Source organism: Ahaetulla prasina, chromosome 3 (assembly GCF_028640845.1).
Source record: "Ahaetulla prasina isolate Xishuangbanna chromosome 3, ASM2864084v1, whole genome shotgun sequence".
Classification (NCBI taxonomy): domain Eukaryota; kingdom Metazoa; phylum Chordata; class Lepidosauria; order Squamata; family Colubridae; genus Ahaetulla; species Ahaetulla prasina.
Genome location: NC_080541.1, coordinates 72,803,872 through 72,931,016, shown reverse-complemented (window position 1 = coordinate 72,931,016; position 127,145 = coordinate 72,803,872). Strand labels below are relative to the sequence as shown.

The following is a 127,145-nucleotide window of genomic DNA, read 5'->3' as shown; positions in this document are numbered from 1 at the left end:
TCTATTTATAAAGACTTCTGATCCCCACATAGGCTCCTTAAGTATTCTTAGGAAATAAAAACGATGAGTGGCTAAAATCTAGTGTTTTGTTTTAGAAAAATGCCCTCTTGGACAAAATTCTTATCAGAAAATAACCTGATGGATATACTCACTTGTAGTTCCCAAAATCATTCCCTATCATCTTCAAGTTTACCTTTGCCTTGTTTTGTACTTGGCAGGCGAACTCAAAATCATAAACATATTTTGGAAACATTTAGGAATTAGCCAAGCTGATTACGAACGATTTCACATTAATTTTAGAAAAGGATCCGAAAAGGATATTTTGTAGAGATAATTTATCAGTCAGGTCTTCAAAGTTTTCTTGCAGCTGTTGTAGGAGATTTTCTGCCTATAGGTGAAAAAAATACACCTATGATGTTAGACAAGTTATCACTTTAAACTACTTCCTGGGCTCATCCAATCTTAGTAGCATTATTGTTTACAGTGCGCAAAAAGAGATGGCAGTTTATTTCACTGAGCTTTATTTCATCTACTGAGTTTGATAAAGGAGGGAGTTCCCCTAAAATCAGTGGTGGGTTTCAATTTTTTTACTACCAGTTCTGTGGGTGTGGCTTGGCTTGATGGGTGTGGCTTGGTTGGCACTGCAGGGGAAGGATACTGTAAAATCTCCATTCCCACCCCACTCCAGGGGAAGGATACTGCAAAATCCCCATTTCCTTTTGATCAGCTGGGACTTGGGAGGCAGAGAATAGATGGGGGCAGGGCCAGTCAAAATTTTTACTACCGGTTCTCCAAACTACTCAAAATTTCCGCTACCGGTTCTCTAGAACTGGTCCGAACCTGCTGAAACCCATCTCTGCCTAAAATAACTAATATATTTGTGAAAATACTAAATCTATAAAAGGAATTAAAAAAAGCAAGCATTACATAAAACGGAATATGAAATGCAGAGATTATACCTAACTTTATATGGAAGTGTTCTTATAAGTCACTAATATAACATAACATAACATAACATAACATAACATAACATAACATAACATAACATAACATAACATAACATAACATTAGCATAGCATAGCATAGCATAGCATAGCATAGCATAGCATAGCATAGCATAACATAACATAACATAACAATAGAGTTGGAAGGGACCTTGGAGGCCTTCTAGTCCAACCCCCTGCCCAGGCAGGAAACCCTACACCATCTCAGTCAGATGATTATCCAACATTTTCTTAAAAATTTCCAGTGTCGGAGCATTCACAACTTCTGCAGGCAAGTCGTTCCACTTATTAATTGTTCTAACTGTCAGGAAATTTCTCCTTAGTTCTAAGTTGCTTCTTTCTTTGATCAGTTTCCACCCATTGCTTCTTGTTCTACCCTCAGGTGCTTTGGAGAACAGCCCGACTCCCTCTTCTTTGTGGCAACCCCTGAGATATTGGAACACAGCTATCATGTCTCCCCTAGTCCTTCTTTTTATTAAACTAGACATACCCAGTTCCTGCAACCGTTCTTCATATGTTTTAGCCTCCAGTCCCCTAATCATCTTTGTTGCTCTTCTCTGCACTCTTTCTAGAGTCTCAACTTCTTTTTTACATCGTGGCGACCAAAACTGGATGCAATATTCCAAGTGTGGCCTTACCAAGGCATTATAAAGTGGTACTAACACTTCACGTGATCTTGATATATTGTAAGTAAATTTTATATAGTGTTTTATTATTTTATTAATTTCATACAGTATTACACAGTACGCTATTTTTTTATTTAGACATTCTTGAAAGAAATCCCTTGGGTCAAGAATAAGTTGGCCTTATTCCAAACTCCAAGGCATGAGAGAGAAGAGATGCCTTCTGAAAAATTTTTACAACTTTTCCCAAATGTGGTTCTGTCTACCTATACTGAATCTCAATGCCATAATATTGGATTATGAGGATCAAAAGGCACCAGAGATGGATGGTGGAGGATATTTTTTCTGCAATGACCATCACTACCTGCCAGTATAAATCTGGTAGATTTATACATTATGATCGGTAGGATGCAATAGGTAAAAATAGGTAGGTCAAAGGATGCACAGGGTGCAGGGAGGTGGCTATAAATGCCATCTTCCTTATCGATAAAGGAGAATATTTGTAGCTCATGGTCGACATGAGGGATCCTTAGTGTTCTCTGAACTTGGTTGTTGCAGTGGTTTCATTATCCAAACTAGGCAACATCATCTAGTAAAGATGTTACAACTGACTAGCACTGATGATGTTACCATTGTAGGTAAGAACCGATGGTAATTACCTAGTTTGGGTAATGACATTTCTGCCAAAAAACAACTAAGCTCAGAGAGCACCAAGGGCCATCATCCTTAGCCCAGCTCCCGTCCTCTTCCTTGTTGGGTCACAGCGATTGGGTGCATCTCTGCCAAGCAACTTCTCCTCAGCTATGTTTGGTCCCAACTGCTAACACGGAGTTTATGCAGCTAGTCCTCAACTTACAACAGTTCATTTAGTGACCAGTCAAAGTTACAGCGGCGCTGAAAAAAGCAACATATGACCGTTTTTCACAATTATGACCTTTGCAGCCTCCTCACGATCCTGTGATCAAAATTCAGGTGCTTGGCAACTGTGACCCCGTTGCTGTGTCCCAAGGTGATGGGATCACTTTTGGTGACCTTCTGACCAGCAGTCAATGGGGAAGCCGGGCTATTGATATAACAGCTGCCACGATTCACTTTAACAACCGCAGCAGGAAAGGTCGTAAAAAACGGGGCAAAACTCACTTAACAGAAATGTTGGACTTCCTGTGGTCGTAAGTTTGTATTTAGGTCTGGGGGCTGCCTGCAAGAGCCCCCACCCAATCCCACTTGTGCGCGATACCAGCGCGATCAGCAAAGCCGGGGACGAGCGTCGGGGATACTCACAAACTGAGAGAGCTCCTTGGCGCTCGGCGGGTCGTTGTCCGCCATGCCCTCTTTCTCCACCTGCGTCGCCGCTGCCGCTTAACTTGCCCGGTCTTTTCTACTCCAACTGCCGCCCCGGACGGGAGGGAAGCGGCTCCGGAGACAAAGCCGCTACCCTGCCGCCCTCCGAGCTGACCAGGCGGGCTTTCTCTTCGCCAGCGCGGTCACACGGCTACGATCTCCGGCGCTGCGGAGGAACCAATGCGAAAAGAGACGGGGACTTTTCCACTCCTCCTTGCCACGTGCCCGACGCGTCATTATTTTGGTTGCCTGCGATTCGGGAGATTACAAAGGGTATTAAGTTTCCCTCGTGGGACTTTTATTCCCAGCTGACCTCTAAGCAGAGAAAATATCAAATTTTTCCCTCCCAGTTTTTAACATATTATTGGTTGCTAAACGGAGCCTTGGGCTATGCTTGACTGTCAGTCTAAATTAGCAGAGGAGTTACCCAAAGTTGGATGATAAGCTGCCAGCTAGAGAGGTGTTGAGTTGTCTGGTTGTTGATACAGTACTATTATTATTCATAGGAGTATTAAATTTTAATTAATTAAATTTAATTAATTTAATTAAATTATTTAATTGTTTTTATTATTTTAAAATGTTTTTTAATATTTTGCTTGTAATATATATTTAAATTGTAAGCCACCCAAAGATAGGTGGCTATAGATAATGAATGAAATGAATGAATGAGTGAATGAATGAATGAATGAATGAAAAAAAATATTCCAGTGGTACAGTTGGAGTTTTCTTCCCCCACTGTGCTAGTAATCCTAAAAAACAGATTAAAGGGGTGGGGGAATAGTATCTGCAGCAGAGGTGGGTTTCAGCAGGTTCTGATCAGTTCTAGAGAACTGGTAGCGGAAATTTTGAGGAGTTCGGAGAACCGGTAGTAAAAATTCTGACTGGCCCCAAGTCCCAGCTATTTGGGAGAAAATGGGGATTTTGCAGTAACCTTCCCCTGGAGTGGGGAGGGAATGGAGATTTTACAGTATCCTTCCCCTGGAGAGGGGTGGGAATGGAGATTTTACAGTATCCTTCCCCTGCCATGCCCACCAAGCCACATCCACAGAACTGATAGTAAAAATTTTTGAAACCCACCACTGATCTGCAGGGACCCAACTTTAAACTGCCTGGGAGTTTGATGCTTTTGAAGGTTGGTGTTGGAGAAGACTCCTGAGAGAACAGCCAAGAAAATGAACATGTGGTTCATTGAACAAATCCATCAAGTTCTCACTAGAATGACCAGGCTCAAAATTATTTTACTTTGTACACATCGTGCTGAGACCTTTCTCTCTGGCAAAGGCTCTAATGCTGAGAAAGGTAGAAGGAAAGATAAGAAAGAAGACAACCAACAGCAAAATAGATTGTTACAGTGTGATGGGTTGGATGAAAGACCAGGTTAGGGACCAATTTTTATGGGGGAGAAAATCTATCTATAATATGTGATTGATTGCTAAGAGTTTATAGCAAGTTAGTGGCCCATAATCAGTCACTGATGCATCTGTGTTGCAAATGCTTCTTTCAAGAGAAGAGCACTGCGGTCAAATGATATTCCATCTTCCATTCATGAGCTCAAGGTAGTCTATATAATGCTCCCATTCTTGTTTTCCCCCATAGCAACTGTGTAGATGCAGAAAGGTTGCATTTTGTCCAACCTAAATGTAAAGGGCATAGCACGTGAATGGAACAAACCTGTCTTGCTGGAAACAAATATGTAAATTATTGCTTAGTAGTAATTATTGCTTAGTTTACTGTGTACACTTAGAAAGCCTTAGGCCAAAAATAAGTAGTCTATTGTAGTATAAAATGTATCTATTTCGTTTGTTTGCCATCCTCTCAACACAAGGAGATTGCCAAAATCCTTGTAAGAAATTTTATAGTGAAATTACCTTGAAGATTGGTGAGAAAAGAGAGACCATAAGAAAAGACCATAAGAGTAACACCCTACCACCTTAAACTCACAAAACCTGTAACAGGTCTTTAAAGTTTGTTGCAAGAAAAGAAGGCAACAACCTGCCTGACCTTGTTTGGCTTCTTACAATCAAAATCAATGGGGAAGCCAGATTCACTTTACAACCTTGTTACTAACTAAATAACTGCAATGATTCACTTAACAACTATGGCAAGAAAAGTTGTAAAATGGGCCAAAACTCACTTAACTACTGCCTTGCTTAGCAATGGAAATTTTGGGCTCAATTGTAGTCGTAAGTCGAGGACTACTTGTATAAGAACTATGGGCTAGATTTCAAAGTTTTTTTAAAAACCTAAAAGCAAACCACTTCCATATTGTTGCCAAGAAAACTAGATGCATTTGTCTGTGAAATCACCAGGAATCAAGTTTAATTATTTACTCAAATGAAAGTGGTGATATTTCAATGGATCTGCCATTGGATTTGTTTTTTACATAAGAGTTAAGGAACAGAAGTGACACACCCTCTTAAATATTCCTATTCACCCTTAAGTATATAGATGGCTTGCATGCATTGAAGAAACATATGAGACTAGCAAGACAGGTTTTACTAGAACAAGGACATTTTTGTTTGTAATAGTAACTCTGTTCTGGGTCACCTAACTAGGAAGTTGGGAAAGGCAATATCATGGTGCACTCAGAAGCATCCTGAGAAGCTGCCCAGGGAATTTTTTGTCATCTGTATATTCCCCAACCAGACCAGCCCATTTCAAATTGATCTCTCTTTTGCTGCTTCTTCCTCAGTCCTTTCATGGCAAATTTGGCTAGTTCTGTCAGTATTCAGAGACTTAGCCTGCTGACAGACAGGATCATGAGCTCATATACATATATTTTTTTCAATTTTCTGTTGAGTTGGAAAGGATAAAAAAGCGAATCCAATTAGATTAACTAAGGAATTTTTTTAAAAACAACAACAACAACCAGTGGATTTACACACCAGGGAAAGCAATTTTTCTCCAAATTACATGCAAATTGAAGAAATCGTATTTTGTCTAAGGATCCTGGGAGATGCTATTGAAAACCAACAGACGGAGGAGTGTGCAGTTGACTGCAGAGCTAGCTAATGGAAAGGTGGGCGCCTCTGAAGATTAGCTGCTGCTTGGAAGATATGGAGTGCTTGCTGAATTTGAGCATCTTCATAGGAGTCTGGATTTGATGAGAGAGAGAGAGGGAGAGGAAGAGAGAGAGAGAATAGGCCATTTTTTGCTGCTAGTAAAGTAAAAAACAACAACACTGTTGTTTGTGGGGGGGTCAGCCAATGCAAAATGATTGGGATTACAGGAAAACGTTTGGTCTGGCTCTCTTTGAAACTGACAGTAGCACTGATATTTTTTCCTCAACATTTAAGTTAGTTGGATGGTCACTAGCCTTTGTGAAAGGTTGAACTCTAAATGTAGGATTGGCCAAGGTCCCTTTGGGGTGGGAGGTCAGAAACTTTAAGAGGAAAATGAATGAAAAATCTGTACGCTTTAACACAACCATTGTGACCTTTAAAATCCCCAGTATTCAAAAAAAGAAAAAAGATACTTTAAAAAAAAATTCTTTGATTTTGAAGGATCTATTGACTTTGCCAACGGGAGACTAATTGGTGCTTTTTGTATTTGTTCTGTGGGGTAACTTGCAAAATGCTGTTCTTGGATCTTGGAGGAATACGAAGCAGAAATAAGACTGTTATATCTTCTGGATTTTCTTCTAGATACTCTTTTGCATCTAGTTCTCTAATGGTAGAAATTTGGCATGTTTAATTCCATGAAAATTGGAGGGGAATTTCTTGAGCTTTGTGGAGCCAACACACACCAGAACCTAAGCTGATGTTTTAATTACCAGTTTAGAAAGGAAATAAGAGTTCCATTGATTGTGTTATTTATTTACTTCATTTATATAACAATGCACTGTATGAGCCAGTTTGGTGTAGAGCAGTACTTGTCAACTTTGAGAAGCTTAAGATATGTGGACTTCAACACTTTCAACATGCCAAGATTGAAAAACACTGGTATAGAGGTTAAGACATTAGATTAAAAACTGGGAGACAGTGAGTTCCAGTTCCACATTAGGCCCAAAACCAGTTGGGGGTCCTTGAGCCAGTCAGTCATTCTCACCCCTAGGAAGGAGGCAACAGCAAACCACAGCTGAAATTTTTTCCGAACAAAGTTGCAAGGACTGGTACTAATTCTACCGCCCTCCCAAACTCCCCTTATGAACTCAGGACATTGAGTTTAATGGAAAGATACATATTCTAAATTCAGCTTGTGTGGGGTTGTCATTTCTGCTGCTGAAAGATTGTTAATTTATTTCATTTTATTTTGTCTGATAAAACATTTGATCAAGGAAAAGCTGTTTTGACCTTGTAACACTTTTGAATAATAACTTCTCTCTCTATATTATCACTTTATGGAACACCATGAGCTGGGCCTCTTGTTTTTACATTTCCTTCCTGTCTCAGTGGGTGTAGTTTCTGCAAGACATTGTTGATTGGGGCTGCTTCCTTACTCCTGGTGCCAGTTCTATATGGTTCCTTAGAAGCATGTCCTTTGAACTACGTATATTGGATTTATTGCTGGACAGAGTTAAATAAAGTTTTACAGAGCACTTAAAAAAAACAAAACCCTGCAAGCTGCTAATGCCCTTTAGTTTTATGGAAGTTTTTTTTTAACCAGAACGGTTTGAAGTTATACCATTTCCCATGAAGGATGCCTTGAATATTTCATAGGAAGCTGAGACATAATTACCAACTAAGTATCAGTAGGCAAGAATTTATGTAACAGTAGTTAAAATTTATAGTTTTGTACACCGCCCAGTCTGTTGGAATTGGGTTGCTGTAACAAATTTGAATAATAATAATAGGAAACAACTCTTAAGGCATTTAATGCAAGCACAAACCTGTCTCTCCCCCCACACATATTTTCTTTCTTCAACACACTTCTTCAGTTAAAAATAGTATATTACCACCGCAGTTGGTGATTATGACATTTTAAAGAAGCATTGGGAAGCAGCTCCGATCTATTTATATTCTACACAAAACATGCTCAATTTGTTTCAGGAAGACTTCATGATCATATCATATATCATATCATATCATATCATATCATATCATATCATATCATATCATATTATATTATATTATATTATATTATATTAAAGGTAAAGGTTACCCTTGCACATATGTGCTAGTCGTTTCCGACTCTAGGGGGCGGTGCTCATCTCAGTTTCAAAGCCAAAGAGCCAGCGCTGTCTGAAGACATCTCCATCATCATGTGGCCGGCATGACTAACCACCAAAGGCGCACAGAACACTGTTACCTTCCCACCAAAGATGGTTGCTATTTTTCTGCTTGCATTTTTTACGTGCTTTCGAACTGCTAGGTTGGCAGAAGCTGGGACAAGTAATGGGAGCTCACCCCGTTACGTGGCACTAGGGATTCAAACCACTGAACTGCCAACCTTTCGACTGACAAGCTCAGCATCTTAGCCACTGAGCCACCGCGTCCCGATGTGATATAATAAAAGATAATATGACATTATTATTATATGTACTATTTTTCCAACAACTTTCTTTTCTCGCATCTGATGGGGAAGGGGAAAAAAACCCCATTATTTTAGGTAGGTGGGTAGGGGGTCCCCATCTAAATCCTTGCTTAGCAGAAAGAGAACGATCTCGGGGTTCTCTTTTGGAAATCTGAGATCTCCCCCACGCGTTTCCCAGGATTTTAGCGAGTCTCCTTCTCTCAGGAACAGGTCGGACGCTAGGACCCAAACGACGACAGGCCGGGAAGGGCGGATTTCTTCATAGACGGAGGCGCTTCAGCTTCTAGTGATGTCACAGAGGCAGGGCTCATTTTCTCGCTGCTTGGGGGCTGCCGCTGCCAGCTCCTTGTTTCCAGTCGCCCAGGGAGGCAGCGGTAGCAGCGGAGGCGCCTGTGGCTTTGGGAGCCCCGGGCAAAGGAAAAGGGCGCAGCGCAGCTGTGGCTTCAGCGCAGTCTCGGGCGGGAGCGGCGCCCCGGGCTGGGGCTCCCCCGAGCAAGAGGGGGAGATGCGCGATTCTTGGGGCGAGGGGCCTTGGGGAGAGCCCAGGTAAGGAGAGGGCGAGCCCCCCTGCCCTGCAGGAGCCCCCATTTCTTCCTCTTTCGTGGAGGGGGGGGGCGGCGTAAGGGTTTGGCCGCCCCACTGCCTTTTGGAAGCCGGGCAGTTTGGCGGAGTTGCTAAGTGAGCGTGGAAGGGAAGCAGAAGTCGCGGTTGGTGTCAGAGCCGCGGTTGGCCATTGAGAGAGGAGTGGAGGGGGAGAAAAAACACACTTAGGGGAAAGTGGCTTTTTCACTTCCTCTCGCTTTCTTTCTCTCCCCCCCCCCCGTAAAGCGGGGGCTGTGGCTAAAATGATCTTCTGGCTTAAAGTCTCAGCCTGGACTCCCTAATTTGGGGTGCCAGTTATTGTCAATTTGGTCTGTTCAGCTGAAGAGGCAGAAAGTCTGAAGGGGAGTCTTACCTTCTGCAGTTCCTGGTTCCTCTCCTCTAGGAAGGGAGAGTGCAGAACTTGTTTCTTTCATCTCTTCATTGCATTTTCATGATTTCATAGATCAGTGTCTCCCTGTTCTTCTTCTTTAACTGTACAGGTGGTCAGTCTTTGACTTGCAGCCCATTCGTTTAGTGACCAAAGTGACAGTGACACTGAAAAAAGTGACTCATAACTATTTTTCACGCTTACAACTGTTGCACTTATCCCCCATGGTGATGTGATGAAAATTCAGACGTTGGACAACTGGCATGTATTTATGACAGTGGAAGTGTCCTGGGGTCATTTTGCAGTCTTCTGACAAAGTGAATGGGGAAGCCAGATTCACTTTACAACCGTGTGACTGATTTAACAACTGCTGTGATATCACTGAACAGCTGTGGCAAGAAAGTTTGCAAAATGGGGCAACGCTCACTTAACAACTGTCTCGTTTAGCGATGGCAATTTTGGGCTTAGTTGTAAGTTGAGCACTACCTGTATTAATTTCCTTGACAAGCAGGTAGTTGATCGTTTCCTCTGACAAGAAGTTAGTACGGCGTGTTTTGAGAATTACTTAGAATAATTAAGTGAGCTTTTTAAAGTTAAATGCCCTGCAGGGGAATTGGGTCTACGGGTCCCAGAATTCCCTGTGATCTGACTGGGCATTCTGGGAATTGCAGCTGTTGTATTTGTAGGGTGTGTTTGTGTGGGGGGGAAACTGTGAGTTTGTTGATTAAAAATCATTTTGATTGTTGGAAATGACTCCTAATGAAAGGAAAACCATGACAATGTAATTGGTTAAATAAGAAAGTTATTAAGAGTTCAATAGGCAAGTGAAATATTTTGAAAGTTCAATTGGCAAGTGAGATATTTTATCTCTTGTGTACAAGGAGGAATGCTTCTTGCTTATTTTCTGATAAGGGATAATTTTAAAATACTCTATAACTATGCTAATTTGAGTAAAAATCTTGTTTGTATTGCTGTTGACCAAATACGTCAATAGCAGTTTATCAGTCTCTGTTGAATTTTTACTCATTAAAACTCATGATTATAGGAATTCTCAATCATGGAAAATCTATTTTTTAAGAGGTGAGCCATGTTAGTTCATGATGACCAAAAATCTAAAGGAATCGGGTAGCACCTTTTTCAATTAACACATTTAATTAAAAGCTACTAGATTGCTTCTGATTTGTCTATCATTAAAATATGTGGGTTTTTTAGTATGGAGAGTAGTTGTCTTACAAGCGTCAGTCCTAAAAGTGTTACATGTTTATGCCATTACCGGTAATTATAAGTGTGCTATCCAACCTGTGGAATTATTTACTATATTATAAAACTATGCAGCCCTTTAATGGAATTAATTTGAAAAAGCTTGCTAGGCTGGAACCAGTAACTCAGCAAATGAGCACATTTTATATCATGGGTGCATTAACCAATAAGTTTTAGTAAGTATATTTTGTTAGAAAACTTATTTTTAGGATTGTTAAGCTTTCCTGTTCTTGACAACTCAGATATTTTGTTTAAATGTCAGCAAGATGGAACAAGCACTAGTTTAGGCAAATAGATTGCCTTTTCCTCTAGATCATTATGATTTATTTTCTAATTATGCAACTGAATATTTCCAATCAAGTTTTGAATTTGTCTCATCTCACTTTGTTTTTCTAGTGTTGCTTAAAGAATGGCATACGGCCTATTGGAAGATTAATCAGATATGAATACAAGTCAGTAAATCCTGAGGAAGTAAAAAAGGGGCTTCCCTTTTGTTATCAACTGCCCTCATGTTAAGAGACATCATCCTGCCCATGATGGAAGCAGATGGCTGGGAATGGCTGGTAACTGCAGTTCAACAGCTGATATCCTGGGGGGCTTCGGCAGCCATGATGTTTGGAGGTGTAGTGCCATACATCCCTCAATACCGAGATATTAAAAGGACACAGAATGCAGAGGGCTTTTCAACCTACGTGTGCTTAGTATTATTAATTGCAAACATTTTAAGGATACTCTTTTGGTAAGTTGTTTCTTTCTTAAAAACTAAATTTCTCTCTGTACTTTTGGATGATCTATGGATATCTGAAAAAAGAAAAGTGTGTGTGTGTGTGAGAGAGAGAGAGAGAGAGATTTACTGTGCTGCCAAATTCCATGAAACCCCTTTGAAGTATAAGTAATATATCAGCTGTATTTGGCCTCTCTCTGGGTCCTTTGTCAATATATTGTGAGTATATTCAAAAGGATACCTGAAACCCAAATGGCATTTTTGTGGTTGCCCTAAACCTGTGATACCTAATGAAAGTCCTAAATTTGTGATATCTAATATTTTGAAATATATTGTATATGCTGTATTGGAAAGCTTGCATATTTTTGTCAGCCGGAAGTTGCCGGGATTTGAAAACGTCTAAACCTAAACAAAGGCTCTTTTGAAATTAGCTGCAGAGGCTTTAGCAATATTCATCTAGCAGACATAGTATAAGATTAACGAACAATTAAATGTATTATGAAGAATAAGGCTATGTGGCATTTTAGAACTGAAGGGAAAAAGATCCTTCAAGAGCAGGCAAACACCAATTGGACCTGTCTGTAACGCTTAAATCAAAAGTGTCTTTACTTCAGATCAGATGGCAGTCTTGTGACTCTTGGGAAATGACAACGTTGTTTTAAGGGATTGCAGTCAAGTGCTGTGTATTTATCCCCATATACTCCAAAGCCCTTTTTACCATTGACTTTGAAGTCTGCTCAGCCCCTACCAAAGAATAGCCCCAATTAAATAACTTTTTTTTAAAAAAAAGTAAGTTTCCCTTGTCCATTTGTGTCCGACTCTTAAGGGTCAGTACTCATTTCTGTTTCCTAGTCTAGGGACCCAGCATTGTCTGAAGACGCTTCTGTGGTCATGTGGACAGCATGACTTATAGCCAGGGCGCATGGAATGCTATTACCTTCCCACCCACCAAGTGGTATCTATTTATGGGAGTTTTATGGTTTTGAACTGCTAGGTTGGCAGGAACTGGGGCAGGAATTGGAATTCACCCCGTCACATAGTGCTTGGGTCTCGGATGGCCAATCTTCCGGTGGATAAGCCCAGCATTTTAACTGCTAGGCCATCATGTCCCCCCAATTATCTGAAATGAAATGATACAGTATTATGTGACTACTGTATTCACAGTATTCCGCTAGTTCATTTCTTCAATCTGTAGATTGTTGGAGCTAATTGAGAAAGCTGTGGAGCTTTAAAGCCTCACTGCTTACAGCACAAGGTTTTGTAGACTATTGTGATCAGTAAAGGTTTATATAATGTTAGAATGACAACGATGACTTTCAGGTTTTTGCTGAACAAGCATATATATCTTTCTGGAAACTGGCTGTTCATTATGGGTTATGTACAGGATACATGTTTCAATTATACAGCAGCATTGTAAGATTCTCTTGTACATGTCATATTACTGTGAGAAAGTGCCAGGTATAAAATAAAAATAATAAAATGTAAAATTAATCTTATTTTAAAATGCACATATTTCCTGAATGAATTTCAATTTATCATGCATATACTAGAATGCAGCAAAAGGCCCTGTTTGATGACAACTGCCTAGTTTGGGATCATTCACAAATTATTAGATTATGGCAGAGCTAATTTATGTGTAGGAATTTATTTATTTATTTATTTATTTATTTGTCCACAAGTACAAGAAAACAAGAATATGGACACATGAAAAAATTGGCACAAAACAAGGATATAAATTGGCAAAACATAGCCATAAACACATAGAATGATTAGATATAATTGGGAACAGTAGGACAGGGACGGTAGGCACGCTGGTGCGCTTATGCACGCCCCCTTAGGGACCTCTTAAGAAACATGAAAGGTCCACGGTAGACAGTTTACGGTGTATGTACTGTGTCATATAACGTTTGAAATGTAACAACATTGGTCTTAGTATCAAATATCTCTATGATTTAGTGGGTGGATGAATAGCACAGTCATCTGTCAGCCTTTTCTTCAACTTCAGAAGACTTTCATCCTGATCTTGAAGCAAAGTATCTTTCATCAACATATAACTGATCAATGTTTATGACTAAACATAAAGGAAACCATTAGCCCTATGTATTTAGTTTGATCATAAATCTTTGTGGGAAGGGCTTTCCTCAGATTTTAATTTGGTTACAGATGAGCTTTTAGGAAGTATTCCGCATTACTTAAAAATGTAATGCGGAATAAAGCACTTGGAGACAAATAGAAGTATTGTTTTTTCTTGTGATATCTACCATATAAATTTATTTATCTATCATCCACCATCAGGATCTGACCTTCAAAAAAGATAGGCTGCAAAAAAGATAGAATTAGATTTTTATTATTTGCTTTATAGTTGGTTTTGGAAATCTGATCGAAATTGGCCTTTCATTAAACAATTCTTTGTAAAGGAATAATGAATGTTCATTGAATCCTTATTGAGCCATGCTGATCAAGACTATCATTGAAATTAGAGTTAAGAATGAAGCATATTGTCCCCTTAGAAGTTGATGAAGTCTCCTTTGTTCCTGTCAATGTGTCTAGTGTACAGGATGATGAGAATAACGGTTGGGTAGCATTTGGAGGGTCATATGTTCCCTCTGCACCTTCACCACCAGTTGAATAAATGATAGAAACTAGTTATCTTTACTTTTCCTATGGTGCTTCCCTGCACAAACCAGTGTAATTATTTCAGAGCCTAAGTTTAAGTTGATGTCATAAATGGTATTACTGTGCTGTAAATAGAATATTACTGAGACACAATGTATGTGTTTTCATTTATTTAAGGGACTATGTTTCCAGATTGTTATTACATTGTTGTAATTATGAAATATAAAAACCACAGCATCAAAGGATCTTGAAAATAAAGCACCTTTCTGCAAGTCAAATATATTAGATCCTTTTTTAATCTAAAGCGCTAAATAGGTAGGGGGAGAAATTGTTTGCGTGTCTTTCTTTGTATCTCTCATCCTTCCCAATTTTTCCTCACAATAAACTTTTGGAAGTGGTTAGGTTGAAAGATGGTGACTAGCCCAAAATCTTAATTCAAAGAATTTAATCTTGTTTCTTAATCTAGACGCTTGCTCCTGGGGAGGAAAGCTATGGCAAATCTAGACAGCATACTAAAAAGCAGAGACATCACCCTGCCAACAAAAGTGCATATAGTCAAGGCTATGGTTTTCCCAGTTGCAATGTATGGCTGTGAAAGTTGGACCATAAGAAAGGCTGAGTGCCAAAAAATTGAGGCCTTTGAACTATGGTAGTGGAGAAGACCTGTCAGTCCTTGAGGAGTTCAACCCTGTCTGCTCTTTAGAAAGCCAGATCATGAAGATGAAACTCAAATACTTTGGCCACCTAATGAGAAGGAAGGACTCACTGGAGAAGTACCTAATGCTGGGAAAGATTGAGGGCAAAAGAAGAAGGGGGACAGCAGAGAACGAGGTGCCTGGATGGAGTCACTGAAGCAGTAGGTGTGAACTTAAATGGACTCCAGAGGATGGTAGAGGACAGGAAGGCCTGGAGGAATGCTGTCCATGGGGTCATGATGAGTCAGACATGACTTCGCAACTAACAGCAACAACATCCTTTTATAAGAATATTATAGACAGGTGTTTAATGAAATTTGAATATGTCACTAGTTCCAATTATGCCTATTTAAACGTAAGGAGTTAATACAGAGCAGACAAAATACAGTACATGGCTTCCAATGTTGTTATAGAATAGAATAGAATTTTTATTGGCCAAGTGTGATTGGACACACAAGGAATTTGTCTTGGTGCATATGCTCTCAGTGTACATAAAAGAAAAGATACGTTCATCAAGGTACAACATTTACAACACAAATGATGGTCAATATATCAATATAAATCATAAGGATTGCCAGCAACAAGTTATAGTCATACAGTCATAAGTGGAAAGAGATTGGTGATGGGAACTATGAGAAGATTAATAGTAGTGCAGATTCAGTAAATAGTTTGACAGTGTTGAGGGAATTATTTGTTTAGCAGAGTGATGGCCTTCGGGAAAAAACTGTTCTTGTGTCTAGTTGTTCTGGTGTGCAGTGCTCTATAGCGTCGTTTTGAGGGTAGGAGTTGAAACAGTTTATGTCCTGGATGTGAGGGATCTGTAAATATTTTCACGGCCCTCTTCTTGATTCGTGCAGTATACAGGTCCTCAATGGAAGGCAGGTTGGTAGCAATTATTTTTTCTGCAGTTCTAATTATCCTCTGAAGTCTGTGTTTTTCTTGTTGGGTTGCAGAACCAAACCAGACAGTTATAGAGGTGCAAATGACAGACTCAATAATTCCTCTGTAAAACTGAATCAGCAGCTCCTTGGGCAGTTTGAGCTTACTGAGCAGAAAGAACATTCTTTGTTGTCCTTTTTTGATGATGTTTTTGATGTTAGCTGTCCATTTTAGATCTTGCGATATGATAGAACCTAGAAATTTGAAGGTTTCTACTGTTGATACTGTGTTGGCTAGTATTGTGAAAGGTGGAAGTATGGAAGGGTTGGGGTTATGAAAATTGGGGTACAAATTGTATAATTACATAAATTTGGGCAGTTCAGGAATATCACTTTTCATGCAGTTTATGTGATGTTCCTTAGCATAAAATCTGTATTCTATAATTTCTATTTTTAAATCAGACCAAAGTGAACAGATAATGTAAGCTTGGACATAACCATCTGTTTTTAAACCAGGATTTGATAAGAACATTATAAAATATTAGGCCCTCTTTTTGCTAAGGATTATTTTTTTCTGGGAAATGCACCTAAGTATTCATAACATGAGTTGCTGAACTGTTTTATGGAGTACAGTACCTGTACAGCTGCTGAGTTATATATTCCTTGGGATAATCCAAAGGAATTACCAGGTTTCTTCTGTTAGTGTTTTGTTTGCAATGAAATAAGTTGAATGATTTCCTGTTTCTATGTAATTAGCAGAGGTGGGGACAGAGTTATTGTTTTCTGGCCAGTAGCAAACACAGCTCCAACCTTGCCCCAGCTCTGGGAAAGAATAATTGGCAAAAATAAGGAACAAGGAAGGCAGAACAGGCTAGTTAGGTTATATAGCCTACCTAAATGCTTTTCAGCTTGAGTGTTAGACAAGGGAAGAAGCACTGAGCCCAGAAACCCCTCCTTTAAAACTAGACCTAAATCATATAACAGTACAAGGCTGTTATAAGATGGGCTTTTCAGATTGATTTATTATTGACAGATATTTAAAAAGACCAACTAGGGACTTTAATGGTGCATTTCTTTTACGCTAGATGCAGGACTTCTTTCTGACGATGGTTGTATTTTTGCTAGTGGTGATCAGTGCTACTTTCTCTCCTCATGCCTTTTTAGATTTTACGGGGGAAAGACTGCATTTTAAAAGATTTTTTAAAAGATTGACTCATGTAAGCTTTTCACTTCCAAGCTGCCCTATTATAGCAAAGTTCAAGAAAAGCCTGATGATGTTTTGAAACTCACATTTGCATTTTCTCTGGATATCTTTTGCCTCTCTCACACACACAGAACAAGGCAACTGTACATTAGCTTCTAATAGATAATTGGATCAAAACAATTTACTGTGGTATTTAATGGAGATCCTATCGTTTGAATTAATACATGCTGAGCGAAAGTTCAGGAAATGAAAAATTGTATTGATGTTCATTGTTACTGAATCCTATTGAATTGTTAATGGGCTGCTTTTAGAGAAAAAAGATGCTCAGATTTCTCAGTTTACTTTGGTTTACAGGTAGTCCTTGACTTACAACCACAATGGAGCCCAAAATTTCTTTGCTAAGTGAGACATTTGTTAAATGAATTTTGCCCCATTTTGTGACCTTCTTTGCCACATATTTTAAGTGAATCATTGCAGTTGTTAAATTACTAACATGGTGGTTGTGAATCTGGCTTCCCCATTGACTTTGTGTGTCAGAAGGTCGCAAATCACATGACTGTCATGAGTCAGTTGCCAAGTATCTGACTTTTGATCACGTGACCAAGGGAATGCTGTAATGGTCATAAGTGTGAAAAAGGGTCATAAGTCACATTTTTCAGGGCTGTTGTAACCTCAGCTGGTCACTAAACAAACTGTTGTAAGCCGGGGACTGTCAATATTATGCTACATCTTTCTCTTTTCCCAAACAATGGCCAATGTAATTTTGGCTTGTAGTTAAAAAACACTGTGAATGAAAATATTTAAAAATAATTAAATAGTAAAAATTAACAGTTTGCCCTTGAAAGTGGGATATCCTGTTTAAAAGGCATTAAGCATGCATCTGTTCATATTTGTTTGCCTAGAATCATAAGTCATAACTATATATAGGTTATAGTGCATTAATGCTCACCAGCTGCAATAAGGATAGAATTATGATTATCATAAATCCAACATGCTGCAGTAAAAATCAGTGCATGATGACTATGTTTATCGGCAAGAATTGTTATTGCTTATAGAGATTTCTGGAAGAACTTGAATAGGAAACATTTCATTTCTATACTGGTCTTTTATACTCTGGGTTTATGATCAGAAATCTGTTGCTACAGTCTATCGGTGTTCAAGATTAGTTATTCTGTCAACCTCAGTAAATTGACACAAGCAAATTTTTAGAGGGTAATTTTTAACCTGATTTTGAGGTTAATTCTAATTATTGAATAGACTTCATCTTAAATGTATCCTTTGCTTGGCTCACAATATTATTTGCTAGAACTATATTGTTAAAAACGTATCCCATTATTTGACTTTGGTTTAATGTGTGGTGTAAACCTTGTTTATTAGGGGCTATTCTCAGGTGATGTAGCATGATTAGTGATCCCAAAGAGTTGTCTATAAGAGTTGCTTACATAATGAAAAATGGATTCTTTTATATTCTCTTATACTCCATGGTCTTCAAAATTCTTTTCCTTCCATGCTCTTCTTGCCAGACACACGTGATCTTTAGTTTCCATAGCCCTCTTCATTCTGCACCTTTCTTTTACCTTTCTGTCTTTGTCCCAAAAACCTTGTTCAGGATTTGACTTTTCAGTCTACTGTCATTTTTGTTTAATCAGATATCATATTTCTTAGCGTTCATCCCTTTCTCCCTCAATGGAATCAGTATTTTCAATATCAGATTGATTTCAAGTAGCTCAGAGATGTTACTTCGTTGACAAATCCAATTCTTCTTAAAGAAAAGAACACTAATTGTCATTCACATACACAGAGAGATACGTGTATACACACACACACTTCCCCCCCTCCCCATCCCACACAAATCATTCAAAGATGATTAGGGATCAGGAGGCATGATGAATGTCTAAGGAAACTAGGTATGTTTAGCCTAATAAACTCAGAGAAGTCTTCCAACACTTGAAGGACTGTCACAGAGAAAAGGGTCAATTTATTCTCCATAGCACCTCAGGGTAGGAAAAGAAGCAATGGATGGAAGCTTGTCAGAGGGAGATCCAACCTGGAAAAAAGGAATTTCCTGACAATGAAATCATTAAGCAATGGAATGATTTGCCTCCTGGAGTTACAGGTGTTCCATTACTGAAGGTTTTCAAGAGAAAATTGGAGAACCATTTGTCTGGGATGGTATAAAGACTCCTGTTTTGAACAGGAGCTTGGATTAGAAGACCTTCCAGTCGTATGAGTCTATGATATAAAATTACAGGAAGTTGATGGGAGTTTAGAGAAGAAAGCTGTACAGTATCATTTTTAAAATCAGTTTTGATGCTTTGACCCGGGTAGATTTTTTCCTGTGGGTTTTGAATTAAATTAGATTGGTACCCAACCATAGGACATGAAAATAATTATTTGTTCTATGTGCGTAGGGTCATTCATATACTTATGGCACAGCAAGAGAAATTGCCATTTCATGCATGATGCAAAAAAGTTTTCTAAAATTTGTGCTCTGCAGATATTTTGAAGAACAATGCTATTGCAATTTTGGTAATTGCTTAAAGTGCCAAATACAATTGGAAGGTATTACGGTAAATTGAGAAAGACCAGTGTAAGATGGGATGCAAACAAGATTTTACAATTTATTTTACAGCACTCAACTTTATGTTTTCAAGCCTCATGAGGCAAAAATCTTTCTGGAACGGGTCATGCAATATTCAGAAGATGGAACATGATTTATTCTTGATTATTTCTCTGATACCCTTAATTAGGTAAAAAACATCCTGTGGGTGCTATTCTTTTAGGTTGGCTGGATAGTACTCATTTTATAGATTGAGGAATACTGTAGATCCATGCATTCATCTTTAAATGTAGACAAAATTAACATTATTTTTTTGATGGATGCATAATAGCTTAAACTTAGCTCTGGTATTTAGGGGAGGAGAATTGTATGGTGTATTGCTTGCCCCTCCCTTAATTCATTCTCAGTTTGGCTTGCTATTTGACCAAGCCCTGAAGAAAATTATATTAAAAAGGATTACAGTAAGAATGAGCTACTGTACGTCCGAACAAGCAATGGAGTCCTGGATGTTTTCTGAACTTGGTTGTTTGGTTTCATATACTTCATTACTTGATTAGGCAACATCAACAATCCATGTTAGCCACTTATGATGTTAACTAGTTAGGTAATAAAACACCTGCAAGCAAGCAAGCAAGCTCAGAGAGTACCAAGAACGCCACAGTTTAACTCCGAGCTACAGATATTCTCTTTTAGAAAAGCTAATTTTTTTCAGTCTCTCCATCTGTATGGTTGATTGAATTTTAGCAAGTTAATGGGATATAGAAGCATATTTGCATCAAATATGCCTGGCAAGTCCTTTTAACACTTAGATAAGGAAGCAAATATTCATTTTCTTTGGGAATGTGTTTTGATCATTCCCAGAGGAAAAGCTATTATCCAAACTAGCATTAAATTGTATGATGCTTATCCTTGCATCTTCTATAATTCAACTGTTTACTCGATATCTTTCTTCATTAATAATTTCATACCAATATGCAGTAGGAAAATCTTTCTTTCTGTCTTTTCAATATCTTAAATACTCCTTGATTGATAGGTTATGTGCTGTCAACTCGGTATCAGCCTTTAGCAACCACATTCATCTTTTCTGATGAACAGCCCCTAATCTTATCCTTCAGGTCTTCCAATGATGCACCTGTCACCAGAGTAAATGAGTCCATCCAAAATGCTGCCGGTCATCCTCTTTTTCTCTTTTGTCTTACCTTTCCCAGCATAAGAGCCCTCTTCAGAGTACTAGGCCTTTACACAATATGTCCGAAGTATGATAATTTGAGCCTGGTCATTTGTGCCTTGGGTGAGAAAACTGGGTTGATTTGTTTGATTATCCATTTTTATTGGCTGTCCGTAGTATTCTCTTTTCCAAAGCCGAACTTCAAAAGCATCGTCTTTCTGTCCTGCTTCTCTCAAGACCAACATTTGCTTCCATAGTTTGACACTGAGAACACTGTTTATATACAGTACTCAATCTGCTCTTAAAGTCTCCTCTTTCTCACCTTACAAAAGACATACTCAAGACTTAAAAATTGAAACTGCATTAAAAATTAATGATACAAATCATACCGTAGTATAGCTCATATAAAAATAGTTTCTGGTTCTTTTTGGCTCAAATACTTTGACCATCTAATGAGAAGAGATGATTCACTGGAAGAGACCATGATGTTGGGAAAGATTGAAGGCAAAGATTGAAGGGGATGGCAGAGGATGAGATGGTTAGATAGTGTTATTGACACAATGAACATGTATTTGGGCAAACTCTGGGACACAATGGAGGATGGGAGTTGGTGTGCTATGGTCCATGGAGTTGCAAAGAGCTGGATGCAATTTAGTGACTGAACAACAACAAACCATTTCATGATTACAGCTAGCTTTTATCGGTTGGATTTTATATACCTTTGAAGGTAATACTTAGCCCAAGTACAGAAGAGTTGGGACAGCTTTTGACAGCTAGATATTATTGCCTAATATCCAAGTCTCACCAACAAAAGGAATTGTCAGGAAGCTCTCACATATGTTGAATAAAGGTGGTTCAGATAGTTTGTTGTTGAAAGGAAAGATTCCATCATGGGTTCTTGGAGATTCCCTTAAAACTCTAGGCAAGACAGTCCCAGTGTACATAGTTGAACTTCTGTAAGCACTCCCCTTGAATTCTTTCCATGTTTCCGATTGACTGATTAATATATATGAAATTACAGATGTCCAAAAGCGAGAGACACTGTGAGGGGGACGAGGTATGATTTGGCGGGCCTTCAAACTTTCTTAAAAGGAAGACTAGGCTACATAAATGTGTATACACAAACGTAATCTTAAACAGTAAATCTTGAGCTATGGAACAATCTGTGATTCCTATGGAGAAGTTCGTTATGCTTTGTTGCTGTTGTGAAACCAAGACATTTCTGTGTAGGCTTTTGTTAGAATAGTAATGAAAAATAGCCTGCAATATCATAGATTATGATATTCCTCCTTTATTCCTTTCTCATCAGTCCAGGAAACAAATCTTTTTGGGGGATATCTTCTTGATGACTTAGTAAAATCCCCCCTTCCCAGTGCTGTCAATCACCCAGCATTTTAGAAGAGAACAAGTTTCTTCCCAAGTTTGCCCAGTCATGCAAATGCAAGCAAATTCTTTCTCCCTATTTTGTCTAGAAACCTTGTTTTCTCTGCCTGTTCTCTCTATTCTATTCTCTATGCCTGTGGGAAGCAGTGCAAAAGGTACTTGCCTTTAGGGCAGGGGTCCTCAAACTTGGCAGCTTTAAGACATAGCTGGCTGGAGAATTCTGGGAGTTGAAGTCCTCAAGTCTTAAAGCTGCCAAGTTTGAAGACCTCTGCTTTAGGACATTTGCATGTAGGTATGTGAAAATGCTGCATTTGCTAAACTTTCTCTTTTTGCTATGGGAATAAGCCAGGATGCTAAATTCACCACTGCCCTTCTTGGAACTCACTTTGTGTCTCCAAACTTGAGTGACCCAGAGACAGTTAAGTTCTTTTATGTTTGTCAACAAACTTGCAAGCATAGTTCTTAAATACCAACTGAGTATTTTATTGCTCTGTGTGCTGCTAGCCTCCAGTGTTCTTTAAACTGTATTTCTTAATTACTGATTATAGTTTCATTTTTGGATTGTCTGAATACATGCCTTGTTAATCAACTGCAGAAGTTAGACCATTGGAATTGATACTGAAGGAAGCCCAATTGGTCACACCTGCCATAGTGCAAATGAATATTACTAGCAAGTTTTTAAAAAAAAAAACAGGATAGTAAACATGAACATTAAATATTAATTTAATATATCTGAAAATGTTTTGTGAAGCTGTTACAGGTTTAGCATTTTATTAATGATCATTAAAGGCTTAAGAGGAGTATGGATCTCCCTCTAGTGGTTTTACAGGGAGAAACTGATTTTGAATGTATAGATTTAGGTTCTTTGGCAAAAAATATTGTATTTAAAATTAAGAATGTCCAGTACCATTATTTTACAATCTTCTCTTCACTATGTAAGATTAGGAAGCTCAGAAAAAATTAATTTGTTAATTTTGTTCTCCATTATTTGTTATATTTTTCTATAATTATCCAGAACAGTTTATTTGGCATCTGATGTGATTTTGTCAAAAGATTATCTAGCTAATAGATTTATATTCTGGTTCCCTACTTAGAATTAAAATGGTGACCAGAATTTGAATATCAGTAAATTAATTTATATCCTTTCTGGAATTTGTTTTATGAAAGTCTTTTTTTCTTTTAGTATTCAACCACTTGATATCTCTTTTTCTTCTTTTAGGTTTGGGAGACATTTTGAGTCGCCCTTATTATTGCAAAGCATTATAATGATAGCCACAATGTTATTGATGCTGAAACTGTGCACTGAAGTACGTGTGGCTAATGAGTTGAATATAAAACGACGTTCCTTTTCAGGTTGGTTGAAATCATTACATATTGATTCTGTGTAACATTATTTCTCCTCTCTTTTCTTTGGCTCCATTATATTTTGGCAAAACTCTGTTTTGATGTTTCAACATTTAAAGAGTATTCCAATTGAGGAAATGTGATTTATTTTGAAAATATTTGTTTTTATTTGTGTGAATATGAATATGCCAAATCCTAATCAAAGCATTTCTCACCCAGTGACCCTATTTATTGGCGTAGTGACCTATAGAAGTTGGTTCTGTTGTTCTCTTTTGCAAAATTATAGAAGAAAGATCTTCCCACCATTTATTCCCTATTGCTACTATATACTCATATGTTTCTTGGTGTCGCATTCATTGCTCTAAACTCATGTGGCATCCACCTGAAATAACCTTTTGTACTCATTGTTCTGCTCACAAGCATAACATTCCATCGTTTTATGGATCAGTCCTTCCATTTATCATGAATGTCTGGTTGTGAAAACAAACACTGTGATATATTAAATGATGAATCGCAGGACAAGCTAGTCAGCACTCTTATCTCTTAGAGGTTCAGATGGCTTCCATCAAGTTATGTGTGATCTTCAAATACAAAATGTGGGAATAGGGTATGACAGTCACATGCATATATATTTCTATTGCAGTACAAAAACATTCTACAGTTTTGTCATACTTCAGCTTTTGGATGTGTTCATTCTTCATTTTGTGATAATAAGAAAGTTGGTCGATAAAAGAAATGAGAGAAAAAGCTGATGTCATGATGCCATGAAATATATATATAATTTACAGACCTGTGCATGCTTATTTTTCTGTCCTCTTCAGATACGGCAGTATTTCTCAAACTTGTAAACCATTAAGATGTGACTACTTCAACTCCCAGAATTCCCACTACGGAATTCTGGAAGTCCACATGTCTTAAAGTTAGATAGTGAGATATGGCAATGCAAAGAAAGCAGACTTGCTAAGATTTCCTTCCTTCCATCTGTCCATCCATCCGTATGTGCCTTCATTCTATTGATTTTCTTAAGTTCATATTCTGATTGAATGCTTAGCTTCAGTGTCTATACCAGGGGTGTCAAACTCAACGCCTGTGAGCCGGATCTGGCCTGCAGGGCTGCTTAGATCTGGACTGCAGGGCTGCCCTGGAAACAGTGAAGGACTGGCCTGCAGTGGCTCTGCCAGCGAAAATGGAGCTTGGCAGGGCGACGTGTAGCTCTCCAAGCTCTGTTTTTACTGGCAGTCCACTAGCAAAACAAACTACTACTAGCCCCGCCTGGGCCACCACAGGTGCCCCCGACACAAGTGATGTCGACCTGGCCACGTCCCCCACCCCCGAGGTAAAATATAACCCTGATGTGGCCTCGATGAAATCGAGTTTGATACTCCTGGTTTATACAACCAGGTTCCTTCACACATGCAGCTGATTCTGGGTGGGAATTAATGATTTTCACATTGCTGAACACTGACAGAATGGGCAGTTGCACAGAAAAATGTATTACATGAAACAAATCTTTAATGGGCATATTTCAGAGGATCTGTCTGTTCTGTGCTGGTTAGAATGTTTGTTAATTTGTTGTAAATTATTGAATTTCCATAAGCTTTTAATCAGGGACTAAGATGTAGTCTCTTTTTTGCTTTTCAGTCAATATTGAGCCTTCAGCCTTGGACTTTTTCTTGAATCACCTGCTTTATGACAGTAAACCCAATGTCTAGCTAACAGCCTCTTAATTTATATAGCCTACATTTCTGGCCTGTTTTTATATGAAACCTGTCCTGCATAAGAAGAGTAATTCGCTTAAATATATCCTCCTTATGATTACTTTTGTGAGCAGTATACACTAGAGGTTTTTCTAAAATGCCTTTTTCTAATTTTAATGCAATATTTTTTTTGTCATGTTCTTGTGTGATTTAAATCATTGAGTTCTATGAATTAATGATGTGAAATATCTAAGAATCTGTTTTGATAGTTTGCATTGTTGGCTTTTTGTTTTGAATTCATGCTTTTTATTTTTATAAATGAATTTGGAAATGTAAATGTTTGGGTTGGTGTGTATGTGTGTAAGAAATACATGTATGTGGTGATTGAAAGCAATTACTGACTTTGTTTCAACATCCATAAAACAATTTCCTAGATTTGCAAAATTTAGAGAGAATTGTTTTGAACAGAATTTAGCTGCTTTTATCAAACAATAGATCTTGTTGGCTACAGAGAACGAAAATAATTGCTGGTTTGGTAGCTTTGTACCACTTTGGATAAGTGAATATAGCTTAAGCTTTTATTTATTATTCATATTGTAATTCAATTATTGACATTTAAGATAAGCTTGTTGTACATATTTACCTCTTGAATTATTGGCTGGATTGTAAAGCATCATTTATCAACAGTCTCAGATGAGCTTTCATGCTATTTTGATTTAACTAAGCTAAATCTTTGCTTATATTTTTTTTTCACAATCCTCTTAGCGAACAAAAATGTAATGTGGTGTAAAATAGATAACTAACATAACATAACATATTTGCTTAAACTACGGTTCTTGTACATTGATGGTTTCTAAATGTTTCTTTTGTTTTTCTAAATTTTGGGGAGCACAGTATGAATGACTAATATCAGAATCCAGCTAATTAAATTGCGTTTTTTTATATAAAAAAGCATTCTAGCATGACTGCCATCAAGCTACCTTAAGCTAATTTAGAGCACTTTCAGAACTTGCTATTATGAGGAGTCAAACTACTTTGTTTTGTCTTTGCTTTCTCTTCAATATTTTAATATAGCTGCAGATAGTAAGGATGAAGAAATCAAAACAGCTCCCAAGAGAACCTTTCTAGGTATGTACTTTAGAAACCCTTGTTGCATGAGGGTGCCATTGAAACACCATCTGTTCTCCACTGCTTTTTTGTTTTTGCTTGGGATTTAGTTTAGCGTGTTGGGATTGGTTTTTTTTGCCATTTTAGAAATGAATGCATGCTTATCATTTCTAAGAAGAAACTTTCTGTGCTACATCTTCTTAACAGCGACAGTGTTCATTTGGGTTTTATTACTAAGGGAGAAGGCACATTCAATTTTGCTTTTTATATGTTTCCCATATATTACCCCCCCCCCGTTTGTTCCATTACTAGATTTGACATTATACAATTTATCCTGTTAAATTTACTTTGTTCATCATATTTCACACAATAATTGGTGTTTCACTCAACAGTTTGTGACAATTGGATAGGATTGTGTGTGTCTGTATGTGTGTGAGTGTGAACAATATGCAGACATATTTAAAAGCATTTGCATGCATGAGTGTGTACGTGTATGTATTATATGAATCAATGCACTGCAGGGTAAAAGTCTCATTTGAAGGTTATGGGCTAATCTATCACAATGGTGCATTGTGTGTGATGGATAGATATTTTTGACTTTCCAGTCTAGGGATAAGAACTGGCCCAAAGCCATCCATCTGGCTTCTGTACCTAAGAAAGGACCAGAGCCCTGGTTTCCCTACCCCTGTCAAAGTTTCCACTGGTTTAGGTTTTTTAAAAAAATTCTTTACTTAAATAATGATAGATAATCTGTGCTTTCCCTAGGTTGGAGTGTTATTTTCCCAGTCAGTTGAGCATTTTAGAAACTATTGTGTGGAAACTGTGGATAGTAAATAATAATTATCATCTTGAGATAATCATATTAAAACGCACATATGGCTGTTTTCAAATATCAGACTTTCAAATATCAGAACATGATTACTTGCATTGATTACCTCTCAGTTTCTGAGAGCTGATTAAAAGTCTAATATCAAGGGTTGTAAGGCCTAGTGGCTGCAGGACCACCTCTTCCCACTACAATTTTCCAGACTGCTCTATTCATGCTAGAAAAATCAGCTGGTTATCCTCCATTTTGGAAGGTTAATGGTAACTCTGAAGCGAACCTGACTGGAGCTATTTTGGAGGCTTCAGTGTTGCCACAACATGAAGAAGGGATAGGGAGGGGAGACATAGTTAGATGGGGTTTTGTAGCCAAAGCAAAATAGTTTCCTGTGGGAACCAAGGACATTTCAACAGGTGGCTAGAGAAAGGAGGAGTGAAGTAACCAGGCAACTGGCAGCACCTGGATTGGACAATGTGACTGATTGTTTGGGGAAAGGGGGGACTTTCACTTTTTAATTAAATGAAAACTGCTGTAACTTTCAGAGTCAGTTTTCACCAGTTGTGCCAATATAATATTTCCAATAAAATTGTTATTTGAGGAATCTGCCTGCCTCGGAGTTCTGCTTTCTATGGGGTTATTACTTGGAACGCTGAAATTTAGGAGACCATAGCCAAAAGCAGAGATGGAAAAATGACACTACTGGAGATTGGTCTTTACTCAAAATGCCACATGGAAGAAACTGAATACAGAGCTCTTCCAGAGGGATTTTGGGACAATACTTGTTGAATTATTGCTGAGCAAGATGCCACAAGAAATGACTATTTGAAATGTAGCTCTTCTGGAAGGAGTTTTGGACAATGTTAGCGGTGAAATCCACTTACCTTTGCTACCGGTTCAGGAACGGGAGAACGTTCCTCTTCTGCATTCCTCTTCTGCGCTACTCACGCGTGCGCCTCTTCTGTGCATGCACAGAACCTTTACGCATGCGCAGATGGTGAAAAACCGGGACATAATGACGTCCCGGCAGGTGGGCGGAGCCTCCTAACGCCGGCGCTACCAGTTCGGCGAGCCAGATAGAACGGGGGGGGGGATTTCACCGCTGGACAATGTGTATAATGTGTCATTCTTTCCAGATGTGCTAGATAGTAACTAGTGGACACATGGTCTCAGAGATTTGGACAGTCCTGCACATCAGAGTGCTCAGACCTATAGTTATTTGGTTTATATAAATCAAAGGACAGTAAAAATGGTAGATTATTTGAAATAGTCATTTGGCATTAACTTCAGAGTACAAACTGAACCTCCTCCCTTTCAGCAGTCCAGAAAACTACTTAGTGTCCTTAATTGTCCCCATCACCACTACCAAGAAAAGCAGGACAAAGCTTTTATCCACATGCTTTATCCAGAAATCTAATTGTTCTAATGCCAAGCAGCAGTTACAATATCCATTTTCAAATAGAAACAAAATATTGGTCAGGCTTATCTATGCAAATGTAATAGATAAAAATGGATTCCTGTGCAGATTTCTGCTCTCATTAAGCCTTTGGTTTATTTGGAGCTAATTAAAAAAAACACCCAATTGGCTGGGTTAATCATTGAATATCTCTACGAAAGAAGATTTAATTAAATAACGTTCAATATGTTATCTTAAAAGAATCTTTCTCTAAGTCAAGAGACAGTGCACAAACTTTATATTGTAGAGTTGCTAGCACCTGAAAAAGTTGTTGTGTATTAATGGTATTGTGGTTTAGTTGCATTTTTGTTTGATGGCTAAACATGATTCATCTAATAAAGCTGTACTTCGTTCTCAATTAGCTTTTTAAATGGCTTCCAACTTTAAACTTAACCCAAATGCTGACTAGTGTGCATTGTAATCCTCACTCGGCAGTGCCAGTGGTTGAGATTATAGAACCAAGGTTGGGAACTGTTAATTTAGGTAGCTGCTGTGTCAGGTCTTTAGCTTTTTAAAGCTAATTTCCTTTTTATCTGAATGGAGAACAAGTACTTGTGCTTGCTTTATTGTCATCACGCTTTGAAGTTACTATCTTTTTATGATTTGGCTAATTTGATTTTTTCCCCCTACTTAGTTTTTCTGTTTACTATTTAGCATCCTGCTTTAGGATTGTTAACACTACATGGTGATAATATTGATAAATAACATTTTTTTCAGTAGTAAATAATTTTGGGGAGTTTCAAATCTGGTAGATACCTCTTGCTTCAGTTGGAATCTGTACATACTAGAAGTGTGTAATGAGAAACTTCACAATACGTGGGAGTGCAAACGAAACTCCTCTCTCATCTTATTGTTAAAACTGCATATTTTGCAGGCATAATTGCCTTGAAATCTGCTTTGGCTGTTTCTTTCTGCATATGCATGCACAGCAAGTTCTTTCTCGTTCATGCAGAAAAAGTCAGGAACAGCTTCCAGAGCATTAACTTCTTTAATTTAGACTGAAAGAGAAGAGCTTCATTTGCACTCATGCACATTTCAAAGTACCTCTTGAATTAGGAATATATAAAATTAGTTGCACAAGCATTTCATATGCAGAACAATTGTTTTGGATGGTCTGCATCTAGACTGAGACTCACAAACTTGTGTTTTGTGGGGTTGGGAGAGAAATTGAACAGGCCAGTGGTGGAATTCAGTTTTTTTTTACTACCAGTTCTGTGGGTGTGGCTTGATGGGCGTGGCAGGAGAAGGATACTGCAAAATCTCCATTCCCACCCCACGGGAAGGATACTGCAAAATCTCCACTCCCATCCCACTCCAGGGGAAAGGTACTGCAAAATCCCCATTCCCCCCCCACTCCTGAGGGAAGGATATTTTTTTTTATTTCTTTTTGTCACAACAGTATACACAAACAATTGTCATAGATAAAACAACATATCTTGAAGAAATATATATATATATATATATATATATATATATATATATATATATATGTAAAAAAATATGCAATAACTATATTAATTTGATATAATGAAAGGAAACAATAGGACAGGAACGGTAGGCACTTTTGTGCTCTTATGCATGCCCCTTATAGTCCTCTTAGGAATGGGGTGAGGTCAATAGTAGACAGTTTTTGGTTGAAGATTTTGCAAAATCTTCATTCCCACCTTACTCCAGGGAAAGATACTGTAAAATCTCCATTCCCACCTTACTCCAGGGAAAGGTACTGCAAAATCCCCATTCCCCCCCCACTCCTGAGGGAAGGATATTTTTTTTTATTTCTTTTTGTCACAACAGTATACACAAACAATTGTCATAGATAAAACAACATATCTTGAAGAAATATATATATATGTAAAAAAATATGCAATAACTATATTAATTTGATATAATGAAAGGAAACAATAGGACAGGAACGGTAGGCACTTTTGTGCTCTTATGCATGCCCCTTATAGTCCTCTTAGGAATGGGGTGAGGTCAATAGTAGACAGTTTTTGGTTGAAGATTTTGCAAAATCTTCATTCCCACCCCACTCTGGGGCCAGCCAGAAGTGGCATTTGCCAGTTCTCCGAACTACTCAAAATTTCTGCTACCGGTTCTCCAGAACCTGTCAGAACCTGCTGAATTTCACCCCTGGAACAGGCCAGGGACATTAACTAATTCAAAAGGTGCGCAACTTGGCTTAGTGGAGATAAGGAAAAATGTGCTGGGAAGATGGGAGGCAGATGACTGGTTCAGTATGCTATAATTGAACCCAAGGACATTGGTAGCTAAAGAAGAACTAAAAGGAGAAAGGGAAAAAGAGGTGTTAAGAAAATCAGCAGGTGAGATGTAGCCCAAACCATGAAGAGAAGAGCGGGATGAGATGTACTGGCTGTGTCATCTTTGCCTGAAGATTTTGGCTGAAACAGAAGAAAAAAATATGTCAGAGTACAGTTCTGCTGAACTGCAGCCCACCTGTAGTTTTGGAAGAAACTCCGAAATACAATTGATGGGGGGCAGGGATGAGGTTGAGAGAAAATACATATTCTCTTTTCATACCCAACTTTAATATAAATGATAAACTTTCCTGTTAATTGTGTTCTGTTTTCGGAGCTGGTTGATACGGTTCGTCGTTTTGGCTATTGCCAACTTATTTATTGTGCTATATTTTTGACCATAAGTATTTGTTATGTTGCTCTGGGATATTTAACATCTATTATTATAGCTATAGTGGTATGATATTTCTTTTTCTTTTACATTTTTTTCCTAATCATTATTAGGAAAATTGTTAGGAAATTGTTTTTCTAATAATTCCTATAGTGGGATTATTATAAAAGACTGCAGCATATTCATCTGGGGAGAAAATTACTGTTGCGCTTATCAATTCAGACCAGGTACATAGGTATAACTTGAATTGGTAACGATGGTCTTTTTAAAAATAATTTACTATTTTGGATCGAAAACTGTTCTTATTTAAAACCAGCCAGGTGGTTTTTTCCCCTATTTTTCCCTATATTTGAAATTTTACTGCCCCACACTTCCTATAACAATGTCCTTTCATTCTTCCTTCCCATCTGTTGAAATTACCAGCCAGTTTCCAATTATGAATGTTAATCTAATTATCATTTTGCATAGATTAATGTAAGATTTTGCCTGCCTAAAGGAAATCTCTTTTAAAAATGCAAGGTTAAATATAAGTATCTTAATTGCTTGGTATATGAATACTTCAGTACTGTTGCCCTATTTTGCAGGGTCCTACTTTCGCTAATTATGATAGAATCTAGTCTGTCTCTGTAACTATTGTATTTTCCATTCCTTATTGCTCTGAAGGAGGGCAGTTTAAACAGTATGTGAGAGTCAGAACTGTGATTTTTCTAACAGAGTACCATTAAGTTGAGCTAGGACCCTTTCAATTATAGGATAATTTTTTTGTCTTTGGTATCCAATGCTATGGTTTTGATGAGTATGCAGTTCTTTGAAGTTTCATTCTTTGAAGTTTCATTTTAATTTTATGAAGCTTGCATCTTGAACAATGGTGGGTTTCAATTTTTTTTACTACCAGTTCTGTGGGTGTGGCTTGGTGGGTGTGGCATGGGTAGGTGGGCGTGGCAGGGGAAGGATAGTGTAAAATCTCCATTCCCACTCAACTCCAGGGGAAAGATACTGTAAAATCTCCATTCCCACCTTACTCCAGGGGAAGGTTACTGCAAAATCCCCATTTCCTCCCAATCAGCTGGGACTTGAGGCAGAGAATAGATGGGGGTGGGGCCAGTCAGAATTTTTACTACCGGTTCTCCAATCTACTCAAAAATTCCACTACCGGTTCTCCAGAACTGGTCAGAACCTGCTGAAACCCACCTCTGATCTTGAAACTGGAAAACGAGACAATTTAAAAAGAAAATGGAATTAAGACATATTCTGCTTTAGTGTTCCCCAAGTTAGAACTGCATTTCCCCAAACCACCAATGGAATTGTTTATTGATTATTGCAAATTTTGCTTTTAGAGTGTGCTGTAATTGGGTACCCTGCCTTAACTTGTTGCTCCTTATCATTTCTTTCTCCTGAAATTTCAGCTGTATAAGTAAAATGTTACATTGGATCAATGATAATATTCAGCAAGGATTATCTTTGCTCATTTAGAGTAAAGAGGATGAAACATCGTAGGATTAATTTATATTACTCTTGAAACTAACAGTGATAAAGTAAGGCACCACAGGTATAAGTGTTTTTATCACAACTATTATAGTCTTTATTAGTTGTGATAAAGTCATGACCATTGGCTATAGCAGGGAAGTTCAAGTATGAAGCCTCTAACTAGTTTTCCCTCTAAATTGATGTTGTGTACATAACTTAACCCAGGGGTCTGCAACCTTAAATACTCAAAGAGCCATTTGGACCCGTTTCCCACAGAAAAGAAAACACCGGTAGCCACAAAACCTGGGTGGGCATGGCCAACTCGATGTCACTCACTTCCACCAGACATGACCCTCCTACCCACACCTACCCACACGCTTACCCTCTCTGTCATTAGGGCAGAGAACCAGTTGTTAAAAAACGCCTGGAATCACAAAATCCTCCAGAGCTGCAGGTTGCTGACTCCTGACTTAACCTAAGAATCTAGGTAAGTAACAAGAAGCAAACATTTGTCCAGCTTAATAAACAGAAGTGAAAAAGAACAGATCTGATTATGCGGTCATGACCCCAAATACTTGTGGCACAGGTTTGTGTTTTTGTCTCAAAACAAGCTCTCCATGAAGCAAGTACAGGCTTGTGCTGGAAAATAAAATCGTGCAAAACTGTGCTTCAGATTATAGAGCAGGATGAAGATTTATTAGATTTAAACAAAAGAAACCCAACAACAGGAACTGAAAGAAAACATAATGACCTATAAGAATAAGAATCAAACAAAGCAGAAAGCCCAACAAACAAAAGTGAGAAAAACAAGAGGTATAGAAGATAATCTTCTACACTGTTGGAATTCGGTAATAAGCTCTCAGGGAAGGGTCTCAAATTTCTGAGTTTGCAAGGAAGAAACAAGAGACTGGGCTAGACAGAAGATGAGAGGTTGGACAGTTGAGAAGCAGCACAGATCAATTCCTATCTACAAGAAGGCAAAGAAGACAGTTGGGTGGCTGATGACTCCTTACTGTGAGGAACAAATATGTGCAATCTGGATTCACTGGCTCATGAAGTACAGTTGGGAGCAGAGCCAGGAATGAGAGAAAGTTGCTATGACTCATTAAAGCCTATTGACATGTATCCCATCCTGTTCTTTTGCATCAGAACAAATGATATCTATCAAGAGGCGTATTCTTAAGATAGTCAAGAATGCCAGTAAGGATTCTGATGTTGATGCTATTATATATCTTGGCACAAATGATCTGTCCCAAAAGGATGTGCTTTCTGTGCAGAATGATTTCCAGAGCTTGGGGTATGAACAGCAGATGCGGCTGTCTGTCGGGGGTGAATCATTGGCCCCGATGGAGAAGGTACGCAACTTGGGCGTGCTCCTGGATGGTCGGTTGTCCTTTGAAGACCATTTGGCGACCGTCTCCAGGAGAGCATTTTATCAGGTTCGCCTGATCCGCCAGTTGCGTCCCTTCCTGGACCGGGATGCCTTATGCACAGTCACTCATGCTCTCGTTACCTCTCGCCTGGACTACTGCAATGCTCTCTACATGGGGCTCCCCTTGAAGAGCACCCGGAGACTTCAGCTAGTTCAGAACGCGGCTGCGCGGGTTATTGAGGGAGCGTCTCGGAGCTCCCACATAACACCTATCCTGCGCAGACTGCACTGGCTACCTGTTGTTTTCCGGGTGCGCTTCAAGGTATTGGTTACCACCTTTAAAGCGCTCCATGGCTTAGGACCGGGCTATCTACGGGACCGCCTACTGCCGGCTTCTATCTCCCATCGTCCGGTACGCTCCCACAGAGAGGGACTCCTCAGGGTGCCGTCAGCCAAACAGTGTCGACTGGCGGCCCCCAGGGGGAGGGCCTTCTCTGTGGGAGCTCCGACCCTGTGGAATGAACTTCCCCTCGGACTTCGACAATTACCTGACCTTAGGACCTTTCGCCGTGAACTTAAAACTTATTTATTTCGTATGGCTGGACTAGCCTGATTTTTATTTTTATTGGATGGGTTTTTAAAATTTTGTTATTTTACGGGGGAGTACGTTTTTTAACATTTTGGGCATTTAAATTAGTTTTTTAAGGGATGTTTTTAATTATTGTGTGTATTTATATTTTATCTGCCTGTTCACCGCCCTGAGTCCTTCGGGAGAAGGGCGGTATACAAATTAAAATATTATTATTATTATTATTATTATTAATAGCATAGGTTGTAGGCTTAACTTTTCAGAGGTTTTACCAGTACATAAGAAACAAAAAGGTAAAGGCCAGCGTGTAGTGGAGTTTAATGTGTGGCTAAAGGAGTGGTGTAAAAGGGAAGGCTTTGGTTTTATTAGTCATGATGTCTGCAACTGGTCCAATGAAAAATTGTACAAAAGAGATGGATTGCATCCATCAAAGAAAGGGACTGAGTTACTTAGCAATACATTCACAGATTTTCTGGATAAACATTTAAACTGAACAGTGGGGACAGAGAATTAACTGATACATAAAATTTCTGTCCCCAGCAATTGAAAACTAAAAGGGTTATCAGTGCATGTAACATAGATGTCTGTATGGGTAAGACTATCAGCCCTGCTATCAAGCAAAACCAAGCATTTAACAGTGAGTGCCATACCATGTGCACTAAACCAACAGGTGGCAAGAAAGTAGGGGCAGTCAACACAGGTTATGTAGACAGTAAACACAAGGTCAATCCAAATGGACTCAAATGTCTATACACCAATGCACAGAGTATGAGGAATAAACAGGGTGAATTAGAAATTCAAGTAAATGAGGGCAGATATGATATTGTTGCCATTACGGAAACTTGGTGGGATGAAACTGACAAATGGAACATACAGCTAGAGGGATATAAATTATTTAAAAGAAATAGACCAAATAAAAGAGGAGGTGGAGTTGCACTATATATAAGAAATAACTACATCTCTACAGAAATAGAGCACAACAATGATGAAAATCATCTTGAATGTATTTGGGTCAATATAAAAGGGGTGAAAAATGATATTGCCATAGGTCTATACTATAGGCCACCCAACCAAACAGAGGAAGTAGATGAACTTTTTGCTAGTCAGCTAACTAAGGTATGTAGGAAGCACATCACAGTAGTAATGGGGGAGTTTAACTACCCTGACATCAACTGGGAAACAAACTCTGCACCAAGTGGAAGATCCAACAGGTTCCTAACAAACCTAGCAGACAACTTTGTTTCCCAAAAAATAGAGAAGGCGACAAGGGGATCAGCCATACTGGACTTAATTCTCACTAACAGAGATGAAATGATAGAAGGTGTTGAAGCTACAGGAACCTTGGGGGCAAGTGACCACGCAATATTGGAATTCAACATTAAGCAAATACAAGTAGTAGAACAAAGTCAGACTAGAGTCTTGGACTTTAAGAGAGCTAATTTCAATAAACTTAGAGAGAGCTTGAAAAGGATTCAATGGATGAGAATCCTCAGGGGGAAAACACCTCAAGAAGCTTGCGAAATTGTGAAAAGGGAGATTATAAAAGCAGTCTAACACAATACCAATGAAGAAGAAAATAATAGATCTCAAAAGAAACCAGCATGGATGCATAAAGAACTATCTGACAAATTGAAAGACAAAAGGACAAATATAAAAAGTGGAAAGAGGGCAAATAACTAAGGCAGAATATCAGCAACAGCCCGAGCCTGTAAAGATGAAGTGAGGAAAGCTAAGGCTCACAATGAACAAAGGCTAGCGACAAAAGTAAAAAATAACAAAAAAAGCTTCTTCCAACATGTTAAAAACAAGAAAAAAGTCAAGGAAACAATTGGCCCATTGCTGGGAGAAAGTGGCAAGAAGATGACAAGCAACAGGGAGAAAGCAGATCTACTTAACTCATATTTTGCATCTGTCTTTACACAAAAGGAAAAAACAATCCAACCTATCAAAAACAGCACTATAAAAAACAGATTAGAAACACAAGTTAAAATAGGGAAGAAAATGGTAAGTGAACACCTGTCTACCCTAGACGAGTTCAAATCACCAGGACTGGATGGATTACATCCCAAGGTTCTGAAGGAACTGGCAGACGTGATTTCAGAACCACTGAACTATATCTTTCAAAGATCCTGGAGCACAGGGGAGCTGCCAGAGGACTGGAAAAGAGCTGATGTAGTTCCCATCTTCAAAAAAGGAAAAAAAACAGATCCAGGAAACTACAGACCTATCAGCCTGGGCTGCATAAACAGAGGGATAGAATCAAGATCACGTAGATTGTTAGTACCACTTTATAACGCCTTGGTAAGGCCACACTTGGAATATTGCATCCAGTTTTGGTTGCCACAATGTAAAAAAGATGTTGAGACTCTAGAAAGAGTGCAGAGAAGAGCAACAAAGATGATTAGGGGACTGGAGGCTAAAACATATGAAGAACGGTTGCAGGAACTGGGTATGTCTAGTTTAATAAAAAGAAGGACTAGGAGAGACATGATAGCTGTGTTCCAATATCTCAGGGGTTGCCACAAAGAAGAGGGAGTCGGGCTGTTCTCCAAAGCACCTGAGGGTAGAACAAGAAGCGATGGGTGGAAACTGATCAAAGAAAGAAGCAACTTAGAACTAAGGAGAAATTTCCTGACAGTTAGAACAATTAATAAGTGGAACAACTTGCCTGCAGAAGTTGTGAATGCTCCAACACTGGAAATTTTTAAGAAAATGTTGGATAACCATCTGACTGAGATGGTGTAGGGTTTCCTGCCTGGGCAGGGGGTTGGACTAGAAGGCCTCCAAGGTCCCTTCCAACTCTGTTGACTCAGCCTTCCATCCTTTATAAGGTAGGTAAAATGAGGACCCAGATTGTTGGGGGCAATAAAAGTTGACTTTGTATATAATATACAAATGGATGAAGACTATTGCTTAACACAATGTAAGCCGCCCTGAGTCTTCGGAGAAGGGCGGGATATAAATTCAAATAATAATAATAATAATAATAATAATAATAATAATAATAATAATAATAATAATAATAATAATAATCTGTTGTTATGTTATGTTAAGATCGGTTATAATCACGTCTTAGGCTGTGAAGATCTGTGAAGAAAACTGGAATATTTGGGAGCTTGGAAGGTATTTTCATACAATTCTTCAATTAATGAAAGATGATGAAGAAGGAAAGAAGAATTTTGCAAATGATTTGTTAGAGTAGTATTTTTCAAACTTGGCAACTTTAAGATGGGAAGACTTCAATTTCCAAAGTTCTGGGAATTGGAATCCACACATTCACATTTTAAAGTTACCAAGTTTGAAAAACACTGTGTTAGAGCAATGGTCCCTTAGGAGAGATTGGGTCTCTACTGTGTTTGGCCAAATCATGTGAAACTTGGTCAGAAGGACCTTACATTGAATCTTGGGATTGGGGAAGGAAATCTATAAATAAGAATTTATGTACTATAGAAGCAAAGGAAATAATTGTACTAGAACTTATTAAATGGTTCAGTGAATAATCGGGAAAAAGCATTAATTCATGAAGTTCTCTCGTCATTGGTCATGTAAGCTGGGTCTGATATCAATCCAAAATATTTGCAGGGCACCTGGTAGTTTTAACTGCTGGATCTCCATAGTCACAAGATAATGTAGATACCATAAGTGTATGGGTAACTACAGGAGGGTAATTGTAGATACAAATATGCATGGATTATGATAGATGCCGATGATAAAGATTCATATCTTTGGAAATGGGCAATTTAGATAAAAAGTTAATCTGGACAAAAGAGTTTTTATGCCAAATTGAAAACTTGGAGGTGACATGGTATCTGAAAATGCTATAAAAGCTGCAGTTGCTATATTTGAACACTTGAGGGTGCCCTTAGATTTTCAAAATATTAACATCGGACTGTTTGAGTTAAATAGAAGAATGTGTATTCTCAAGTCTTAAGGGAAAGTATGAAGGTGCAGCAAAAATACTAAGAAGCATGTTCTGACATCTGAGATGTGATTGAATCATTATCTGGCAAACATTTAGACAGTCGTGTTAAATATATTTACAAGCAGGCAGGGAAATGAGAAGAGAAATGGATTCTCCCCCTATATTTGAAATTTTTGAAAGAAAAAGATATTCAATATGTACTGAAAAAGTTTTATGAAAATATCTTAAATGAACATCTATGTGCTTTATAAAATGTGTTTGAAGTAAGTGGTTCTGGATATTGGAATTATTTTAAAACTGTAATTTGACAACACTTGTCAACAAAAATCTGAAGCTTGCGTGAATAATTTATATTTCTTACAGTGCATCTAGCCCTACATTGAACTCAAAGTTGTTCATGAAAAAATGATGTGCAGATTTTGTATTTTCCATCAGTGAGAGAGAGAGGGAGAGAGACTGACTGACTACAACCCAGGGTTTGCTTTGGAGTGTTCTGTTTACCCAGGAAAAACCAGGTGCCCTGAGAGGAAGTGTTATAATTTCACCCAGTTTGTCTTCTGGTAAATGTGCTCTTTAGAAGGCAAGATCCTGAAGATGAAACTCAAATACTTTGGCCACACAATAAGAAGGAAGGACTCACTGGAGAAGAGCCTAATGTTGGGAAAGATTATGGGCAAAAGAAGAAAGGGATGACAGAGAATGAGGTGGCTGGCTGGAGTCACTGAAGCAGTAGACCTGAGCTTAAATGGACTCCAGAGGATGGTAGAGGACAGGAAGGCCTGGAGGAACATTGTCCATAGGGTCGCGATGGGTTGAACATGACTTCGCAACTAAAAACAACAACAACAAAATGTGTTTCCTGTCCTTGGGGGCCATTTGTTTTTTTTAGAATGTCCATAACACAAAACTTGAAAATTAAAAAAATATATACGGAGAGCATTGATCTAATGTGTGGTGATAACATCTGTCAGGCTGTTCTGTTTCCCCCTCCCACCACTCCTAACAAAAAGTCAGTCAAAGGCCTTCTCCAAGTTTGTTTACACTTGGCTGGATTCCTTCTGGCACAGAGATGTTCTGGACACGTCTCCCCACATGCCTGCCAAAATCCCTGGAGATAACCAGAAAATTATAGATAAAGCACGAGTCACTCACGAAAAGATTATTCTATCCATGAAACAGTTTGCCCGCGCAAATTCATTGCTTTGTCCAAGACAAAAAGCCAGGAAGCTCCGCCTCTTGCTTTATATCCCCTGTGGGTGTCGCTCCGTGACTCATCATTCTCTGACCCTGTCCCAACGCCTCCTCTGCTGCGCGCGCTGATCACGTCTGCGCAGTCTCGCATCAAGCCAAGATTGTTCTTGGTGCGTTGCCAAATCAGAAGAAGGCCCGGGGTAATCAGGCCTTGCCAGCCCCTCCTCCTCCTCCTGGGTCGGTGCCAGGGAGGGAGAGGGCCCAGGGGAAGCAGGCCTTGCCAGCTCCTCCTCCTCATTCTCTGAATCCTCCTCCTCCAGGAGTCCGAGTCCAGGAACCTGGGTCACAACACAGGCGCAAGAATCCAGGAACAACTGGAGTAGAATTCAAAGCACTAAAAGTTTATTCCATGCTACCTATACATAAGAATCTGATCTATTAATGGTCTAGCCAAATTGGCTCTAGATAAGGGTCAACAGAATTCACAGGGGTACGGGGAGCACTGGACTTAGGTTTCTTGTTGGAATGTAATAACACCAAACTGATGATGTGTTTGATCCCGCCCTCAGGCTCTGCCTGATCATGCCCTACTCATTGATTTGAAATAAATACATTGTATAGTGGGGAGGACAGGCTGTATCTTTTTTTCTACCTGACTTCCGTCAAAGATGGTCAGACTTCATTGTCCTAAAGCTTCAGTCAACTCCCGTGGTGCCTAGAAATTCCAGGTCCTCCAGTTTCAAGGAGACCAGATTGGAAAGAATTTGGTGTGCAATGGCTGCCTTTGCATGGATTGTAGATGTTCCCATTCCTCCCACCATTCTGGGACAAAATATGACTTGGTTTTCTAATTTGATTTAAGAACACTGTAGAGAAACTTTTTTAAATGGGAAAAGCTCTTCATAGAATAAAAATTTGTGATGCAGGAATATTGCGTGATAGGATGAATGAAAGTCCATGGCTTTGACTATAAATATCCATCCATTCATTAAAAAAAAAAGGCCTGAGGGTTGAGGGATCCTTGCAAAAAAGTTAGCTGCTTTGGTGAGAAAGGCAGAATAGATCTCGGCTTGATTTTCTTTGAACTCCCCTTTTCTCCAGAACGGGAATGTTGAACGATTTATTCAAAGCAGAGGTGGGTTTCAGCAGGTTCTGACCAGTTCTGGAGAACCGGTAGCGGAAATTTTGAGTAGTTCAGAGAACCAGTAGTAAAAATTCTGACTGTCCCCGCCCCCATCTATTCTCTGCCTCCCAAGTCCCAGCTGATTGGGAGGAAATGGGGATTTTGCAGTAACCTTCCCCTGGAGTGGGGAGGGAATGGAGATTTTACAATATCCTTCCCCTGCCACGCCCACCAAGCCATGCCATACCCACAGAACCAGTAGTAAAAAATTCTGAAACCCACCACTGATTCAAAGTATGCAACTTTATACAATTTGGATAATAGCAGTTCATTCAACTAGGTACCATATTTTATTCTAAAACTGTTTTTTGCCATTGCTTTATGTGGGACTTGGAGAAGAGTCAAGTTTAATCAAGTGGAATTGCTGCTGCTTATCTCTAGGTGGTTCAGCACAATTAGGTCATAATTGACCAGAAAGCAAACAGCACTCGCTTAGGAAATTAAGCATTCATTTAGTATCATGCAAGTGGATTTTTGCTTGCCCAATGGGATTTATCTTTCCTGCCTCGCATCCCCAGACCTGTTCTGAAGGAACTCCCAACCTTCCAAAGCAGATTTTGAATGCACGTAGAGCAAGGTGGAAATTATTAGACAGATTATTTATACGTCTGGCTATCATCCAAGCATTACACCTGGTATTTAGTGTGAAAAGAATATTAAATAACCGAAAATTCAAATTCATAAGGGAAAGAGCTGGATGGTGGCAATTGATTAAACTCCTAAATATTGTAAATCAGCGATCTCCAACCCTCCAGCCACAGACTAGTACTAGTCCATGGCCTGTTAGGAACTCAGCTGCAGAGGCCGAGGTGTGAGTGGGGGTGAGCACCCCCACTGATACCTTGCACCCACCCCTTGCACATGCAAGGGATCTATGTCGTGCGCTCCCCCCCACCCCCCGGCCTGGTCCATGGAAAAAATCTTTTCCACAAAATTGGTCACTGGTGCCAAAAAGGTTAAAAACCACTGAGGTCAATGAATGCAAAATTAGTTAGATAATGTTATATATTGGTAAATATGTGTGAAATATCCTGAAATGGATCTTTAATGGATCCATCACTTTAAGGTACCACACTATAGATATAATAGGAGTGGGGTTTAAACATTTTTCTGGATTTTTTTATGTTTCTCATTGTTGCTAGCAAAGTGTACAGGTAGTCCTAGAGTTACGACCATAATTGAGCTCAAAATGTATGCTGCTAAGTGAAACATTTGTTAAGTGAGTTTGGCCACATTGTACAACTTTTCTTGCCACAGTTGTTAAGTGAATCAGTGCATTTGTTAAGTTGGTTGTTAAGTGAATCTGGATTCCCCACTGACTTTGCTTGTTGAAAGTTTGCAAAAGGTGACGACGTGACCCCAAGACACTGCAGGCGTCATAAATATGAACCTGTTGCCAAGCATCTGAATTTTGATCATGTGACCATGGGGATGCTACAACGGTTGTAAGTGTGAAAAATGGTCGTGTCATCACTTTTTTCAGTGCTGTTGTAACTTTGAATGGTCACTAAAGGAACTGTTGTAAGTTGAGGACTACCGGGGGCCGTGGTGGCTCAAGGCTGTAAGAAGCCTGTTATTAAAACCAGCTGCCTGCAATTACTGCAGGTTCAAGCCCCACCAGGTCCAAGGTTGACTCAGCCTTCCATCCTTTATAAGGTAGGTAAAATGAGGACCCAGATTGTTGGGGGGGCAATAAGTTGACTTTGTAAATATACAAATAGAATGAGACTATTGCCTTACACACTGTAAGCCGCCCTGAGTCTTCGGAGAAGGGCGGGATATAAATGTAAAAAAAAAAACAAAAAAACTATAATTTCAGTGACTGACCCAAAGTTATCCAACTGATTTTCATTCTTAAAGGAGACCTAGAACCCATACAGGTAACCTTGATTTATAATCACAGTTGAGCCCAAAATTTCTTTATTAAGAAAAGCAATTGTTAAATGAGTTCTGCGTTTGTTTTATGACCTTTTTACCATAGTTGTTATATGAATCACTGTATTTGTTAAGTCAATCATGCAGTCATTAAACAAATCTGGTTTCCCCCATTGATTTTTCTTATAAGAAGTCTGATGGGAAGTCTACAAATCAGTGGTGGGTTGCTCCTGGTTCGGTCCGGTTCTTGTGAACTGGTAGTAATGACGGTGGGAGACTCCGCCCACACATCATCATGGACAATCTGCGCATGTGCAGAAACTTCTATGCATGCGCAGAAGTGTGCACAGTCCTGTTGCGAACTGGTAGCGGAGGTAAGTAGAACCCACCCCTGCTACAAATGCTGATCACGTGACCCTGGAACAGGGCAACTGTCATAAATACATGCCAGTTGCCAAGCATCTGAATTTTGATCACGTGACCGTGGGGATGCTGCAACGGTTGTGTGAAAATCATAAGTCACTTTCTTCAGTGCTGTGGTAACTTTGAGCAGTCACTACACAAATGGTTGTAAATCAAGGACTACTGGTAGTCTCCTGCTTTCTAGGCCATCACCTACACCTGTGATGGTGAACCTATGGCATATGTGCCAGTAGTGGCATGCAAAGCCTTCTCTGTGGGCACGCCTGTTGTCGCCAACTGCTCTTCTGGTTTCCAGAAAACCAAGCTGTTTTCTAGGCCATTTTGGGGCCATTTTCTGGGTTGTTTTCAGGCCATTTTTAGGGCTGTTTTTGGCCTGAAGAACGGCCAAAAAACAGGTCATTTTCCAGGCTGTTTTTTAGTTGTTTTTCAGCTGTTTTTGGGCCTTTTGCTGGGCCAAAAATGGCTTGGAAAACGGCCCCCAAAATGCCCCCAAAACAGGCATGCTTCTGATGGCGGGCTGGTCTTTGGGTTTCCGGTGCTGGCCCGCACCAATGCATGCAACATGCATGCATGTTCCGGTTTGGGCACTCGATGCCGAAAAGGTTTGCCATCACTGACCTACACCAAACTACCTCTCCAGCTGTGAAAATGAATTTTTTTAAAAAAATAGAAGACTAAAAGTTCCTTCCAAGTTGTAGATGTTTTTCTATTCATTCATAGACATTCATAAGACTTTTTCTTTAATTCCTTCTGTTGTATTATATTTAGGCATGCATTATACTTTTCTGTGGTTTGGGCCATATGTTCTCTTCCCAGCAGAGCCACAAAAGCTTTTGCACGAACAATGAATGAAAAGCCTCAGTGGCTCCCTTTAGCTTTCCTTCGCTCTTCAGGTATTTGAAATATCCTGTAAAAAAAGTCTGGAAATAAATTGCATAGGGTGTAGTTCTCAGCACACTGATTATTATTATTGTTATTATAGCCACCCATTTCCATAGATTTGGATGGCTTCCAAATACAAAACAGTAAATACATACAACTTCACAGGCAACCTGGACCAAAACAAACTGTAGCATAACAAATGAAGCCAGAGGAGAGGCTAACAACAAAGAAGGTTTTTAGTTTTGCTTTGCATGTAGTTATCCTTGAAGAAATTACTCCTTGCCTACGCTTGTGAAGACAGTTGCAATTACGTTACTTCATGCAGTGCATGGAACAGAAACTATTCTTTATTCCAGCATCCAATTCCAGTTTTGTCTACAAGAGAGAAAGTCATAAAGCTTTCTTCTCCCAGATTTCTCCTCCCCACCCACCCCCAGAAACAGATGCTGCATGTTTTAAGACGCACAAGAAATTGGTACATAATTCACAAGAAAAAGCAGCCAGGCTCTTTTCTCATTAATCAAAAGGTCTCTCTCCCTCCCTCCCTCCCTTTCTCTTTCTTTCTCCCTCATTCCCTTCCTCTCTCTCTCTCTCCCCCTCCCTCTCTCTCTCTCTCTTTCTTCTTCTCTCTCTTCCACCCTCCTTCTCTTTCTTTCTCTCTCCCCCTTCCTCCCTCTCCCTCTCTTTTTAAAAAAATGCTGTGTTTGCATTTGCAGCTGTTTTACTTTGCTTCTCAAAATGTTGAGGGGTGGGGTGAACCCCAGTTATTTCCGAAAAGCTTAACTCAATGCATTCTGGTGGAATCTGAATGGTTATTGAACTCAAAAACTGAACCTTGTTTTTATAAAAATAAATAGTAATAACAATATAGCGATAGCACTTAGTCTTGTATATCGCTTTGTAGTGGCTTTACAGCCCACTCTAAGCATTTTACAGAGTCAGCATATTGCCCCCAACAATCTGGGACCTCGTTTTACCAACCATGGAAGGATAGAAGGCTGAGTCAACCTTGAGCAAGTCAGGATCAAACTCCTAGCAATGGGCAGAGTTAGCCAGCAAAACCACATTCTGCCTTCTAACCACTGCACCACCACGGCTCTTAATGCAGTGATATTATTCTACTTTCTTACCTACTTCTTTTTCCTCAGTAATTATTAATTCGGGTGGGGTGGGGAGATGGATAATGTTTTAAGATGTTTCCAGCTTTTAAGTTGAGTCTTTGTAAATTAGGTATCTGGCAGGAGAAATAGAATGGTCATGATTTCAAGTTTAACCCCACCTCCCAAAGAACAGGGCACTTGTTCAGGACCTAGGAAGTGAATTTTATCAGCATTATATTTATCAGTACATCTAACAACAGATGTATTTGTGCAGCTTTTATGCCAAAGTACTTATCTCCAAGGACTGCTTCATTGCAGAGAATTTAGGCCTGTAGCAGCTTGTATTTTCAAAAATATTACAAGTCCCATGAAATATTTAAGCCCTGATCTATTTAGAAGCAAGAACGCAATGTTGAAATGACTACTGAAAATCATGAAAACCCGCAGTAATGCTTACTTGTACACTTACGTGGGCCTAGTTATGTTCAATGACAATATTGTAAACATTTCTATAATCTTGTTTGCGTCTGAGCATTAGAGTCATTGGTTATTGGGTCTTACCATCAGGTTCAAGAACATTAGAAACAAAGGTGACAGTTAAAAAGAGCATTATCTGTTTTGTACGATATTGCAATTGTAAGTTTTTGTGTGTGTGTAAGATAGACAGTTTTAGTATTTAAAATAAATACATGTCAGACAAAGAATTGCTGAAGTAGCAGTAGTTTTCTCATTAAGCTTACCCTTTTTTTTTACTGTTTTCTGTTGTTTGCTATCAAATCAATAAAGCCAACGTGTGCAAAATCTTCTGGATTATTTTTGTTCACTTATTAGAAGAAAATAGTTGCAAATGAATAAAACTAAATTAATTTTAGTAATATGATCCTGTATTTTTCAGAATTAGTGAATTTGATTTTTAAAAATTTAGCTTTGGTTAAACCAGGGGTAATCAACCTTTTTATACCTACCGCCGACTTTTGTATCTCTGTTAGTAGTAGAATTTTCTAACCGCCCACCAGTTCCACAGTAATGGTGATTTATAAAGTAGGGAAGTAACTTTACTTTATAAAATTTATAAAGCAGAGTTACAGCAAGTTAAAGCATATAATAATAATTACCAAATACTTTATGTTGGACTTTCGCATTTTTGGCAGAATAAATCTTTAATAATGCTATGAAATTTTTTTAAAAAGTCAATTAAATTTAAAAAAAAAAGGAAAATGCTTCAGTATCAGACAAAACCCCTACCGCCCACCATGAAAGCTGGAACCCTCACTAGTGGGCGGTAGGGACCAGGTTGACTACCACTGGGTTAAACGCTTAACATCACATAGGAGTGGGGTGTGTTGCACTTTTGGCATTAGTTTGAGTTATCAGTTAGGCTTGTTCCCATCTACTGCCCTTTTAAATACAGTTTTCCTAGATACCCAGTTATTTTTCCATTGGCAATGGATGGTCCCTGACCCCTAGCACTGTCATCAGATTAAAAATTATTTGATGACATCGACTTTTCTCCTTTTAATTCTCCAGCTTTTATAGAAACAGGACAAGCAGTCCTGCTGTGAAGAGCACTGAACTTGTTGACATCAATATCCTCACACAAGGCAGAACATAATTCACAGAATAAGCTACAGGAGCTAGGTTTTTTTTTAATTATCTGATAAAATGGGAAGGATTCTGCATGAAGAGGTCTTTTTTTTTCTAAGTTAAACTGTGAACATTTATTTTTCTGTTTTCATATTGAACCACACTGTAATGTTAAGATAATTACCTTTTATCACTTCGGCTAGGGCTGGGAGAGCCAGATTTAAACTCACACTCAATCATGAAGTTTTCTAACTGAGATTGGGTCAATAATTATCCTCAAATGGTTATTATGAGGATTAAATAAAGCTGAGAATTATGTAGACCACTATGGCTCTTAGATGAGGAAAGCTGATCCCTGCCTAAACATCATACTCCATTTATCTTAAGTTTGTAAAATCTTCCTTTGCTTTTTTTAAAGGAAATCTGGCATCTTATGAAACAGTGGTGTCTTCAAATATCTTTATTTTTAGTTATTAGTTTCAGCTAACTCCAGAGGGCCACTTTCTGAGGGCATCTGTATGAAACCGAGAGGAATTTGTAGAAATGACAATATTGATTGGTTTGGTGTCATCAAGCTCCATGTTGACTCCTGGCAATCATAGCTAGTTTATGTCCAGGGTTTTCTGTCCTTTACATCTGGTCATCCTCTTTTTTTTTCTACCTTTCCTAGCATTATAATTTCTTCAGAGAAGTAGTTCTTCGCACAGTAAGAGGGCAGAAATCTGCTTTCAGCAGGTTAGTTTGAAAGTTAAAAGTTTCTTTAAAATTAAGTGAAGGTGGGCAGGGAATCTCTTGGAAGTCAAGAATTGTTGTGGCCATCATGTTTGGGAATATCACACTGCTATGATATCCCCAAACATGGTGATAATGAATTTTGAAAATTACAGAAGGGTGTGCAGAGGAACATATAGTGGACTGAGTTGGCACTTTGCTATTTCTGTAGAAAATATGCATGTAAGTGTTTTGTTTTGTAAATTATTTGAAGATGAGTAAAAAAACGTGTTTCCTGCATATTAAATAAGGCTTAGAAGCTTAATATTTGAAAAATTGATGAACTTCATTCCATTCAGCTCCTTGCGTTAAGATTGGCTGGGGAGCCCCTGCTATTTCCTGCAAGTTGGTTTAGCTCATGGGTCTCCAAACTTGGCAATTTTAAGACTTGTGAACTTCCACTGGCTAAGGAATTCTGGGAGTTGAAGTCCACAAGTATTAAAATTGCCACGTTTAGAGATTCCTGGTTTAACTCACAGGGTGGTTGTTGGAACTTCTCAATAGTACCACACTTATTATGGAATTGACTCTCAAGAACCCCACCACCAATCTTCCCCGTTCCCAGCTGCTCCCCATCTTTTTTTAGACAGTAGTGGAAAACATTCCAGTTAACCCCAGCATTAATAGGATAACAAATACTCCAAAATTAGACCTTCAGATTTATATTTTTAATGAATTTTTTTAACAATTGTTTTTAAAGATTGTTGATTTTATTGTTATTTCTAGCTACAATTTTATCCCTTAGCTACAATTTTATTCCTTTATTCCTTTGCTAACAGAAACATGTTCCTCTGTGAGGAAGAGCTACCGTATATAGAAATAAAATGTTAATCATGTAAATCTGTCAAAAAAAATTGAATAGGTCTTTGCTGTTGCGCTACTACATTTAATTATCTTTTGATCCCTTCTCCAATTTGATAATGAATTCCCTCCACACACAGGATTGAACATCACCATTTGGGCAGATAACTAAAGGCTGATGAAATTACCTTTTCTGCTGTAGAAATGGGAACACATACAAAATCAGTTTTCTTTACTCAACCAATTGATCATTCCACGGGTGTACCTAGCTTAACCTTAAATTCTTCTTTTTTTATAAGAGCTGAAAAAGATGAAAACCAGAGCAGCTGCATTAGACTTGGATCATTAGTGGTGGTAGATAAATAGTGCAGATCGTTCACGGTTAAGCTTTTAGGTAACTTTATATCTTTTTCTAATTTCTACCTTAAAATCTTATATCAATATTTGATGTAAGAAGCTAACTTACGAAAAGACTTAAAGTTGTTTAACATAAGACATAAGCTACCTTATTTATATGTGAATAATGTATTAATTCTGAGCTGTGAGAATTTAAACATTCCTCAAAAATTTTGTGGGGGAGGGGGATAATCTAGAAAAATGATATCCCGTACTTGGGTTAGATGTCCTTGACTTTTCTACTAATCTTTTAAAGCTCTAAATCTTCAATGGGGTAGATGGGACGAAACTTCAGTTTTATCCTAATCTAACCTTATCTAGCTTAATTTAATCAACTTTTTATGGCTTAGATGTAGATGGGAAAGTTGGATCCTGATAAAGTAATTGACCTTTACTTTTGCATTGCCATATAAAAATCTCAGAAGTAGTCATCCTTAATCCTATCTTGAAATATCAACTTTGTTATGGTGTGTGTGTGTGTGTGTGTGTGAGAGAGAGAGAGAGAGAGAGAAGAGAGAATGTGTGTGGGTGAGAGAGAGACTTATTTTCTGGTACATTTAAGATTGGCAGATGGATTTTCTAGATAGAATGTAGATGATGGATGGATGGATAGATAGATAGAATTTCTGCAGTTACCTGAATAAACTGATTGTTATTCTCAGTTGAATGAACTAGATTACTAATTGGAGATTGTTCCCTTAGTCTGAGCTTCATATCATGGAGATAATACATATTTAAATTAAGTTTCCCTTTATTTTCTAAGGGAGTCCTATTTGAATAAGCAAATCCTTTAAATGAAAGCATCCCTCAGAGCATAAAGCTTTGATAACATACTACATTGTTTAGGTGTGATAAATTGAAAAACAATTCTATAAATTGAAAAAATGATTCTCTGTATATAAAGCATCCTCCTGCCATTTATCTCTGGAGACTGGATTCATCCTCTCTTCTCTCTGAATAAAGAGACAAAGAACAACGTTAATCATTGATTAAATGTACTGTTTGGGGGATAGGATTTCAATGTCTCTTGTTCCCTTTAAAAATATGTAATGCTTGGTCTTTCTTTTCATTAGAATAGTTTCCTTTTTGGGAAGCCCAAGTACAGGGCTATCTTCTGCGAGTGGAGCACTGCTCTCATATATTATTGACAGAATTGAGCTGATCCTCCCCCAGATCTATCAGACTCAGTTTTATCTTGGAAACACACTGGGATTTGACTTATTGCTCTGGCTAACAATTGTGAAGCAGTCTATTATGGGGTGAGGCTTTCATTATAGCTGAAATATAATTAATCTCGGCTAGGCAGTGCTTATAGAGAACGGATAATAAATAACTTCTATTTTTAATGTTCTCAGAAAATTGTTTTATGTCCCAGTTATTTTGATAGGAGATGGGATTGGCAATAAAATAAAGCTTTCCTATCTGTTGGCAAATAAGATGGCTTGCAATGGTGAAGAATGCTTTTTACTGCTGCAGCAGATGCAAGCAAGAGAATGTCAGGATTGCTGTAAAAAAAAAAAGTCTTACACAATTTTGCTGCTTTCCAATAAAGCTGATTCTGCCTCCGATTCTTTCCTTTTTCTCTGTTCTGGTTAAGACAAAGGCAGGAGGCAGGGGAGCTTCCCTGACTTTGTCTTTCCCTTTCAGCCGCTTAACTTCATTTGCACCATCAGAATTGCTGTCTACCTTGGGGCTCAAAGAAGTCAGGTTTATCTAGATAGGGTTGTCTTCATCCTAAATGTCTAAAAGTTAACTCTGACTGCATAGATACGTCCATGTTTTTCCTTGGCCACAATATGGAAGCGATTTATCTTTGCTTTCTCTGTGATTTTTTTTTTAAAACAAACCTGGGCTTTGCTTGGGGTCTCTCATTCAACTTCCAAACAGGTCCACCTCTACTTAGTTTTTGTAGGAATGGGGAAGACTGATAGGTGCAGCCATTTGCTCTAATTCCAGGAGATTAGAAGAAAGTAGCAATCTCTAACTATATGTCTTTCTTTCTTTCTTTCTTTCTTTCTTTCTTTCTTTCTTTCTTTCTTTCTTTCTTTCTGTCTGTCTGTCTGTCTGTCTGTCTGTCTATCTATCTATCTATCTATCTATCTATCTATCTATCTATCTATCTATCTATCTATCTATCTATCTATCACCATTCCAAGGTCCTAGAAAGCAATGTTTTCAACATGGTTTTGCTTTTCCTTTACCCTAGAAAATCAACCCTTGTTGCAGTAAATTATACCAAACCCTTAATGCCTATGGCTATAGTTTCTATCATTCTCGCCTGATAATTTAATGGCTGAAGAAAAGTGTGAGATCCTGGGACCAATGATTTCCCATTGAATTGACAGATATTGATTTGTACCTTGCCCTAAGTCCCAGTCCCAGAAATGCGATGAATATTCTCAGAATAGGGAGAATATACTTTTCTTTCTCACCTAGACAGACTAATCAATAGAGAAGGTAGCAGCTTCTTCATTTGAATCAACCCGGAGATTCTCAGAATCCTGTGAAAATCTTTTGAAGGAAGTTTTGTGCTTTGTTGTACGACCATAGGTATTGGATCCTTGTGTGTATTTAATGTGTCTCCTGATTCTATTTTCTTGTTGTTCTCTGAATGGATGGCTTTGGATTCTTATAGAACTCGGCTTTTGTGATACAATCACTGTTGGGAGGACAAATGTTGTCTATTCTCCTCCCTCCACAACTTCAGACTTTGCCACAAATGATATTCCTGATCGTGGTTGATATAATCACTTGTGCTACCATATTTCACTAAGGTAGTTTTTAATTTGAGTTGAATTATGCATTGATTTTTCCATGTCATCTTCTCTCCCTTTTGTTATAAAACTATGATTTATCAGTGATCTAATTGTATAAGTTACAGTCTCCATTTATTTGCCAGCTTGTGTTTTTTAATGACGGTTTCCTTAAACTTTTTAAATAATCTTGTATTCCTCTCTTTTTTTGGGAAGCGCAAGTGACAAAGCAGTCCATTTTGTTTTTTATTTATTTATAAACATTGTTTTTCAGATTTTGACTTGAACTCTTTCTGGCACTGGAACAAGTTTGCAGATTATGTGCAGTGCGTTCTGGCTTTCACTGGGGTAACAGGATGCATCACTTACCTTTCCCTTGACTCCAGTATCTTTGTTGAAACCCTGGGTTTCCTTGCTGTTTTCATTGAAGCCATGGTGGGTATCCCGCAGCTCTACCGTAATTATCAGAATAGGTCAACTGAAGGAATGAGGTAAGATTGTATGCATGTACCATAATTTTTGCCTTTCTTGACATGTGGTTGTTTTCTTTGCCTAAGTGACAGCCCCAGAATTTCTTCAACAAAAAATACCACCATCAGCACAAAAACACCATATATGCTTGTGGATAAGCCCCTCTGCTGTTAAGCCAACTTTCAGATTTGTAGCCTTGACACCATGGAAACTCTGCCATGTGCAGATAAGCTAGCGCCCTCAAAATTTTCATGTTTTATTTTTTCATAACTGAATTATCCACAGGTGGTTCACTTTTCATGGTCTTTTGTTAAAAATTCATCTTAACTCTGGATTGGCTTATTTGCAAATATATAGGGCTACATTAAAAAACATTATCACATATACTTGTGGATAAACCCCATCCATGGATAAAGCAATTCCAATTTTGGGGGTGTATTTTGGAACCTAAAATTCTTGCCTTATCCGCAAGTATATATGGTATGACCATAATTCTGTCTTAACTCTAATAAAGTGGGAATATTGGTGGTAGAAAATTGGAAGAAGCTCCTTTTGCAAAGCAAAAATTGTGAGAGGCAAGGAAGATTCAGAAAAAATAAAAAATAAAAATATTAGAGCAGAGTATATGTGACTCTGTGTGTATGTGTGTGTGTGTTTGTGTAAGAGTTGGTGTAATTATATGTAGCATATACAGCATTAAAAGAATTTCCCAAACTAGGAAATATACTGTCTTCTGTGTTGTAAGCAGAGCTTTATATACAGTAGCTGGAATCTTCTACAAACTTAAATGTAATGATGCATCATGGTCGTCTGAACTCCCCACCCCCTTCATCTTTAAATAAGCATTGTTTGATCATTGGCTTCTGCTCTAGGCTGGAAAATTCATATATAGACTGATTGACACATTATCAAAATTATAATCTGCACTGCACATTTTGGGGAAAAAATAAGAAAGTTTTCTTGTGAATGCGCTAATTCTCTGTTGTTCATTTAATTATGCCAAATGGTTTCAGGTTTTGCAGAGAGGCCTATATTTATCCAAGTTCCAAAGCACCCCTGAATAACTTTCAAAATATACATAGCCTTAATATGCTGATAGGTACTATCATTAGGTTGCTTGAATAAATTTTACCCCTGTTGCTGTTCGGTTGCTAAGTCATGTCCGGCTCTTTGCGACCCCATGGACCATATAGTATTCCAGGTTCCCCTCTACTTTTTTTTGCCCTAGATTTAGCATATACGGAAACTCCCCGACTTATGCCCATAATGGAGCTTACCATAGATAGTGATCTGTCTTTCCACAGATCACTGATCTGCTCTTGGTGTCATAAAATGCTGATAAACTCCATTTTCAAAGTCAAATTGCAGTTTAGTACAATGTCCTATTGGATCTGTGTCCAGGTTCTTAAGGCATATGCTGGCTATATGTTGCTTTCTTAAAACTGTTGTCTTCTAAAATAGGGGGTTCCAACCTTGGCAACTTTAAGACTTGTGGACTTCAACTCCCAGGGTTCCTCAGTCAGCAAAGAGACCCAAATTGACCTTTGTCTCTATTTCAACTTGCAAACTTTTTATGAGGCTGTAAGGTGTGTTACCAGTGTCTGCCCAGAAGTGCCATGTAATTGTATGCTGTGAATAGAACTGTATTTACTGAAGAATTTCATTGAAAATGCTCTCTTTTTTTCAAGGTTTCATTTGGAGGGTCTCTTTTTTGCCATTTAATTTTTTTCCAATCAGAGAAAAACTTTTGAAATGATAGTTTGGGGCTCAGCTCTCTTTCCTCTCTCATGAATGGATGCCTGAGGCATTCTTTGAATTTGGCAGAGCTCTTAGCTCTGAGCGCGCTGCGCAATTTCTTTCTGAATTCTTTTTTTCAATCTGCTTAGCTCTGGGAGCAGTAAAGTGTTTTACTGTCAGTCCTCTGTCATACTGTTTTGATGCCAAACTACTTGCCCTCTGCAATACTATCTTAATTGCACCTTTCATGAATTCCCTTCTTTGTTACCTTACGCTTTCTCTTCCTTAATGATATATTGGGAACTGAATTAATGCATTTTTTTCTCCAGATCTGCTGTTATTTAAAAGAAAGATAGAGCTCTGCCTGTACCAACGGTGTTTTCTTTAGAGCACTGCAAAACAGGGGTACAAAATTTATATTCTAAATGGCATGTCTTCTAGAATTAATAATGAAGAATGATAATATGAACACCTTGTGTCAGTTATAGAGCATTGTAGCTTCAGGCTATTTTTTTATTTTTTTTTTGTAGTGGGGAGTTCTATTTAAAATCCATTTATTTAAAATACATGTCATCAACCACAGTGGGGTGGAAAGAGATTTCTTTAGAAACTCCATTAAATAGGTTTCACTGTTTACTTCAAAAATTTCTGGAGTCTGTTTTATCTTCCTTTTTCCCCATTTAGTTGAACCCTCATCTGTTTCAAAGGAATATGGAATTGACCTTGATGAGTAGATGGATGAGCCTTTAAGGGAGGAAAAAGGTTATTTTGAGGAAGAGATCCAAAATAATCCTGCCTTGATTCTGCTTAATTTAAGAGAGGCAGAGGGATATACTTGCAGCCTTTCACAATTTTCTTATTTACCCCTACAACAATAAAGCAGGAATTCTGGTGGTATCTCTTTCCTGACTTAGTTACCTTAAAGGGCTGACATCTATGGTCTACAATTGTTCTTGTTACTTTTCATCAGTTCAGGACAAAACTGCAATGTATGTTGATGGTTGGGTTAGACTAGGGATGTCAAACTCACGTTGTCACAGCAGGGTCACATAATGTATCAGGACTCTCCCCCCACTTTGCTAAACTGGGCATGGGCGTAGCCAGTGTGTGATGCATCTGGCTCATGGACCGGAAATTTGACAGCCCTGGGTTAGATTGTTGGGGTTCTTCTCCTACCTCACTACCTTACAGGATTATTCTGTTAATAGCATTCTTAAGGAGTTTAGAAAAGAATATTCCTGAATGCTAGGAATTTGATAAAAAGATAACCTAAGGATTTTATTTTTTTTTGGAAAAAAAAATCCAATTAGTAATTGATCACAGCAAGAAATTAAACCACAGGAGCTTAGTATTTTGCTGAGAATTTTCCATCATATGTTAATTCCCTTTTTCACAGCTGCCAGAGAATGTATGGAATTTATGATAGGAACATGCATTTGTGAAATGTATTACAAACGGTAATGGCATAGCTGTTGTTTTCTATGGTATAAATCAAAGTAGCTGGGTAGATCAACTCAAATAGAACATCTTTAAAATAATTCGCACTTTTTTTCCCCTGAAGATATGTTAAGCAAAACCTGTTTTGCTATACACTGATAATAAACTCTGACCATTCAACTCTCTGGCTACCAAATGCTACCAATCTCTCAAAATTACACATTAGTCACATCGAAGAAATAATTACTGAAGTTCTTTCCGGTCAAGATTCTAGTATGTCAGCTATCATTTTCTTACTATAAAAGAGCATTTAATTTAAATGAAAGTTAAATTTAGACTTAATGAGGCCTATAGCATCTGATTTGTAGAATCTGGAAATAAGTATGTCATTTAGACTTCTTTGATGTTAACATTAGAGCTGTTCAACCCTTTGGAATCAAAGGCAAAAAGTTTCCTTAGACTACCTTGGGAGAACACAGTAACTAAACATTGCTCCCTTTTCCAGGATCGTGTAGCTGCTGTAGTTCTCATATTGTGACAATTAGCATTTAAATTCCATTTCTCTCAAGGCTGATATCTCTAACTTTATTTCCCCCTTCTGTAACCAATATATTCTCCTCAGCTTCCACAGTTATGACTATGTGCTTTGAAGCAGGGCTTTGCTTTTTCTGCCATCAATGCTTTTATCACCCTTATGCTTATTCGATAAATCCCACACTTTTGATATTGGCCTCTGTCATCCACATGGCCTTATTTAATAGCCTTTCTACGGCTCCCTTGTCTACCGCCTTGACTTGAATGCTTTTGGTCAGTATTGCTGCAACTATTTCTTTCTTATGACTTTTTAATTAGGATAACACCAGGTTGCCTCAAATGAGAACCTGGTGAGCCAAATCATTGTCAGCCCAGGAGCATTGTTTGACTATACAGCACATAGGAAAGCATTTGGAATAAGAATTCTTTTTTGAGCATTAAAATGCAGCACCTCAAACAATTATTTGTTGAGACTATGAATAATTGGCTGTCGGTGTGGAATCCAGCAACTCTTTCTGCATAAGGAATTCTGATACGGGATTTATTTCAGTAAATAAATCTAAGCTTTTGCTATAGGCATACAGAATAAACTTGATCCTTCCAAGATGAGACAGCATGTTAAAATTTCACACACTATCAGTAAACTGATTTACTTTTAAAAATATTTTAAAAAAATAATGATTGAACAAGCAAATTAGAAAGAAAATTAGCCATTTATAAGTGCAATGAGCGTCTGTTTTAGACACTGCTTAAGGCGAGCCTTTATTTTTCATATCATTGGGGTTATTTTGAGTACAGATAATTTTTCTGCTGCTTAGTAAATACTGTTCAAATGCCCTTAAAAAGCATTTGGTTTATATTAGGAGATTCTTCATCTTGAAAATACACACATGTAATTACAAATAATAACTGAACTATATAATTTGTAGAGTACAATGGTTAATGCAAGATGAAGGATTTTTTAAACACTTCAGCTATATTATTTAAAAGAACTAGAAAAGAGTGCAAATCCCTCCCACCAGTAAATATTATTTAGTGCTATTGAATGGACTTCAGATGTTCAACAGATGCCATACGGAAGCAGATGAGCCATGCACAAGAAAGATTTTGGTGCTATAGGAAGAAAAAATCAGTTTTGAACCTCCCTCCCTCCTTCTTTGGCGGTCCTTCCTGCCATCATAAATGTACCCTTAAAAAGAGCTGCTTTGCTGACCATTGGCCATCGTGAATATATGGCTTGCACTTCCACCGAAGAAGATGCTGCTTACAGTTCACCATGTTGGTAACCATTATGGGATTTAGTATTAGAAAGAACCCAGTGGAAGCAGTTTGTTGTCAATCTCCCAGAAAAAATTGGGAAAGAACATTTATTGAGTTTTAGATTTCAATAAAGATTTCAATAAAGATTTCAATAAAGAACATTCATTGAGTTTTAGATGCCCCTTATGTTTAATATGCCAAGTTAGGACAGTTAGATTAAGGAAGGATATTACTGCATTTTAAAATATCTGATTCAGATTCTTGTAAATAGTTAAGTTATACTTGGAGATGATGGGATCCCAGAAGGAACCTTAAGAGATCATCTTAATTGAACCCTCTGCCCAATGATACCAATTGTGATAGATGACATCTTGGCTCTGTACAAACATCCTTGGAGGAAGGAGGGTCCACCCTCTCCTGAGACAGGCTGTTTTCCTTCATTCATATCACTCTTACCAGTATGAATTTTCTTCTACTGTCCAGTAGAAATTTCCGTGCCATTGAACTTCTCCTGTATTCTGCAAAAAAAACCCCCAACTCTGAACAATTTTAAAAAACATATTCTGATATATTTAAATATAATTCTTAAATTTGGATGTAAGCATGCTGTGTATTGTTTGATATATATTTATGGGAGATAGTTTGAAAGACAGACTCTGAACAACTGCTGTGGATTTAAATTAATATTTAATTGCCTAGACTGGTCTTAAAATCATTAAAGTAAAACAACAGTGTGAACTACTGACATGATGTCCCCGTTTAAATAAATGAAGAACTTAATATAGTACATTTTCTTAAGGGATTTGCAAAACAACAGTATTAAATTAATCTTTGTTGATAATTATGAGTTTTGTTGTGGTCTTCCATTTCCTAAAATGCTTCCCCAGACAAGATTAATCTCTAATTAAATGGTAGATTATTGCCTCTTTGGCATTCTAAATTGTCTCTGAATTTTGAAATGAGAAACTCATGGATTTTTCTTAATGTGCAGCATGTCCTCAAATTAAGTGTGCAGTGTTTGATTTCCACCTAGTCATTCAGAAGTGGCATTGTTTTTGCATTCTGTAAAAAATTAACTGTTTGAACTAATATCTCTGTGCTGAATAATGAATAGCTTGCAATATTTTCATGGTAGCAGCGCCTTAGGAAAAATAGCATTTCGGTGTTTATCATCCCTTGCCCATACGGAGGTGGAGATCCACCTATCTATAGAAGAGTTCCCCAACCTTTTTGGGTTTGCGGACCAGTGGGGGTGGGCAAGGGGATGGTTCCTTGCAAATGGCAGGCAAATGTGCGTGTGCGCGGCTTCATTGGCGCAAGTGGCGGTCAGGTGCGCCCACTGCTCACACAAATGGAGCATGCGCATTCGCCCACCACTTCCACAGCCCATTTTCGAAGGCTTAAGGCTCGGAAGTGGCCCACGGCCCAGGGTTGGGGACCCCCGATCTATAGCTTCCATTTCTAATAGCAGAACCACATGCATTCGAGGCAGCGTGGGTAGGAAAGCTGCATTGTCTGAAATACAAATAACACAACTGAGGGTCAGAATTCTTGTAGCCCCCTTTATGATGCTTGAAGCAAGATTTCTCCTGAGGAGCCCCTAGCATGTGGGTTTCATCCTATATGAAGAGCTGTTAATTTTATGACTGCCTCAGGAACCTCCTGAAAAGGAAAGCCCATACGCCCATTGTTAAATTTGATTTAAGTATTTAACTGCTGTGGCAGATGTCTGTGAGATTCTTGGTAGTTTTCAGTTACACAAATCTGTCCTTAATTTTATTAAAAAGCTAATTCTATCAGCCATGAATACATTCCAAGATGATGCTGTATTTGCTTAGCGGATGTGACCCAGGATCGTCTTTCTCTATGGGTAGGTTGCTAAAGAGTCAGGCATGACATCTCTGCTCCTGTCCCAAAGTTAGCTGAAACAAACCTCTTGTATTAGGTCATCCTTTTACTCGGGGATACAGTTTCTGCTTCATACCAGAGTTCCCAAAATAACATTGGAGCTCTTCTTTCTTTCTTTCTTTCTCAGTCCCAGTTAACTGATTTTTCTGATAGATGGGACTGGACATCTTGCTGGCTCTTGAGATTATCAGTGCTGCTGAAATGCCAGACGGATTGCTGCCAAGTGACATAAGAAATTCCTATTCCGAGGGATTGCACATCGGCATGCTGGAATGAGCTTTGAATTTAGAACTCCTAAGTGTTGCCCAGTGATCCCAGGATTGGCCTCGAAAGAGACTCTTATTACCTGCTCATTCAGGAATTCCATATTTTTAGGTGCAAGTTGGACAGACTCAGATTTTAAAAGAGTAAAAAGGTAATTCTTTTTTTTTAAAGTAACTCTTTTCATAAAACTGCTAATTGAAAGTTTGGGAATGGGTTGCATCAATAACTTCCTGAATTTTTGGTTGCAGTTACAGTCACTCCAGATTCTTTAATTTTCATGCATTTTCCATCCTGTCCTTAATTTTAGAGCAGATACAAAGCTGCTCTTTAAGATCACCTAAACTGTCATATATGGCAAAGACATAGGTAAAGGTAAAGGTTCCCCTCGCACATACGTGCTAGTCGTTGCTGATTCTAGGGGGTGGTGCTCATCTCCGTTTCAAAGCCGAAGAGTCAGCGCTGTCCGAAAATGTCTCCGTGGTCATGTGGCCGGCATGACTCAACGCCAAAGGCGCACGGAAAGCTGTTACCTTCCCACCAAGGTGGTCCCTATTTTTTCTACTTGCATTTTTATGTAGGCAAAGACATATTCCCATGTAAAGCCATATAAAAATAGTCCTACGCATAGCTAAATAAGAAAAACAGCATAATTTTGTAATAAAACAGGTTCAGTTTGATATCAGTTAAATTCATTTTAGTGAAAAATAATTTAATTAATAGTTAAACTATTTAAATCATGATTTACACATTGAGCAATACAATTCTATTCTTGTTTGTTGAGTGAGAGTATCTGAATGTATATTTTTTACTACTCAGATTCTTCTAAAGTTATTAGGGGAATACAATAATTCAATTCATATTGAGGATTTGAAGCAGTGCATCTTTCATTGGAGCGATATGATTTAAAAGTGCAACAAATTACTTTGGCTGCAAAAATTGACACAGCAAAGAACTTAGTTGAATTCCACATGAACGGTAAAAGCAAGTTACCGCTGTGCCATTTTCATGCTGTGCCAGAGATTGGCTTGCTGTTGATTTCTCCTGGGATGTTTTCTGACTCCCCAGTCTAACCTGCAGCTATGGTATCTTGTGGTCATTTCCTGTCCAAATGCTAACTAGACCATACCCTCCTTAGGTTTCAGTCCCACAAGGCTGACCAAGTGCTGCCACTTGATTAGGCAGGGAATTTATATAAATCTGGTCATCATTCATTGGTTATATTAGTAAGACTTTTACTAATTGTAGAGAATATTTGTAGCTCGGATTAGATTTAGGCAGAGATTTGTCCTCCAAGGACAAATCTTTAGGCAGAGATTTGTCCTCCAAGCTTGCTGCTTAGCTCCTGGATGTTTCGTTACCAGACTAGGTAACATCTTCAGTGGGGTTTTTTGGGTGAAGTGTCTTATTCGTTTGTATACTTTTCCTAATATTTCTTAAATATTCAGTGTTGAATATTGAACACTGATCTTGGTGATTTCTGAGTTGATCTCAAGAGTAAGCAACTAATAATTGATTGGGGTATGCCACCTAGAACTGTTGAGAGTTGGATATCCATGCATCATCTATGTCAGTCATCCATCCGTCCATCCATTCATCCATCCATTCATCCATCCAGTCTATAGACTAGATTGGGAAGATGCAAAGTCCTGGAGCAAGGTAGTGTCTAACCACACCAGCATTTTTCCAAGAAAACAATATGGGTAAGTTAGTGTATCACCAGAAGTTGATATTGACTTGAGAAAAACTTCTTCTTTGTTCTTTCTGCTTAAGATTTCAAATATATTTGCGTGTCTATGCGTGATACAAACAATGCCACATTTTTGTTTTTGTCATTGGTTATTTTTTTTCCTGTGCTATATCTTTATTTGGCTTTTTTCTCTGCAAAAATAGGTAAAATAAATCACCAGCATATATCTGTGTTTTCTGAATAGGGGGCCGTTTGCTTTGACATGAGTTACTATTGCTATCTTATTATAGTCAGGATTTTGAAGAATGGGTGCCCGTATTGTAATCGGTTCCTGTTTGATCAGCAGATAAAGATCGACTGAATAGAAAATATTGAAAATATTGCTAAGAAAATGAAAACTGGTTTCATTTTTTCTTAGTGTCTATGGTCTGCATGTCCTTGGCCATTTTTCTATTGAAGGACACTTTTCTTTTTCCTTAGGTTTCGGCAGTATTAAAAATAAAAGTTATCTCTGCATGTTGTTCAAGACAACTGAAAAAGACTTGGGAATAGTGATTAAAGATTGAATATTTCTTTTGAAAACCACATTAAGAACTTTGGCCCTAACAGATCCAGCTATTTCTTCATTGCTAAGTTCAGGGTCGGCTATCAGAATTGGCGAGCACTCCAAATATTCCATTATCATATTCCATTGGAGAACTTGTGGAGGGAATAAAGTGGTTATTACAAAAATACTTGGCAAAGCAGGTTCATTAGCCTTTATTTCTGGAGAATTAAATCTTTTGCTAAGAAGAACATTAAGGGAACATTCCAACAGTTCACCCCCATTTTGGGGACTTCTTTAAATTTCTTCTCAGATCCCATAATTTACAGGATTGTTTGTGAACAAGCGATACACAAGGCATTTTAAATTCTTTCAACTGTTGTTCAATTTTCATTTCTGCTTAATTTAGTAGCGTATGTATTTTCTTGACACATCACTTCTTTTAGGAAAAAAATATGTTCCTTTGTTGACACACAAACCCATTCTGGATATTGCTGTACTCATCAACTCTTAGGATATAAATTTTCCTATCTGGTTTATTTTTTTGATTACTTGGTTTTCTTTATATACTTCATGAGCTGTTCTTCTGCAATGTCTGCTGTTTCTGTTATCCTGTATCCTGGTTGAAGTGACAGAAATGTGGATTTAGTGTGCATTCTCATCTATACCAAGAGGAGAATTGCATAAATCAACAGTATCCAACCTTTCCGGTTTTGTGGACTGGGGGGGTGGGAAGAGAGAGGAAGATGGTTCTATGCAAGTGGCGGGTAAGTGTACGCGTAGCTCCATTTGCACAAGTGGTAGATACGTGCACCAGCTGCTTGCATAAATGGAGCTATGCGCACATGCTTGCCTGCCCGCTTTGCACACAAGTGGCCACTTTGATGGCTCGGTTTTGTACAGCCTGTGGCCCGGTAGTCGGCTGCAGCCCGGGGGTTGGGGCCCCTGGCATAAATAACCTGATCTTTGGTGGGGGTTTTTTAACTGTAATCATCGATTTATGTTACGTTATCTGTCCCTATTTCTATATAGAGTTTCTGTTTAGAAGCATCTAACTGATCTTGACTAAACTAAAAAAACTAAACTGGGTTAAATCACAGTTTTGTGGAGGATGGGAAGCCACCAGGCAAATACCAGGCCTGTGTATTAGACTGGAAAGTTGGAAAAACTTTTGGCAATTGCATATAACCTCATCAGGAATCAAGGTTGATTCCGGATGATGGAATATTTATTTACCTGAAAAGCCACCCTTCTTTGAAACATGTTTTATTTGCTTTTTCATCATACACATCAATGAACTAATTCTTTGAAAAGGTTTGTCTAAAAATATGGCTCTCAAAACCTGGTTGTGTTATTAGACCCTGGGCTCCCAGGGAACCAGAATTTTTATATGTGGTTTTATCTGTTTGTTGTGTGCTTCCCAATGCCTATGGTGAGATGGGCAACTATATAAATTTGATAAGAGAGATAAGTGGCTCTTGGTTCTGTTTGTTATACAAGTAAATTTTCATTCCCCTGAAATGTGTTCTCTGAAGGACATCCATTCTATTCAGCAGGGCTACCAATTACCCAGACCTAGAAATGAAGCCAAATGTTGGGAAAATTAGGGCAGATTTATGAAATGTGAAAGCTGCATTATTAAGTAATCAGAATTGCATTTTTAAAAAAATCACCATTATTATATGGAGCAAGGTTTTTTGACTGCAGTGTTTACAGTGTAAGAATTACATCTGTAACAGGGACTTTCCTCTCTGCTGCATAAATTGTGTGGATTGAATGTAAAATTGATTTTGAATGCGGCAGAATGAGATAAGTTTGATAGACAGATTGGTGCTTGTGCCAAAGCAGCTTCCTGGTGAAATTGTTCAATGCACACAGAATTCAGAAGAACAGTTTTCTGCTATGCCTCAATGTATCATTGTCAACAGTGCAAAGATCTCGGTCCCCCCCCCCCCCAATATTGCAAGGAATGGAGCAGCACCGCTTCCTAATTCTCTCTTTGCACACCGAGACTAGAGTTGGGATGCTAAACTGGGAGAGGGGACATCACATCTGTCCCCCTGACATTTGGTCAGATTTCTATTGTCTAAATCACTTTTAATTCCTCCAAGGAAGGAGATTTCGCCTCACAGTGAGGCAGCTTATTCCTGCTAAATAAACGAGGTGTAATAAATGCTTTTCCCCATTTATGTAATTATTAGATCTGCAACCTTCAATGAGAGTCTAAAGTGCCCCCTTCAGTTAGACCAGGGGTCCCCGACCCTGGGCTCCCAGGGAACCAGAATTTTTATATGTGGTTTTATCTGTTTGTTGTGTGCTTCCCAATGCCTATGGTGAGATGGGCAACTATATAAATTTGATAAGAGAGATAAGTGGCTCTTAGTTCTGTTTGTTATACAAGTAAATTTTCATTCCCCTGAAATGTGTTCTCTGAAGGACATCCATTCTATTCAGCAGGGATCCCAATTACCCAGACCTAGAAATGAAGCCAAATGTTGGGGAAATTAGGGCAGATTTATGAAATGTGAAAGCTGCATTATTGAGTAATCAGAATTGCATTTTTTTAAAAATTCACCATTACTATATGGAGCAAGGTTTTTTGACTGCAGTGTTTACAGTGTAAGAATTACATCTGTAACAGGGACTTTCCTCTCTGCTGCATAAATTGTGTGGATTGAATGTAAAATTGATTTTGAATGCGGCAGAATGAGATAAGTTTGATAGACAGATTGGTGCTTGTGCCAAAGCAGCTTCCTGGTGAAATTGTTCAATGCACACAGAATTCAGAAGAACAGTTTTCTGCTATGCTTCAGTGTATCATTGTCAACAGTGCAAAGATCTCAGTTCCCACCCCCCCAATATTGCAAGGAATGGAGCAGCACCGCTTCCTAATTCGCTCTTTGCACACCGAGACTAGAGTTGGGATGCTAAACTGGGAGAGGGGACATCACATCTGTCCCCCTGACATTTGGTCAGATTTCTATTGTCTAAATCACTTTTAATTCCTCCAAGGAAGGAGATTTCGCCTCAAGGTGAGGCAGCTTATTCCTGCTAAATAAACAAGGTGTAATAAATGCTTTTCCCCATTTATGTAATTATTAGATCTGCAACCTTCAATGAGAGTCTAAAGTGCCCCCTTCAGTTAGATCAGGGGTCCCCGACCCCTGGGCCACAGACAGTTACTGGTCCACATCCTGACAGGAACCGGGCCCTGCAAGTGAGTGAAGCCCCATCTGCGCATGCATAGGGTTCAGGCAGCATGCAAAACCACGCCCCTCCCAAGTCCACAGAAAAACTGCCCTCTATGGAAACGGTCCCTGGCGCCCAAAGAATTAGGAGTTGCTGAGTTAGATCAGGGGTCCCCAAGCCCCAGTCAGCAGACCAGCACTAGTTCATGGCATGCCAGTTCATCCATGCAAACAAGCGAACCCCCACCCATGGGATGCAGGCAGCACGCAAAACCACGCCCCCTCCAGTCCACAGAAAAATCTCTCTTCACAGAACCAGTCCATGGTGCCCAAAAGGTTGAGGGCCACTGAGTTAGATGATTCCACAACTCTACTCTGAATATTTTAAAGTGTTATAGGTAGTCCTCAGGTGGGAATGGCACTTGGGACCAGTATTGCCATCCCTAAGCAATGCAGTCATAAAGCATGATGTCACGTGTCAGCATAGTTTAGCAATGACAAATCCCAACAGTCTGGTTGCTGTTTTAATCCTAACTTGTTCTTAAGCAGTTAAGCAGCAGGAATCCTAGCAAAGAGTTTAGGGATAACGTGAGAGGACCTGGGAGGGCCAGTGCAGGCCTGCATAAATTGGGAGAGGTGGAGAGAGAGGCAAGGGAAGGGGATGCAGCGCATGTACAGGTGTTGTTTTTTTTAGCATGACAAGATGCACAGACGGAAGGCCAGGTGTGGATGTGGTGTGGTAGGGCGTTTGTTCAGGAAGGCCCGGGGTGTGTGTGTAATCTTCCCTGCTGGCTTCCCCAGTGACTTTTCTTGTGGGAAGCCAGCAGAGGACTGGTGATCACTTGACCTTGGGATGTTGCAACTTTCTTGTGAACCAGTTTCCAAGTGCCTAATTGCGACCACATTTCTGCAAGGATGTTGTGATAACCAGAGCTTCAATGACCACTAGTTTACTGCGGTTGCCACTTCAAACGGTCGCTAAATGAGTGGACGGTAAGCCAGGATTATCTGTATTTTTCCAGGAGGATGAAATTAACAGTATTATCTCCAGTTTTCAGGTATCTGTTTTTTGGAGGCAGCCATCCCAATAGCACCCTCCCATTTCCCTTTTCTGAAATTTTACTAATTTTAGGTAGTGGAGGCATTGACCTACATTTAGAGCACATGTTTGAAGTAATCTTTAAGATCCTGCAAAATGTAATTTTGTGGTCAACAAGGTTGATAGTGTCTTGCCAGAAAACGGGTCTTTCTGTGATTTGATTACGTTCTTGTTAAACTATACCACAGAAACAACTTTTTTTTCCTAATAAAAGAAAAAGTATGAACAGGCATGTGGTATACTTACTGGACTTTTAAAGAGAAATTACTGTATACCTCTGGGATCTATTCTCTGCCTTGTGCGTTTTTCCGTTTCTCAGAAAGGACCCCTAGGAAAAGTCAAGAAATAGCTAAGCAAAAAGTCGAGGAATTAACAACAAAAATCCTTGTTCCGGAGAGGAACCTGGCATAAGCAGCTTCAGACCATAGACAGATGAGTCTAATAATGGAGACATTCCTGCTGGGAATCTTATAGCGGACTAAAATGTTCAGGAGGGAGACTAATAAAAGAATACTTTCTACAGTTAGATATTACCCACACTGTTTTTAATGACCCACCTGAGGGAGAAAGAGATTATGTGTGTGAGAGAAGGAGATAATGATGAAAGAATCATGTATGTTTGGAAATGGTTAATTTCACAGTTTATATTGTAAAAGTAGTTACCATTATCCTAGTCTTGGAAATCTGAATTAGAAACATTTATTTTTGCTCTAACTTTACACCTTAACTTCTTGATTTTTTAAAAGTTTTCTCTGTAAAATGTGTTCTGAATTTGTCATGAAGTTTGTGTGTGTGTGTGTGTATGTAGGGTGCAATGGGTAATCTTTTTGTCAGGGTTCTAAATAACACCCTCAACAGAAATAAGCCCTGAAGATCCAAAATTAAAGATGGACTCTAGGGCTGACACTTTTCTGAAACAGTCAAGAGTTTGTAGCTCTGTTACATGATAAATAAAATAATCTTTCTGCAAGTAGTCAGAGCCAAGATCATAAATAGGTATCCTTCACGTATGTTGGGCCTCAGACAGGTATCTTGGCTAGAACAGGACTTTGAAGTAAAACCCGAAGAGAGAATCGGGTTGGCCAAGTGTGTTGGGAAATATACCCATCTTCTATCTTAACTTTTTAAACTTTTGGTCTGGATGATTGAGTCTTCATTAACATATTGAAATACATTTTGGAGACAAACATTAGGTGTGGCAAGAGTTAGTACATTCCAATAATTCTTTGACTCCCTCTCTAATTTTCAATTTTTTTAAATTTTTTGACTGATGAAGTTACTTGGATAAGTAATGAAATGGCTCAGATTAACAAACTTTGGCCCAGTTGCCATGATTTAAGCTTTTTAGATACAGAGTCAACCAATATAGCACTATAGTGGTGTAGCAATGTTTTTAAAACTTTTTTTTCCTGTAAGGACCCTTTACTACTTTAAAAAATTACAGAGGACCCCAAAAGAACTTTTGTTTGCATGGCTTAAATTTATCAATATTTACTGCACTAAAAATTAAAATCGATAACATTCCCTGTCACTACTGCTTCTCACAATTGTTTGATGGGTTTTAATTTTTTTTTTTTAAATTATTGGCCAAGTGTGATTGGACACACAAGGAATTTGTCTTGGTGCATATGCTCTCAGTGTACATAAAAGAAAAGATATTGTATTACTTTTCAACATAGGGTGGTAAATTTGATTTTTCTTGCGTCCTGAGAGGTAGACATTCATTCATTCATTCATTCATTTTCTGCTTTTATTATTTTTAAAAATAGCTCAAGGTGGCTAACATATCCATCACACCTTCCTTCTCCTATTTTCCCCACAATAACCCTGTGAGGTGAGGTGGGCTGAGAGGTGGTGACTGGCCCCAAATCACCCAGTTTTGCTTCGCCCCATGGGGCCTTAGGCTACATTTTACTATAGTAAGCTCAATTAATTAGTAATCTGCTCTGGAAGAGTTAATTATTGCCAAATCAGGTTGACTTAATCATGGATTTTCAGCCTTGCACTGAAATTGTATGCACATAGTTCTTGTTATTGCCAGCACCTGAAAATCTAGAGAAACCATCAGAGCAGTCCCAGGCTACAAACCATCTTTTGTAGTACAAAATACAAGTAATCCTTGACTTACGACTGTAATGAAACCTGCCCATTATGGTCACAAGTTCTAATGGTTGGTCATGTGACAGGTGGGTCATGTGACCAATCTGATTTTACAAGCTTTTTTGTAGCAGTCATTAGACGAATGGCGCAGTCGTTATGCAAATCCATTGTTCACTATGTTGCAGTTTTGTCATAAATTGGAAGGAAGTGCCAATTTTAGGCAAAACTTGTAAAATACGTTTGAGTGAACTTGAGATGCTGCAAATGACCATGAAGGTGGTAATATTGTTGAGTGTCCCTAGTGCGGTCATGTGACTATTAGGGAGGGAGGAATGTCAGAACTTCAGAATCAGGTCATTAGTCCCCTTTTTTGGGTCCGTCATAACTGACTGATTGTAAGTCAAGGACTACCTGTAATATTCTTTCCTGTTTTGCATGTAATTACTGCTGTTAAATCCTCTGCATTGCATAACTGGATTGCTCTTTATGCCTTCCGTGTGTTGAAACTTTTAAATGCTCCGCTATAGGGCAATATATATTAGAGGGGCAGGTTTGACATTGGATATCACGGGAGGGAGTTACATCGCATGAAATGCTATTTTTGTTGCTTGAGCCTCTGGCAATAGCATTTCTTCCAATCTAGCTACTGCTTCTTTTGTTTGCTCTGGCTTGTGTATTGGATGCTCCCCTTGAGCCTCTTGCTACTTTGCAGTATTTCAGTATTTTATAGATCCGATTTCTGCCCAATACAGATTTGTTTTCTTGATCATCCTGGAGCCAGCAGCATTTCCTAATTGGCCCCCCTGGTTTTGAATGACACTCTGCCCCTTCCGCCCTCCTTAAATCTGGATCATTTAGGTGATGGTTCTTAGAAGATTTGCAGAAAATGTGCTAGATGTAATAGAAACATTAGCTATCATGGAAAGATCACAGTGTTGTGATTGGGGTATATTAGGGCTTGCATTCTTAAAAAAGATATAGAAAAACTGATTTTGAACTTACCAAGTTCTTTGCGGAAGAAAGCCGTCATTTTTTGGCTTCTAAACTATACAAGCCTGAAAAAAATGGATCTGCTTTCACATTTAAAGGGTTGACTCCTTAAAACAGCAGCAAAGAAAAATGGCAGGGTGATTAAAATCAGCCATTGTTTCAAACCATCTTCAAAGTGTGCATTGCATTAGTACATATGCTACAGGTAGTCCTTGACTTGCAACAATTCTTTTAGTGACCGTTTAAAGTTACAACGGTTACAAAGTTACAATGGAAAAAAGTTACTTATGACCGTTTTCAGTTATAGCCTTTCCAGCATCCCCATGATCATGTGATCAAAATTCAGATGCTTAGCAGCTGGTTCACATTTATGAGGATTGCAGTGTCCTGGGGTCATGTGATCACCTTTTGTGACCTTTTGACAAGCAAAGTCAGTCAGGAGACCAGATTCACTTAACAACCGGTGTATTAATTGAACAGCTGCAGTGATTCACTTAACAACTAAGCCAAGAAAGTTCCTAAAATAGGACAAAATTCATTTGACAAGTGTCTCACTTAACAACAGAAATTGTGGGCTCAAAATTGTGGTTGTACATCAAGGACTACCTGTACAAGTTAGACTGCTTTAAAAATGTAGTTCTGAGTGCATACTTTACTTAGGTTTTTGTTTAACAGCGCTGTTAGAAACTTCCGTTTGTGTCTCTGCAGGGCAGGGTCAAGAAGGCAAGATGGTTTTTGCAACCGCACAAAGAAAGCCCTGCCTTTTTGTTACGTGCAACACAATGCCTGTCAATAAAGGGCAGTGCTTTGATTGTGATACAGCTGCCATATTGACTTTTTTGACACTATGACCCCTGGCACAGACGCCGCCTATGGTTTGTGAATCTCTTTTCCATTTGTCTTCAATGTTGTTCAAGCATTATTTTTGCTTCTATACTTTGGAATTGTTTGGCCACTAAAAGGTAGTGTTGCATACATGTACGATTTAGCCTTTATTTTTATCTTTTTGTTTCACTATTTATATACTCTGCCATTCATGAATTATTAATAAAATTCACTTGGTAGCTTTTTGGACATAATCCTATTTCAGGTTGGTCTGTGGATTTCTGTGCTACATTAGTGTCATGTCTTTTGGGGGGGTGGGGAGGAGGGAAATGTGACATGAACTTGCTTAGCCCAGAACACAGACCATTCTTAGCATATTTTTAATCCATCAAAACACTTTGGGATTTTTTTCACAGAATTACAACCCTGCTAGATATCTCCTTTGTTTTTTAATTAATGGAGAGAAAGACTGCTTTGTGGAGCAGCTGCTCAAAATAGGGGAAAATAATCTTTGTGTAATAAAATTCCTATCTGTCCGGGCACTTGGCTCTCTTTCTTGCTTCCAGGCAGATTGTGTGTTGCTTCTAGCTTCCTGCAAGTTGGGGCTTTCGGTCTGTTTTTTCCCCCTCTTCTGTCCCTCAGAAGTAAGAGTGAGCCCGAGCAGCTGTTCAGCCTTTGCAGAAAGCCACATATTTTTTTCCCAATTCTTTCTGATTGTGGAAAGTTAGCTTAATTTCCTTAGGCGTTTGCAAAAGTTCCATTATTTTGAAGCAGGAGGGCTTGGAGGATGTGCAGTGATGAGGCAGTAATATCTTAAAATGGGAGTGTACACCAAGCAGAAATGTTCAATTCATGGATTGTCAGAATAACTTCATATTGTAGAACTATAGATGCAGATTAAAGCATTGCTTAACAATTTATGCTTTTTGGATATTGGTCCGAAGCTTTTGTGCATAAATATAGGAGGGGGAAAACATACATACATACATACATACATACATACATACATACCGTACATACATATATACTTATTTATTTATATTTAAATAAAAGAAAACGCTTTGTGGTTATAAGAAAGAGAATGTTAGCAGTTTCCTTTGTTTATTTAGAGGGGTTGTCATTAACCAAAAACAACAACTTCCAGATTTGTAACTGCTTGGTGTGAAAGAGTAGGATTGGATCCATAGGAAATGGTACCTAAACTGTGCACTATATTATTTAATTTTGGGTTTCTTTAAAAGAAGACTACAGTTCATTAACAGTTATCTTTAATCCTGCTGTTACATTCCTGGTGTTTATGGATGTATAAAAGCTTCATTAGTATCTATAGTGTTCCTTGTTGCAGTTTCACATACACGGAGTGCTGGAGAATGTTCTAGGCAGACACAACAACAATCTTTCTTTAGGCAGAAATCAAACAAGATCTCACGTACAAATTGCTGCCTTGGTTCCTAGTCACGCAGAAGACCAAAATTTCAACCATTTCTCTCTTTGGGAAATTCATAGACATACACGGTCATCTTGAAACTTATTGCTTCCTGGATAATGAATCTCTTCATGGAACCTTAAAGTTGTTGTCATTTGTGTGGAACCATGGTTCCCATGCAAGATACTTTTTATCCATTGGCAAAGCTGAGTTTGATATATCCATTTGCAACATCATATCTTTGTGAAGCTGTGTTTCTGGCAATCTTTTGGCCTGTGAAAATATTAGTGATGCTAAAATGTCATGAATCAAGAAAGTTTGGGAACCTCTGATGTGAAAAATCTCTGACGTGAACTGATGATATAGCGAGATACAAACTTTCTTCTGAAAATTTCAACATGTCTCTAAATTACTGGGGATAGTTTGCCCAGATAGGCAGGCTGATTCTTGGAATACTTATTTCCAATTCACATGAATTACCAGGAGAACCAAATGAAGTGCATGTATGCATAAGTAACTTTCAACAGGTAGTGGATTGAATCATGTGATGAGGTTAGTTGAATTCAAGTCCCATTGAAATCAAGTTGCATTGCAAAATAACTTATTTCATATAGGGGAAATCTATGTTTAATTAATTTAGCCTGCTCTAAAATATATTTTATATAAATTACTTGAGTTTTTGAATATTGTCCTTAGGGATGTAACATCTTAGTAAATAGTTCATCTCTCTTGTAAAAGATAGATTTTTAGTCTCAATCAGCAGATTTTGGTAAGTCACAAATACAATACATATTTTTGTTACCTTCAAGTTTCAGTAAGTCCTAACCACATCGCATAATGAAGCTTATTCTTAAATGATAATATTGAAGATTGTACACCTCTCTTTTGTCAATTTTAAAGACATTTTTGTATCTTGGTATAAAATTTATCCTTTTTAACACGTATCTCTGGCTCTCATTCTTATTTCAGTGGTTGGATAAGAGCTGGACCATTTCTGAATTCAGTCATGCTCATGGCTGCACATCATAAATTGTAAATAAGACCTGAAGTGCTCATGGTTTTCAGTTATATTTTGAACATGACTCACAATGTATTTTAAAGTTATTCTAACAGCTCTGAAGCTTTTAGTGGGCATTCCTTCTAATTTCCATTTAAAAGATTATGCATTTATAATGTAGTAAGACAAAGTCACTTAAAAGTTGGCAATGCCTTTGAGTTGCTATATATAATGCATTAATGAAAACATTTAGCGTTTAAATGATAAGAGCCATTTAACATTGCTTTCACTTTAGTATTATGTGATGAGAAAAAACATTACTATACTTTAAGCTAGAAAACAATGGCTTGGAAAATAATGTTACATATTCTTTCCTTTTTTTAGTAGTGTTAATTCTATAGTTTAGGATATTTGCTTTATTTCTTTGTTTCCACAAAATCTGATTATCTGGCAGCATAGGACAGACTTTGTGTTCAGGTGATTCCCATGTGCACCATCCTTGTTTCAATGCTATCATTAAATCTGGAAACCTCTACCTTGTTGTTTCCCTGAAAATAAGACCTCCCCGGATAATAAACCCAATCGGGCTTTTGAGTGCATGCGCTAAAATAAGCACCCTGCAAATAAGCCCTCCCCAAAAATATTTAACAGCATGTGCAGCTGGTCTCCACCATTTCCTCTGGTTAGGGTTAGGGAGACAGAGCTGGAAATAAAGTAAGATGGCAAGAGGAGCCCCGTCTTGTTCCATGCACCCCAAAATAATAAGACCTCTCTGAAAATAAGGCCAAGTGCTTATTTCGAGATTCAAAAATATATATAAGACAGGGTCTTATTTTCGGGGAAACATGGTCATTAACTTAATTTTCCATTTGGGGAAGGTGTGTCTAGCTTTGAAATCACAGAAAATGTTCAAAAGGGATTTGCATGGAACAGGGAGATTCAGGTGGTCCACATCCTGACTGAAATGTTCATTTTAGTCATAAATCCAGAATAAGTATTCTAGAGCTTGGCATAGATGTTGGATGGCGGAAGACAGCAGATTGATGGCAAGGTCATTGGCGGCAGCAGCAGCTAAGCAGAGATACCAGAGAAGAAACGTGTTGGGTGGGAGGATCAAAGGAGTCTATTTTGGTTATGCCACTTTTGAATTCAAGCGTGGTAGCTAAGGACAGGGAAGATTTGCTGCCCAAACAATGCAGAGGTAGAGGGTACAAAGGAGCACGTTTGCTCTATTCATCCTCCAGGACCCACCTCATACATCTCTAAGCTGAATCAATCAAGACGTTCCCCCTTTTATTTCCAGATGTTCCACGATTCATCCAGAATGGTTTAGTTGATTTCCTAAACACAACGCATTTGTTGCATGGTCGGAAAAAACAGGTTTTCATGCACACTCTAAAACTCTAACTCAGGATTTTAAATGCAGTTTAATATCCTGGTTTATTTTGAAGCTGGAATCCCTATGTCTTGTTTCATGTAAAATGAGGAGCACTGGTAAATTGTGTTCCTCATTTTATATCATGACCAATTATCACGACCAATTAAAACATAGTTTACAAAAGTAGAGCCAGGAGATTTTATTCAGGGTGGGAGGGGGAGGCTTGTCCAGAACTCACAAGTATTATAGTCTGAACTAGGTCATCCCCTTTTTAGCCTTCAGCAAGTTGTCTGACTTCCTTTACCCATTTATAAAATATGAAGTACTGCATGACTTAAGGAACACTTGTGAGCATGTCTGTAGCCAGCAGCACTGGACATTTTAAGCTGGTTCAAAGTTAAGTACATCTGTCTATGTGGGTACCTTTAAAAAAAGTCTAAGCGATGTATCTGAATTGTGTGTGTGTGTGTAAATGAATCTAGCCTTGAAATTTGGCTGGCTGTCATACGAAGTTCGGTGGCCTGATCTAGATGAACTTCAGAGGTTTGTGACTTACTACTTTGCAGAAGAGCAAACTAAAGATATACCCTGTATGTTATCTGCATTACAATGGCATTTGGTCAAACTTTTATTATTCTTTATATTTGAACATTGATGACAGTGATTTGTAGTTTGTTTCATTTCCCTTATTGGCGTTGATAGTTATTTGGATAAACATTGCAATACTTTCATTCTCCATAAAAAGGACATCTTTGCTTTGCCATTAGCAGAATTGCAAAAATATGTCAGGGGATACTTTTATTATTATTTTTTTCCTCTTTTTGATTTGTTTTTCTCTCCCTTTTAAGCGTAAAGATGGTGCTAATGTGGACCAGCGGTGACACCTTCAAGACGGTATATTTCCTCCTGAATCAAGCTCCATTCCAGTTCTCCGTGTGTGGACTTCTCCAGGTTTTTGTAGACATGGCCATCCTTTTGCAGGTTTACTTCTTCAGCTGTTACCCACAGAAACCTGTTCCACACTCATCACATCCAGCCAGCACAAAGGCACTTTAAGGCACAGGATGCAAGTGATTCGTTGAGATTTGTAGAAGAGGCTGGGAGCCAGCCTTAGCTTCCGCTCTGCTTGTACCTACTGTGTTTCTGAGGAACTAGAAATAGAAGAATCAAAGATGCGTACCAACATGGACACTTCTTCTGGCACTTTTTCCTCTTCCTTCATTGGGTTGCATATCTATTGAAATGGGTTTGTCTTCTTGGGGGTTGCAGTGAGGGGTTTTCTTTTATGTTCTTCTGTTCTACTCAGTTCTCTAAAACATCTGTGCACGGACAAATGTATGTGTATCACAAGGGCTGGTGGTTAATATTCTCAGTGCTATTTTTTCAAAGGTCAGTCATAAAAGTTGGAGTATTTTGTCTGAAGCATTTACCTATTTATATGCGTATGGGCTATGTATTTGGAATATTTTACATTCCTTAGATGAAATTGCAGAACCTGTTGTTGTTTTTAAAATGTGGTAGGCCACACTTGGTAAGATTGTAAGAGTTGATACAAGGAAGAGATGGTTTACTAAATAATGTCAAGGAATAGATTTTGTGCAACTGTGTTAAATATATATATGTGCACACTGCTGGGCCAGTGTGATGTATAAATACATCAGAGTGATTAGTGATTTTGATACAAATGCTACTACAGCCAAACAGAACAGACTAATGCACAGTTACGTCTTCAGAGAGCTCAGAAGGATGAGTAATTTCGACACCTTGGAGAAATTACTAACAGAATCTATAAAGGATTTATAGTTAAAGAGGACGAGCTTGAAAGAAAATCAGTGTTTACTTTAGGCATTATTTGCATTCTGTTCCTGTATTTTTGTTTGGTGGGAAAGCCACTTTCAGTTATGTATGGTAAATCTTGTCTTCGCAGTGCGAACACAATGACATTCTTAAAGTTATACTCTTAAGTTGCACAGGTCGACCACAATAGCACTGCTTTTTACGCTAAAGACATTATCTGAGTAACCTTCTCTCTGAAAGAGATGGTTTACTAAACTAGGAGAGAGAAGAGAGAGCAATACTTTAGGTGTTGGATAATAGGGCAAACTTTTTTTTTCTAAAGAAAACGTTAGTGTGTGATATTTTTCTAAATATTTAATACCAAATGTCATTTTATGTTTGGGAAGAAGTGGGGCTACTGAAAATGAGGGGAAGTATGGTAGTGATTCGGAGTCCATTAAAGTTTTGAAAGTTGCTTCATTTTAGCAATGCCATAGCCAGTAACTGAAAGGGGAGAATGAAAAAGCACTTAGGGAGGCACATTTATAAGAGTAGAGAAACTGGAGGATCTATAAAATGAGTTCATCAGACTTATGTAAGCCTATTCTGAGATTTGATTGGGCTGCAAGAAAAGCATTGCTTGTATTGTTTTAAAAGTTCCTTGACTAACTTGTCAAGGCAAATTATATATATATAATTGATTCAGGAACCACTCTCTTCTCTTAGCCATAAAATATACTATATGTGCTTTTGTTGTTAAGATATATCCTACTTGGAGGGACATTTTATGAAATACTGATTCAACTGTTACCTTGATTCCCCCTTCAACTATCTAAAAAAAGATATTCAAGTCTGACCAGAACTCTTCAGCTGGATCTCCTCCTTGCTTCATCTGGCTGTTTCTCTCTCAAATCTAGGGTGACCTGAAGACATCAAAATCCCATCTTTGCAGAAGTGGGGATCTTATCGGCAGCTTTGTTTTAATCCCTTCCACTGGCACATCTGATCTGGCTATGCGTCCTTTCCTATATTTGGGATCTGAGGGACAAGCGTTTCACTAGGGTAATTCTGAATGCCCAGGAACTCACTCCCTTAAACAGCAAAAAAAATCGAGACAAGGATGAGGCAATATATTGATTGGCTATCGCTTTAGTGGAGGTCTCTCTGCCTGGCTGGCAAATAAATAAAACCTCAGGAAAGCTGCTTTAATGAGGGTGTGAAATATTGTAGTTGAATAGACTTGTGCTGTTGAATGGCTTCGCTGCTTATTCCTTGGTGCCTGAAGTGACCTTACCAAGCTGATTTTATGTGGCATGGCTGAATGTGAATGTTGCATTGCTCTCTTTTTCACAAGGTTCTAACTGTGTTAGAACAGGGTGGCAGTCGTCTTTTAAATTATACATTTTCACCCTAGTTTTTCCTGGTGTGCTGCTGTAGCGAGGATTGTATTTCTACTCGTACAACAGAACTTATTAAACTTGGAATGCTAGGTTTTATTTTTGTATGGGGTAACATTCTTTGCTTTCCCAGTGTCCTTTGAGATACGGGATTAAACTATTATGTGAGCGTAGCCTGAATATATACAAATACCTCTTTTTTTTTTTAACAAGTGTTATGGAAGGTAAAATTAATAGTATTCCACACACACTCCTGCTTTTTTTTTTAGATGAGTTACTGTCCACAGATTCTTAACTTCTGCTGCCAATATTAAAATATAGGCTCAGAACATCACAACAGAACTACAAATGTCACCAGAGAAGTTTACGCACTTGTGGAGTATTTAACTGTGTGGGTCACTTGCTCCTGAACTCCAGATAGCCACATATTTTAACATATACAGTTTTAGGCTCAACATCAATTGATTCCCAGGGAATCATAACTATCCATCACATAGAAGAGAGCCAATTGCCTGGTTTTTTCCCATGAAATGTCTGTTGCCATGGCTTGAACTTTTAAACTAGGGGTGTCCAAACCTTGGCAACTTTAAGACTTGTAGACTACAGCACCCAGAATTCCCCTGCCAGCATGAATTCTGGAAGTTAATTTCCACAAGTCTCAAAAGTTGCCAAGGTTGGACACCCGTTTTAAACCATGAGTGGCCAATCTTTAATTAGACAGTGCTGAAGCTCGCTCTCCTGATCAACTAGTGAAGTGCAGCATGCCTTCTAGTGATGGTGGGAAAATAAATTTTCTCTTAGTTTTTTGGGGGGAACCGAGGGGGCGGGGAGAAAGGATGGATGACCATGACCCATGTCCCTGAAAACTGGCTATTTTGCCATCAAATTTCAAAAGTTCTCAAGATGCTAAGAGGCCACATTTGACCATAGGATACACGTTGTCTATCACTCGCTTAAGCCTTCTCCTACTCACAGGTAAACTCTTCCTCAAGCAGCAGCTCTGATACATCTGTAAGAGTATCCAAAGAGCATCTCAATAATTAGGACACTATTTCCTAAAAAAATTCTGTAAAGAACTTTTGTATATTTTAGCTATATGTTGAATGTATGGAAAAATCCAATTGCACTCATTAACGATCAGTATGATTTTTTAAAAAAAATAAAGTTATACACAATTTCATTTCCATTTGTTTTGTTCTTTTCGAATGTAGCAGAAGAAACATTGCTGTTATGTGGGTTCAGTTAGCCTGGCTTCCTCCTCCAAAGTATACTGAACTTGAAAAAGAAAACATTTGCTCAGTTGCATATACATACAGGAGAACTTTACAAAGTTCATTGAGTTTCCGATATTGAAACAAGGCTATTTATTGTGTTCAGGACTGATTGTGCACCACTGCGAAAGAAAGTAACATACTCATTTCCAGCACAGCATCTCATTTATATTCAATGGCCAGTCTTCTAAAACGGATGGTTTTAATAATTTAGTACTTTAAAACAGGGGTCGCCAACCTTTCGGACCTCAGGGACCACTAAAGTCATAATTTTAAATCCCGCGGACCACTAATATAATCTGCCTAATGACCGGCTGGGTGGGTGTGGTTAGGTGATCATGTGACTGGGTGGGCATGGCCAACTCGATGTCACTCATGGCAAGGGGTGCCTCACCAGCCTCTACTCACCCCCCCCCTTCCCAGCCAATCCTTGCCTGCCCGCCTGGGCTCCTTAGGGCCCCAATAGGAAGCAGTTGTTGGAGCTAAGCAGCCACCATGAAAAAGAGTTGGCAAAACAGCTGGCTCAGTTCAAATTGGATCTGACGGAGAAGGAGACTCAGTAGAAGCACCTCACTGAGGACTACGATCATAGGCTTTCCAAGCAGAGGGAAGACCTGCGGCAGTGCAAGGCCAGGTACCAGCGCCTGGAGGTTTAGCAGGCTGAGATGGTCAGCCAGTTCCAGGCCATGATGCAATCCCACTGGAACAAGGCCCTCCTGCTCTTCGCCATCAGTGGCACATCCCTCCTGCCTTCACCCAAAGCCCTGCACCAGGAGGCTGAAACAGACTCCAAGTTGGATTTTCTCCCGCCCCCCCTCTGACCTGCACAAAAAGACCCCGAAGAGGGAGACTCTCTGCAGCAACACAAATATTCATTGCATGTATCTGAGCCAGGGGCCGTAGTTTGAGGACTCCTGTTTTAGTGCAATATAAAAATGCAAATAATTTTTCTGTGGACCACCAAAATATTCTCACGGACCACCAGTGGTCCACAGACCACCGGTTGGTAACCGCTGCTTTAAAATAATGCATTTTGATAACAAAGATAGTTTATTTTTCCACGATACCAATTATCTAATAATAAATGAGATGTTAATATATGCACTTCTTATACACTATTCACACAGAACCAGACCCTTGGATAACAACTTTCTGAATAGATGTTTGATCTATTCCAATAGACCTCCTGTTCTGATCCATCAATTACAGCCAAACACTGCTATTTTATAAGTTTTGATCTGTACGTTAAAACATTTCATATGCTGTATTGCCCAGAACACAGTATAAGTATTTATGATTGGCTGAACTCAATGAATGGTGAATTTTGTTAGGACTGTAGGATAGAAACAACTATTTCAAATTCTAATAAAAAAATTGCAGGAAAAGATTTATTCAAAATATATTTTTTATCTTGTCTTTCTTTGCAGCACCAGAATATCTTCACAAGCCTTAGAATGTGAATCACCTCTACAATCTTCGTTTCGACGAAGTCTCATTCGTCATCTTCAGGCTTCAGCTTCGTGCTTCTGGGAGCAATGTGTGATCGCAGCTGTTTCTTCCTTTTAACTGCTAGTGGGGGTTTGAACTGATTGGGTGGGAGCTTGGCTGTGCTCTGATTGGATGGGGGTTTTTCTGTGCTCTGATTGGCTGGGGGTGTGTCCATATACACACACACACACACACACACACACACACACACACACACACACACACACACATATATATATATATATATATATATATATATATATATATATATATATATAGGTCTTTGGTTGTTCGGGTTTTCTTCCGTGTAAAATTGGAAGTGTCTTGGCGACGTTTCGACGAAGTCTCATTCGTCATCTTCAGGCTTCAGCTTCGTGCTTCTGGGAGCAATGTGTGATCGCAGTTGTTGCAACATTAGCCTGTCTGTGGTGCCTTTTATATATGGGAGGAGGGCTGTGCCACAGACAGAATCAGCAAGATCCTCCACAAACACAACATCAAGACAGCATTCTGCACAAACAGAAAAATATCCACCATCCTAAGAAACCCCAAAGACAAAATTGAGTTAGAAAATCAAGGAGTATATGAAATCCCATGCACCGCCTGCCCCACCACATACATTGGACAAACCAACAGAAGAATAAGTGCACGCATTGAAGAACACAAGAACTCATTCAAAAAAGAGGAACCAACTTCTTCCCTGGTCCAACACTTTAAAGTCACAGGACATGATATTGACTTTAAAAAGACCAGAACTATCGCCAAAACTGAACACTTTAACAACAGAATAATCAGAGAAGCCATTGAGATAGAAAAACGCCCACACAGCATGAACAAACGAGATGACACCTCCCGCCTACCAGCCATTTGGAAACCCGCCCTTATTGACAAACGAGTCCCTAACACGAGGAATGACACCAGACCCACACTCACGAGGTCCACACAGGATGTCACCACCACACATCCACCCAGAAAGCAGACCCAAACCCACACTGATCATGAAGCACGACCAAGGACCAGAAGCCAGACCGCAGCTGCAACATTAGCCATTTCAAACCCTCCAATCCATACATGCAGCAGACTGACACCCACTATGAAGATGTAGCACGACCACAAAGCCAAACAACAGCTATGCAGCTCACCAGCTCAAATCCCCTGCAGCACAGACTAGACTGAGCACAACCAAGCCCCCACCAACACAGGACACACCCCAGCCAATCAGAGCACAGAAAACCCCATCCAATCAGAGCACAGCCAAGCTCCCACCCAATCAGTTCAAACCCCACTAGCAGTTAAAAGGAAGAAACAGCTGCGATCACACATTGCTCCCAGAAGCACGAAGCTGAAGCCTGAAGATGACGAATGAGACTTCGTCGAAACGTCGCCAAGACACTTCCAATTTTACACGGGGGGAAACCCGAACAACCAAAGACCTATATACAAACACCCGTGAAAACCTCAGAAAACAAATATATATATATATATATATATATATATATATATATATATATACATGTGGGTGAGTGTATATATATATATATATATATATACACACACACACACACACACACACACACATATATATACACACACACATATATATACATATATATGTAGGTCTTTGGTTATTCAGGTTTTCTCCCGCATAAAATTGGAAGTGTCCTGGCGACGTTTCGACGAAGTCTCATTCGTCATCTTCAGGCTTCAGTTTTGTGCTTGAAGCCTGAAGATGACGAATGAGACTTCGTCGAAACATCCACTGCCCTACACTTTCTACCCCTATTTTTGTCAATTTGTGCTGCTTAAACCTACAGGTAGTCCTCGACTTACAACAATTCATTTGGTGGCTGTTCAAAGTTACAACGGCACTGAAAAAAGTGACTTATGACCGTTTTTCACACGACCATTGCAGTATCCCCATGGTCATGCGCTTAAAATTCAGATTCCTGGCAACTGACTCGTATTTATGACAGTTGCAGTGTCTTGAGGTCATCTGATCAACTTTTGCGAACTTCTGACAAGCAAAGTCAATGGGGAAGCCAGATTCACTTAACAACTGGGTTACTAATTGAACACCTGCCGTGATTCACTTAACATCTGTGGCCAGAGAAGGTTGTAGAATGGGGCAAAACTCACTTAACAAATGTCTCAACAGCATAAATTCTGGGCTCAATTGTGGTCGTAAGTCAAGGACTATCTGTATTTTGTTTTTGGACATAAAAATATAAAAACGATATTGTTTCCATCTTGGAGACTGGATACCACTGAAAAAGTGCTGCTTCTGGCAGTTGCACTAAGATTTCTTTTGGCAGAGCACTCCACATATTCCATCAGTGGGTATGCTCCTCATAGTTTGATACAAAAATTGAAAGAGTCCTTCTTCAGTTCAGACCCCCAAACAACATTAGGCACTACGCATCAGGACTCTGCCAGTTCAGAACCAGTATTGGAACACTGTAAATCAGGGGTGTCAAACTCACATTGTCACGGCGGCGTCATGTGACGTATCGGGATTTTTCCCCCCCTTCACTAAACCAGGCATGGCATGGCCAGCGCATGACGCATCCAGTCCATGGGCTGGGAGTTGGACAGCCGTGCTGTAATTGCACACTGAGTTCAGAAGCTAAGCCAACTGATTTCCAACCAAATGGTGTAACCATTGAACCATCTGCTTCTCCATTGGACGTACCTCTTGTCTCTGTGTTCCTCTGAGCTCCTGATTGGCCACCATTCTAGCAGCAACTTTAAGAGCAATGCTAATCTGACTGGTTGGAATGAAAGTGAGAAGCTCGTTTGCCCCTTTCATTCTAATATGGCGCAAAGAACAAGTTGCTTGGTTCATCTCCCCTCCTCCCCCCAATATGTGTGTGTATACTGGGAGAAGGAAAGATTCTGATTGGTCCTATGAGGAAGAAAAGGCACAATTGCACTTACAATGAGTTCCACTTCTTGTAGCTTAAAAATTAAATAATGCCTCCTGTCACATCCTCTGGAGTAACGTACAATGAAGCATTTCTAATGGTGGATGGGATTGCACTGCCCCACACAGACCCTATGCACAGACTGGGGTCTTCCTGGACTCACAACTCTGCTCAAGGAACAGATGGCACTCATAGCTAGGAGGGTGTGACAACCCGGAGCGTGGCACAAAGGCATCGCAGCCAGAAAATAAGTACAAGTTCCTTTGTTAGCTCCAAACTTTGCCCCCAATGTCCCTTTACCCTCCTGTCTGGAAAAAAACCCTTCCACAAACCTGTAAGCAGACAAAACTTTCAACCATAAATCCAACAGGTCAAGATAAAGTAATTAATCTGGCAGGGCAAGCAAGATAAGGAATTCCAGAATTGAAAGAGCACGGCCATAAATTAAACCAGTTAGGAGGATGCCAGGAACTCAGATAAAGCAGTCAACAGGCACATGAACTCAGCATTTGTTCCCAACAACCGCCCTTCCCATTTGCCTCTCCTTTTAAACTCCAGCTCCAGGTGTATCTTGTGAAGGGGATCAGGGCTCTGTCCTCCCTTGTAAGCCACACAACCCATGTTGCTCTCTTCTCTGTTCTTCCCTGTGTGTCCTAGGATGAGGAGGGGGTGGGCTTTGGTCTTCATCAGAACCCCCTCTCCCTTGTTCTAACTCTCCCCTGCTCTGGCCAGCCTAATTTTGCCCTTCTCCAGTTTCCTCCACAGCCAATGGAGCCACTCTCTCATGCTCTCAGCTGTTCCTCTTCCATCTCAGAGTCAGACTCCGACAAGGGCATGACAGAGGGCCTTTGTATAACGTCTTATACAACAGTCCAGTTAAGACTATTCTTGGATCAAGGGGGCTTGCTCACAGTCATTCATGCCCTAGTGATCTCAGAGTTGGACTATTGTCACATATTCTACAAGGGGCTGCCCTTGAAAACTATCCAGAAACTTTAGCTGGTGGAAAATACAGAGGTGTGAGCAGTTATATATGTTCATGGTAGTACTCATGTCACACCTCTGCTGTGCAGCTTGCATTTGTTACCAGTCTGTGTTTGGATCTAATCCAAGGCGCTGGCATTGACTTATAAGACATGGGCCTGGGATATGTGAGGGACTATCTCTTCCTGATTTCTAATAGATCTAATAGAGCAGACCAGGGGTGAAATCTAAAAATTTTCCCTACCGGTTCTGCGGGCGTGGCTTAATTGGTGGGCGTGGCTTGGTGGTCAGATGAGTGGGTGGGCGTGGCCAATAACAATAAATTATAAAAATAATAAACAAAGTATAAAAAACAATAAGAGGTACCAAAAACCAACTTTCACACTTTCACACACACAACACAACAGACTCACACACAATGTAAAAGCAGCTGCACTTCACACTTCACACAGCCACAAAAAGCTCAAAAACCAACTTTCACACTTTACACACATACAACACACTACACACACACACACACAAAATGCCACATACAGCTTTCTGAGATTTTGTGTGTTTGTGTAGTTAGAGTGAAACACTACAGAAACACACCAAATCTCAGAAAGTTGCACAAATATTTTATTTTATTGTGGACTTCAATTCCCAGAGTTCCTCAGCCAGCAAAGCCAGCCAGCATTAGTTGATCACTGAGGAAATAGGTTAGCTAAGCAATTGATTCTGTCTGGGCTGAAAGTGAAACTGCTTTCGAGCTGGGAAAAAAGCCATGCGTTCATCAGTAATCAGGTAAGTGCCTTAGAATCTCTACTCTTACTTGCAGAAAACATGTTTTTTACACGTAAAAGTACAAGTAAGGTTCTGCTGATGAGGAACTCAGGTGAGATCGCCAGAGGAGACTTTAATTTGTTTTTTTTAAGTTTAAAGGCTCTGCCGATCTCAGCTGAGGGGCGGATCCTCAAAGGCTTTATTTTTACTTTTAAAGGCTGTTTTCGGCTGAAGAAAAACCAGCTTTTAAAAGTAAAAAAAATATCTCTGCTGATGGTGTTGCTCAGCAGAGGCAGGGGGGCGGGGTCAGGGATTTTTGCTACCAGTCCTCTGAACCAGCAGCTGTCATTGCTACTGGATCGCGCGAGCCGGTCCAAACTGGGAGCATTTCACCCCTGGAGCAGACCTATTGTGGATTCCACCATCTAGGGAGCTATATTTGGTGAGCTCTAGGCAATGAGCCTTTCTGCTGTGGCATTTGTATTATGGAATCTTCTCCCCCCCACCCCCACATGAGGCCAGCGCCATCACTCTGGAGCTGTTGCAGGTCGCACAAGACCTGGCTGTGCCAGCAGGCCTGAAGACACCAGGGGACAGGTGAACTTGTGAACTTGTGAATAGGTTTAGAGGGTCATTCTATCTGTACGATAAGTGGGAGAGGCAGATATGGCGGAAGCGGGGGGCCGTATCGATTTTTGGGAGCACGTGCTCGCTGTTTAAAAGCGATCACATGCTCCAGCCCCTTAGTCTTTACCCGTTCCCCGGGCGGTCATGACCCTCAGAGCTTGGATCTTCGGTTGATGTTATGTAATGCTCGGTCTGTGGTTAATAAAGCCCCCCTGATTTGCGACCTTATTCAGGGGGAGTCCGTGGACCTTATGGGCATTACGGAGACCTGGCTGGGCTCAGAGGGGGGTGTCCCCCTTGTTGAGTTGTGCCCTCTGGGTTTCCGAGCATTTCATCAACCGAGAGCCCAAGGTAGGGGTGGGGGGTGGCGGTTGTTATTAGGGAAGGTCTAGAGCCGAGGGAGGCCACTGTTCCTCAGATAGCCGGTTGTGAATCCCTCTTTGTGAGGTGGGGCCATAGGAATCAGTTGGGCCTGTTGATCACGTACCTGGCTCCTTGCTGCGTGACTACAGCCCTATCCGAGTTGTTGGAGGTGCTTGCCGGGGTGGCGGTTGAGACCCCCAGACTTATAGTCATGGGGGATTTCAACTTGCCATCGGCCGGCTTGTCATCAACGGCGGCCCGGGAGTTCCAGGCTTCCATGATGGCCTTGGACCTGATTCAAGTAATTGATGGCCCTACGCACACTGGAGGAGGCACACTGGATCTAATTTATATCTCCGGACAGTGGTTAAATGATCTGGAATTAGATGATTTAGTAACAGAACCGGTGTCATGGTCAGATCATTTTCTCCTTCGCCTGGACTTTCGGACCGCCACCCACCACCGCAGGGAGACGGAACCAATGCGTTGGTTCCGTCCTAGGCGCCTGATGGACCCTGAGAGGTTCCTGACGGAGCTTGGGCTGTTCCCTGAGGATCTGGCCCACGGCACGGCTGAAGAACTAGTTGTGGCCTGGGAACAGGCCGCGGCTGGAGCTTTGGACCGTGTCGTGCCTTTGCGGCCTCTGACCCGGCGCAGATCTCAGCCAGCCCCTTGGTTCTCCGAGGGGCTGAGGGAGATGAAACGCCGGAGAAGACGCCTAGAGAGTACTTGGAGGTCCAGTCGTTCCCAAGCTGACTGGACACTAGTTAGGTCTTATTCTAAGGCCTACCTAGTGGCACTGAGGGAGGCGAAGCGTTCTTACGGCTGCGCGGGTTATTGAGGGAGCGGGTCGGAGCTCCCACGTAACACCGATCCTGCGCAGACTGCACTGGCTACCTGTTGTCTTCCGGGTGCGCTTCAAGGTATTGGTTACCACCTTCAAAGCGCTCCATGGTTTAGGACCGGGTTACTTACGGGACCGTCTACTGCCGTCTTCTATCTCCCAGCGCCCAGTGCGTTCCCATAGAGAGGGACTCCTTAGGGTGCCGTCAGCCAATGTCGACTGGCGGCCCCCAGGGGGAGGGCCTTCTCTGTGGGGGCTCCTACCCTGTGGAACGAGCTTCCCCCTGTACTCCGACAATTGCCTGACCTTAGGACCTTTTGCCGCGAACTTAAAACCTATTTATTTCATATGGCTGGACTGGCTTGATTTTAAAATTTTAATTTTTTAATTGGGTTTTAAATTTATGTAATTTTATGGGTGTAATTTGTATTTTAAATTTTTCAACAAATTCAATAAGTTTTTTAAGGGCTATTTTTAATATTGTATTTGACTGTGGTTGTATTTTACTTGGTTGTTCACCGCCCTGAGTCCTTTGGGAGAAGGGCGGTATACAAATTAAAATATTATTATTATTATTATTATTATTATGCTTCCACCCTCATTGCGTCGGCAGATAACCGCCCGGCCACCCTGTTTCGGGTGACCCGTTCTCTCCTTCATCAGGAGGCGCGGGATGACCCTTTGCAGGGACGTGCCGAGGAGTTTAGTGGTTATCTATACGATAAAATCGTTCCACTCCGGGATGGCTTGGACCGGAATTGAGATGATCCAAGTGAGAGGGCGGAGTCGCATCTTGAGATTGTTTGGGATGAGTTTGACCCTGTGGCTCTCGAGGACGTGGACAGGTTGTTGGGGAGGCTTCACGCCACCACATGTTTACTGGACCCGTGCCCTTCCTGGTTGGTGCTGGCCACACAGGAGGTGACATAAGGCTGGCTCCAGGGGATTATTAATGCTTCCTTGTTGGAGGGGGTTTTCCCTGCCGCCTTGAAAGAGGCGGTGCTGAGACCCCTTCTCAAGAAGCCTTCCCTGGACCCAGCTATTTTGGGTAATTATCATCCGGTCTCCAACCTTCGCTTTGTTGCGAAGGTTGTAGAGAGTGTTGTGGCGCGGCAGCTACCTCAATACCTGGATGAAGCTGTCTATCTAGACCTGTTCCAGTCCGGCTTCCGACCCGGATATATTATGGAGACAGTTTTGGTCGCGTTGGTGGATGATCTCTGGAGGGCCAGAGACAGGGGTTATTCCTCTGCCCTGGTCCTATTAGATCTCTCAGCGGCTTTTGATACCATCGACCATGGTATCCTGCTGCACCGGTTGGAGGGGTTGGGAGTGGGAGGCACCGTTTACCGGTGGTTCTCCTCCTACCTCTCTGACCGGTCGCAGATGGTGTTGACAGGGGGGCAGAGGTCAACCGCGAGGTGCCTTACTTGTGGGGTGCCGCAGTGGTCGATTCTCTCGCCCCTCCTGTTCAACATCTATATGAAGCCGCTGGGTGAGATCATCAGTGGCTTTGGGGTGAGATACCAACTGTACGCTGATGACACTCAGCTGTACTTTTCCACCCCAGGCCACCCCAACGAAGCTGTTGAAGTACTGTCCCGGTGTTTGGAAGCCGTACGGGTCTGGATGGGGAGAAACAGGCTCAAGCTCAATCCCTCCAAGACAGAGTGGCTGTGGATGCCGGCACCCCGAGTCATTGGCCCCAAGGGAAAGGGTGCGCAACTTGGGTGTTCTCCTGGATGGACGGCTGTCGTTCGAAGATCATTTGACGGCCGTCTCAAGGAGAGCTTTTCACCAGGTTCACCTGGTTCGCCAGTTGCACCCCTTCCTTGATCGGGGTGCTTTATGCACAGTCACTCATGCTCTTGTTACCTCTCACTTGGATTATTGCAATGCTCTCTACATGGGGCTCCACTTGAAGTGCACTCGGAGGCTTCAGTTAGTCCAGAATGCAGCTGCGCGGGTGATAGAGGGAGCCGCACGCGGCTCCCATGTAACACCACTCCTGCGCAGGCTGCACTGGCTGCCTGTGGTCTTTCGGGTGCACTTTAAGGTTTTGGTTACTACCTTTAAAGCGCTCCATGGCTTGGGACCTGGGTACTTACGGGACCGCCTACTGTTACCCTATGCCTCCCACCGACCCATACGCTCACACAGAGAGGGACTTCTCAGGGTGCCGTCCGCCAAGCAATGCCGGCTGGCGGCCCCCAGGGGAAGATCCTTCTCTGTGGGGGCTCCTACCCTCTGGAACAAACTTCCCCCTGGCTTGCGCCAAATACCTGATCTTTGGACCTTTCACCGCGAGTTGAAAACGTATTTATTTACTCGCGCGGGGCTGGCTTAAGTTTTTTGTTAGATTTTTTGTTAGATTTTTTAAATTTTAAATTTCTAGATGAATTTTAATGGGTTTTTTAGATTTTAAATGTTTTTAAATTTTCAGCCAATTGTATAATAAGTTTTTAAATTTTGTTTTTAATTGTATATTGTCTTGTTCTTATTCTGGCTGTAAACCGCCCTGAGTCCTTCGGGAGAAGGGCGGTATAGAAATCTAATAAATAAAAAATAATAAATAAATAAACTTGATGGGCCTCTGGTGGCTCAGCAGACTAAGTCTGTCTGTTATTAACACAGCTGCTTGCAATTACTGCAAGTTCAAGTCCCACCAGGCCCAAGATTGACTCAGCCTTCCATCCTTTATAAGGTAGGTAAAATGAGGACCCAGATTCTTGGGGGCAATAAAGTTGACTTTGTATATAATATACAAATGGATGAAGACTATTGCTTAACACAGTGTAAGCCGCCCTGAGTCTTTGGAGAAGGGCGGGATATAAATTCAAATTTTAAAAAAACCTTGTGAAATGTTTCCGTTACTAACATCGCACTATTATTTTTCTTCTTTAGTTCTGTTTTTATAATATTCAGTGTTTTTGTAACAATTACTTATGATGCTTTTAGGTCATGATTGTTTTATATATATTATTTTATTGAATTGTTTTACGCCAGGGGTGTCAAACTTGATTTCATTGAGGGCCACATCAGGGTTGTGGTCAGGATTGTGGCCACAGGGTGGGCATGGCCAGCTTGACGATACTCGTGTCAGGGGCACCTATGGTGGCCCGAGTGTTCTGCCAGTGAAAACAGGCTCCTGAGCTCCATTTTTGGCTGTGATGCCTTCCTGCAACTCTCTGCCAGTGAAAACTCAGAAGGGTCGCACACAGCCCTCCCAAACTCCATTTTTACTGGCAGAGGCACCACGGGCCGGTCCTTTGCTGTTTCCAGGGTGGCTCTATGGGCCAGATCTAAGCACCCAATGGGCCAGATCCAGCCTGCAGACCTTGAGTTTAACACCCCTGTTTTATGCCACCAGAGTCACTTCCTGTGAGATTGGCAGCTATATAAATTTGATAAATACATTTGATTGCAAGAAGTTATGTATGTAACTTCCTTTTTGTATGGAATGGAGGTAGGTGGGTTGTTTTTATTCCAGGACAAATAGTAGTTTAAGCTGAGCATTGATTGACACTAAAGGGAAAGCATTCCTTCTCAGAATTCTGACATTAACAGAACCAAAGATGGTTACTTTGGTCCATTTCACATTACTTATAGGGAGCTGAAATGGTTTGTAGAAGTGCCTATTATTTGCTAAACTTATGTTGAAGCTAGAAGAGAGATTGGTTCCAAATTAATCGCATTATTTTAATATACCTCAGGAAAATGGAACAAGTTTTACTGTTAATTTGTTGCACTTCCAAAATGGGACTTTCTTATTGTAGTATGAAGTTAGCTTTTCCTGTCTTTCCTGGATTCTTATGATTCCAGCATGAGCTCAGAAACACTTTTCTATGTGAAAAATGGTGAGATGTACAGTTCTACATATTAAATGTACGTAAAAAGAACTTGGGCTGCACATGAGAAACAAATAGATTATATGAGATAGAAATGGCTTCCATAGGTAAAAGAAAACTAGTTTTAGATTATGTGCCACAGGGTAATTTTATTTTCCTTTCTTATTTTCAAAATAAACCGGAACAAATGAAAGTCAGGAAATAGAAATTACGAAGCTTTTATTTACAATGTTTCTTGCTAACAGATGACATGTTTAATATAGCTCAGCCACACAAAACAAGACTGCATAAAACTCCCAGCATCATCATAATCTTGCGGACCAAGAATCAATACAAATGGAACAGTAAGTAGACTTCAATCTTAATACTAGTACCTCCGGCACTAAGACCTTCTATTTTCAAAAGCGATAAGGCTTTTAATTTTCGCTTAGATTCAGGAGTTGGAATTTACCACAATTCCTAATTACTGTAAAAGGCTCCTGCCTTCTGGTAGCAAAATATGCTTCAAAAATACTGCTCATTGTGATTCTTGTGCGATTTGTTTCAGACATAGTGGAGAAGTCATTTTTAACTATGAGGAAAAGTTTTGCATGGTCAAAATCCATCCAAACCCAAAGCTTTTATCTCACGTTTTGTAAATCCCACATGCTGCATGGAACAAAACTTTTGTTGCAAATACAGAGGAAATTAAGAAGTGCAAATGCTTTGTGCTTCCTCCTTTGTTGTGCATCTTTGCAATGGCCAGGGCTAACTTAACTGGATGTTCTGCAGTTTGTCCCTATACAATTCTTTTTATTATTGATAGCTTTAATTTCATCATCATCATCATCATCATCATCATCATCATCATCATCATCATTTTAGAAAGACGAGCAAAAGCTTCCCAGTTTTTTTAACCTAACACTGCAGGTGATAGTTATTGGAATAAAATGAAAGGCCAATTTGGCTGTTTAGTCTAAAGCCAGCTATAAATGCCTCAGAATTGTCTTCTTCCATTTTAAAAATATCATGGCTTTAGTACCAATGGATCAGACATATAGGGAAAAAAATCCAACTAGAATCATTTTAAAGCACCGCACATTTAAATCTGAGCAAAGGAAACACCATCTAAGCCAGGGGTGGACAACTATGGCTCTTTTATGAGCTGTGGACTTCAAATCCCAGAATTCCTCAGCCAACCATGGGAGTTAAAGTCCACAAGTTGTATAGGGGTCATAGTTACCCACCCCTGATTTAAGCTAAAGTGCAAAGCTTCCTGTGGCCAATAGCAATAATGCATAAAGAAATAAAGCAGGCCTTTTAAAACCATCGGCAACACAGGGATTGGCTTCACAATTAATTCAAAAATGTCTTCATACCCATACAGCAATTTCCCTTTTGAACCTCTATGTATATTTCATGATGTACACTGCAATATGAATCCATTAGGGATGAATCCAGCTAGGGAGAAACTACTGGTGGGCAATCTGTCAGTTTCTCTAGCTCTATGCAGAATGAGTGGAACAAGAACTACCTGAATCTGGATACTTTTAAAAATACGTTACCTGGGTTATTTCTTCCCACATACATACAACAGAAACAAGTTTGAAAATTGCCTTTAAAAGCGCAATTAGCAGCATCGCTGGTGCTGGAGAGTCTCTGAAATTCTAAAGGATGTTACATTAAAACCAACCGGTCTTCAGCGCTATGATGGATCACGTAAGCCGTTGCTTAAAAGGCAGTCTTTCTGGTTGCAAAAGGAAATCTAAGCAGTTTGGTTACTTTAAGGGTGGGGGGTCTCCTAACTTGGCAACCTTAAGACTTGTGGACTTCTCCTATGCTGGCTGGGGAATTCTGGGAGTTGAAATCCACAAGTCTTAAAGTTGCCAAGTTTGGAGACCTCTGCTTTAAGAATATAAATAGCCCTCCATCTGCTTTTCCTTTCCTGTTCCCCAAGATCCCAATTTCCTTTGTGTCAGCAATTCTTAGCGCCTTGTTCCATTTCAGCGGGAATCGCTGCTCTGTTACTGCCCTGCAAAGAGGAGGACTCTTCTTCCTGAGAGCTGCTGTCTTGTGGAAGGTTGTTGCTTTCTTCCAGGTCATGAGGTGGCCTATTAGAAGCACGCTGTTGTTCTTCCTTAAGCTCGATGTACGAGCGCGAGAAAGTGTGGAAAATGGAAGTGACTGGAAAAGCCATCAGTAGGATGCCGCTCAAGATACTGCTTAGGGCCACAACCTGCCCTGGAATGCTGCGAGGCACCATGTCACCATAGCCGACGGTTGTCATAGATATCACAGCCCACCAATAACTGCTAGGAACACTGGTGAATTCATGCTTGGCACCCATTTCGTTTTCCGCCAAGTAGACAAGTGGTGAAAAGAGTGCCATGGCGACGCAAAGAAAAAGGAGGAGCAATCCAAATTCCCGAGTGCAGCGGCGCACGGTGAGTCCCAGGGTCTGCAGCCCCAGGGAGTGCCTTGCCAGGCGCATGACGTAGAGGATACGAAGAGCACGCAGGGTGCGCAGCACCAACCCCACTCTCTCCAGGTACTTGTTTCCAACTCCCCCACCCCCAGGCTTGTTGCTGGTTTTGGGAGAAGCCATATCTACAATCAAAGAGATGTAGAAAGGCAAGATGGCCAAAATGTCTATAATGTTGAGTGGAGTCTTCAGAAAGGCACACTTGCTCTCTGCCTGGATTGAGCGCAAGAGGAACTCGAAAGAAAACCAAGCCACACAGACTGTTTCCAGCACAAAGATGTCATGGCACTTTTGGGAACATTCTCCCTGCAAGGAAGGCGGAAAATTAAGAGTTATTTAACAAGCCAGCCCAAAAGAAAAGAAGTACTTTGAGATACCAAAAAAGCTCTTGTATTGTGTGCTTCTATATTCTGTTACAGATTTAAAGCTGCAATATAAAGCTAAACTAAACACATTTCTATACATTGGCATCTTTGAGACCAACAGATTTATTATGGGATGGACCTGGCCAGACAATAGCCTCCTTATCACATGAACTATTCAAATTACTTATTTTCCAAACGAATTTGCAAAATTTTTAGTAAATTTCTCTAAAAATAATGATTATTTTGACTTCATTTTTATAAATGCCTAACTCATTTAGAGCAGTTTTTTTTAAAGCTAGCAACTTTAAGATATGTGGACTTAAAACTCCCTCCAGCCAGCATGAATAATGGGTTTAAAACTAGCTCTTTCCCCCAAATGGCCAGATCTCAAATTCACACTAGATCTGGGACTTGATTCTGGCAAAATAATAATAATAATAATAGTAGTAGTAGTAGTAGTAGTAGTAGTAGTAGTAGTAGTAGACGATGACTTCAAGAAACGGCAGCTTCCTGCAAAAACACCAGTGGAACTGCAAAAAGATGCACTACTTGGAACATCGTATATTTTAAGAAGATACTTGGCTGACCCCTAGGACGCTGGCAGCAACTCGTATCAACCATTAGCGCCAGTCAATGGTATTTGTGATACATTTTTAAATGTTCATTTGACTGAGTTTCCTGTTTAATGAATACAAGTGATAATAATAATACTAAAGTAGTAGTTACTCGACATTAATCAATTATGCTGGAAACGCTTCTAAAAAGTTTATTCTATAAAACAATTTCTCCCCCTAAATTAAAACTAATAACTGCCATTAAAAAAAATCCAAGAGAACTGTTTGAATAAAGTTGTTATCTAAAGGCTGCAAATAAACTCACCAGCACAAAACTTAATCAACAATGAATAATGATTTTTATTTGCTTGTTTCATCCCCACTTCGAAATATAGCTAAAGTTCACCCTTACCCTTTTCTTTATGTTGAATGTTAATGACCTCCAGCAAAAAGAGAGAACAAATAAAGGCTATTGGCATAAACATGAATTATTTTTTCTTAAAAATTCTATGTACTTGATGAGGAGAGCGCAGGGTTTAAAGGTGGAACAAGGTTTGCCTTCCACACTTCCATTTCTATTTTTACATGTGCAAAAAGAACCACACAAATATATTGTACCACTGGAAACCAGCCTTTTTGCTGCTTAATTTTGACAACGTGATTTCTGGGTGCAGGGGAATAGGTATCTTATGGGGTAGCAAAAACGCTTTTTCCAAAAGGCAACTGGACTTTCTTTTCCCCTTTGGAAATGTTTCTTCAGTTCAGAACTGAATTGCCTTTTGGAAAAAGCACCTTTGAGACAACCATGACCTGGATAAGGAGTCTCCAGACTTGGGCAACTTTTAAGACTTGTGGACTTCAACTTCCAGAATTATTCCAGAATTAAGTTTGGAGACACAAACATACACACCCCGACCTGCATGATTAAGAATCTCCGTAGACATATGACTTCAGTAACAGAGTTATTAATGCCTGGAATACACTACCTGACTCCGTGGTCTCTTCCCAAAATCCCCAAATCTTTAGCCAAAGACTATCTACTATTGACCTCACCCCATTCCTAAGAGGTCTGTAAGGGGCGTGCATAAGAGCACCAGCGTGCTTACCGTTCCTGTCCTAATGTTCCCTTTGATTTTATCCAATTTGTATAGTTATTTCATGCTTATAAATACTGTTGTGACAAATAAATAAATAAAATAAATAAATAAAAACATATGTGTAGTGGAACTCACACTACTAAACTGAATTATATACAGTTCATGTCCTGTTTTCCAGCAATGCATCTTCCTTTTCTCTGAAGATAAAAGAGTGTTGCTTTGCTGAACTCCTAAAATTCACCATTATTTATGTGTGTGGGAGGGGGATGATTTAGACATTTCCTACAAGTCTGCTCAAGGAACTGCGGAATGGCTGTAATGGTATATGGGAAGGACCTTGGGAGACAGGAGGAAGAGCCGCAACTTATACAATGGTCTGATAAAATTTGAAACCTAAGGAGGAGAGAGGGCAAAAGTATCACAGAAGGGACCCGCCCTAGTTTTGGGGAGCGTAAAAGTGAAGGGTGTGTGTGTGTCTTTCAGACTTACAAGATTCTGTTAATGCAAACTTACAATAAAGATAGAGATAGTATCTTCTTGTCTAGAATACCTCGTATGTCTAACAGTGATTTAGATCAGGGGTCTCTAACTGAGGCAACTTTAAGCCTGGTGGACTTCAACTAGATTTCAAGTTGAAATCCGCCAGGCTTAAAGTTGTCAGGGTTGGAGACCCCTGATTTAGATCACTCTATACATTAAGGAGAAGAAGGATTCATCTGGAATATTTTAATGAAAGGGAAGGAGGCAGATTTCTGTTATTGTTCTCTCAACTGATATCATTTGCTGGGAGAGATTTGCAAGGACGAGGCGGTTAAACATAGTCAAGTTTCTGCAGGATTCTAGGCTCCCTCATTATTCTGGTTAAAAACAAACTAAATTCTAGACCAAGACCTGAAGTGGTAATTTTGCCCAATTAGACAACAAAAAAGAAAAAGGTAGGAAAACAACTACACTAGCTTCTCACTCCCATCAACAAAAGCCAGCAACAGTTAGGCATAGTGTTACTTTCAATGAGAATTTTACAGCCTCACTTTCAAACCTAGGAGTAAGATTTCACAATCCAAAAATTATTTTAAGTTTTTATTTGGGAAAGTAACAGTGGCCAAAGTCTTTAGTCAGGTCACCGGTCAACAAAAAGCAACACAAACAGCCAGAATGTTATCTTGGTAGATATCCACACATATCTTATATGGAGAAAGTGAAGCCCTAGTTCACCATTTTTCCATTCCATTATTTTGAATCATGCTGGAATATTGTTAGCGGTTGTTACGGAAAGGAATGATTTTAAATGATTTAAATTATTTGCAAAGATAATTTGGCAGACAACTAAGTGGCCCGTTCATGGATATTATATATAAAATAGGCTGATCATCAATAACTAGTTCTGGGTGTGGAATAAATGTTTTAAGCAAAGAAGCCTTAAGTAGAAAACTGCACCATGGGAAAAGCACATGTAATTCAGGGAGAAAACACACAGTTGACATCTCTTTTTAATATTCACCTACATTCAATTTCTTTTGGAAGGAGACCTGAGAATTATTTCCACATTCCATTCTGCATATATTTTATAATTTTATAGCTGGCACAACTAGATTTTGGATTGGAACAAAGATCCATTTAGCTTTGCATTTGGTTTTCAAATATGATTAGCTGTATAAGCAAGAAGCTAGTAGTCTTCCTTCACCTCTTCCCTTTCACATTTAGTTCTTACAGGTTATAGCCAAAGGAATTGTTCTTCATAAATTGCTTCAAATGACAAAACTAACAACAACTGTGTGACTAATAATTATGATTCCAGTGGTAGTGAAGTACATTAATTATACATTGTGCAAAGTACTTTATCTCCAGCTAGTACATTTTATTGCTTGCTCTAAGTCCTACAATTTTGGGAAAGGATTAAAATGTCCAATGCCGTGCATAATTATATAATTTCTATAGTAAAATCCCTTCCTAGCCATCATTCTTTTCTCCTATAAAGGCTTTTATTCTGGAACTGAAAACCAATAACTAACAAAATTATCAAAATATAATCAACAGGGAATCCTGGGAGTTAGACCCAGAATAAGCAATCCAAAATCTCTTACCAGGATTTACAAGACAGTGCTGTATTGTTTTCCTGAAGCAAACCTGAACTTTTTTGGGGGTGAGGGCACGTTAATGAAATAATAGGCTAAAGAGTGAATTTCCCCCCTCTCTTTTGGCTTGATGCTACTGCAAAGATTTTGGTATAACCATGGTTTAGCAACATCTGGGTACTTACGGGACCGCCTGCTGTTACCGTATTCCTCCCACCGACCCGTACGCTCTCACAGAGAGGGACTCCTCAGGGTGCCGTCCGCCAAGCAATGTCGGCTGGCGGCCCCCAGGGGAAGGTCCTTCTCTGTGGGGGCTCCCACACTTTGGAACGAACTTCCCCCGGGCTTACGCCAAATACCTGACCTTCGGACCTTCTGCCGCGAACTGAAGACACATCTTTTCATTCGCGCGGGGCTGGCTTAAATTTTAAATTTTAAATTACATAAATTTTATCGATTTTAATTTTTTTACTAATTTTAAATGGGGTTTTGGTTTTTTATAAATTTTTAAAGTTCTAGGCTAATTATAATAAGTTTTTTAACTTGCATTTTAAATTGTATACTGTAGTGTCTGTATTTTATTGTTGCCTGTACACCGCCCTGAGTCCTTCGGGAGAAGGGCGGTATAAAAATCAAATAAATAATAATAATAATAATAATCTTTTTTCCTGACATGTTTCCATGAAGTTGTGTTCACAGTATACCAGGCCATGAGTGAAACAAGTTATCGTTTCCTTAGCTGCATCAGTATTATTATTGAATATCAATTAGGAAGTTACCAACACTAAAGAAGGATGCTATAGGTTAGAACAGGGGTGTCAAACTCACAAGGACTTATTGTTGTCACATAACATATTGCAAGTTTTTTCCCCTTTGCTAAACTGGGGGTGGGGGTGGCCATCGCGTGACACATCTGGCCTGCCGGCTGTGAGTTTGACACCCTTGGATTAGAACTTGCTAAAATAGAAATAAAGGTACTAGAAAAGACATTCAGAATTTGCAATGTGTCTGTACCTACAAAGATCAGACTCATACAGGGAATGACTTTCTCCGTGACATTTTAAGGAAGTGAAAGTTAGACTCTTAAGAAGCAGGAGTCTATTGATGCTGTTGAACTTTGATGTTGGAGAAGACTCTTGCAAATGCTTTGGGCAGCTAATTGTGATTGTTTTTAGCTCTGTCTTAAAGAAACTTTTTCAGTCTAGGTCAGTGATAGCTAACCTTTTTGCCATTGCGTGCTGGGGGCGGGGTGGTGATGGTCATGTGCACATGTGCCCACACTCATCATTCTATGCGCCCCACCCTCACGCATGTGCATGCGACCCCCTCCCTCCCCCCGCTCCTGGCACGTGACAGCCCGGTAGGCCCGTTTTTCTTTCTCAGCTGGATCCAGAGCCTCTCTATGAGTCTAGGGAGGACTAAAATGGCCTTCCCCACTACCCCCGGAGACCCTCCGGAGGCCAGAAACTACCCATTTGCCAACTTCCGGTTGGATAGGAAGTGACGTTTTTTGCTGTCCCCAGACTCCAGAAACTCCTAGAGAGGCTCTGGAGGCAGGTAAGAGAGAAAAACGGACCTTTTCCACCACTCCCAAGGCCCTCCGGAGGCAGGGAACAGCCTGTTTCCCTGCTTCTAATGGGCCCAGAAGGCCTGAAAATCAGCTGGCTGGCACACATATGTGTGCCGGAGCTGAGCTCGCGTGCCCACTGATATGGCTACGCGTGCCACCTGTGGCACATGTGCATAGGTTCGCCATCACAGGTCTAGGTTATGGCAGAATGCAGTGTAAGTAAGAATGGTGTAGGAAGAAAGTTAAGAGTTGACAAAACCCTGTAGGCTTCCTCCATTCCTGCTACTACACTTTAAAAGCAGATTATCTAGGCCAGTTCCAAGGCACGACACCTGGCACTGGAGAATAATTCTTGCACACATCCTCTTGAATCTGGATTGCTGCAATGTGCTTGACGTGAGGCTGTTCTTGAAGACCACCCAACAGATTCAATTAGTTCACAATGCAGCTGCCGACTCATTGCTTGGCAGTTGCTGTTATTAATATATCATTATACCCTGCACTGTCTTCCAATTAACTTCTGAGTGCAATTTAAGATGCTGGTGATTATCTCTAAAGTTGAAAATAGCTCTGTACTGAAACCCTCAGTACTGTCTTCAATCAGAACCAAACTCATTCATCTTGAGAGAGAGAAACTGTTGGTAGCCTTCCAATTCCACAAGCTTTGGAGGCTTGTAGGTACTCCTTTCCTGTGGTGGTGCTTATACTTATGAATAGGCCATGCTTCAACTGAGGTGCCCTCCTAGTTTTCCAGGAACAATTGAAAATAGAACTTCCTTGGATGACTGATGATGAGGGTGTTGGTGATGATGATGATGAATGTCATCTACAGGATGAGTTGGGGATCTAGGTTGTCCAGAAGATTATCTTTTGTCCCTCCCCCACTTCATAGTCAAAAATTAAAAATCACTACACAGATTATTTAAGTAACAGTTCAGCCAGGTAACCATCCTAAACATAGAGCAACAGCCTATCTCATCTCTTCCTGGGATCCACTCCTTTTAACCCCTTTATTTTAACTCCAGGTTGTCTGTGTTCCCCCAAATGACTGAAGAATGTATTTACCCAAGGAAGTAGTTATGCTGCTATTTTCCTACTGGTGGGAAAATGCCCCCCTCTATTCTTAGAACCTGAATAGGGCAGAACATAATGAGGCTTTTATTAAAGTGGTTCAGATTCTCCCTTTAAAAGGGGATTATGCCCATGTGGCTTTGGAATGTATGATAGGACAACCCATATAAACTCACTAGGGTTGAGGACTAGGGGTGATATGGTAGCAGCATTCCAATATGGAAGGGGCTGCCTGAAAGAAGGAGGAGATCAACCTATTCTTCAAAGCATCTGAAAATAGAACAAGGAGCAATGGATGGAAGCTAATCAAAGAGAAAAGCAACCTTTGCTGATGAGAAATTTCTTGACAGTTAGAACAATTAATCAGTGGAACAACTTGCCTCCAGAAGTTGTAGGTGCTCCAACACTGGAGGCTTTTAAGAAGAGATTGGATAGCCATTTGTCTGAAATGGTAGAGGGTTCCCTGCCTGGGCAGTGGGTTAGACTAGACGACCTCCAAGGTTCCTTTCAATTCTGTTGTTATTATTCAATAGTAATAGTCAATTATAAGTATTGTAATACTTGTAACATAACATAACTAGTAATGTTATAGTATAGCATGGTGTATGGTATGGTATGGTATAATAACTTTTATTAAGGACTTTTATTTTTCAAAAATACAATTAAGAGGGTACTTGGGAAATAAGGGGAACTGAGTTCTTGCTTCCTAGATTTATAGAATAGAATAGAATAGAATAGAATAGAATAGAATAGAATAGAATTTTTATTGGCCAAGTGTGATTGGACACACAAGGAATTTGTCTTGGTGCATATGCTATCAGTGTACGTAAAAGAAAAGATACCTTCATCAAGGTACAACATTTACAACACATCTAACAACTGTTATCTGCATCTAACAACTATTCAACAGCAAACAGACATACAAAGACATAGAGAAACAAAGACCATTAACACACAGCTGAGCAAAACAGCACTGCAAAGAAATAAAACATCCCTGATGTTTCTGCCTATACTTTCCCTGGCAGCTTTATCCCACTGGTTCCAGTTCTTCCAGGGTTTTTGGGCAGAAGGCCTGGCTGAATCACAAGGCCAGCCAAGCATCTGCTCTCATTCCTTGTTATTCTGAGGATTGCAGCCAGAAAGACAACTTCTAACTCTATCCCTGGAAGAGGCCAGTGGTTTTCTAAAACGATGTGGTATCTAGAGTTGCTAGCCAGCCAGCACCATATACCATTCCTTGTCAACAAGTATTAGAGTCTAGCAATGTCATGATTTTAAAATCAATTCTATATTACATTCTTAAGACACTGTAATCAATTCTTCAACTTCAATTTTTCCCCCTGTTACATTTACTGATAGAGGCTTTTCTAAAGCAATTCTGAGGTGGGATTCCACATTACAGTGAACATGCAAAGAATATATCTGACCCAATAAAATACAAGTGAAAAATGGCTTGTGATGGTATGGTCGTATTATTAAATGCCTGATGAATAGCTAACATTTCTGTTCTGTTCTGAGAAGCTAAAGGACAAATGTAAATAAGCTGAAGAAAGAATGTATTAATGTGTGGGAAAGCTATTATTATTATAATTTTAAAAACCCAGTTCAAAAACGCACTCTTCTTCACAATCTTCTATAGCTGTAGTATTCATAATCACATCCATAGATTTTAATTCCCTTTCTTAGAATGATAAAGTGTCCAGGACATTTCATGCTACTCATTTCCTGATTACTTATTTGTAGCCTATGACTATCATTAAGTGTTAAACTTGTACCCTATGGCTATCATTAAGTGTTGTGTTATACCTTAATGAAGGTATCTTTTCTTTTATGTACACTGAGAGAATATGCACCAAGACAAATTCCTTGTGTGTCCACTCACAGTTGGCCAATAAAAATTCTATTCTATTCTATTCTATTCTATTCTATTCTATTCTATTCTATTCTATTCTATTCTATTCTATTCTTTGTTAACCCAAGACTTTGGGTTTGCTCTCCTGAAGCAGGAGGAATGGGGGTTTTCTGATGGATGTCTGGTCATTTTTCCTGCCATTGAACAAGGAGTTTGACATTTCTCTTCGATACAGTCTGTTTCAAATGGCTCATGAAAAACCCGCTCCAAGCAACTTATTAAACAACAACCAATCATTTTGATTGAAAATATGCAATTAAACCTAGAGTTGGCTTTAGACTGTATCTCTGTGCCAAGACATTTTCCACCCTATACCTGCTGTTTTAGTCCAAGTCCTACATTTCTGGAGGGCTCGGGACAGGGGTTATTCCTCTGCCCTGGTCCTATTAGACCTCTCAGCGGCGTTCGATACCATCGACCATGGTATCTTGCTGCGCCGGTTGGGGGGATTGGGAGTGGGAGGCACCGTATATCGGTGGTTCTCCTCCTATCTCTCCGACCAGTCGCAGACGGTGTTGACAGGGGGGCAGAGGTCGACCGCGAGGGGCCTCACTTGTGGGGTCCCTCAGGGGTCGATTCTCTCGCCCCTGCTGTTCAACATCTACATGAAGCCGTTGGGTGAGATCATCAGTGGTTTCGGGGTGAGATACCAGCAGTACGCTGATGACACCCAGCTGTACTTTTCCACCCCGGACCACCCCAATGAAGTTGTTGAAGTGCTGTCCCGGTGTTTAGAAGCCGACGGGTCTGGATGGGGAGAAACAGGCTCAAGCTTAATCCTCCAAGACGGAGTGGCTGTGGATGCCGGCACCCGATTCAGTCAGCTGCAGCCGCAGCTGGCTGTTGAGGCGAGTTATTGGCCCCAAAGGATAGGGTGCGCAACTTAGGTGTCCTCCTGGACGATCGGCTGTCGCTTGAAGATCATTTGACGGCCGCTCCAGGGGGCCTTCCACCAGGTCCGCCTGGTTCGGCAGTTGCGCCCCTTCCTTGATCGGGATGCCTTATGCACGGTCACTCATGCGCTCGTTACCTCTCGCCTGGATTATTGTAATGCTCTCTACATGGGGCTCCCCTTGAAGTGCACTCGGAGGCTTCAATTAGTCCAGAATGCAGCTGCCCGGGTTATAGAGGGAGCTACACGTAGCTCCCATGTAACACCGATCCTGCGCAGGCTGCACTGGCTGCCTGTGGCCTTCCGAGTGCACTTTAAGGTGTTGGTTATGACCTTTAAAGCGCTCCATGGCTTAGGACCTGGGTACTTACGGGACCGCCTGCTGCTACCACACGCCTCCCACCGACCTGTACGCTCCCATAGAGAGGGACTTCTCAGGGTGCCGTCCGCCAAACAATGCCGGCTGGCGGCCCCCAGGGGAAGGGCCTTCTCTGTGGGAGCGCCCACACTCTGGAACGAGCTTCCCCCGGGTCTACGTCAAATACCTGACCTTCGGACATTTCATCGCGAACTAAAAACACATCTCTTTATCCACGCGGGGCTGGCTTAAATTAGTTTTAATGGGAAATTTTATTAATTTTTAAACGGGGTTTTTTAGTATGGAAATTTTTAATCTCAGGCTAATTTAAATAAGTTTTTTAAATGGTATTTTAATCTGTATATTGTATTGTTTTATTTTGCCTGTACACCGCCCTGAGTCCTTCGGGAGAAGGGCGGTATAAAAATCAAATAAATAAGTAAAATAATAAATAAATTTAAAGGACAGAAATTCGTAACAGCTTTCTCAAAAATCCTTAGGAAATAGCCACCTGCCTAAAATATTAGGTAAATATCTCTTTGAATAGTTTTAGTTTACATTAGTTTCTGTATTCCTGAGGTCTCTTAAGAGCTTTCTCGCATGATTTGATAGAGTTTATTACTTTTGAATGTGAGAATTTACAGTACAAGATTAAGTCACAATTAAAAGCACTCCTGTACTCTTATATTGAATAGCAATACTTCAATCTTTAGGACAATTATTTTATACATGCTCATAAAATGATACATCACATATTTAGTATAATTGATCAAATATTTTTAAAAGCAGCATCTCTCCTTCCTGCCCATGCCTAATTTAAGAAATGAAAGCAAATTTCCAATCTCAAATTTTTATTTAGCATCATTCTCATGGACTGACAGAAGTGCATGTATTTATAAAGCACCAATGAACAAATAATACTCTAAAATAGATTGAAAATAGGCAGTTGGTATTTTAGAAATTAAAAATTCTCAAGCTTGTACTTTTACCTTTTTTTGTTAAGTACGACATTTTAAATTCATGCTTCTTGTTTTTGGTCCTACTGTCAGGCGTAGGAAATCTGGAGCCAGAGTTAGGTCAAAATGAGTACAAGTTTATTTCAGTTTACGTCTAAATAATAATCTGAACTACTAACTGTCAAGGCAAATAGCTGATAGAGAAGAGTCAATGGAATTCAAGGAAGACTGGACTTAGGTCTCTTGTGGACGCAAAGGGATCCAAACTGATGACGTGTTTGAACCCTTCCATGGGCTCGGCCTGGTCATCTCCTACACCTTTCCACCAAATTTCTCCAAATTGTAATCTCCTCTCCTCCAGGAAGGAAGAGAATCTCCAAGAAGAATTCAAAAAGTTGAAGACAAACTGTTGCCCAGAGATAATTCTTCACTTGCTCCTTGTGAAGGAACAAGCATAGAAGTACATATAAATGGCAAATATATTTATACATCATCATTCAAGGATGAGAGGAACTAACACCTTTAGCAAAGTAGGTTTGGTAGGTAGGTAGGAAGGACAAGAAGCAATGGGTAGAAATTAATGAAGGACAGAAGCAACTTAGAACTAAAAAGAAATTTCCTGATAGATAGAACAATTAATCAGTGGAACAACTTGCCTCCAGAAGTTGTGAATGCTCCAACACTGGAAGCTTTTAAGAAGATTTTAGACAACAAATTGTTTGAAATGGTGTAGGGTTTCCTGCCTAAGCAGAGGGTTGGACTAGAAGACCTCCACGGTCCCTTCCAACTCTTATTCTATTCTATTCTATTCTATTCTATTCTATTCTATTCTATTCTATTCTATTCTATTCTATTCTATTCTATTCTACTGATAATGGGAGAAGAAGAATCTGGATGAGATGGGAGAAGAGAGCTCTGTCGTTTGCTTTCAGTCTTAAAATGTACAGTCTGGCTTACCCAATTTCTTGTTTTCATTGTCATCACTGGATAAGGTTGATTATGATGAAAGTAGAACAGTTTGATGGGGCAAGCCAACTTTCTAAATGTTTATTATCAAATTACTAGATACAACTACCAGTTTAAATTGTCCCAGACTGCACCAATATAGCAGCCAGTCCAGCAGCAAATATTGAAAATATAATACTCTGAGAATTAGTTTGCTTGTGATGGAAAGTGTTAAAATATAACCATCTGAGAGATGCAAAACTATGTTAATTCATTGTTCATTATCACTAGAAGTCACTCCAGTAGCATATTTAGCACTAGACAGTGATGTGCTGTGCATCATGTGTGAGATTAAGTTAGGCATACTATAGTAATTTATACATACTAACTATGTTAATATACTGCGGGAGGCCATTTCAGTGAACTGGTGAAAAAGCAGACTAAATCAAGACCAGATTGAAAAGCTGAAAGCAGATGAAAACAAGTAGTAGTGAGTTGCAATACTAGAAGATAATCTAAGGCCACCAGACACGAAAAATGGGTTCTGGAAAAAATATGGATCAATTTAGGACATGCAAAGGAATCCAATCAGAGACAAAAAGAACTGCATGATCTTCTGAGTACAGACTAATGAATTCGTAAACTATTATAAGATAAATGGGGGAATATAAAGAAAGAACTGTCTCAGAATATTGTGAGAGAAAGACAGCAGTAAAACATGACAAGATGGCAAGTAACAATAAATTGCTCCAGACAGTCTGAACAATCAGTAAGGACAGAAAGTGACATTGTCCAAAAGAGGGAACAGCAATCAAACTTCTCTCCAAGCACGAAATCATACAAAAGTGGCAAATAAACCACAAACATTTGGCAATGGATTGATAACAAAAGACTATCTAAAACCAAATAAACAACAGCAGAACTTCACAAGTCCTTTTTCTCTAAAAGCTAACCGTTTAATGCAAAAATAAAGTGAATTAAAACAAACGAAAATAAAACTGCCATAATATTTCAAGAGCTACAAATTTGACAAGATTTCAAGGCTGTTAATTTGTGGTCTTGCCAATTCTGAGTGAGGATGCCAAAGTTATATAACAGAAAAGCTAACTCTTCAAATGTTTTGAAAAAGATTTTTTTTTAGTTTTCTTTCCTACATTACAGGTCAGCCCATAAACCAGTATCTATATTTAATTGAATATTCATTATGTAAAGCAGTCTTTGGAAGAGCCCAAAAAGCTAGCTGTTATTATTATAATAATCGATGTTTGGGAAGCAGGCAGGTTTGCTGCTTGCAAGCATTTTAGTGATTCTTTTAATTTGACAGTATCATTTTAATATTGGATTTGCAAAATAGATTTGCTCCTCTTTCATAGTTATACTAGACTAGAAATAGACACTACAATTCAAGGCTCTTTATGACGTTTTGCTATACTTTTCCATTGGCATATTAATAAGCGTCCTATCATTTCTTTGTTGAATTTTAACTATCTTCACCATTTGGTTGCTACCACTAATTACCGTATATACTCGAATATAAGCCGATCCGAGTATAAGCCGAGGTCCCCAATTTTACCCCAAAAAACTGGGGTAAACTGGGGACTCGAGTATAAGCCGAGGGAGGGAAATGAGGCAGCTACCGGTCAGGGAAACCCTCCCTCCCTCAGCCGAGAAGGCTGGCGGCTCCCCCGCCCTGCCCTCTCACTGCACCGGCAGGGCTTCCCCGCGCTAATGCAAAAGCCCGCCAAGTTTGCGCCATCCGGTATAATGTGAAAAAAAGAAGAAGAAAAAAAACTCGAGTATAAGCCGTATATACTCGAGTATAAGCCGAGGGGACGTTTTTCAGCACAAAAAACGTGCTGAAAAACTCGGCTTATACTCGAGTATATACGGTATATTAATGTGTTATTTTAGGGAGATTGCATTTTGACAATGGCTTATTATCAGCCACATAAGACTAACAGTTTTATCCTGTTAGTTTGTAGTTTTCTTGACAGCACTGACTGTCTAAAAATTATTATACCACATTCTCTGATGCTTTGATTATAAGTGCATTTCTTTTTAGCTATCCTCAAGCCATATCTTGGACTGAAAACATAATTCCTATGCTCTGTTTTAAAGACTTTGGGTTGTTTATTTTACTTCTAGTCCCATCTCCACCATCTCACACGGTATAAAAATAAAAATTAAACTAATCATTGCAAGAAGCAGAAAGACATCATAGACGCATCAAAATCTTCTCCTACACAATCTGCATTAAATGGAATTTAACTTATTCAGAACATGCCCGTGCTATAAAACTGTTGTTGGAATAGGAAGGGGAATTTAGTATCACATTTTGCTGAGCACTCTGAACTGAAGAGACTGCCAATGAAAAATAATAAGAATGTAGATTTGAGGAAGCTAAGTCGGCCAAGTAGCAGGAAAATATTTGTTAATCATCAGGTACAGATTGTGTCCCTAGTGCAGTGGTTCCCAACCGGTGTGCCGCGGCACTAAGGGGTGCCGTGAGATCTTTTGAGGGTGCCGCCAAAATTTCGGGGAAATTTCTCGTTCTCGGTCCCCTCCTTTTCACAAAAGGGTGGCTCCACCTGTTGAAAAGCCTGGAAAGCCCTCCCGGGATTGCTGATTTGCTGATCCGCCGAGCAAACAAAACAACCCAGCCTCTCTCGGAAGCTCTCTCGCTCGCCGCTTTTCCATTCCCGAGGACGCCTTCAGTCGCCGGCCTGCGCTCGTCTACTTCGCTGGGAGGAGCTTCGGAGCTTCGGGACCGCTGGGAGGCAGGCAGGCAGGAAGGGTAAAGAGGACTCGGTTCTGCAGTGTGGACGCGATTTCCCCCTTTCGCGCTTGTCGCCGTTAAATCCTTAGGAGAGAGGAAGGGGCTGGGGTTGGAGGGATTATTGGGGGATCGGGGATGGCAAGAAGTTTTTTTCGGTTCCTTTTCAGAACTGTGGAAGAAAGGGTGTTTTTTTCCCCTTTCCTAGAGTTTGTGTCTGTGATTACTTTCGGAATACCAAGCTGATTTTATCATGCCTTTGCGATCCGCCCGAGTTATAGAATTAAAACAAACCCTTTCACTCGGCTCCCATTCATTCCTGCTGGTGGGGAGTCATTGGTTTGAGCAGCATTCAGCCCACTTGGACTTGAGATCTCTGTTTTGACGCACTCTTGAGATTGAAGGCAGATTGGGGGGTTGCGGTGGGGGAGGGCGGGGAAAGAAAGGCAAAAGGTTTAAAACTAATGAGTTTATGCTGTAATGTGAAAGCATCTACGTGAAGCCAGTTTGGTATGATTATTAAGTCATCAACTAGAAACCAAGAGACGTTTAATTCTAGTCCTGCCTTGGGCACAAAGCCAAATTGGTGACCTTGGCCAGTCACTTCTCTTGTCCCTAGAAGAGGTAGAATTAGAATTAGAAAAGAAGTAGAATTGCCAAGTTACTTCTGAAAACAGCTGCCAAGAAAAGTTCAGTAGTCCAAAATGATTTGAATGTGCAATTGTTTAAATGCAGTTTATTTGTCTACTGATGGCTGATTTGTTTGAATGCAAAGCTTCCAAGAATTCCCTAGTTTTCGGATTTAGCTTGGTGTAGGATGGCCACACATTTACATGCAAAAGAGACAATTAAAAACTAAGGAAACAAAAGATCACATCTTCTCTAGCTGTCAGCACACAGATAAGCAGGGATTAACACCAAACAACCAAGCAGAAAACAATAGAAATATTAAGGAGAAATATTCAAAGAAATATTAAGGAGAAAACCACATATCCACCAACATTGGTAGGGCAAGTTATTGTATATAAAAAGGCATCAAAGCCACCATGACTAGCATAGATATGTTACCTAGCCAGGTAATGAAATTTCTTCAAGCAAATAATCAAGCTTAGAGAGTGCCAAGGAAAGTTATCCTAATTTACAGATATTGTTTTTTATTCTGTATTCTCTTTAATTCTTACTTGTTTTAATGTATTTACGCATAAATGTATGTATAAGGAGCTCTGTAATGACAGGTTTACAGAACAATGTATGAAATAGTATGATTGAAGTGGAAACAAGGCAGGGGTTGAATGAATAAAAAGTTACTATAAGGTTAGTGAACAGTGTTCGTGTAGACTAGATTTAGTGAGACTTCTTTTCTTTTCACTTAACTCTCCTTTGCTTATCATCTATTATATTTTCTATGCTTTACTTACCATTGCTTATACAAAAGAAAGCAGTGCGGTTTGATTGATCCATCAGCATTCTCATTCATACTTCTCACCAGTGTAATTCCACATGGCACTTTAAAACAAAAACAAATTGAAGCAGCCAACTTCACTATTCCAAAATAAGAGGTAACAGCAGCTTAATGGCTACAAGCTTACAGAAAGGAATTTGAAGAAAACTGATTAATTAGGGATTTTTAAATGCTGAAGTTTATCTCTCAAAGTTTTAAAACGTGCAGGTATTTTAAAACGTGCAGGTACACGAGCACACAATAGATTTAAGCTTAATGTGAACCGCTACTAGCTCATAAAGCGCTTCTCTTATTTTGCTGAAGGGAACTGGGCTCTGCACTTGGTTTGTGACTCACTCTCACTCGGTTTATTTGCTTTGGAACAGGGTAGTTTTGTCTTTGGGGGTTTTGCTCAGCAGTTATCCACTGAAACTATTGTTTCAGCGTGCAGGACTAGCCTAAGATAAAAGGTTTTAACATATTTTAATGGGGTTTTTATAGGTTTTTTATTTTATTTTATTTTTTTATTTTTTAGAAGGATGGATAAGTTCGTAGTGAGGAAGCGAAAAGTACAGGCAGATGAATCTCCAGACCAAATGGTGGCTTCCAGTATTGGTACTGCTTCGAAGTCAAACACTGAAGGTGTTCCTGCTCCATCTGAATCAAATTGCGAAAAGGGGAAACACGCATCTCTCTCGAAGAAAAGGACATATATTGATGCCTATTTAGCATATGGTTTTACTTCAAACAATGATGAAGATAATCCGTGTCCTGTGTGTTTAGTTTGTGGAGCTACACTCAGCAATGAGGCCATGGTACCTAGTAAGCTCAAGCGGCACCTCAATAGCAAACACCCTTTTGTGTCACAGAAGGACATAGCATATTTTTTTCGTATGTTAGAAGGGCAAAGTAAGGCGGCTACTAAAATGGTCAAGAAGGTAACAGTAGCTGACACTGCTCTTGAAACTTCCTTCAGAGTAGCAGAGCTGATAGCAAAGAAAATGAAGCCTCATACAACTGGTGAAGAAATCATTGGCCCTGCATGCAACATAATTGTAGAAACAATGCTTGGCAAAGAAGCCCAGGAACAGATTTCGAAAGTACCTCTTTCCAACAACACAATCAGCCGTAGGATATCTGAAATGTCAACAGATATTAATGAAGAAGTTGTGAAGCAGATAAAATCGAAAAGAAAATTCGCATTGCAGGTAGATGAGAGTACTGACATAGCTGGAAAATGCCAACTGCTTGGGTTTTGCAAATTCATTGACAAGGATATTGTGGAACAGTTTATGTTTTGCAAAGAGTTACAGACTACAACTACTGGAGAGGATATCTTTGCATCTGTAAATTCGTACCTCACTGAACATGGTCTTTCATGGAATTACTGTTGTGGCATATGTACTGATGGTGCACCGTCGATGATAGGGAAGTACAAAGGCTTCATCACCAGGGCATTGAAAGAAAATCCATCTATAACTACAACTCACTGCTTCCTACACAGAGAGGCTTTAGTAGCCAAGACGTGTGGAGAAGAGTTAACTGAGGTTTTAAACCAGGCTGTCAAGATGGTTAATTTAATCAAATCCAGGCCACTGCAAAATAGAGTTTTTCAAAAGATGTGTCAAGAAATGGGTGCGAATCATATTTCACTGATTTTGCATACTGACATAAGGTGGTTATCAAGAGGTCGTGTACTGAACCGCGTTCTTGAACTCAAAGAAGAATTAGAAGCGTTTTTCCGAGAGGAGAGACATGATATATTCATAAAGCTGCTTGAAAATCATACTTGGTGTTTGAAGCTGTCATATTTGGCAGACATTTTCATGAAGCTGAATGAACTAAATCTCTCAATGCAAGGAAGACTTGAGGGAATTGTAACATCAGTTAACAAGATGAAAGGTTTCCAGAGAAAGCTGAAATCATGGAAGTCGGCTGTTCAGAGAGACGATGTGTCAAACTTCCCTTCTCTTCAACAAGCAGGATATAACGGCTTTGGAACTGTAAAAAATCTGATTCTTAATCACTTGGAACAGCTGAGAGAAGCAGTTGATAAGTATTTTCCATCGCTGTCTACAGAAAAACTAGAATGGATTGTATCACCCTTCGAACTGGCTGACATGGCTGAAGAGCTGGACTTCACGGCAATAGAACGTGACGAATTTCTTGATATGTCTGCTGATTCAACACTGAAAGTCAAATTTGAGAAGAGTGACGAGACACTGGCAGCTTTTTGGCATGCAACATTGGGGGAATACCCTAATTTGGGTCAGAAAGCTATTTCTCTACTTTTGCCCTTCTCCACATCGTATCTGTGCGAGCAGGCATTTTCTGCCATGGCTACAATAAAATCGAAACAAAGAAATAGGCTTCTTTCACTTGAGGACGATATGCGGGTGGCATTGTCAACAATAAGACCTGATATCAAGAGTTTGTGTTCCAAGCATCAATCACAAGTTTCACACTGAGTATACATGCATGGTGCACTGTGGTCTATTTGTGTGTTTGTCTTGTATCATAGTGTACTTGAATACATTGTGCAACTACAGTAAAACTTGTCACAATTACATATTTGTATCGTAATACTATTTTTTTTATTAAGGCAGAATCAGTGTAAACAGTATTCTCATATCATCTAGGAGTATAAGGTGTTGTTGCATGCAAACTCTCGAAATGAAACAAATAAATAAATAATAATAAAAAAGCTACGGAGATTTTAAATATCTATTTCCTTATAAGGGTGCCGGGAACTTTTGAAAGGCTTTCCAAGGGTGCCTCAAACAAGAAAAGGTTGGGAACCACTGCCCTAGTGGTTCGAATCCTTAGTGCCACATAACGCGGTGAGCTCCTATTACTTGTCCCAGCTTCTGCTAACCTAGCAGTTCGAAAGCACGTAAAAAAATGCAAGTAGAAAAATAGGGACCACCTTTGGTGGGAAGGTAACTGTTCCATGCGCCTTTGGCGTTTAGTCATGCCAGCCACATGACTACGGAGACATCTTCGAATAGCACTGGCTCTGAGTATCGCCCCCTAGTGTCAGGAACGACTAGCATATATGTGCGAGGGGAACCTTTACCTTTTTACAGGTTGTGTAATTTAATCACTCTGACAAAATCTTCTCCCCCAAAATGCTTCAAATTGATCAAGATAGTGGTATCAAGTTACTACTCTTCAGCCTTGCCCACAACAAATGGCTCATCCTCAGGTAATTCCTTTTTCTAAATTACCTAAGAATATATTGTTGCTTGAGAGTGGAGGTTCATTCTCCGAGCTTGTGGGTTGGTTTCCAAAAGTTTCGTTACCAGGCTAGGTAACTTCTTCAGTGGAGTTTAGGAATTCCCTAAATTTCGCTAAAGATGTTTCCTAACCTGGTAACAAAATGTTCAGAAATCAACCCACAAGCTCAAACGAATCTCCACCCTCATCCTACACCTGAGCTATAGCTATTTGACACTATCGCAAAGTGTTTCTTGTATACAGCTGTGGTGCAATGCAGGTAGCCCTGGATTTTTTTGTGCAATCCAGGAAGGCCCTTTAGCTCACAGAGACTCAGCCTTTTCAGGAAAGCTTTGTTGTATGAACTAAGTGAATGCCTCTGGATCCATGGTGTCTGAGATGAATATTAATTTTTTCACATACTTTTTGTACATTTTGACAAAAAAATATTGTGATCAAATCTATGAATTTAATCAAACCTCTATCTATCCGTCTATCATCTATCATTATGCCACAACAGTAAGAATTAAAACACATCTGTTGATGTGGAATCAGCAAACTCTTACAAAGATCTTAGCCACTGATTTATGAGTTTATGTTAAGACATATAATAATTTATATTAAAAAAATCTGCTCCATTAGACTACTTGAGTTAAGCAAGTGTTCGTACAGTTATTCATTAATTTGGCTTGTTTGAAGACAACATATTTAATTAGTAGTTTTCATTCTATTTTGGCTCCTCCCTAGCTCTGTGCTACATCCTGCTGAAACCCCCTTTTTCTCCTTCTTGGAACAGTTCTCATCTTTCTCTGAACACACTCTGTTCGTGTTCAAAAAAGAACTATTTTCTTTACTTTTTAAAAAAATATTCTTTTATCATAAAAAATAAAATACAAAACAGTAAAAGAAACAAAATGAAACAAAACAAAAGCATAATTCAACCCAGGGGTGAAATGCTACCAATTCGATTCGGATGAACCGGTAGTGATAAAAACTACCAGTTCAGGCGGACCGGTAGCAAAAAAACCCCTAACTTTTTAAACTGGTAGTTAAAAAAAAGCTACCGGTTCCTCTAAATCGGTATTTCCGACAATCAGATGTGCTGCGCAGTTTAGCTTTGCTAGAAAGCAGGAAATCGCTTCCCCGCCCCCCGCTGTTATACTTACCTTCCCAAGCCTCTTTTTGGTGCATATCGTGCATGCATGTGCAGCGCACATTTGTTTTGCAGTGCACATGCGCATGCAGTGCACCTTTGGTGGGTACTGTGCATGTGTGTGGTGCGCGCTTGGTATGCAGCTTTTATGAGCAGCCAGTAAACCGGTAGCAAACCAGTTCAGATTTCACCACCGATTCAACCCTAATATTGGCTACCTGTGGTTTTCCGAGTGCACTTCAAGGTGCTGGTTACCACCTTTAAAGCGCTCCATGGCATAGGACCGGGATATCTTCGGGACCGCCTTCTGTTACCACCTACCCTCTGGAATGAGCTTCCCCCAGGACTTCGACAACTTCCTGACCTCCGGACCTTTTGCCGCGAGCTGAAGACGTATCTATTCTTCCGAGCAGGACTGGCTTAAATAGGGTTTTTTAAATATGGATTTTATTGGGGTTTATTTTATATTTTGTATTGTATTTTAAATTTTAGGCCATATTGAATAAGTTTTTTAAAGAGTGTTTTTATTGTAATATATGGTATTATTTTATCTGCCTGTTCACCGCCCTGAGTCCTTCGGGAGAAGGGCGGTATAAAAATTAAATAATAATAATAATAATAATAATAATAATAATAATAATAATAATAATAATAATAATAATAATAATAATCAACAAAAAATAGTGTGCAAAAAAAGAAGAAAAAATAATCAATTAAATTTAATATTTCTCAACAAAATACATATATGTATGTATGTATGTATGAAAAAGCAGTCAACAGGTTAAACTAAACATTACGCTAATCTTCAAGTCCCTCTGTTAACCATCTCTTGTTATATTTAGCACGTAGAATGTCCACAAACAGTTTCCAGTGTCTTATAAAGCTGCCTAGTCCATTATCTCTAATCGAGCAGTGATGAAGAACTATTTCAAGTTACAGACATCTTTCTCTGTTGTAGCCTAGTTGGAAAACTGATAACTACAAGTAGTCCTTGATTTACAGCAGTTCGTTTAGTGACCATTCAGTTACAACAGCGCTGAAAAAAGTGACATGACCATTTTTCACTTTTATGACCACGGCAGCATCCCCAAGGTAATGTGATTTACAACTGGATGCTTGACAACTGGTTTATTAACTGTGGCAACAAAAATCGTGAAGTGGGGTAAAACTCACTTAACAAATGTCTCACTTAGCAATATAAATTTTGGACTCAACTGCGGTCGTAAGTCAAGGATTACCTGTATTCTATGGTTTTATAGTTCTGTTTATCTATTTATCTAGAAACAAAAATACATTGTTAAATGTTTTACAGTTATTAAAATTAAATTTTGAGAGTGGGACAAACCTTTCACTTCTAGTTATCAAGAATGGATGAAATTGGTGTATTACGAAGTATAAGCAACATATGATGATATAATATTAACAGTCTGAAATAAATGCTATATACAGAAAAGCCATTGCCCTTGAAAAAATCCATTAGACAAGACAGAGGTATACATTTAAGTCTCAAAAATTTCCGTAAGAAACATGCACTGACAATATCCTTGAATCTTAAAACTCTTTGAAAAAGGCCCTAATGTTGCAGGATAACTAATAAGAATGAATACTTCATTATGCACAGCATTATAAAATCTAAAATATTTAAACAGAATTTAAAGTAAGAATGTTGTAAAAATATTGAAACCTCTTATAGAATTTGGTGAGGTTTACTAATCTTTTAATGTTGATTTTGCTCTTTTCATTTATGTCCTCAAACTCCTTTACTGTAACCCTAGGTTTGTCATCAATAGCAACACTAGTATTCCTTGAGCAAAAGGCATGATATAAATTTAATAATTAAATAATCATTAATTTTCATAAAAACAAAAGAAAAGTAAAAATGATTACAAGGTTTTCTACCCAAGGGAGAAATTTGTATGGAACTATAAAGCAAAGTTGCAGATTTCTGTTTACATATGAACGATGAGCTTCAAACTAGGATCAGAGACAAGACAAGTTCTTGATAATAAAAAGGATTATGGCACACTAATTACTATTTTATGCTGATCAGATAAAACTATAGACAGTAAAAATTACTTTTGCTCAGTTTCACAAATATTTTCTTTAAATTTGCTGTGGTTTAAGGCAGGGGTCTCCAACCTTGGCAACTTTAAGCCTGGCGGACTTCCACTCCCAGAAAACCCTAGCCAGCAAAGCTGGCTGGGGCATTCTGGGAATTGAAGTCCTCCAGGCTTAAAGTTGCCAAGGTTGGAGACCCCTGGTTTAAGGCACTCATCACCCCAAATAATTTATCTTTATCTCCCTTCACAGCAGATGCCAAAAAATCCTCTTTCTGCCTACTGTAATTTCTTCTTTTGGAAAGAAAGTCCAGCCTTCATTTAGCTAAAGTTTTTGATACAAGAAGACAAAAAGAATCTGGACAATGTCCAAAATCCAATTATTGAGATATCTGTCCTAACTAATTCAGAAAGTTAATATACAGGATCCAATCTGGATCGGTTATCGGGGCCAGAGGTTTCGTCTTCTGAACTTTTGGACTTATGCTGGAGCCCATCTTTAGGGAATTTGACACACTCTGCGAGAGAGAAGTTCCCCGAAGATGGGCTCCAGCGTGAGTCCAAAAGCTCAGAATACAAAACCTCTGGTCCTGGTGACTGATTAGATTCTGCAACATTATCCTGAGACACATATATACACCTTCATTTGTGAGTGAATATATAATACCGTATTAACTTAAACGCAGAAAAGCAATTATAATTATGCTAATCACAACCAGCACATCTGCTTGGGATAAAATTTATCTTACTGCCATATGCATATATGTACATACAGAAGCAAGCCAATAAGCAAATATTGACAGAGACGACTCAGGCAATGTTTACAATTGGGTAACCATTATTTTTATAGTGTGCACTTACCCGATCTTCTTCTTCTCTGAGATCTGGCATGGTGCTAATGCAGAGGCTAACTGCAGTGATGACAACAAAAGAAACTGATATGCAAGCAAAGATCTTTCCTGGGATCCCTGAATGAGGATTTTCTACCATGTCCCTGAGCTTTCTCATGCACAAATGCAAGCGGCCGCTGTCCTTGAAGGCACTTTGGGGTGCTTCGTTAGCTTCTACTTCTTCTCCTTCTCCTTCTTCTTCTTCTTCTTCTTCAAACAATGCCGCCTCCGCTATCTCCTCTTCTTTCATTCGTAGTCTTCTTCTACAGCACCACTCCAGATGTTCCTCTTCTATCCCCCAGTAAACCAGTTCATCTTGGAAAGAGAGCACACACATTTCCCTGAGGAGCCTTAGTTTCCCAGCAGTCAAAAAAGTCATGATGGTCCTGAAGGCACAAGGATTGCGGTCAAAAAAGAATTCATTGCAGTTGACATCATAATCATCACATATATCCATTATTTCGTCATAGTTGTTGCATGATTTTAACTTTCCAAGCCTGGTCAAGGGACAATTCTCTAATGTGGTCCATGGAATTTTGTATTTTATGCCACCTACATTGATTATCACATTCCTGGTTAGGTCCTCCCTACAGGCAAAACAATACAAGTCTTCCCCAGGACTGAGAAGTTTTGCTTTTTTGTAGAAGACGCCTTTCTTTGTCTGTACATCACAAAGTGTCTCCAAGTTGTTGTAAGAGTATGCAGTAAATTCGGGCTCTGCATTCCCAGGCAGCAATGCCATTTCCTGATACATTTGTTACATTCATGAAGGGGCCGGAGCAGTTGAAGAAATTAGAGTATTGACTAGTAAGGATAGAAAAGGTGAATATATTAGTGTCAGAAATTGCATTTTTAATAAAAGCAAAACAAACCCCTTCTTGATGCTCTGATATACATTAGGATGGCATTTTTCTCAAGAAACCTTGCTGGTTTCCCTCGATAGTCCTACAGTGTACAGAAAACAACTAGGAAAATAGTTTTCATATTTTGGAATCCAACAAATATAATTAAAGATATGTAAACATATCTTTACCTATAAATCTTCAATAAATTTGAACGTGAGAATCTTTAACATATGTCACACAAGTTAAATATTCAAAACAGGAAAAGCAACTTTAAAAAGAAGGGAAAGGCATTCAAGAATAAATAGAATAGAATAATGTGGAGAGTTGTTAATTTGTCCTCATAAACTTAGCTTTGACTCCTTGCATCATCAACCACATGCCCTACAGTTCTCTACACAAGACAACCTAAGGAAGAAGGGAATCGGATGGCTGTGAACATCTCCATGGATCTGAATTCCCACATATTTTGTATATTATATAACATTTCATAAACATCTTCTGGATCTTTCATTCTGTAATAGCCATGAAGGAAGGGAAAAAAACCTCTTGCAACTTTTCATGAGAAACAGGTTGTCCACAGGTATCCTAATATATCAGGGAAAAATGTCTTTGTCTTTTATTGCAGATGACCAGATAACTTCTTTCTTTTTCAAAATGGAACAAATTAAGTCTGGGCAGATAGAATGTAGATTTTTATTTCTGAAATTTGATCACATTTTTAAGCATTCCTTTATTTATGATCATTGACTTCCAGTCCTGCCTTAGGCACAAAGCCAGCTGGGTGTCATTGGGCTGGTCAGTTTCTCTCAGACCTAGGAAGGACGAAATGGCAAACCACTTTTAAAACACATTGCCAAGAAAGTTGCACTGACTTGTCCAGGCAATTTACAAAAACTGGACATGATTGAATAGAAAAAAAAAAAGAAATCTTATTAGGACAAAATAGGAAAGTACTGTTTTTTTGTTATAGCCTTTTAACCCATAAATTAAGCCATTTAATTTTCAATTGTAATTATCTTTAGAATCATACAATAATTCCTTGAATGTATCACGATAAATTTGTAGTATTCAGTAGAATTTTTAAAGCCAAATTTTAAAAAACTCAAGCCAAACTATTGATAGCATAGAAGATATTCATATCAATAAATCCAGGGGTATAATCAGGTCATTGCTTGATTAAATTTCAGTAGCAGATATTCTGAATAAATACTGGGGCAGTTTGAATTGTACTCCATTAGAATATGGCTGGACTACTATTTCAAAATATATAAAAATATTCTCCAAATTTATCTGATAATGGTATTATTTCCAGCAAAAAACAAGAAAGAAATGAATTCATTCTCATGAATTCAGTACCTCCAAAAATCAGTTTCTCATTAAGAGTTGCAAGATATATATTTTTTGGAACTTTTACAAATACAAAATTATTTATATATTTTTTATTCTTATTATTGTCTTTATTGTATTTTAAGCAAAATAAGAATCTGAGTCTGATATCAGGATTTACATTTGTGATCATAATATTCTTATATAACTTTATACACTTTGTTCTTTAAGGTCCTAGAATGAAAATGTACAAATAAGAAAATGCCTGTAAAATGTACTACAAAAATAAGACATCCCCTGATAATAAGCCCAATCGGGCTTTTGAGCACATGTCAATAAGGCCAAGTGTTTACTTCAGGGTTCAAAAAAATATAAGATAGGGTCTTATTTTCAGGGAAACACGGGTAATAATCTAAAGCAGCTAATAATGTTAGCATTCTTTCATATGAGATAATTTGACAAAGAAATATTAACACTCTATAATGTCTGTAAAATGTATAATATTAAACTGTATTTTTCAAAATTTATCAGAAAAATTTAATGTAATCAAAATACAGTATCAAGGTGCACGTATTTGAATTATCCAAGATAGCATGATTTCTTAATGTGGCAATATATTAGCTAGACTGATGAGCTTTTTTTCTTGATACCTGCCAAGCTTCCTCTTCCACCTCGTTTCATATTATGCTGTATTTTAATATTTTCTTTAGAAAAATGAATAAGAATCTGGCAAATTATGAAGCAAAACATCAGCCACTATCATTGTCGTTATTTCCAGTAATGCCTCTAGATCCTATATAATTCCTGTGGCCAGTCCAATGATATATAAAACATTTCAACACTTCTACTATTCATCGCAAGGATGTCGTGGCTGAGTGGCTAAGATGCTGAGCTTGTCGATCAAAAGGTCAGCAGTTCAGTGGTTCGAATCTGTAATGCGATGTAACAGGGTGAGCTTCCGTTACTTGTCTCAACTTCTGCCAACCTAGCAGTTCCAAAGCACGTAAAAAATGCAAGTAGAAAAATAGGGACCACCTCTGGTGGGAAGATAACAGCATTCCGTGCGCCTTTGCCGTTTAGTCATGCTGGCCACATGACCAAGGAGACATCTTCGGACAGCGCTGGCTCTTTGGCTTTGAAATGGAGATGAGCACTGCCCCCTTGAGTCGGAAACGACTAGCACATGTGTGCGAGGGCAACCTTTACCTTACTGTTCATTATAAATAATGTAATAATACCTCCTTGTTTCAACAAAAAAAAAGCATAGAGGTTAAAAAAGTTAGTAAAAATATTTATCTCTACTGCCAATATAATTGCAATGAAGAACATATGGATTAACGAGATAAAATATTCAGAGCCAGATGTAAGAGCATCAGTTTTATCCCCAGGCTTTGCAATATTCTTTAAGTTTAGTTTAATTTTTGTAATCAAACGGTCAGGAGATTTTTCTTCTTCTTCCGTTTCAGAATGCTTAGAACAAAAGTTGAAAACTTTTAAAAACATTTTATTTTTGATGAAAAATGAAGACAGCATCCTACCAATCCCTTTATTATTTTATTTAGTGTGCATACGATTTTCCATTCTCCGTTTGTCTAAATGGTGGTGATGCTAAAGTTCACTTCTGTATATAAATATCATATCTATTTAATGACTTCAGCTTTCAGAATGCCAAACAATGGGTAATTGGTATTTTAACCAGGCAGATATATAGATGAATGTGTAAAATATTGAGGGTTTTGACAGAGAAGAAGATTGAGGGAGGGGAGATGTCCCAAAGGACAGTGGTGTATTTTTCTTATGTAGTGATACATAATATAGAGCTTTATTAAGCACTAGCTGCAGTCATGCCTAGCTACTATTCTTGGACAGGAATATGCTATGTTACTTCATCCAACGGGCATGAGAAGAATGACCATAGGCAAAGCAAATGATGCCCAGGGTGTCATCGTTCAAATGGCACAACCTGCATATTTCTACCAGATATCATGATATTACAAAAACATGCCATTCAGATTTACACATTATCATTTTAAAGGCACTGTAATTGTTGCACCACTGCTGGGAACTCTATTGCTATTAACAACCTAATGCTACCACCTCAGGAATTGCCCTTCCGTTATTTTCCCTCAAGAACAGAAAGGTACCTTGACCTTCAAAGCATTTAAATCCAATTCAGGCTCCAGGCTTCCTATGTTAAGGTTACAGTGTCCATACAACCAAATTGTAATTTTGACAGAAAGAGAATGAAAATACATCGAAATATTCATATTATTAGTACTGAGATGATTTCACCACATTTTAATTGAATTTTATAAATCAATTTTAGCTTTGTCCTGACTCCATCCATTTTTCTTTCTAGCCATTTTTAGTATTTAGAGTTTGGTTCAATTTCTGGCACATCCCATCTAAAAGTTAAAAATGTATTTCTTAGCTCGAAAACTACACATCTTTGGTTGAAAGATGACCTAGCTGTTTGGCTGCTGAATGGAAAATAAGAATACATTAAATAAATTTTGATAATAGTAATAACTATCAATATTATGAAGCCAAAAAAGGAAAACAAGAAAAAGTTAATTTGCACATACTCTTGTATTATTTCCTTTCAATTGTAATTTTTCCACCCTCCCAACAGTCCCTCATTCTCTCTCTCACATGCACACACAAACACTTTTCACTGTGACTTGCAATATGGATGCATCTAAATTGACTTCCACATGCCAATCTCCTTGTTGCATCTGAACAAATAACTGTGGTTTAATGCCATTTTGTCTCCTTTGCACCAATCATGAGCTTAAAAAGCAGATACTGAAACTGAAAGTTAAAAATATGTACAACACAATGGAAGCTGTTTTCTAATACCAGATGGCAATATAAGGCTATTAGGCTCATTAACAACTATATCCTGAAAGTTAATTATGAAATTTAAAAACTTTATTATAAAGCAGAATATGAAGAAGTGAATTCACATAAAATATCTTGTTAACTACAACGATCAGTAATGGTAATTTCTATTATCACCTTGTCATGCTTCTTATTAACTACATTAGAGTGGCAGAATACTAGAAGATCTAATTGAATACTGCAGTTTCACTGGTGACCTAAAATAAAAAAAAGTTATCTAAAAAATTATTCAACTCACAATTCCATTAAGCTCTGAACAGCTTATAAATAGGAAGTAAAATCAAGAATTTTGTGCCTCTGTGTATTCTAATTGGGTTTACTATATTTTTACATACCATTATTGTATAATATACCACTTCAGATCTACAGTACTTCATTTGATCATAACCAATCTGTATTCTGAATTAAAATCAATAAAATATTTTCGTAAATAAATTGTATACAATTATCAACTGTTATTTTCTTTCTTGATTTATAGCTGAGTTGGACAGGTTAACCTCTAAATGTATAGGTACGGGATTATACTGTAATCAAACAATAGTATATATTTAATCCAGTAAAGTTGTTTTAGAACTGCAAAACTGAAAGAAGCACATTCTAACCTTTAATACCAACCGTAGGTTGAATGATTGTGAGGTTTACTGTGTATGCTAGATTTTTTTTTTTTTTTTATTAAAAAAGTTTTACAACAATTAAATTTTTCCCCCTCCCCCCCTCCCTCCTAAACCCCCCTCCCCCCCCGGACTTCCCGGAGCAAACACAAGGTATAGTTCCTTAAACAAAACAGTCATACATTAAACTTTTTAAAATCTAACACAATTATAATCTTTCTCTCTCACATAACCTGACTTCTTCCATTAAAATCAAAAATAACATCCTTCATTCAAAAGCAATCCGAAATTTCTTAATCTGATATCTATTTTGAATATAATCAATCCAGTTCTTCCATTCATTTAAATATTTTTCTTGAGTACTGTCTTTCAAGAAGGCTGAGATTTTAGCCATCTCAGCCAAATTGGAAACTTTCAATATCCATTCTTCTATTGTGGGTAATTCTTTTTTCTTCCAATATTGTCCAATCAACAGTCGTGCTGCTGTTATTAAGTTCAAAATCAACTTAGTCTCAATCACTGTACAGTCCGTTGTTATTCCCAAAAGGAAAAATTGCAGTAGAAACTTTATCTTCTTCTTCAGAACATTCTGCATAATCCACCAGATTCTTATCCAGAAAGACTTAATTTTCTTACAAGTCCACCATACATGAAAATATGTAGCATCATCACAATTACATCTCCAACATTTCGCTTGCATATCTGGATACATACATGATAATTTCTTAGGATCTAAATGCCATCTATAAAACATCTTATAAAAATTTTCCTTAAATTCTGCGCTATGTAAATTTAACATTTCTAACCCAAATTTTTCCCATGTTTCCAACATTATTGGTTCTTGAATATTCTGTGCCCATTTTATCATACAATCCTTTATTAAATCTCTTTCAGAATCTATTTCTATCAACACAGTATACAATCTCTTTATATGCCCCTGAGTTTGATTTCTAATTTGTTTAACCAGATTTTCTTCATTTTGAATGATACCAATTTTCTGATCTTCTTTCCATCTAGCCTTTAACTGTCCATATTGAAACCAAGTATAATTCCTCCCTTCTTCTTTTAATGTATCCAAAGATTTTAGTTGTAAATTTCCTCTCATTGTATAAAAGATCTTTATAAGTAATCATTTCTTGTTCCTGTTCTATATTTATATTCTCTACTGCGTGCGAGGACATACCCATATAGGAATTTTATAATTTAACCTATAATAATATTTATTCCAGACACGCAGAAGAGAAATTCTCAACACATGATTCTTAAAAGCTTTATCTACTTTCTTATCATACAATAAATATGCATGCCAACCATATACTAAATCATAACCTTCTATATTCAAAATCCTTTCCTCCGTCAAATTAAACCAATCACTTATTACCGAAAGAACAACTGCTTCATAATACAGTTTTAAATTAGGCATTTTAATCCTCCTCTTTCCGTGTATCTTGCATTATTTTCATTTTGTCTCTCGCTTTTTTCCCTTCCCATATAAATTTATTAATTCCAATCTGCCATTCATCCAAATTTTTATCTTTCTTAATTATTGGTATCATCTGAAACAAGAACAAGAATTTAGGCAGAACATTCATTTTATAGCTGCTATTCTCCTAACAAAGATAATTGTAATTTTTCCAAGTATTCATTTCCTTCTGAATTTTTTTCCATAACACATCATTGTTATTCTTATACAATTTTCCATTTGATGAAGTAAGAAAGACTCCTAAATATTTAACCTTTTTTACAATTTCAAATCCTGTTATTTCCTCTAGTTTTTCTTTCTGGTTCTTAATCATATTTTTGGTTAACACTTTTGTTTTATTTTGATTCACTTTAAACCCTGAGACCCTTCCATATTGATTAATTACTTCCAACAAATATACACTCGAATTTATAGGCTGAGTCAACATAACAACCAAATCATCTGCAAATGCTCTAACTTTATATTCATATCTTCTAATTCTAATACCCTCTATCTCCCTTAACTCTCTTATCTTATCCAATAAAGGTTCCAAAGATAAAATAAACAATAAAGGTGATAAAGGACACCCCTGCCTTGTTCCTTTCGCAATTTTAAAACTATCTGTCAAACTACCATCTGAGCTGTTTGCTCTCCATAAATTGCCCTAAGTATTCGTGTAAAACCATTTCCAAATTGCATTTTGTCTGATAATTTAAATAAAAATTCCCAATGCAAACGATCAAAAGCTTTCTCTGCATCCAAGAATATAAACGCTGCCGGAATCTGATTTTTCTTTTCCAAATATTCCAATAAATTCACTATCTGCCTAACATTATTCCTCATTTGTCTCCCTTTTATGAAACCAGACTGGTCAGTGTGAATCCTTTGTTGTACAATTTCCATTAACCTATTTGCCATTATTTTTGCAAAAATCTTATAATCATTATTCAAGAGTGAAATCGGTCTATAATTCCCAGGCTTAGTACAATCCTGATCCTCTTTTGGTATCAATGAAATAAAAGTAGTCCTCCATGATGGTGGTACTCCTCCTCCCATCAATATCTGATTAAATAACTCCATAAGTGGACCAACTATCTCATCCTGTAACTTTTTATAATATATTGCTGTAAGTCCATCTGTGCCTGGGGATTTCCTATTTTTAATTGCTTTATTACCAAAATAATTTCCTCAGAAGTTATAGGCCGATTCAACTCTTCCCTTTGTTCATTAGTTAAACCTTTAACCTTATATTCTTTCAAATATTTATCAATATCCATATTCAATATTGTATCTCTGGCATATAAATTTGTATAATATTCCAAGAAAGCTTTTTTAATTTTATCCTGTTGAAATCGCACTTTACCCTTGTATTCAATTCCTTCAATAGTACGTGCTTTCTGTCTTTTCCTTAACATATAAGCCAACCACCTCCTGATTTATTGGCATTACAAAAGTATTATGTTTAGCATATTGTATATTGGTTGCCACCTGATCTGCCATTAACATATTAAATTGACTCTGTAATATCTTTATCGCTCAGTAGTTTTTAAATCATGTGGATTATATACCAATAATTGTTGTTTCCTCTGAATTTCCTCTTCTAAATCCCTACGCTGTTTTTGTAGTTTTTTCCTCTGTCTACTATTAATATATATCAAATTTCCTCTCATAAAGGCCTTGCTCGCGTCCCACACCATTTCTATCGAGGTTCCTTTCCCAAATTATAATCAAAAATTCTTTCATTTGTTTTTACATTGATTTACATTATCCTCATATCTAAACAAATTTTCATTTATTCTCCATGATCTTCTTCCACCTTCATATTGCAACTCCATCCATACCGGACTATGATCAGTTAAACACCTTGGAAATATCTTTGTTTTCCTAACCCTAGAAAGCAAGTCATTGGTAATTAATATAAAATCAATACGTGAAAAGATTGATGCCTGTCCGAAAAATAAGTATAATCTCTATCATCAAAAATTCTGCCTTCTCCATATATCTTTCAACTCAAAATCTTCCATCAAATCAAAAAGATTTAGGCAATTTTGCATGCATAGGAATTTTCTTAGAAAGAGTTCTTTTATCTCTTCTAGTGTCCATTACACCATTCCAATCCCTAATATAATAAATGTTTTATAGTCCCAAAAGTCAATTTTTCATGTAACAGTTTATAAAATTTTTCTTGTTGTTGATTAGGTGCATATATGCCAATCACAAGTGTCTTTTCCTTCTAAAATCAATTCAATAGCAATATATCTTCCTTGAATATCCGTTTCAATTAATTTACTTGATATATTTTTCTTCAAATATATAACTATACCATTTTTCTTATTCGAGCAGAAGAAACAAAATGTTTACCTAATTTCAATTAATCAAATATTTCTGATCTGATAATTTTATATGTGTCTCTTGCAAACATATCACATCATTTTTAAATTGTTTCAAATAATGGAATATTTTTCTTCTTTTCTGTGCTGAATTTAAACCATTAACATTCCATGTCAAAAATTTATTTGCCATCTCTGGCCTCTTGAAGCTTCTGAGCAATTAGCTGAAGACCCTCACTCTTCGGCTTGGCTCCTCCCACAGCTTCAGTAGTAGAATCCGTTCCTGTCTTTGAAGTCGTTCCTCCATCTCCTTCGCCTAATAGCTCCCTTGTCACTCTTTGTTCTTGAGATTGTTCTTGAGGTACTGATATCACAGGTGCAGTTTCAGCTTCCCACTCTGTTTCTCTTGAAGACTTTTATCCACTGTTTCTACATCCACTTTCAATACATTAAAAGAAAATCTTTGCTTTCAATTCAGTATCAATTCGATATCTCCTGCCTTGAAAAATACTGTTAAACCAATTGGAACCTCCCATCTATATTGAATCTGATGCTTCTTAAGCTCTTGTGTAAAAACCTAAAATCCTTCTATCCTTTAACATTTTAGCAGGGATCTCTTTCAAAACCAACATCTCCTGTTCTGCTATTTGCAATTTCTTTTGGTATGTAGCTTGCAAAATCTGATTTCTTATTGTAGAAGTTAAAAAGTAAATTACAATATCTCTTGGGAGCTTTTTCTGCCTCGCTACCCAAGAATTAACCCTATATGCCTTATCAATTTGAAAATCAACTTCTCGAGGGTCCATGCCTAACATTTCAGCTAAGGCTTCTGATATAACTTTTTTAAGATCTTCTTCCTTCCGGTCTTGAAGACCCCTAATTCTCAAAGCCTTCTCCAACGCCTATATTGCAATACCACCACATGATCCTCATTTTTATCCACTTTATTTTGAAGCTCTCCAACTTTATTATCCAAATACTGATTTGCTTGACTAATTACTTCCACTTTATCCTCCATTACTTCCAAATTTTTGCCAAACCTTGAAAACCATCAATAAATCTTCTCTAATTTTTTTATTAGTCTCTTTAATTTCTTCCCTAAGTTGATCCTTCACACCATGAATATTATTCATAATTTCTTTAAATCGCTCTTCCGAAACTCTATTCTGTTCCTTTAATATATCTTCTAAATTAGTTTCAGACCCCCTTCTCGTCATGGGAACTTTTGGTGGCTTAGAAGCCATTTTAATTTAAGTAAAGTCTCTAATTAGAATTATAAAATCTCAAAGTCTCAAAAGTCTCCAATTAAAGTTGTAAAATAAAACTTTCACCTTGCCTCCTCTGGAAAGCTTCTATTCAGCTAAAATCCACAAAGACGAACTTCACTTTCTCTCACAAGCAGCCTCCAATCCACTTCCTCTCAGACGCCATTTCTTCCTTCACTAAGTTCAAATGAGAAAAGTTTTCCCTTTTAAAAGGAGTAGAAGTCAGCTCTCTTCTTGCTTCCCCAGTAATCGATCACTTGTATTTGCCCCGTCTGCTTTAAGTTATTCAAAACGGAATCAATTGAGCAGAGGTGGGCGTTTTCCTCTTGTCCTGCTTAATTAACAGGATCGAGCCGAGTCTGGAGTGAGGCTGGGTTATGCAGGCAGCCCTCCGAGACTCTGCATAAGAAAGCAGAGCCCCTGGGGCAATCTTCTGCTCTCCAGCCGCTCTGGCTAATCTCTTTCACCCAGAGAAAAGCTTTGAAGCTGGCTAACAGCCGTTCTCCCGCTGTTTCACCAGCTTTTACAGAATCTCAGTTCGGGACGCCATTCCAGGCGTCCTCCTCGGGGAAAACGAAACCACCGGAAGCTCTAGATTTTGTTTAGTTACCACTATCTACTTAATCTTCCTTAAAAATATTTTGATCAAAAGATTGGCTATCAAATTTTTAAATGAATATAATATTTAAACATACTTTTCAAAATTGAGTGAGGCTTTTAAATTTCAGAAAAATCCAAATTGTTGTATTGTGCACATTAAAAAAAAGCTTGGAAGAGTATAGATTACTTCTATTGAAGGAGCTCCTAATATTCATATATCATTCACATGATAAATGTGATAAATTAACAACTTCTAATAGAAAAACACAATAAATGCAAGCAAAACAACAAGAATTGATCTCATATCAGAGAATTCAGAAGTTAAAGATAGAAACTGATTTACAAGTAGCAAAAAAACAGAACTGCATAAAAATACTGATGGTTTGGAGTTTGGTAGAGAAGACTTAAATGAAAAATTTACTCAAAGAGCGTTTTGATTTTAGATCATCGTTTTTCAAACTTGGCAACTTTAAGATGTGTAAACTTCAAGCTGGCTGGGGAATTGTGAGAGTCCACACATCTTAAAAGTTGCCAAGTTTGAAAAAACATTAATCTAGATCAAGATGAACTATTGGAAATTCAATAAATGTACTGACTAAAAAACACAGACAGCACA

The 127,145-nt window shown here is 38.9% G+C and overlaps 3 protein-coding genes across 4 annotated transcripts in view; 1 reads left to right on the top strand and 2 right to left on the bottom strand.

The window, feature by feature from the left end:
* Positions 1–3,191, bottom strand: part of HSBP1L1 (heat shock factor binding protein 1 like 1) — a 4,127-nt gene extending 936 nt beyond the window's left edge. Inside the window, exons 1-2 of the mRNA XM_058178825.1 lie at positions 2,909–3,191; positions 322–388 (exon numbers count right to left, since the gene is read on the bottom strand). Of these exons, the coding sequence (XP_058034808.1) occupies positions 322–388; positions 2,909–2,953 (112 nt within the window). The 5' untranslated portion in view covers positions 2,954–3,191. The remainder of the gene's footprint in view (positions 1–321; positions 389–2,908) is intronic.
* Positions 3,192–8,751: 5,560 nt separating this feature from the next.
* Positions 8,752–77,479, top strand: SLC66A2 (solute carrier family 66 member 2). Of its 2 annotated transcripts, XM_058178820.1 has the most exons (6): positions 8,752–8,986; positions 11,067–11,409; positions 23,118–23,251; positions 26,014–26,067; positions 51,552–51,768; positions 73,971–77,479. In XM_058178820.1, exons 2-6 carry the CDS (start codon positions 11,180–11,182, stop codon positions 74,176–74,178), a joined length of 843 nt encoding a protein of 280 aa, XP_058034803.1. In that variant the 5' UTR covers positions 8,752–8,986; positions 11,067–11,179; the 3' UTR covers positions 74,179–77,479. The 2 variants fall into 2 exon arrangements, with proteins under 2 accessions (XP_058034803.1, XP_058034804.1); XM_058178821.1 differs by lacking the exon at positions 26,014–26,067.
* Positions 77,480–91,356: 13,877 nt separating this feature from the next.
* Positions 91,357–115,943, bottom strand: KCNG2 (potassium voltage-gated channel modifier subfamily G member 2). Its single transcript, XM_058178732.1, has 2 exons — positions 115,161–115,943; positions 91,357–92,170 (listed from the first exon to the last, which is right to left on the bottom strand). The coding sequence occupies exons 1-2, from the start codon at positions 115,941–115,943 to the stop codon at positions 91,358–91,360; spliced, it is 1,596 nt and encodes a 531-aa protein (XP_058034715.1). The 3' UTR covers position 91,357.
* Between the last annotated feature and the right edge of the window lie 11,202 nt (positions 115,944–127,145).

Coding starts and splice junctions, on each gene's coding strand:
- SLC66A2 (XM_058178820.1), top strand. CDS start 11,180: ATGTTAAGAGACATCATCCTGCCCATGATGGAAGCAGATGGCTGGGAA. Junction 26,068..51,551: donor TCCCAAGAGAACCTTTCTAG/GTATGTACTTTA, acceptor ATTGTTTTTCAG/ATTTTGACTTGAACTCTTTC. Junction 51,769..73,970: donor AGGTCAACTGAAGGAATGAG/GTAAGATTGTAT, acceptor CTCCCTTTTAAG/CGTAAAGATGGTGCTAATGT.
- KCNG2 (XM_058178732.1), bottom strand. CDS start 115,943: ATGTATCAGGAAATGGCATTGCTGCCTGGGAATGCAGAGCCCGAATTT. Junction 92,171..115,160: donor TCAGAGAAGAAGAAGATCGG/GTAAGTGCACAC, acceptor CCTTCCTTGCAG/GGAGAATGTTCCCAAAAGTG.